Consider the following 134,920-nt stretch of genomic DNA (forward strand, 5'->3'; position numbering starts at 1 on the left):
CTTTAGCCTATGACAAAGGATCCATGGTGAGAATGTTAAAGGCAGGCAAATTGAGAGCTATCAAGCAGAAAATTTCACCAGAGAAGAGCATCAGAATATAGTAGGAAGAGATGACACCGTTTATGGTCTTTCTCAGAAATATCAAGTTTGATTAGGTTTCCTGGCTCATTTTTATCCTGATTCTTTACAGAAATGAAGACAATTATCACTTTTATTACTAGATAAAATATCTATCCAAGAGTGTGATCTTGTATTTGGATTACAAGTAGAGCTTTCTTGGTGATCTGTTTTCAGGTTGTAGTTAGCTAAAACAGAACTACAGCCTATTTAATTATTTTTGCCCCTTCTTTCCCTGTTATCTAAAGAAGTTCAAAAAACCTGAGAATTAAATTTATAATTTGTAATTCATTCTTTGATTGTTGCAGCTGTTGTTATTACTTAAAGCGATCACAATTCCTAACTTCATCCATGTATTTATTCCCTCCCCTAGGATCATGAGAGCTAAAAATAGATTGGGTTAAACTTAAATAAAATTAAATTAATGCAGTAATTTTTCAACTGAGAAAGAGAACCATCAATATACTCTATGCTCTTAATGACCCCTGGCATTACCACATCAGGGCTATGACAAAAGATAGGCAAATGTTTTACAGGCTGGTAAAACATTTTACAGACTCAGATTCAAAACCTTGATCTGCAACACTAATTTAAAGTAATTTGAGTTTATGATCTTTGGAGAGAATTGTGCTCCACGTGCAAATTATTATTACAATACATTATTTCCTAGTAGGGGTCAATATAAAGGAAATGAGCATGAGTCTATGACTAGGGAGAGGGAAACTTTCTAACAAAAACAGTTGAGAGTAGGAATGAGAAATCTTTTCCCAGAGATATCTTAAAATGAGTCAGATATTTATTTGTCCTGAGTGGTTTAGTTGAAACATCTCTGGACGCTGAGTGATGGGTTATATAACTCTGAAGGTTCTTCCCATTTCTTCAATCTGATGATAAATCTCGAAGCAGTACATTAGATTTGTGTTCTCACAAATGGGGGGTGTGGCCTTCTCCTCTGACTCCAGTGAGAAAAATACATGCTCAGAGATTTTCTTCCTGGGCTTCTCTGTCACTCTTCCTGCCTGAAGACAGTAAAGACAGATACAATTATCTATAAAGGGAAAAAAAGAAAAAGAAATTGGATCCCTACCTCAAACCAACACAAAAATCAATTTTATGTGGATTAAAGTTTATATGTCAAATGCAAAACTTTAAAACTTTCAGAGCTCTGTAGGTGAATATCTTTCTGACCATGGATCTTTTAAACAATACAATTTTTTTTGGTATTTTTTTTAAATTTAAATTCAATTAACCAACATGTAGTACATCATTAATTTCAGATGTAGTGTTCAATAATTCATCAGCTGCATGTAACACCCAGTGCTCATCATATCGTGTGCCCTCCTTAATGAGAAATTCAACTACGTTAAAACGAAGAACTTCTGCTCATCAAAAGAAACTTCAAAATTAAAATCCCACATCAGGGAGAGAGGGTATTTGTTATTGTTACACACAACAGAGAATATTGTTATTAGCACATATAACTAGAACTCTTTCAAGTTAATAAGAAAAAGACAATCCAATAAAATAATAGGCAAAAGAAATGAAGAGGCATTTCATGGAAGAGGTAACATACATAGCCAAAAAATATTTGAAGAGATAGATGATCAAGCTTATTAGTAAGAAGGGAAATGCAAATCAAGACTAGGAAGTAACATTTTATACCCATTTAATCAACAAAAATTAAGAAATAAGACAATACCAAATATTGGAAAAGATGTGAGTCAACAGAATCACTTGTACATTTCAGGTAGGAGTATAAATTGCTACATCCATTTGGGAAAATAATTTGGCATTATCTTGTAAAGTCATATCTCATGACCTGATAATTCTATTCCCAGGCATAAATACTTGTGTACCAAACATTCTTATTTTTAAGAGTACCAAGAAAAAAAACCAACCAAACAAAAAAAACCCAACCCAGATGTTTACACTAGCAGAATAGAGAAATTATTCTGTGGCATATTTATCCAATAGAATGAGTGAACTATACCCCCAATATGGATGAATTTTAGTAACATAATACTGAGAAATCACATGTCCAAGATATAAAATAAGCAAACTAAACATATTGTTTATGCATATATGAAAGTAATAAAGACAAAATTGAGGATACTGGATGTTTCTGGAGTTGAGGTTAATAACACATCAATAAGTTTAATTTTGGGGATAGGTGTTCTTAGATCGGATGGCAGATTCATAGGTTTTTGTTAAATAACCTAACAAAAACAAATTAAAACATAAGTGAAAGAATGAAAGAAAAGATTGCTACCCTCAGACCAAGGATGATAGCATTTGTGAACCAAGGAGTATGATTAACCGGATTTTGTATATATGAGGTCTCACTAAGCCCCCAAAAGAGAATAAATAAAAATCGAACTAGTGATTTCATAATTGGTTTCATTTGTGCTTTTATAATATTTCAAAGATTACAAAATATCTTACAAGTTTCAATCCGTAGATCCTATTTGACTTAACAGTATTTTTACCTACCTCCCCCCCTTTTGTCTCTTCTTAGTGTTTCATTTTTGACTTCCAGTTGGAGAAATGGGCAAAAGAGAAAACACTTTAAATGTTTTTCTCAAAAATCAGTAGTGAGCCTAGAAAAATGACTTCCTAGGCTTTATCTCTATATCCAACAAAACACCAGTGCAGACTTCACCCTAATTAGCACCAACAACATGCACAGCTCTTTGAGTTTTTCAATTTCTCCCACGGGGCTACTTTTTTTTTTCTTAATCTTGCTAGGGGGTTAATACTTTTGTTAATCTTTTCAAAGAACTGACTTTTTGCTTTGTTAGTTTTCTCTACTGTTTGTCTATTTTCTACATTATTAATCTTGACTTTACTATTTCTTTCTCTCTACCTATTTGAGTTTATTTTCCTTACCTTTTATACTTTTTTAAAAAAGATTTTTTTGGGGGGCACCTGGGTAGCGCAGTCGTTAAGCGTCTGCCTTCGGCTCAGGGCGTGATCCCAGCATTCTGGGATTGAGCCCCGCATCAGGCTCCTCCACTGGGAGCCTGCTTCTTCCTCTCCCACTCCCCCTGCTTGTATTCCCTCTCTCGCTGGCTGTCTCTATGTCAAATAAATAAATAAAATCTTTAAAAAAAAAAAAAGATTTTTTTTAAATTTATTTGAGAGAGAGAGCATGCCCGCATGAGCAGGGGGAGGGGTAGAGGGAGATGGGGAGGGGTAGAGGGAGATGGGGAGGGAGAAGCAGACTCCCCCACTGAGCAGGGAGTCCGATGAAAGTCTGGATCCCAGGATGCTGGGATCATGACCTGAGCAGAAGGCAGACACTTAACTGACTGAGCCATCCAGGCACCCCCATTTTATACCTTTTTAGGTTAGAAATTTAGGGACTTGGTTTTAAGCCTTTGTTTCTAATGTAATCATTTAAAGCCAGACATCTCTCTCCAAATACTAATTTAGTTATAGTTCATATATATATAGAGAGAATATATATTTGGATACATATATTGAATATTGAATATATATATGAAATATATATATACACATATATATGAAATATATATATACACATATATATGAAATATATATATACACATATATATGAAATATATATTTCATATATTTCACTTAACACATTATTTTGATTTTAATTCAATTAAAAATCTTTATAAAATACCTTGTGATTTCTTCTCTGATCCACCGATTATTTAAAAGCATGTTATTTAATTTCCAGATGTCTAGGTCTTTTCTAAGTATCTTATTATTATTATTTTCTAATTTGTTATTAGTTTTTAGTTCATTTCTGCTGTAGACAGAAAACATATTCTCTAAGATTTAAATCTGCAATTTACAGGAAGTTCTTTTATGACCTAGTGTATGGTGTCCCTTGGTGGTGTACGGTGTACCTTGGCAATGTCCCATGTGCACCTGAAAAAAACACAGATTCTGCAGTGGTGGGTATAGTGCTCTGCAAATGCCAATAAGGGCAAGCTGACTGGTCGTTTTGTCTACATCCTCTATTTCCTTACTGATTTTCAATTACTGAGAAAGGGGTGTTAAACTATCCAGGTATGATTGTCTCCCGTAAGTTCTGTCAGTTTTTGCTTTGTGTCTTTTGGAGATCTCTTACTAGTTCCCATGTATTTACGCATTACAATTCAAAGGAATTGACACTTTAACATTAGGAGGTGTCTTTTTCAGTCTTTTGTAACAATGTCTGAAGTCCACTTTGTTTCTTAGGCTTACTGTTTACCAGGTATATTTATTCTATTTTTCCTACTTATAACCTATTTGAGGTTTTATATATAAAAGTGCATTTCCTATAAAGTGCCCATAGTTCAGCCTTACTTTTTTAATCCAGACTGGTTCCTTTTAATTGGTGTGTGTAGTCCATTCGAATTTAATGTCAGTATTGTCGTAATTGAGTTTAAGTCTACGATCTTGCCAATTTTATTTTATCTGCCACACATATGAAATAGGATGACTAACCATCCCAGGAAACACATCAGTCCCAGGCACACCAGAAGAGCTGGCCACCCTCAGATCACAGTATGCAACCTTACCTTATCAATTTCTAATTTGAATTAATTTTGTACCTCTTCATATAAAATGTAAGAACCTTAAGTATAATTCCACTTACTATCCCTTCTCCATTCTTTTTGCTACGGCTGCCTTGGGTTTTATTTACATATACATTATAAATTCCAAACTAAAAGTATAATTACTTTTGCTTTAAACAATCAAGTGTCTTTTAAAGAAACAAAGAAAAGAAAGAAAACAATTTTTAATATGACACATTTATTTACCATTCCTGGTGTTCTGCATTCCTGCCTATTGATTTAGTTTCCATTTGGTATCATTTCCCTTCAACCTGTAGAATGTCTTTTAGTATTTCTTATAGTGCATTTCTGCTGGCAATGAATTCTGTCAGCCTTTGCTTGTCTGAAAATGTCTATTTCATTCTCATTTTTCAAAGACCGTTTTACTAGATATTGAATTCTGGGTTGACAGTAGTCTTTTGCCCCGTCTAGCACATTCAAAATAATCTCCCACTGTCTTCTGCCCACCAAGTTGCAGTAAAGAAGTCATCTGACATTCCTATAATTCTTTGTGTCTAATGTGTCTTTTATTTTTGACTTTTTAAAGATTTTCTCTTTATCTGTGTTTTCCATCAACTTGACAATAATGAGTCTAGGTGTGGTTTTCTTTGTATTCATCCCACACACTATTTGTTGAGCTTCTTGTATCCAAATTGGGAAAATTTCAGCCAATATCTTCAGATATTATTTTCTACACCCCTCGCTTTTCTCTCTCAGTCTCTCTCTTTTTCTCCTTCTCCATCGCTTCCTCTCTTCTCCCATCCAGCCTCCTCTCTTCTCCTTTTCTTCTCTTTTGGGGCACTAATACATGTACGTTAGACCACTTGATACTGTCCCACAAGTTACTGAGGCACTGGTCATTTTTACTTGATTTTTTCCCCCTGATGTTTTACTTTTCAGTTCTAGGATTTTCATGACTCTTTCTTATAATTTCCATTCATGTGCTAATATTCTTGTTTGTTTATTCTTTTTGTCTGTCTTTCCCTTCCAGTCCTTGAAATATGTGTAATTGCTATTTTAAAGTCCTTATTGGCTAAATCTAACATCTTGGTCACCTCAGAGTCTATTTTTATTGACTACCTTCTTTTTTTCCTTATAATTGGTCACATTTTTCTATTTCTTTGCATGTTTAGTAATAATCAATGGCATTCTGGATATTACGGGTGATGTGTTGTGGGGAGGTTGGATTATTTTGCCTGCCTTCAAAGGGTGCTGAATTGGGGCACCTGGGTGGCTTGGTCCCATTGAGCATCCAGCTCTTGATCTCAGCTCATGTCTTGATCTCTGGGTCGTGAATTTGACCTTGCATTGGGCTTCATGCTAGAGTCTACTTGAAAAAGAAAGGAAGGAAGGAAGGAAGGAAGGAAGGAAGGAAGGAAGAAGGAGGAAGGAAGGAAGGAAGGAAGGGGAAGGAAGGAAGAAGGAGGAAGGAAGGAAGGAAGGAAGGAAGGAAGGAAGGAAGGAAGGAAGGGGAAGGAAGGAAGAAGGAGGAAGGAAGGAAGGAAGGAAGGAAGGAAGGAAGGAAGGAAGGAAGGGGAAGGAAGGAAGAAGAAGGAAGGAAGGAAGGAAGGGGAAGGAAGGAAGAAGAAGGAAGGAAGGAAGGAAGGAAGGGGAAGGAAGGAAGAAGGAGGAAGGAAGGAAGGAAGGAAGGAAGGGGAAGGAAGGAAGAAGAAGGAAGGAAGGAAGGAAGGAAGGAAGGAAGGAAGGAAGGAAGGAAGGAGGGAAAAAAAACAACAACAAAGGGTGCTGAACTTTGTTCAGGCAGGCAATTACAATACTGGTAGATCTTCATTTTCCTGTCAGGCTTGATTTTGTGCTCTGTTAGAGTGATTCCATTTTGATTTTATCCTTAGTCCTAGGGAGTGGCTAGAACTTACTCTGAAGATGTGGTATTCCTCAGATTTTAACTGAATGCAATGACGTCTCTACTCTAGCTGGATCAGGACTCCAACATCTACCAGCGTTGTAGGATGTCTAGTATCTTTCTTCTGCTTTTAGCTTCATACTAGCTGTCTTCTACGAGGCTGCTAGCCCTCTCCAAGAATCTACACAGACTTCTGAGGTCACCCTCTATGTAGCTAAATCCTTTCTAGTACCCTGCTCACACATTTCAGCATTCTGCAGCCCCATCTCTCATCTCATCTCCTCAACAGAGCAGGTCTCCTCTTTGGGCTTTCCCTCCCTGAGTCATGGTCCAGAAATTTCCCCCCCACAGAAAGCTAGGGTAGCCATGAGTGTCCCTTTGTTTGCTTCCTTTCTCCCAGGAATCACAATCCTGCACTGCCTGTTATGCAATGCTTTAAAACAGCTAGTTACCTCATACAGTTTGTCCAATTTTATAGTTGTTTCTGATAGGTGGGCAAACTCAGTAGCAATTACTCCATTCTGGCTGGAAGAAGAAGTGACATTACTTGATTTTTATAAGCTTTCATTTTGTTTTAATAAAAACTTTGAATTTTTTATGGTGCTGCAAAGCAAATTGAATTATGACTAACATTCACAATTCAGAGATCTAATTTCTCATGTTTTTGTGAGGCTGTCTCATCCCCAACTGCTGCAAGTTTTTTCCCTCTCACATGTCAGAACATTTCTCTGGGACATTTGTGCCCCCTCCTTCCACCCCCATTCCCAGTGCTTCCCTTCTCATGTCAACTTAGGCACCCTACCCCAAAGTTTCTTATCATCCACATCTTCTAAAATACTCATCTCAAAACTTGAATCCCCCAAATCCTTAAGAGCTTTTAAAAGTCCAGTGTCCAGTCATCATTTGTGTATTATGGAAATGCTTCTTGAATCTGTTTATATTTTCATTCTAAGCCATATTTGGGAAAAAGATCTCCAGTATGTAATTGTTTTTACTTTTATGCATGTTTCGAATTTTTTATGATAAAATATAGCAAAAACAAAAAGAAATTTCTAAAAGTTCACGATTAATCTCTCTTATTTGTCCTGAGAGTATTTCCTGCAAGAACTGTCATGCCCTTTGGTTCCAAATCTAGAATTTGATGAACAAGTCTGACTTCTCTCCAGGATTACTTTCATTACTGTATAAACATCAGTCACTTTCCTGCTATCCTTTATCTTGTCTGAACCCTACTATTTCATTTAGTCTCTCCTCAGATAGCTTCTAACTCTGTGGTCGTTTTTGTTGTTTTTCTATAGAACCTTCAAATGTCCTTTATGCCTCTTCCTGAAGTACAGTAACTCCAGCTGCACCTGATATTCCGGGAGAGCATCCACGATGGATATGTACAAGAAGAAAATAACAAATTACCAGCAAGGAGGTTCTGAGCTCACTTTGAGGTCCTCTTTGGCTTGAGACACATAGCAGTGACAGAAAAAATATCCAGATTATGTTCTCTGATGACAATACAAGTCATTGGCACTAGATTATAAAAAGATAGATTTAAAAACCTACATATATGGAAACTAAAAAACACATTAAAAATGAAGCTGGAAACTCAGTGAAATATTTATGGATTTTGCTTAAACCTTTAGAAAGCTAACAGATAATTAATCCCTCAAATTTATGGAAGAGATTCCAGAAGACTTTTAAAACTTCCAGACACACTGGGCTGGGAATCCTGGCTCTAAAACTTAACAGTTGGATCAATTTGGGCAAATGATGGAAACTCCTAGAGCCACAATTTCTAGTCTGTTACACAGACATTCCTTGATTTGCATGATGTTTTCCCTGAAACGTTCACCTTGCAAATATCTCCTGCTCTTTAAACCTTTTCTATTTTTACTTAAATGGGCTTTAAAACCAAGATCTGTTGGTCCGATGCCACAGCCCCGTCCAGTCATTCTGTCATAATTTCACTAGTTTATTTCCTGTTAGAAAATATAAAAAATACCTTAGGAGAGGCCACAAAAGTGCCAGTCCTTAACACACACCCCCATTTGTACCCTCAATTCCCCAAGGAGAATCCAAAAGAAAAATGGGCCACAGAATGTCTGTAGGGCAGAAGACACTGTCTGCTCTATGTCGGTTGCTAACTCTTTCTGATCTTTTCTGCAATGGCCAAGGAGAGGTAAATCTTCCCTGCCCTTAAGGCGGAGGACCAGGGAAAAGAGGCTTCCTCCAGGTGGCCTGGCAGGGAGGCAAGAGAAATGACAGCATGCCTGCCTATCTCTGCAGGGACACATGAGCAAAACCCTATTGCCTTCCCCCACCGGTGGATCTCCATCATAAGGATATTCTCTGAATAGCGAGATCTGAGACCAAACCAGCCAACAAAGCAATATAACACCCCATCGAAGCAGTAGGTCTCCAGCAGCCTGAGAGAGGAAAAACTATTAGACCATATACCCAAGGAAATAAAACTGCTAGAGGAAACAGATGGAAACATTAGTTTTAAAAAATTACACTTAAAGAACACAAATGCATTTGCAAATAAATACTATTAGTTGATAATAAAACAAGGTTTCCCAATAAAAAATTCAGAAGGTAAGCTAAAGGAGAAATGCTCACTGCTGTTAAGACCGGAATAGTGGTGTGGAAATTCATGAACATGAGCAAGCAAAAACATGAGAAGATGGAAATCATGTCAGAAAAGGTAAGAGATTTAGAGAATATATTTAGGATATTTATTTATTTATTGCATTTTTTTATTATTATGTTCTATTAGCCAGTGTATAGTACATCATTAGTTTTTGATGTAGTGTTCAATGATTCATTAGTTGCGTATAACAACAAGCAAGTAGTAAGAGTAACAGGTAAATACTAGAAATTCTGGAAAGAAAAAAAAAGAATGAGGAACATTAAATAATAAAGCTCTGTTGGTCCGATGGTTCAATTTGCTTTGCAGCACCAAAAAAAAGTTCAAAGTTTTTATTAAAACAAAATGAAAGCTTATAAAAATCAAGTAATGTCACTTCTTCTTCTGGCCAGAATGGAGTAATTGCTACTGAGTTTGCCCACCTATCATAAACAACTATAAAATTGGACAAGATATATGAGGTAACTAGCTGTTTTAAAGCATTGCATAACAAAACAAAAAAACCCGCAATTAAAGAAACGAATAAGGAAACTTTGACTTGAGTAGAAGGACCTGAGTCTGAAAACTGAAAGGTACATTGATAAGAAATCACAAGGATGTAGGTATATCCTGGTAAAACCCCTCAATTCTAAGGACATCTAGAAAATCTTAAAAGCTCTTCAACTGAAAGAACAAATTACCTAAGGGGAAAATGCATGGCCTCAAATGCATTTATTATTAAAGAAGAAGAAGAAGGAGAAGGAGAAGGAAGGGGAAGGGGAAGGGGAAAGGGAAGGGGAAGGGGCGCCTGGGTGGTTCAGTCAGTTAAGCATCTGCCTTCGGCTCAGGTCATGATCCCAGGCTCCTGGGATCAAGCCCCACATCCCTGCTCAACGGGGAGCCTGCTTCTCCCTCTCCCTGCCGCTCCCCCTGCTTGTGCTCTCTCTCTCTGTCAAAGAAATAATAAAATCTTTTTAAAAAAAGACAAAATAAAAGAACTTAGAATTCCATTTAAGAAACTAAAAGAAATAAATTTTTAAAACAAAAGAAAGGAGTAAGAGAATGAACATAAAAGAGAAAGCAAACAAACACGAAAGGAGTAAGGATAAGTAAATGTAAACGTACTCTAAAGAAGACGAATAACAAAAGAGGTAAATCTCCAGAACCGGATGAGAAATAATTGTCAGAGACAAGGTAAGGAAGGAGAAAAGAAAGCAGGAGAAATTTTAAGAGTCATAAGAGAATGCTTATCCCTCCAGAAGCAAATATATGGCAACAAATTTTAAAACGAGGATAATAATGACTTTCTAGTGAGATACAAATGACGAATTGACCCAAGAAGAAATAGAAAGCTTAAATAGACTCAATTATGGCAGAAGAAATGGTGGTGAAAGAGCTACCACCTGAACAGGTACCAACATTAAATGGGTTCCTGGAGCGGTGCTATCTAGCCTCTAAAGAACAGATTCTTTCAATGCTGTTCAAACTAGTCTGGGCCAGAGAGGAAATCCAGAAAGCTCCCAATTCATTTTATGCCATCAGCCCAACTTTAATGCCATTGTCTGATCAAGTAGAAAATGAGATGAAAAATTACAGAGTCATTCTCACTTTCAAATAAGATGCACAAAATCCTAAGCAAAATACTAGCAAATATTCTCAAGAATGGTTGTACTAAGATCACGCAAGTGTTATGGGAGGAACTTGGCAGTGACTCACTATTAGAAAATCACCCTTGGGGAACATCAACACAATCTAGTACATCAACCAATAGGGGATAAAACACATAGAATCATCTTAATAAATCTTGGAAAGGCTTTGATAAAATTCAACAACGATTTCTAATAAAAACTCATAATAAGTAACAAAATTTTTGCTCTACTGAAGACTACCCCCAAACCAACCACAACGGTCATTCTAAATGATAAAACACAGGGCCCTAAATTGTTTTCATTAAAATCGGAAGCTAGAGCCGAGACACCTTGTTATCACCATTACCCTGTCTAGCACTTCTGTTGTTAAATAACTGGAATAGGCATTCAAGAAGATATTAAAACCACACTTTTTGCTGATGATATCATTGTACACCTAGAAAGCCAAGAGACTCCAGGGGAAAAATGTACTAGATTAATTAAAGAATCTTTAAGATTATAGCATGCGAAGTAAATATTAAAAGATAAAATAGTTTTCTTCTAGCCCAAAGTTACTAAGTGAAAACAGGGGAAATCCTACTTATAATAGTGACAAAGTATACATAAATAATGGGAATATTTATAAAAAGAAGTTCACAGGATCTATAAGAAACTATAAAACCTTATTAACTAATAGTTAACGATCTGAACAAAGTTGAATATAACATTTTCTGGCTTGAGAGGCCTTAATGTCATGAAAAATGTGAATTTTTCCAAAACCAAAATATATGCCTAGTTGAATTTTTTTTAAAGATTTTATTTATTTGTTTGAGAGAGAGTGAGCAAGCAAGCGAGAGAGAAAGAGAGAGCATGAGCAGGGGGAGAAGCAGACTCCCCACTGAGCAGGGAGCCTGATGTGGGGCTGGATCCCAGGAAACCAGGATCGTGATCAGAGCCAAAGATAGATGCTTAACCAACTGAGCCACCCAGGTGCCCCAAGCCTAGTTGAATTTCAGTTGGAATTCTAAAATGGTTTATTTTGTCTGAAATATCCTAAAACTTATATGGATAAGAAGATACCCCAAAATACCCAAGAAAAACATGAAAAAGAAAAGCAAAAGCAGGGGCGCCTGGGTAGTGTAGTGGTTAAGCATCTGCCTTCGGCTCAGGGCGTGATCCCGGCATTCTGGGTTCGAGCCCCACATCAGGCTCCTCCGCTATGAGCCTGCTTCTTCCTCTCCCATCCCCCCTGCTTGTGTTCCCTCTCTCGCTGGCTGTCTCTCTCTGTCAAATAAATAAATAAAATCTTAAAAAAAAAAAAAAAAAAAAGAAAAGCAAAAGCAAACAGTGTGTAGTTAGGAAGAATAGCGAAATTGGAAATACCAGAGGGTCCTACATTGTCAAGGTAATCAGATGAATATGGTGTGACATGAGAACAGACACACAGATCAATGGATAGCATACAGAATTGGAAGTAGATGGCAGTATGTATAAGAGTACACGTAAGATGCATTAATATCACAGTTGTAGACTGATAAATTAATAGCAACCATATAAGAGCTCTTTTACGAAAAAAGCCATATTATCATGTAGAAAAATGAGAAGATGTGAACAGACAGTTCACAGAAGACCAACTCCAAATAGAACAAACACATGAAAAGATGCTCGAAAGCACTAGTAGGCAGGAAATGCACATAACACTAGCAATGAGCTGTCACTTCATACTTATCAAACTGGCCAAAAGGAAAACTAACACTGATTGCTGGCTGAGGCGCGGAGGAAAGAAAAGGATACTCTCAAACATCACTGGTGGGAGTGTGAGAACTTTTTGTGTTGTTGTAAAACTGTCAAACAACATCTCATAAAATTAAACACATTTATACTCTCCAACTCCACAATCCTACTCTTGGGAATCTAGCCCACAGAAAGAAAATCACCATTAATTAAGGAAATATATAAAAGGTATTTCCTGTAAGATTGTTTGTAGGAAACAACTGGAAACAGAAAGAATGCCTTTTACAGGGAAACAGCTGGATGGAATATGAAATACCCACACCAAAGGGAAATACACAGCCATTAAGAAAATGAATAGAAGTTCAGTCAAGTGACTCGGAGGAATTTCTACAAGATGAAAAAAGTGTTCAGTGGTAAAACACATAAGAACGAAACAAACAAAAAAAAAACCCTCGTGTGTGTCGTGGATGTGTGTGTATCCATCTGGGTTATGTGAGAAGGGCGGGAAGGGGATGATTCATTCACATGGGTCATGTCGGAGTGTGCCTGTGCTGAGCAGGGGTGGGGGACACAAGAGCTGTTTGGTCGTGCAACACTGGGATGAGTTCTGCGGAGAACGTCCCATCCTTTATCCTGGCGTTACTGTTAGCTCTAAGAGCGAAAGTAGACATTTTAAGTTCTGACTCCATGATAGATAGTATTATTTTCCTTCCCAGAAGCATTTTTCTTATTTCCATCTGAATTCAGAGGGATGGTTTTTTGTTTTCACAATCCAATTCTCTTCACTTTTATTTTGGAACTTGCCATGCTGGAATTTTATACTCTTTCCCTAGATTTTTATTTGGGTTTAAACTTGGTACGGCGCACATGGTTTTTTAAAGAGAGAATGGTGGGTACTTTTGTTTCCTATGTCCTCCTAACGCTGTTCAGTTTTTTTGTTAATACTTTTAGCCACAACATAACATGTTTCTACCAGCAAGTTTTACCAATACGCAAATATTCTATCCTAGCTTATAATTCATAGGTGAGAATCGTCTTGAAGGTCTGTTATTCAGTCTAGGAGACTCAGGGAAGGCTACCTGGAGGGGGTGTGTGATACACAGTAGGCACGCAAATATTTGCTAGTGAGGACACTTCGAAACTGTCACTGAAGGGGCAAGTAAGAATTAGCCAGGCAGAGAATTGGGTGAGTAGATAGGTTATTCCAGGCAGAGGAAATGCAACTAATGACAACTGGCATTTATATGGAGGTCACTAAAGTAACTCGCTAAATAGTTCGCGTTCATTAGTTCATAGACTCCCCACATTCACCCTATTATCTCCGATCTACAGGTGAGGAAACTGAGGCTTAGATTCAGTCAAGGCCTCTTAGAGCACAGCGAGAGGTGGAACTGGGAAGCAAACCCCAGTCTGTCTGTCCACAAAGCCTGTGCTATTCTCCACTGCAGTGTGCGGACTCCCGTAACAGCAGGTGTAAGAGGATGCATTATGTCTCCTTCATGTATTGGGTTACTTAACAGCTCACCCAGGCATGACCATCTTACCTGTTTCACATTTCACTACCTGAAAGAATTTAGTAACATTTTCGCACCTGGACATTTGTGCACTTTGCCCTCTAGATATTTTAGAAAAATGTTCAATGAAATAATTTCCTGCATTAACCTGTAGGTGATCCCGGTATTAATACCATTGTATTCAGAGAAATATCAATGTATTCTATTCTGCTTTTAGAGGTTTTAAGATACCTAGCTCTACTGAACAAGGAACGTATTTCCCCTAAGGTAATTTAATAATTAAAACATCTTCTTTAAAAGTTTTTTTCCCCTCACAAGTCTAAATAATTTTTATAGTAGTTTGTCTTCATTAAGACTGTTCTTTACCTACATATGCCTTATTCGGCACTAAACAGTGAGGACTTCATTCTGTTCAGAGTGAAGATAGTCAAAAGTCTGATTCATATTCATCTCTTTGTCTGGGATCATTTGTTGACTGGGAACAAAAGCCCTCTTATGCTACCTAAGAAAAATTAATAATTTACCTTAAGGACACTAAAATATCTCACAGATCCTAAAGGAACAAATTTGATTTAGGTCTCAAAAGAACTAGAAAAGGAACAGGGGGGAAAAAAAAGTCAGGAACCTCCATTATTCTGGAATCACGTGTCCTCTATTTCTACTTCTTTCTGTTTACCTGCTTTATTATTTCCTCTGTACATCAATTGGCCTTTTCTATTTCATCACACGAGGACCCCTTGGAAGTTTTGGATGACTCCCAGGTCAACGTACAATGGAGTTCGACTCTGAGCTCCTTGGCGGAAATGATCTGAAGGGTGGATCTAATTGGCCTGTGACCACTAATAAATTGCCTCCCCCCACACCCGGCCCTGGTCTACAAAGCTGATCAAGAGGGTGTGGGACCATGTAGTATACAGTCTGTAGGCCTCTCCTTCAGGGCCTGGGAAAGAATAGATGTCTGAGAACAGCGAGTGCGATTAGGGCTAGCTGCCATCAAAGTCATAGTCTACAGATAGCAGTGACAAGAGCAGTACCATTGTACATTAAATCAGCCAGGATTCTATTTTCCCATTCAACTGGATATATACAAACACGATGCAAGTAATTTGAAGATACCCTTGTGGAACCTTGCTAAATTCATATATCCAAATATGGCTCTTAGGTAAAATGTGTGATGCCCCCAAACGATGTAGTCTATAAATAATGTTTTCTTTAGAATTTCCATTTCTGATTTTAGGATGAAATTTGATGTGGACCTTAATCACAGACTTGTGATTTGAGCATGACTCTTAATTTAAAAATTAGCCAACCCCCCTGGCAAAGGAATGATGGAGGTGAATGAAGAGAACAGTGGAAAGACTGAGGCTAAGAATAGATTTTTTTGGATGGCCTGTAGATTTTTGTCAGGGCCTCGGCTCACTTGCCATTATTAGCATGGGTAATTAATAGTTGGCTGGCTGGATTTCCTCTTATTCTCAGGTTCTATCACCTTTCAAATGAATTTAGTCAGGGCCGATTCTACTAAATAGATTTCTAGCCTAAACCCCTGGTTACATTCCAGAGAATGGCAAGTGAAGAACAACCAAAAACAACAAAGTGGCATCTTTGTCCCTTTGCGGTTTCCTACGATGACAGCTCACCTTGGACCACAGCCCCTGCTTGTCCATGGTGATAATGCGGTATCACTAGGTACCCTAATGACAAGGTCCAGTGCATCAGGTTAGGTGAAAAATATGTCTCTAGTACCTTTCATTTCTATTTTCTCATGTGTTCTCTTCCTTTTAATTCACCGCCCCCCTTTTATTTACATGTCTGCATTTCTGTCTCTATATTCTGTTCATCTTCTATATTTTCCTCCTAGATTCTTGAGGTGGCTTGTTTATCCCTTCAGCAATCAGTGAGCTCTTTGGGGAGTGATTGATTTTGCTAGTTTACTTGCTGCGTCCCTTAAAGCACAGCCCTCAAACAGAGGACCTGAAAACATACATTATGGAGGAGCTTTGGCTTTAATCAATTACTGCCTTTCGTGTGTTAGCTTATACGCCACAAAATCCCACGGAATTCCATTCAGTTAAAAGAAGTTGCAGTTAGCAAAACACACAAACAAGCTGCTGCAGACAGAATGTTCCTGCCCCTACATCCTCCTCCCGGTGCCCTCCCCCAGCCCCATACAGAGGTTGAAATCCTAATCTCCAAAGTGATGGTATTTGGGGGTGGGGCCTTTGGGAGGGGACGAGGTCACTAGAGTGCAGCCCTCACGGATGGCGCTCTAATCCAAGAGGCTCCAGAGAACTCCCTCACCCTCTCCCTCACCATGTGAGGACACAGCAGAAAGAGAGCCATCTCTGAACCAGGAAGCCTGCTCTCACCGAATTTGCCAGCACCTTGATTTTGGACTTCTCAGCCTTCAGAACTGTGAGAAAGTTTTGTTGTTTAGAAGCCAGTCTATGATAGTTTCCTTATAGCAGCTCAAACAGACTAAGACACAGACCTTGGTCATTTCCAAGTTGAGAGGTTCTTAACACCCTCGGACATCCCTTGTCCCCTACCCCCACTCCCACCCCCACTCAGCATAGGCAACTTTTTTATACCCAGCTCTTGTGTAGTTGCTTTTACTATTAGTGCCTTTTATACCTCCAGATTATCCTTCTGGTCACACCTGTTAATGTATTTGAACACAAGATTTGAATATTTACTTGTTATCAGATACCTGATACTGTGTGACTCTCACAATGGTACCATCCCCTTATTACACATACTCTCAATGTTGCGTTATCATTTATAAAAAAGCAAGTCACTGGGAGTCTCGTCAACACCAAGAGTTTGGGGGAACATCTTCAGGTGCAAGGACATATATGCTCCTTGAACGGATGCATGTGCTAGTTTATTTTTATCACGGTCTGCCCCAGCTGAATCAGAGCGCCACCACCATGCTTCTTTCTGGGCAGATGCCCCGATAAGCAGCAATAACTCAGAAAGCCAGCGAATGAGTGCATTTCCCCCTTTCACTGGCTTTCTAATGTATTTGATGTTTGTTAACTATTGGGGAGAAGGGAGGTGCGGCCTTGCCCAAAGCCTGAAAAGCAGGCTAGATCTCTTTTGGAGGTAGAGGCAACATTTTATGGCTCTTTGCATTTCCCTCACATTGCTTTTTCCTTTGGAAACTCCTTTCAGAAGGCCCTCTCTCCCCCATCTCATGAAATTCTTCAAGGCACAAAGAATCCATCTTTAAACTATGGCTGTAGTTCATCTTTCCAAACACCAAGCTAGACACACATGGACCCACAGTGCCAGCTCAGTTTCTGTGGAATCAGAAGCATCTGATGATAAAACTTCCAGTTCTCCTGATTCCCTCCCTTCCCTTCCCTTCCCTCCCCTCCCCTCCCCTCCCCTCCCCTCCCCTCCCCTCCCCTTCCCTCCCCTTCCCTTCCCTTCCCTCCTTCCTTTTCTCCTTTGCCCACTTTTCTATTTCTCCACATTACCTCTTGGACTGTCAATGCCTTAGATTTGCCCATGGGGAGCTTGGTGGATGGCACCCAACACCAAAGAGCTGGATGCCTCTGACTTTGCGCTGTAACTCACCAGGTTCCTTCATTTCTTTCTTTGAGGTTTATTGCAGTGAAAGGTTACGAAGACACTCTAATTCCCAGAGTATGACTGTATTTTATTCTAAGTTCAAAAATTATCATGGCCTAGTAGTTACATATCTACATCTGTGTATCTTAAAGGTTCACGACTCATATGCAGTATAGACTGGGTTTTAGATCAAAACTTACTTAATAAATATTTGTTGTGTCTTTATATACCAGGAATGAGAATACAGTGGTGAAAATGACAGAAAGGTCCCTGGTCTCCTGGAGTGGGTGTTCTAGGAGCAGAATAGTGCCACAATTCATTTACTCCATAAGTCAGAGAGAAAAAATAGTGTTAGAAACTGGAAGAGAATAGGTATTTGCCATGTTCTGCAGTATACATACCACAGACACCGAACTGAAAAAAGTTTCCATCACAAAAGATTTCTGATCAATTACATCTATTCAGGAAATACATATTCCTTATTTTTCTTCAAACTAGAAATTACTTTATCTCTCTTTTCTTTGAAGTTCTCTTAAATCTGTTATTATTCAGTGTCTCTATCCAATTTTTCATCAAATTGCCATATTTGTAGCTTCCGAACTTTAACATCCCTATGCTGAAATGGAGCCTATACAATGACTGAGGGGCTTAAACTGTGCGTGAGGTAGAAATGGTATTTAAGTCCTTAATGAAATTATGAGCTTTGAAAGTGTTGTATTTTGGGTTTATAGGGGTCTTCCTTCACTCTTAACTTCTATTATTTTTTTTGATGGGGGGGTTTAGGGAGGGTGGGAAATACTCTTACTGCACATTTATTACATTTATTGTCTTCTCTTTTAAAAGACAATTTTCATGAAGTTGCGATTTATGACCTGTTCACAATGCTTGAAGGCATCTGTAAAGTTTGTGTATGTTTTTCCAACTCTCAAAGCAGTTTCTTTCTACTGGTCTAATTCTCATGGGCAGAAAAGCTAAATTATGTCTCTCGTTGTTTCACCGATCTCTCGCCAGAAAAGTGAGAGTGGAGGGACAAAACCGAGAAGAAAAGAGCATGAAGGAGAGGAAAAGCGGAGAGGGAGGGGAAACATGAAGGAGCTTTGGAGCGCTGGAGCTCTGATTGCGGACGAGCAGATCCAGAGCGGCCACAGAGCGGAGCCACCGGCGCCCACTGGTCCCCGAAGCTGCCAATCGGGGCGTAATCCTGTAGGAATTTCTCCCGGGTTTAGCTGGGAGTCACACTGCCGCCTCCTCTCCCCCAGACGCCCGGAGGAGCTGGGAGAAGCAGGCAAGGGAGGGGGGGGAGGGAGGGAGCGGGAGGAGAAGAGGAGGAGGAGGAGGAGGAGGAGGACCGGGGGAGGGAGGCGGTGGCGGGAGAGGAGGAGGGGCACAGCCGCTGAGCCACTAGCCCGGCTCGGACGCGCTTCTCTCCAGATACTCCGGGAGCTCAAGCCGCGCGGAGCGCGCGCCCTTACCGCTCTGCCCCCAAACTTCAGCTGCAGCTACATTCCAAGCCATCTAATTTATTCCTCAAAACCAGCAACTGAACCACGACACCGGGAAGGAGTCCGCGGAGGAGTAAAACAGCAGCAGAGCCAGAAGAGCTCGAGAGAGCAGCCTCCCCGGAGCAACAACTAGGCTTCGGGAGTGCAGAAACCAACAAGTGAGAAGGCGCCGCATTCCCGGGGCGCAGCCGCGGGCGGCGGGAGCAGGCGCAGGAGGAGCCAGCGAGCGCCCCCGAGCCGGGAGCCCCAGTGCCGGAGCCCCAGCCGCGGTCGTTGCGGCTGCTCCGGCCCGGATCTCTTTGCACCGGCTGCGCCGGGCGCTAGGCAATAGGCTTCGTTTCGCCCTGGTTGCAAGCGGCGGCTGAGAGCAGCCGGTCCCCGGGGAATATGCGGCGCGCTTGGATCCTGCTCACCTTGGGCTTGGTGGCCTGCGTGTCGGCGGAGTCGGTGAGTGGACTCGGAGGGGGGAGCGCCAGGCGTTTTTGGGGCTCGCAGCCGAGGAGAGTCCGCAGCGCCCTCGGGGAATCGGGGAGCGCCGCCTGGGGGATCCCTTCCCCCCACCCCCCGACTTGGCGCTCGGTCCTCGGGAATCTACTGGGACAAATGCGCTCGCTCCTCCACCCCTTTCCCCCTTGCCTTCCCTTGCCGCAGAAAAGCGCCGCTCGCCGGAGTTGCCGCGAGGTCCCCGGGGATGAGGGCGCGAGAATCGCAGTTTTGTCTAACCGCAGAGGCCCCTGAAGTCACTCCCAACTTCTTCGCCCTTGCAGGGCTCTTGCTGCGTGGCCCGAGACGGACCCAGGGAAAAGGGTGGCCAGAGCAGCCGGAGGAGGGCCGCGAGGGAACCCGCCCCCTCCGCGCGCTCGGCGAGACCCAGGGACAACCTGGAAACTTTGGGGTCCCCTCCTCCACACACCATCCCCCTACGCTAGCTAGCTTTCCCAGTCGGTTGAAGGCTAGTTCTGGGGAGATGGGGTCCCGATTTAAGAAACCTGAGAGTGTCCGGAAAGTTTGCAAAAAGTTCTTTTGTTTGATGTTCTCGGTGGCTGGGGCGAGGGAGCAGACACTCCGTGGAAAGGCTGCCTACCCCCTGAGGCCCAGTCCCCGGTCCCGCGGGGGGGTGCACGGAACGCGACGGAAAATGCTGGGGCCCCGGCCCCTGGAATCCCAGTCCTGCGGCGACCCCCTCCTCTCTGAGGGGCGCAGGGCGGCCCCGCGGGCCCTTAGGGGTCGGAGGACGTGTTATTGGGTTGCACTGGAGTGGAGCGTGCAGGGCGAGGCGTGGTGCGGGGGACGCCAAGCTCGGCCTCGGGCCATGCCAAGCTCGGCCTCGGATCGCCTGGCCCTTCGGGGACCGAGACTTCCAGCTTGCCATGCTTGCCCTCGCGGACCCTGGCAGGGGTGCTTCCCAGGCCCGGAGGAGTCTCTTCTCCCGCCGGGGCGGGCTGCGAGCACCCAGCCTCCCTTCCCGGCCGAGGCTGTGGGAACTTGGGTTCTCCTTTGGGTTGCGTTTCTGGGGCCGGAGCTTGTTTGCCTACGTCGCCCAATGAGCGCCCTCTGAAGGGAGCTGCTTCCTGGGCTTCTTGTCGGTGGCGGCCCCTACCTGGGTGCCCCGAGCTTTGCCCCGCTAGGTGGAAGCCCAGCACCCCCGGTTCTGTCTGCAACCGCGGTGCCGTCCGGGCTTCGGTTTGGGAGCGCTGCTGTTTCTGGCCCTTCTAGTTGCCATATCTCCTCCCTTTGCCACCTCTTGCCTTGCCCAGGGGTGGTTTCGTGAGTTTTCCCCCCTGCCTTTGGAGTGTTACTTCCCTTCCTCTTCTCCCCCCCCCCCACTTTTTTTTTGAGTTGAAGCAGTTTAGGAATGGAATAACCTCTTAGGCACAGAGCAGCAGATGGGCATTTTCATCAGCGTGGGGAGCGTCTGTGTGTGCTAGCCGGTTCCCCAGCGTTCCTTGAGATGGAAGAGCGGGTAGAATTATCCACATGCGTATTTGGGTGCTTGGGCTGTAAAATAGATCTCCGAGCCTTATCAGTAGTTCTCTATGGCAAATGATCGGTTCATCCGTTGGGTCTGGTAATCTCCCAGCCAGTTATGAACTTTGGCTCATTGTACACAGAAAGGGAGAAATTCTCTGTTTATTTCAGAAAAAACATGATTGCTCATCTTGTTGCAAAACAGGGCAAAGGGAGAACACCCTCGAAAGGTTTTCAAGAGAAGCCTGCCTCAACGGCTGTACAGGGTTAAAGAGTCCTTTTTTCGCTGAGTCCCGTTCAGGATTTGCTAGGAAGTGTTACTGTTTGGGGATTCTCCAGAAAGAATGTCTCTATCTTCTGGCTCTCTGGATTTTTGCATAAATCTGACCGTGCTCTTTAAGTAAAGAAGCTTTTTGCCCGAACTATGCTCCTCCCTGGTGACACCTTTCCCCTGAACTCTGTCTTTGCGGTTCTAATATTTCGCATTTCTGACCAGGATTAGATGCCTTCCCAGCGAGCTCCTCTGTTGGAGAGACTCTCTTCAGTAACTGGAATATCATCCAAAAGGGTGATTAGATATTTTTCAAATGTCGATTTGGACACTCTAGCAGAAAGTCTTTGTTAGGCTGTTTCAAAGCCCAGGGTGGCCACTAGTCCATTTAAATTACTTCTAGTCTCCATTTGACGCGTGGCAGCTTCAGTGTATGTGAAGTTGAAAGACCTCATTTTTCAACACTTAGCTATTACAGCATGTTATTTCCAGTACCTCTTATTTTAATGTGAAAACGACAACTGTTTCCTGGGAGTTAGAAGTAGCGGTTGTCTGAGCTCAAAGTCTGTGTTTAAAAGGAGGAAAGGAGAAATGTCTGCAGTTAGTGAATTCTTGAGTTTTATGCTAAGCACAAGGGAAGGTGGGGGGGGTGCGGCACAGAGATTCTTGGGAACGAAGGCTCAAAGCTGTCTGTGAAAGAAACTGGTGGCCCTTCCTTTCTGGATGCTGGAGGCCGCGGGGACTGTTCGTGGTCATGCATTCATACTTTCCACCGGCAGGTTACGGCTCTCACTGCGGGAACACCATGTGAGGGGAAGGACTGACTGAGTGTGGCGGTAGTGATATGCTGCTGTTTTTCTATCCGTTCTTTTTTTTTTTTACCGTGACTGTTTACCTTTAGAAATAATATATTGCACGCTGCTATAAACACATAATTTGAACTGGAAATATGTTTAAGAAAAGGAAGTGTTTTGAGTTAATGGAATTTTATACACGTGTTTCAATGTGTGTAAATTAAAAGAAACTGTCAAGTCATTTGGACTCATGGGTTACCTCTCAGCCCATTATGAAAGGCAGGCTTTGGAAAGTTTGCATTAGAAAGAAAAACAAGGGGCGCCTGGGTGGCTCAGTCAGTTCAGCGTCTGCCTTCTGGCTCAGGGCATGGTCCTGGAGTCCCAGGATCGAGCCCCGTGTCTGGCTCCTGCTTCTCCCTTGCCCTCTGCCCCTCCCCCTTCTCTTTCTCTCTCCCCCTCCCTCTCAAATAAATAAGTAAAATCTTTTTTTAAAAAAGGAAGAAACATAAAATTGGAACCATATAACCTTTATCAGTTCTGTAAAAAAAATATATTTTGGCTGTGCTGGTAATGAAACAAATTACTTTTGCTAGGGAATTTTATAAAAACAAGGGCTGTTTCTCTTTTGGTTGGATATTAGCCGTAGGTAGACATCATTTAAGAAAGAAAGATCTTGTAAGATCAGGCTTGCAAAAGATGGATGTCCAGGGGCGCCTGGGTGGCTCAGTCGTTAAGCGTCTGCTCAGGATGTGATCCTGGCGTTCTGGGATCGAGCCCCACATCAGGCTTCTCTGCTGGAAGCCTGCTTCTTCCTCTCCAACTCCCCCTGCCTGTGTTCCCTCTCTCGCTGGCTGTCTCTATCTCTGTGAAATAAATAAATAAAATCTTAAAAAAAAAAAAAGATGGATGTCCTTAAAGGAATTAGAGTATGCCCTCTGATTCCTGCTTCTGGGACCTGGTACCTCGTTTTGAAGGAGTGTGTAACACGATTGCTCACATGGCTCCTTGAATAATCATTAGTTTGGAAAGGATTTCAAAAGATCACCAAGTGTTTTCCTGGGCCGGACTAATTCTCAGCTCCTCAGAAGTGCCCACAGACCTGACCGGTCAGCCGCAGGTGGCCCGGAGTCTCCTCAGGTTGGCAAAGCCCCGAGGCTGAGCGAGCCACACAGACGACTCTGTCATTAGGGTTTATAGGGAGTCTGGTCAAGCCACTGTGTTATTGGCATGTCAGCTGGCAGTGATCCAACAGACGATGTGAGGAATGTCATCTGAGTTTAGATTCTCACAACACTGTCTCTTTTCTGTTGCCAAAAATCAAGCTAAATGATCTCAGCCATCATTTCCCTCTCACCATGGAAAGAAGTCCTGCCATTCCTGCCACCGTCAACAGTACATTCCAGTATCTCAAAATCACCCAATTCTTTCATGGAGCAGAAGCCAAAATAAAGTTCTAGAGAAAAAAAAAAAAAAAGCAAGAAGTAACATAGAAGAGACTTTGCTGAAAATAAGCTACTCTTATTTACCTTTTTTAGTCATTTGGGCCAATACCATCCTCCTAATTCTGTTCTTTTGGATGTGAATCTTGGAGACATCCTTGACTCATTCCACTTGGTTGACTGCTCACTCCACCTATGTGTGGTTCATTCCACAAACACACTTCGGCACCGACTGCGTGCCCGGGATAAAGCATCGAGCGAACCGTACTAACTGCTCTGTGTCCTTGGAGCTCACGTTCTAGTGATCCAGGAAGCTTTCTCTTTCTTGACCTGTGCCTTTATGTCAGCAGCTTTGTAGTTGCCTTCCTGGTCCGGATGCTCACCGGCTGTTCGATTTATCCTGTACCATTCTGATGGTGTTCCCATGGTCCACAGACCTCTGCGTGTCTTATTGTATGGCATGGAGTCTAAACGTCTCTGCCAGGTTTATACGAGGCTCGTAATAATGCTCCTTCCTGCTCATCCCCCCTTGGTCACTCTCCGTCATGTCTTCTGCCACTGGCCGCTGGTCTCACTGTCATGAACGCTCCTGGGACGTAGCCTCCTCTTCAGTGTTTCTCTTTAACGCTCTGTTGATTCAGACGCAAGCTCCAGATGGTCTTTCATGTTTGAGCCCTTGTTATTTATCTTTCTGTAAATGGTACAGCAGACGGATGATGAGAATCACTGGAAGTGTGTGAAAATACAGATTTCAGGGCTTCATCTCAGACCAACATAATCAGTGGCCTGGAAGGGGGTGGGGTGATCTGTATTTTTATGAAACATCTCACATGATTCTAATGAATCAACCACATTTGGGAACCATTGGTCTGGGTCACATACTTTACCCCTTCTTTATATGCCATTTTGTGTTAGCTGGTGGGCTCCCAGTAGTGTGTGGCTGTGTGACCTTGGGGGCCACAGTAGAGCGCAGAGGGCTTGGCATGGAAGGTGGACAAGCCGGGTTCAGATGCTGGTACTTTGCCACTTAATGTGGTAGCACTTGGACAAGATACTGAAGCTCCAAGTTGCTTGAAAAAATACCTATGTACGTGTGTATAATTTGGATCTGAATGTCTTTATAACATGATTATTGTGAGCATGTGATGAGGGAGCCTAGGAATGGTGCTTGAAGCACAGAAGGTACTAAGTGGTTTTCTTCTTCCTTTCTTGGTCTCTGCTTGCTTGCTGTGAAATGAGGGAGCTGTGCAAGGTGTTCTTAAGCCTTCTGACATTCTAAGACGCCAGTTTTCTCTTCCGTTGGGATTGGCGTCACATGAGGGGAGGGCCCTTATTGCTGTGCCTTTGACGCCTGCGCAGTGCTGAGCTTCGTAAGCACCTGTGGATGCTCGGTGTTTAAGGGCAGGTGCCAGGGGCTAGGGCAGGTGCCAGGGGCTAGGGCAGTCCGGATCCGTGGGTTCTGCTCAAGCTCAGCCTTGCTCTGCCCACTGCAAGCAGTGTGGTCTGGGATCCACTGAATCCACCAACCTGGGGATGTACCCGGGCTAGTTTGCCAGTTCTGACTCACCAGACCTCAGTTTCATCAACATTGCAGTGTTGGTGTGAAGCATAAACGAGACATGAAGTCAAGTCCTGCCACACTGGTTTACGTCCATGCTTCCTCCTGTGTGCTTCTGTTGAGATTCCCGCACAGGGAAGGAGAGAGTGTTGTCTGTGTTGGATGCTGGAGTGCCGCTGGTCATCTAGAAGGAGGTGGCAGGGGTAGTGAGGGAATGTTGGGGAGGGGGGGCAGAGAGAGAGAGTCTTATTTTTTAAGGGTAGAACTGCATGAAATTTTTCCTTTTAGCAATTTGAGATTCGGCTCCTACTATTAAAAATCTCACAGCATTTTTGACAAGTCTGTTTCTGGGGCCGCGTTAGTTTTAGCAACGAGGCTAGAGGGGTGACTGCCTCTGAATGGGAAAGAACACTGTCGAAATAGAATTGTGAATGTCTGTTTTTCTTGGGTATCTCACAGAATTGGTAGGACTGGGAGAAGGGGAGAGACCGTGAAGTCTTTGGAGATTTCCCATTTGAATTTCATATTAGCAGAGAGAGGCCAACTGGTATGTAGTCGATGATGTGAGAGCCAGCTCGTAGTCTTGGACTCCAGGCTATGGAAAATGTTGTTAAAGACCAGATATGTTTTCACATTTTTTTCCTCTACTGTTGAATCTGTTTTGTCAAAAATGTCACGAAGATGCAGTAAATGTGCCCTTTAGAAAGCATTTGGATGTTTATTTTCTTTTATGATTATACAGGTATATTAAATACAAATAGTACTGATATTTAAGGAGTACGTGCAATTAATAGGGTTTAGTCTCATCGTAAGAATGACATGTGGAATGAGATATCCAATTATTAAGGGAAAATTATTTTTTTCAAGGTCTTACCACAAACGAGTGAAGGTTAAATATGTAGTTTCATATGATGTATTATTAAATATAAACACAGTAAAAATAAATGTACAATATTTAGGGCACAAGTGAGGTTTTACATACATGGAGTTAATTCTCTCAATCTCTGTGGGATGTCAGGTTCCCCATTTATAAAATGATGGAATTCTAGAAGAATGTTCTGTCCTTAATATTTAGTTTTTCTATATGCTTCAGGGTAAGATTGGAGAAATGTTAAGATTAACCTAATCAATAAGTAATTATTAAGCTCCTGCCAAATACTTACTATTTTATTTACTGAAGCAGGGAATTCATTCGCATTACTGAGAGGTTAGTCATTTCTAATAGCTGAGGGTAATCTGTTAACTTGAACTGAGTATTCATCATGTACTGAGATTGCATACATGGCCCTGAGTGTCCATGATCTAATGTCTAATGTTTTCTCATCTATTTTCTGATATAAGCCAGTGTAGCATCCAGACCAGCGGATGTGATCGAATTCACTTTCACTCTAGACAGAGACAACATGACTTGTTGATGGAACGTGAAGGCCTAAGTCACTGAGGGGTCTCAGGCTCCTCATTTGGTTTCTGGCCCAGACGCCCATTTGCAGAGAGGGGCCTCTAGCTGGTACCTTCCCTTTGGCTCATCTCTGTAGCACTGGAGCCCCGTGGAAGTGCTGTGGACGCCACACTAAGCAGGAAATCTCAATGAGTAGGCAGTGTGGTAGACTGGCTCAGAGCCTGGTCATTGGAGGTGGGTTTGAATCCCCTGTGTCACCTTGGGCAAGTTTCTTAATCACTCTGTGCTCAGTTTTCTCCTCAGTGTAATGGAATATTCTAAATAAGGTTTTCAGGATGGCGTGAGACAGAAGAGGTAGAAGCTTTTCACACAGAGCCATGTCCAGGCTTTATGTCCTGTGTTAGTTACTATTACTCTGATGCGTGATTTTCTGTCTCCTTAAAGAGTGGGGGCTCTGTATGCTACAGGGCTTACCTGGTTAGCTCCCACTCAGAGAGTGGCCCAGGATAGGCAGGATTGAGCCTGCGCTTTCACGGCTGGGGTTCTCTTTCCTGATTTGGGGAGGCCTAGCTCAATGTTGAGATATTTGGGATATGTTTGTATTCAGCTTTTCTCTAAATGTGGATGATGTGAGAGGATGACGAGAGAGGTCATTGGTTATTGTTGAAAGGAAACAACCTGAGTGTACAATAAGAGAAGATTGGTTAAATAAAAAATTCTAAATTAAACATTAAATACCATATAGCCATTAAAAATGTATGGGAAGAATGTTTTATAACTTGGAAACTTTATAATAGACAAAAAGTCTGATATGAAACTATATAGTGAAACTAAGGTTATATTAAATAAATTTATATATGTATACATAGATCTGTACCTGTGATAAAATGGCTTAGAACCATATATACATATACACACAGACGCAAAGGAGTACAAGTAAAACTGAGGAATGGAATAAGATTGGTGGATGGTATCAGTGTCCATATCCTTGTTGTGATATTTACTATAGTTTTATAGATGTTACCATTGAGGGAAACTGGATAAAGGGTAGAAGAGATCTCTTTGTATTATTTCTTATAACTGCATGTGAATCTACAATTATGTCAACAAAAAATTCAATTAAAAAAAATGGCACCAGACCTAGAGGGGTTTACAAGTACGTTCTGCTGATCCTTGAAGGAACAATTGTTGTTACAGAGCTTAGAGAGTGATAGAATCTGTTCTTTTTCATTTTTTGAGGTTAGCATTACTCTATGTCAAAATCAGACAAGGAGGGTGTAGGAAACAAACCCTAGGCCAGCTTCACTTATGATGACAAAATTTTAAATTTAATATTCTCAAACTGAAAACAGCAGCTTATTAAAAGAATAACGATGAATCCAAGTTTATCCAAGGCATGCTTCCACATCAGAAAAGCAATGCAGTTAACAGTTTAAGGGAGATAATATGATCTCAATAGATGCAGAAAACATGTGATAAAAGGCTATACAAATGTTAATACAAGGGTCTCTAATATCTGGTTAACTCAAGGGTTTACTATATAAGGGTTAGTACATCTGTGCTGCTGGCTCAGTTCACTTGACATGTTTAGGAACCAAAAGATCGCTGTTTACTGAGTTGTTAGGCAACAGTGTAGTTGCCTGGGTGACAGGTGTGTGACAGTGCAGTAAAGTATGGGTCATACCATATACAGATTCTATTCCACATGAACGTGTCGTTCTGGCATTGCCAGGATTCAGTGTTGTGCTCTCCCAAATTGAGATGACACAGGAGATGATCTTAAGGGTTTTAGAATCAGGCATATTGGGTTTGGTTCTGGTATTGACCATCTGAAATCCACGTGACCTTGGGGAAGTTTCTTGTCATTTCTGAGCTTGTTTTTTCAGTGTAACACTGGGGATTATAATAGTTTGCCTTTTTGGTTATTTTGAAGATTAGCTTCAATAATGACTGAAAACTTCTAATACAAAAACCTGACCCATAGTAGGTGTTTTAAGCGCATTTGATTCTCTTTCCTTGTAGCTTTCAGTTTTGTGGTTCTGGGATATATTATACATGCATAAATATGTGTGCATATGTTTTTTGTTTCTCATTTGCATTCTCACCTTTGACATCCAGGGACATTTATTTTCACAAATCTGTGACCAGTTTATTTTTTACCAGGCAGGTCGTGATGTGAATTATACTTTTTCCTTCTGCCATCATCTGTCTCCTGAATTATATTCAGCTAAAACTCAAAATAGACTTGTACCCAAGTTGGAAATTCAGTTAAGACTTGAAAATCTAACATAGGACTTGGGATTGTAATTGTAAAATGCTTCAAGAAGGTCAACATTGCAGTCTTATGTTGTAAACACTGATTTATCTGTTAGGTTTGCTGATGAATTAAAATCTTAACCTTAGTTCTATCCCACTTCTGAATTCGTTTAGATAAGAGTGGTGAGTATTGGGGCGCCTGGGTGGCTCGGTCGTTAAGCGTCTGCCTTCGGCTCAGGGCGTGACCCCGGCGTTCTGGGATCGAGCCCCACATGAGGCTCCTCCGTTGGGAGCCTGCTTCTTCCTCTCCTGCTCCCCCTGCTTGTGTTCCCTCTCTCGCTGTCTCTCTCTCTCTGTCAAGTAAATAAATGAATCTAAAAAAAAAAAAAGAGTGGTGAGTATTTTTACTTCATTATTCAGGCATCCTCCTGCTTTTTTTTTTTTTTAAAGTTCACATTAGGCCACTGCACTTTTATGAAAGATGTACATTAGTACCTGTTTTCACTAACCAAAAGAAAATCTGAAGAGAATTTTTGCTTCTATGAAAAAAGGCAAAAAGTAAAAATAGTGCTCAGTGTGTTTTGCAGTGAGCTGTGATGGAGGCCGCGTGTACCCGAAGCAGCAAGAGCGGCCCCCCCAAGCTCCTTCCCCAGGAACTGTACTCAGCATCTCAGCATCAGGCCACCATAGCTTTGAGCTGTGTCTGTGAGCATCTGGGCTTTATCGTGATTTCTTTTGTGCATCCATTAGCAAGATGTGTCCTAAGGTATCAGAACAGCCTAAGACAGGTTGTTTTTGGGGTCTGGGAAGGCTCAAAACTTTTCCCACATAAATGACAGGTCGTGGCTTCTTTGCTTTCTGCCATTTCGGTTTACGAAAGGTTTCATGGGAACCGTCTACTTTCAGATAGCAGGGGGAAACTGCCTTAGATTTGGTTAGATTTTGTAATTGTGCTGATTGGTTATTGAATGAGGTTTCATGTTTGGTAAGTCGGTCCGTTAAGACTTAACTCATGTTACGGCACATCAGCCAAGGACGAAGCTCTTTGCTGGTCTTGCAAGTTAAAAAAAGAAATCATGACATGATACCTGCCTTCAAGCAGCTATCACCTACATTTTGATTATTTCAGGGAGTTGACGATGGGTTGGGCCCATAGGTTATACATGTAAAATATGCGTTAGTTTTTATCTGAATCTAGTTAGACATACCTAGCAATCAAAACTGCCAAAGAACTACATCTGCAGTTGAGAAGGATAAGAAGAACCCCTTGTAGAAGAGAAGTCACTGCTTTCCCAGCAAAGCAAGAACAATACCTTCTCTGAAGTGGCATGGTGTGAATTTTATTGATGACCTGAAGACACTTGACTTTCACATTTGTTTCTCTTTCACCACCTGTTCTCCAAGGAAAGACTTCTGAGTACTAAAATGTACAAAAGACACAAAGAGTAAGAAATTGTTTAGAACCTGAATAATTTATTGATGTTTATATCTGCAGAGAAGGAAACCTTACATTTCATCCAGTCTAATTCTCCGTACTCCATAAACTTTGGGCTCTGAAACGCAAGTACTGGACCTTATGTATCTGGCAAAGATCAGTCGTCCTGGCTGATGAACGAAAGAGGTATAGAAGTGTTGGGGTGATTTTCCTTGTATTCTTTTGGATTCTGCTTTTTCATTATGTAACAATGGATTTTCGAGCGGGAATTGACTTTTAAGAGGAAACACATCTAGAGAGGTTAAGTGATTTGTTCAGGATCACATAATTAGTTAGTGGTAGAGTTATAATGTTGGGCTTAGGCCGTCAGTGATTTGTTAGTAATTTTTTCTTACCATAAAATGTTCCCTTTCTGGCTCCTTCTTCTTCCTCATTCCTCACATTAATGATTAGCACCTGATAGACTTAGTCCTGGCCCATGTTTGACGCCCGAATGAAATAACAAATGGAACATACATTATATGTTCTATGCTCTGAATCAGTGTGCTTAATGTGTTCTCTGCAAGATGAATAATTTAAAATGATGCTTAGATAATTTCTCAATTTGCAGCAAAAATTGTGCTCCGGCAGCCTCTGTTATTATCTGTGACCGTTCTGGCTAATTAGGGGAAGAGAGCAGAAAGCCCTGGGATTTGGGGAGACCAGGGGCTGAAGTCCAGTTGATTTGCAAATTGTAGGAAGGTTGTGGAGACTTGCAGACAGAAAAGGAGATGAAAGGTTCCTGGAGATAAGAATCAAAATTAGAAGTAAAGTCCTCATGAATTAATACCACATTTTATGGGACTAAAAAAATACCTCATTTTATGAGGGAAGAAGAGTATTCCTTAGAGGTTTATACTAAAAATAAACAGGTCAGTGCCTTCCAGGAAAAGAGGGGTGGAGGCACTTCTGGTTCAGGTAGAAGCTTTAGTTCCTTTTGCCAGTGTTGGATGTAGGGTTGTCTTTTCTCCCAGCATTTTTCTCTTGAATACTTCTTTGGTAAATCCGAGTGTAACAACGCAAATATATTTGCATCGTAGTTTTTCAAAAAATAAGTCTGTGGGGGGATATTTTTAAGAAACGAATTTTGTTAAAGAACACTGACATTGAAAATCACCACGCAGACGTCCTACTGTGTACTTAGAACCCTGATAGGCACCTTCCATTCTTGTCTATAACTGTCTCACAACTGCCTGGCGGGGTCACTTGCCACGACTGCATTTTAGGTGACCTAGCAGAAGTTAGATCCTTGGGTTGTGTGGGTTTTTTTTTTAAGCTTTAAATAGCCCTGCCATGATACTATCATCTTTCAAGAGAGCAGTAAAAGTGTTTAAATGCATAATCACTTTTTAATATGGTCCAATGGGTGCAGCTCCCAACAGTGACGTGTCAGACCTTTCCTTTGCGTTGCTTGGCCAAACAGTCTGGGCCACATATGTTCTGATTCCTTTACCAACATGGAGCCTGTCACTTTCATGGCTTCTCTCCACAAACTTGTGTCTGGTAATGGGGGAACCAATTAGTGGAATTCATGGGGTCTCTTTAAATTCCCAGCTCTGCGGGTGTCCGGCTGGGTGACTTTGGGCAGGTGTCTTAGTCTCTGTCTGCCTCAGTTTTCTCATCTGTAAAATAGGAGATTAGTCCCAGGAGCCACTTCGTGGTGATGCTGTGAGGATTAATGAGTTCCTGCATGCCCAGCGTTTCGAAGCATGCTGGGTGTAGAGCCATCACTGGTCTTATGTTGACGCTAATTGAAATGGATGGCTGATTCGATGAGCTATCCAAGAAGAAAGGCTCCTCTTCGGAGGTTGTGAACCCGAGACTGAGAAAAATGACCAGATGGGAAAGACAGGGTGATGGGAAAGAAAAGAGGAGGCCGAATTCTTTCCTCTTTTTTCTTTTCTTGCTGTGGCTGTTGTGTTTTGGGGAAGAGAAGGTGGTTTAGCCCCTCTGGCGCTTAGCTCTGGAGAGCGAGGGGCACGTTCCGGATCACCGACTCTCACCCTTTCCTGCACATTAAATGCATCTGGGGAACTTGGAAAAGCTGTGGACGCCTGAGCACCACCCAGAACCATTAAATCAGACTCTATGGCGCGGAGGGGCCAGCTGGCTGTAAAAGCTTCCCAGGTGCTTCTAAGCTTCCAGAAGGTTTGAGAACCAGCGCTCTGGGTGCCTTCTGGGGCTCCTCCAGCTTAGAGGGAAGTCTAGCGGGTAAGATTTTTGTCTCGTTAAACCATGTTCCCTACTGCTTGTGACCAAAGCCCGTGGAATGCAGCGGCTTCCCGGGACCGCCCTGTCTCCCGTCCCAGTCCGGAGCCCTGTGAAAGAGGCCGTGCTTGCTCCTGGCTTCTTCCTTTTCTGCCCTTCTCCTCTTTTTCTGTTGGCTCCTACTTTCTTGATAATTACGTTGGTGGGCTAGGAGACATGCTCTTTACACAAAGATTATATATGTATAAATGAAACCTATCTGAGGGTGTCTTAGAAAAAAATGGAAACATTTCCCTTTCCTTTCAAAAAGTTTCCTTAGTGGAACAAAGGATGCTTGTCCCCTTGGCCTGGTTGCCGAAAAGCATGTTTGGTCAGCTTATTAGATTTGCCTGAGTTCATGCTTTGAACGGAGAGCTTGTGTTTTACTGATTGGGAATGTGGCCTAGAACTTGTCTGAAGTTACTCGTCATGTATAAGCCCGACACACGTGTCTTAATGATGGTCCTTTTCTTCAGTTTCTCCTTTGTTACTGCCGCTCAGCTACTTGGACCTTGTTCAAGTCGAATTAATTCCGTGGAACTCGACTGTTTCCGGGCTTGAAGTAGGGAAGAGAGAGTGCTCTAGGCTATCCTGTGAATAAGAAGTCGGAGTGGTCTTTAGTTCTTGCCTAAGTAAAAAAGCAGCAGCCCATTATCTAATCTATTCATAGTTTACTTTGTTCAGATATCTAATTTGGGAGCATGTTTGCCCTCACTCAATTCTGAAACACAATTTTTCCATCCCTTGAATAAAAGGGGCTATCTTTAATTGACTCGGCAAGGAAAAAAAACCCCAAAAAACCTTGTTTAAGAATTCTAGAGTTTTCAGAGCTTTTAGAAATTACTCTGCAGGATAACATTAAAGTGCTGACCCTTGGGAAACTGCTGCTTAACGTGTGTCTGCGGCACAGTAGAGTTAGAAGGAGTATTCTGAGCAAGCCGTTAAAATGAACCATTTGCTATGATGCATACGCTCTTAAACCTAACAAGTCTGTAATACCTAGAATAAAACTCAACATCGCCGTTTTGTTTTTTTAATTTGGCAACAGCAGGGTTAAATGTGTCTCTTCAAAGTCTGAAGTGCATGCAGACTACTCTTAGAAATTGAGGGAGTGTGGGGCGCCTGGGTGGCACAGCGGTTAAGCGACTGCCTTCGGCTCAGGGCGTGATCCCGGCGTTGTGGGATCGAGCCCCACATCAGGCTCCTCCGCTATGAGCCTGCTTCTTCCTCTCCCACTCCCCCTGCTTGTGTTCCCTCTCTCGCTGGCTGTCTCTCTTTCTGTCAAATAAATAAAATCTTTAAAAAAAAAGAAATTGAGGGAGTGGAAGTATGAATTCTCCCCTCCCCCTCTTAGCGTGTCCCTGATACATAGATGTTCCAGAGCATTGATAGAATACAATTTGCACATAGAAGTGTGTGTTTTCCGTGGAAACTAAAGTCGGTTAGAGTCGTTAACCTTCGCGTTAGGTCCGGTCTCTCCGTGTGAACGGACCAGCAGTATCTGCATCACCTAGGAACTTCTTAGAAATGTAGGCTCTGGGCCTGACCCCAGACTGACCGAATCTGAAATCTGGGGGTAGGGCCCAGCAGTGGGCTTTAAAAAGCTGTCCAGGTGACTCTGGGGCGTGCTAGGGATTGAGAGCTGCTGAGAGGGGTTCTCCTCCCTGCTGTCACAGACTCTTGCATGGGAGCCCCTGGCTTTGGGGCCCAGGTAGCAGTGGGCTATTGTTGTTGTTTTTTTTTTTCTTTCCCAAGCTGCCTGTTGATTCTGACGTGCAGCCGGGCTTACAGGCCGCTGCTTTAGGGCCTCGCTTCTCAAAATGTGGACTCTGGACCCGCATGAGCCTCACCTGGGAGCTGGTTAGAAATGCGGGATCTCAACCCCACCTGAGACTCCTGAATTGTGATTTGCGTCTTTGAACAAGACTCCCAGTGACTCCTAAGCACATTAAAGTTGGTGAAACAACATAGAAATAGTGAGTTTCCTTAATAGAACTCAGTTCTAGAAGGCCCTTCATTTAAAAGTTTTCCGAGGAGGCCGCACAGCTGCTTTGTTTGGCTTCTGTCTGGGGTTGACTCAAGGAAGCTGGCACTGATCGGGAGGCAAGGGTTGGCACGGTAGCTGCCGCCAGAAGGGCCCCGGGCTGGTGGGTGTAACAAGACCCCCATCATCAAGTGAGTGATCGCAGTTAAGATACTCCCAGGTGCTAGTAACAAAAATCCCAACTGCGATTGGCACGAGAAATAAAAAGGAACGTTGTGGCTTAGGTCATGGGGGAAGTCCAGGAATAGGAATAAAGGAAAAGATAAACAAATTTATCTTTGGCTAATTGGTAAGTGCTTTTTAAAAAAAACTTTTCCATGAAGTGGTTTGCATCCTTAACTGCTAAAGATTGTGTAAATAGAGGCCTTTAGCACATCAGTCATGAGCGTTACACAGATGATGAATTGCTATGTCTACTCCCTCGTTCTCAAGATTTTGGTTTCTTTAATATATATATTAGATATCTATTTATATCTCACACAGAAGACTTGAGGTGATTTCCCAGACTGCCTACCTTTCCCACAGCCTTTAGAAGAAATTATATAAATGGTTGAATTCTCCTGCAACCAGAGCTTTCTAAACACACATTATGTAATTTTTTTTTGAAGTTTTAACAATCTTAAATGATAGAAAAGCAATACACGATATTCAAAATAACCTCCCATTTCCAAGCATTCTCAACTGAATGCTTATTGTCCTTTTAATAAAAATGTGGATTGCAGGCACATTTGATGTAAATGAATTAAAATTTCATTTGCCCAGAACTTTGTGTATTACGTTAATAAGATTTACCCAAAACACTATTGTTGGCTTAATAAATATTAAGAGTGCATTTGCGAGCTGCCTCCTGGTGTTTGCTGTCTCTCTCTTTGGGCATTAACTGCTCTGTGAGTCTCTACCAGGCTGCTTTCGTTGTTTTGTGCCTTGAGGTATAAATAGAGGCGGAGAACCCAGAAGATTCAAACAAATTCCATACCATAAACTGTTTGCAGATGTGTTTAGTATTCATTCAAGAGAGCCTTTTAGTCTATTTAACATCAAATTACTTTCTTTTAGCATTCTACATGTGCCAAGTGGTTCGGCTTTTATTTTACTGGAAGTTTAAAAAACAATAATAAAAAGATTTTCTGGGAAGTACCGTCTATGAAGCACCAGGAAGATATAATGTAATGACTTACATCTGACCCTTTGTCTCCCTGGATCTTCTATTCTTTTGGTCAGTCAGGAATGAAAGGGGTGGAAGCTTCTAAGGGGACAGATTCTGATGGAATAAAAGGAAGACCTTTCTAAAAGGCGGTCACAGAAGGAATAGACCACTTCAGAAGTAGTGAGGCCCCACGCTTGGAGGGAAGCAAGCATGTGTTTGGCCATTTATTTGGGAATCTTTAAAACCTCAGCTGCCTGGGAGATTAGTTGACATTTACAGCTTCCTACTAACCTTAGGTTCTGTCCTCCTTTCTGTATTTTGAAGTTGAATGCTGAGCAACAAAAAATATATCTTGTTTCCTCTCCTGATAACTTGGTCTGACAAACTACACATCATTTATGGCCCTTGGTTGAAGGAGTATGGCATTCTAGGACAAACTTTCTGTTAAACTGATGGCAAAACCTCTATTTGCCAAATTTAAGAGGCCATGTAATTACGGAGATTTGATGTTGCTGTAAACTTCAGGTGGCCCCGATAGGTATTTAATCAGGTAAACTAGCCAGCTTGACTGGTGTGAACCAGAGAGGTGTGTACTGGGGGGTTAAAGTCACAATGGGTGGCCCTGAGGGGGAAGGGAGAGAGCCTTAGAGGTGGAGAGGCAGGGGGTCTCTAAGGTAGCATGAAGAGTATCCAGGGAAGGGGACCACAGTCAAGGGTGTGGGAGGTACCTTTAGCTTCCCAAGCATTCACTCTTCTGCCATCTTGCCACGTGGACGGAGTAGCTCTTAGACTGGCCGGGGTCCGTAGTGTTGTGCCCCACGGTCACCCATGACCCATGGGTCCTAGCACAGAGCTTTCCTTATGAGGCTTACACAACCATGGTGGAAAAACACCACCAAAACAAACGACGGGCACAAGGACTCGAGGTTAGGAACCGTTCCTCTACTACTTTACTTTGCCCAAATAGCCCCTATTTTGTGTTTCCTTTTTAATTCTGTGTCCAGCGGGAGAATGCGGGACAGGTAGCTAGAAGACTTGGGTTCTCGGAGCTAGCCTTCCTCCGCCAGCAGCCAGCTGTGACCTCTGGCAAATCATGCCACCTCTCTTGCCTCTGTTTCCCCGTTTGTAAAACTCCTTGATCTTTGTAGCCAAGCATACTGTAGTTCTACACTGTGCCCTTTGTTTCTTTTTTTAAGGGAAATAATTTTCCTCCTACCTATTGCCTTGGAATAAAGATTTAAAAATTCCAGCCTGGATTTTCACATGGTGCTCTAGTCTCCCCTCTCCTCCTTTGCCAGCCAAGCAAGTTGGTTACAGTTGTCATCTAGAATGCAGTCATCTTTTGTGACCATTTCCTCTCAGAGATGCCACTCCAGCTAGCTGGTATAGCTCCGATTTCTTCCTCCTGGAGAGGAGGGTGGAAGTCGCTTTTGAATATGGGAAATAGAAGTTGGAGTAGGAGGGAAAATTCCCACAGTAGGGGAAATATGTTGTCCACCTGTCAGGGACGGGAAACAACTGGGGTGTGAAGGGCGGCTGTCCTTGTTCAGGGATAATTCCCAGCTGATCCCCTCCCCCCATTTTAGGCTCTGACTCTCACACACTGGGTACGTGGGCTTGTTGTCCTGGAATCTAGTATAGTTCTACAGACCGGGCATATGAATGCACTCCAGAAAGATCATGAGGCTGCAGGTACCCCACATATTGTATTCCGGGGGCCCCAAGGAATTGACGGACCTCCTCTTCCAAAGGCTAACATGTCACCCAGCGTGATCTAGCTACAAACTTCCAAATTTGAAAATCTCCCGAATGCCTACAAAACTGACCGTGAGAGTTACTATGAAGCAGGTGAAAAATGCTGTGCACCTGTGATCATGACATCCCCATCCGTTTCCAGGCCCTCAGCCCCAGGGCTGCTTGAAGATCGCTGGGCTGCGGGAGGAAAGGAGACTTACGAGGCTGACGGGATTTGAATTTTCTGGGTGTCGGTGGTGGTGGGATGGATTTGTTAAAAATGCACATTCTGGGTTCCCACTCTAGTCCCTATATTTTATTTTTTCCCTATACTTTAATGTGGTGGAAACATACTGAAGTTACAGAATAACTACGTTGGTGGGGCGCCTGGGTGGCTCAGTCGTTAAGCGTCTGCCTTCGGTTCAGGGCGTGATCCCAGGGTCCTGGGATCAAGCCCCGCGTTGGGCTCCGTGCTTCACTGGGAGCCTGCTTCTTCCTCTCCCACTCCCCCTGCTTGTGTTCCCTCTCTCGCTGGCTGTCTGTCAAATAAATAAAATCTTAAAAAAAAAACAACAACAAAACTACATTGGGTGAGAGACCAGCAAGCTTGGACTAAGTTTCTGTGGACCCCACCTCTCTGCTAATCTTTTTGGTGTTTTCAGTTCCAGCTGTAAGGTCCTCTACAAAATGTAAAACTTGACCCTGAGAGGATCAAAATATGCTTAGCATTATCGGGAAAACTATTCATTTAAAACAGTAGTTTATCTGACCACGCAATAGGGTAATTGCCAAACAATATTAATTTTTTAATGCTACTTGCAGTCAATGAACATATATCTTTTTTTTTTTTAAAGATTTTATTTATTTATTTGACAGAGATAGAGACAGCCAGCGAGAGAGGGAACACAAGCAGGGGGAATGGGAGAGGAAGAAGCAGGCTCATAGCAGAGGAGCCTGATGTGGGGCTCGATCCCATAACGCCGGGATCATGCCCTGAGCCGAAGGCAGATGCTTAACCGCTGTGCCACCCAGGCGCCCCAATGAATATATCTGTACATAATACTTAACAGCTCTCTTGAGACTTAACTCCTATGCTATAGTCACCCACTTAAAGTGTATGGTTTAGTGGTTTTTAGTATTCTCACAGAGGCATCAGTCCCCAAAATCTAATTTTACAGCATTTTCATCATCCCCCAAAGAAACCCTGAATTTATTAACTGTCACTTCTCATTCCAGTCCCCAGCAAGTCCTAGGCAACTACTGATGTCCCTTCTGTCTCTGTAGGCTTGCTTACTCTGGACCTTTCCATAGAAGTGGAATCCTACAATAGGATAGGTGGTCTTTGGGACCGACTCTGTTCACTTTGCATAATGTTTTCAGGGTTCACCCAGGTCTAGCATGTGTCAGTACTGAGTTGCTCTTAATTGCTAAATATTAACCTCATTTTATGGATATACCAAACTGCTTTTATCCATTTGTCAGGTGATGGGCATTTTGGTTGTTTCAGCTTTTCGGCTATGACGAGTAATGCTGCTTTGATCACTCACCTACAAGTTTTTGTCTGGACCTGTGTTTGCATTTCCCTGGGTAGTTAGTCTGTAGGAGTGGAATCGCTAGGTCCGATGGTAACTCTATGCTTAACATCTTGAAGCACTGCCAGACTGTTTTCCAAAGTGTCTGTCACATTTTAACACTCCCACCCGCAGTGCACAAGGGTTTGGGTTTCTCCACGTCCATGCCAACACTTGTTACTTTCTGTCCTTTTGATTACAGTCATTCTTGGTGTAAAGTGGTATCTCATTATGGTTTTGCATTTACCTAATGACTAATGAAGTTGAGCCTCTTTTTGTGTTCCTGTTACCCGTTTGTGTTTCTTCTTTGGAGAAATGTCTTTTTAAGTCCTTTGTTTTAAAATTGGGTTATCTTACCAAGTTTTAAGAGTTCTTTCTATACTCTTAATAGAAGTCCCTTGTCAGACCATTCATAAATATTTTCTCCCATTCCATGGGTTGTATTTTCATTCTCTTGATAGTGTCTTTTGAAGCACGAAAGTTTTTAATTTCTATGAAGTCCTATTTTTTTTTCTTTTGTTGCTGTTAGTGGCCTATGTAAGAAACCATTGCCTAACTGAAGGTTGCAAAGGATTATCCCTGGGTGTTCTTTAAGAGTTTTATGGGTTTTTAGCTCTTACCTTTAGTGTTATAATTCATTTTGAATTAACTTTTGCATATGTTATGGGGTAGGAATGCCTTTTTTTTTTTTTTTTTGCATGGGGTCTTTAGTTGTCCCAACATGTTTCATTAAAGACACCGTTCTTTCCCCTACTATATTGTCTTGGCACCCCTGTTGAACAGCATCAGTTGACCATAAATGTGAGGATTTATTTCTGGATTCTCCATTTTATTCCACTTACATGATCTGTATGCACTCCTTTGTGCATATATTTATGTACATAAATGTGTGTGTATATATGTCCACAGACACACCTGGAAGGGCATCTTCAACTTGGTTGTGATGGTGTCTTTCCTTTGGCTTTAATTTAGGTGGTTAGGAAATGGGGCAAGTTAAAAAGTAGCAATTTCAGACAATAATGATGTCAGGGGATTCAGACATGAGGTCCCTCAAGCCTCCATTGAGTCGAGGAGGTGGGCCTGCTCTTTTTGGTCCTCTTCCCCCCCTTTCTCCTGAGGTGGAACTCATTGAGGAATGTTTTGGAGTGGAGCACGTTTTAGATTTCTGGTCTTGGCTTAGCCCTGCTGGTACAGACTTAGTTAAATGACCGTTAAGAGCCCCGAATGCCCTTCACACTGCCTATAGATTCTTGGGCCTGAAGTGTCTTTGGCTATAAAATGAAGGAGCTTGATTAGATTGTAGTGCTCCCCCCCCCCCCAAGCAGCTTGAAATTCTGTGATTTGTGTGCCTGGCCATCCCTTAAAAAGTGGTACATTTTATCACTGTCATCTGTACCTAAAACCAAGAGAATAAAGGCCTGCTATTAATTTTACTCCTATTTTCCTGCTGATTCTGATGAGAAGGGGCTGGGAAGCAAATGGTGGGAATGAACTGACCAGTTATCTTAAATTATTTAGTTTAATAGTATAAAAAACCTAGTCATGTGCTCTTAATGTTTCTTGGTTATTTTAATTTTTAAAGATGAAATGCATGACAGAAAGAAAGGAAAACACAAGATTTTGTTGCGACACTGTGTGCTTTCTGCCTTGTGGACATAGTTGGAGAGACTGCCTTACCTTGAGAGCAGTTAACTACAGACACAGAGCCAAAACTTCTTTCAGAAATGTCTTAATTTTATTCTTGGGTTCCTGGGAATTTAGAAATATAGGCTTTTAATTATTCACAGCTGGTGCATGAATAGAGTAGTAATAATTAGGAATAATATGGTTCACCTCTTAAGCTGTTAGTTTTAATCCACTAAATGTTTTTTGATCTGAAGTCTGGCAAAGTCTTCAAGTGGAACATTTGGAGGAGGTCCATCCTAGTTTTCGGTCAGGAAGTGTGCAAATCTGCCTTGTCTTGCTAATTTGTTAAAGGGTTTTGATGGTTTGATCTTGATGCCTTCCACTTACAAGCTCACTCGTCCAAGGCCAGCCCACACTCAGCAGAACTCATCTGGACATCCTCACGCAGACCGTTGGGTCGAAACGAGGAGCACCATCAGCTTGCATCGAAGTGCCTGGGGAGCCTGCGCCTTCCGGTGCCGCCCTCTGCAGTGGGACCCGACCTGCTGGAGGAGCTTAGGAGCCTTGATAGGGGAGAGAGAGTTTGCTTTAAAGGCCCTTACGAATGGAGGCTGAGCCGGGTGTGCGCTCACAACTTCCTTGGGATCAGAAGAATCCTTTCAATTCGCTAGGTAGTAGCCTTAAAAATCTTAAAGCTGATATAATAAGATATTTAACGCCCCTTGCTTTTTGTAAAATCCTCAGATTCCAAAGTATTAATATAGTTTATTGGTGGAGTTTACTTTCCATGGTTTCTTAATATTTCATCATAAAGATGTTTCCAAAATGTTTCGCAACAATCAATATTTATTAGAGAATATAAAAAATAGGGTATGTGCTCTTCAAGGGTCGTTTGGATTGAAGTTGTATTCTGAGAAACTGTAAAACAACAACATAGCTGTCTTATGAGAACATGTAATTACATCAAGTTATTACCTTGAATAACTTGGGGAGAGAAAAAGAAATCTCAAAATTGTATTTCTTAGGTCAAATTTTTAATCCCAATTAACTTCAGGTTATTTTTAGAGGTAGTAGTATAACCTTAGTTATATGAAAAAATTGGTAGCTTTCATAATTTATGCTGGCCACTAATTTGGCTGTGAGTAAACAGTTATGATGTGGAACTAAGTGGTTGTCCTAACACATCATCTTCACCTTTCTCACCGGACTTCCTACACCAAGATGACTTTTGCCAGGTATAGTTAGGAGAATTCTGCCAGGAAGACTTTGCAGTGACAACCTTTTTACTTTTAAAAATACACGTTGTTAAAAGCTCTCTTGAATCTACAAATGGAACCCATTTTATGAGGTTAAGCTCTTAAGTCACCTTGTATTTCCGGGAAAACGAAGTAGAATTTTTATTACTATGCGAGAGCACGCATGTGAGAGAATGAGCACATGCGAGCGGGTTGGGGAGAGCGAGAGAGGTTTTTTTTTTTTTTTTTTAAGATTTTATTTATTGAACCGAGAGAGAACACCAGCAGGGGGAGTGGGAGAGGGAGAAGCAGGCTTCCCACTGAGCAGGGAGCCCGATGCGGGGCTCGATCCCAGGACCCTGAGATCATGACCTGAGCCAAAGACAGACGCTTAACGACTGAGCCACCCAGGCGCCCCCTAGAATTATTCTTACTTTAGGGCCATGGAACTTAAGTGGACAGAGGCTGTGACTTCATGGAAACACTATGAGTATTAGAAACTATTAGTGAGAGAGATCTGTAAATTCAGCAATATCCATACAAATGAGTGATTTTTGCTGCTTTCCTCACTTTTACTGTTTCATGAAATCTTGTTTGTCAAAGTGGAGAAAGGAGCAGTAAGACTTCCACTAATAAGGAGTCCTAGTTCCCTGCCCTTCAAAGAGCCTCTTTTCCCATCCCAGACTGTTTATATACCATCAGCATGTGGACACCGTGCATGCTTATGTTTTAAGTATTTGCTTCTGGAGAGCCAGCTTGAAAAAGCAAAACAGAAAAATCCATTGGCATTTTGAGAGTTGAATCCACAGAAGATGTTGTTTGCAACGTGCCGAAAACATAAGGTCCAAACAGCCGGAACAGGCCTGGTGCCAGGCAGTTTCACTGTGAGAGAAAGAGGAGGTCTGAAGCAGTCCTTCTAGGATTATCTCCAACTCAGCAGCTGCTGTCTGCGTTTCATTATGCACAGCGTGCTCCGGGGGACCGGCATTAACCCTCGGGCCCCTGGGGAACGGCAGGGCTGTCTTTTCAACAAAAGACTCTTCCCTTGGACACCCAAGGGCAAAAGCCAAAACAGTATGGAGGTTAAAAGAAGGTGGAGCTTTTGAAGATTGAATTTGAGAGAACAATCTAGGAAGGAGACAGCAGAATTTCAGACCTGCAAGTGCCTGTTCCGACCCTTTCATTTTACTGCTGAGAAAGCAGAGGCTTCGGAGAAGTTGAGTGACTTGGCCAAAGAGAAGCAGGCAGAACTAACATTCAGGACCCCTACTTCTCAGGTTAGAGCGGTTTTAGATAGGACCACATTCTTGATGGCCTAATTCTCATGTCTGTACAAATCCTCTTTTGAAAATTGAGACGGAAGAGAAGAAACTTTAAAAAAGCATTTTGAAAGTATGCATTAATCACCTTTTATAGACTGTTCCGGCTTATTCAGATTTTCCTTTCTAGGAGTAGTGTTTTATCTGTGTAAGTAAGTCAGTCCTAAGTGAGCAGCAAGTACATTATTCCAGTAAATTCTGAGTACGATTCTTCAAGGCAGAACAAGCATAGCGGAGAGGCGTTGGGAGGGAAAACTTCAATCTGGGAGGACTGCTCTGAAAACTAGGAAGGATGTTGATGTCATGAACCTTTTGTTCAACTATGGCGGCGTCTGGAGCAGGGCTGCAGCCTCTGAGAATTTATGGCCTCCAGTCTGGAGAAGGTAGGTGGGCTTACATTATCTGTGTTGGCGAACATGTGTGGGGTCTTTGCGCCTAAGGTTGTCCAGGTAACAGAAGGCTTTGTCAGAGAAGATGGCAATCTAGCATTCTTTGAGAATAATGTGTTGCTGTTCATTCCACATCTGTGTTGGAAATTGAGAATTTTCCCGGCTTTGTGATCCCCGGTTTTCTTCCTTTTAAGGGTTGGGAAGCTAATTTCTCGTTGGAAAGAATACATTAAATCCAAGGATATCCCTGAAGTGGGAGAGTTCTCTTTTCTTGCCAAGTGAGCAGAGTTGTTTGATATAATGGTCCTGTTTAACATTGTTGACCTAAAAGGTATTGATTAAGCAAGAGAGAAAAATCAGGATGATCTTATTCATTGAAATTCCAAATCGATCTGGAATCTGTTACACTTTTTAAGAGTGTTTTTGTTTGTTTTTTTAATAGTGGGGTTTTTAGTTGCTTTATTCATTTTTAAAGGTGAGTGTGAGCTGAGTGTCCTTCTGGGTCCCACATTCTTTCTGCAAAGCTTAAAAGCAAATGTTACATTTAGGATACTCTGTTGAGATATGGCGAATGTCTGTCTTTGCATTTATTCTGAGATTTTGGTGACGTCGTAGCTGTACATAAAGGGGGGAAGGGAGGTGTGGAGCGCACAGTAGGATGAGCTCTCTCAAATAGGCAGTTGTAAGTCATCTTTCACAGCTCTGCTTTGGGTGGTGGTTTTTTGTTCAGTGGCCTAGTTAGGGCATACCTGTGTCTGCTTACTGGTTGAGCTTTTTGAAGTACCTGTTGCTTGAAAGTGCATTTTTCAAGTGGTTACCTGTTTTGTTTTTTCCCCCCTCCTCTCGCTGGGGAAAAGCTAGGGCAAAAGGGAAAGCTAGCTTTGTTTTTGTTGTTCTTCACCAAAGATACCCTTTTGGATCCTTTTGAAAGAGAAGGTATCAAAAGGTGTTTAATCCCTTCCTCCTTTGTTTCCCTGAATGGATAGCAGTGGCTCTTCGGCCCCACTGAGAAACACTCCTACTGCTGTATTACGCTGTAATGATGTGAGAGGAGGTGACTAAAACGATAAGTAATTATTCCAATTCATAGGATCTAGTATGAAACTTTCTGGAGAATTGTTTGGACTACTATGCTTGGGAAAATAGCTTAAGGATCTCTGATCTATATTTGAGATAGTGATTAAGCTATGCAATTGGACATGGAGCAAAATGAGCAGTTTCAGAATGTAAGGTGTAAGATAAATCCTGTCTATGTACTGCTTCCAAATCCTTGCCTTGACCAGAAGGAACATTCCTCAGGTGGTAGCTTTCTCTAGGAAGAGGATATATGGGTCTGTTTCTGGATTAGGTTTACACAAATGAAGTAGATTTCCCTCCTGCTGCTCTTGCCTGGGGTTGGAATTTTTCCCTTTCACTGCTTGTCACTTGGCGTTTGAATGGAAATATGTCCTTCCTTTCAGAGCCAGAAGATTCTATGTAATTCATCAGGAAACATTTCTCCGTGGAGTTATTAATTCAGCTGCTTCATAGTGTATGGCTCGCACTGCAGTGATAAACCTCTGAATTTGAAATCTCTTCTAAAAATCTTTTTCCCTTCAAAAAAAAAAAAAACACATACAATGGATTTCTGAGCCGCTAAAAATCCCACATTGTATAGCAAGCCCTGCCATTCTCTATAATCTCTTTTTAGAAGATTTGGTGGTGGTTTGCTGCTGGAATTCAACTACCTTCACGTGAAGTTAGGCTTTTGAAGTGTAGGAGTAGTTCAGGATGAATAACGGGAGATCCTTCAGATACTCTTGAAGAAAGATGAATGTCTGGTGAATATACATGAATCTTACATATTTGAAAATGTTCCTTATTAATGTGGGCTGTGAGTTCAGCTGGCCCCAGCCGACTGGGCCTCTTCCAGGAGGAGCGCTCGGAGTCCTAGGTGCTTTGAGAGAGGAGACTTTCATTCTTGGCATTCTGGGAGAGATTTACATCCCTAAGCCGGATAAAAATACGTGGAAAGGTGATTAGTTTAACTGGCCCACTGTTATAATTATTCAGTAGGAGGTGACGGTGGGATGGCTATTATCGTCAAAATGCCTGGTAGGAAGGGGAGGGGACTCACTGAGAGCGGCAGCAACATTATACAACGTCGGTTTAAACATGCACTTGATAACAAATTACCCCGGCACTCTAAGAAGGTTGGAGGAATTCCTAACTGTTTCGGACAAGAATCCACCTCTGAAAAGAAGTGGGCTCCCCCCCCCCCCCCCCGCCGCCAAGGATAACTATGGGGGATTCTAGTGATTTCTCTTTTCGTAAAGTAGTAACAGGATTTAGTGGATGTACGCTCACTCAAGTGCTTGTCACTTTAAGACCGTCATTCTGCAGTTGTTGGGACCAACGCTCAGGGTGGCCACAATGGTGGCGGTGTCTTCGCTTCTTTCAGAAAAAGCCCAGTGCAGGGTCATGTTATAAAGTGGAGTATTTTTCTTGGACATCAAAGGGCGGGGAATGTTCTACAGACAGTGAGCTAAGACGTAGGGAGCAGGCATTTCAGGGCTTGTGTTGGGAAACTATGCATGGAATGTCCTAGTTCATGGACCAGGGACCCTGAAGTGAATCCAGGTGCCTGTACGGCGCTGTTTTCCTGGAGCAAAATGACTGTGGGCAGAAATTGCAGCCAGATGAAGTCCAAATAAAATTGATGGCTTTATTGGACATTCTTTTCATGAAGTCTAACTTTCTAATGTGCACATATATCACTCTGGGGATGTCATTATAAATGGCTGACCTTTTGTTTGGGGGGAGCTGCTGTTCACTGTCTGTGCAACTTCACTCAGCTCGGCTTTGATTCTGGCCCACATCTGTTGAGCATGTGACATACATACACACACATATATATACGTATATATATAATGTGTGTGTATATATATATAATGTGTATATATATACGTATATATATAATGTGTGTGTATATATATATAATGTGTATATATATACGTATATATATAATGTGTGTGTATATATATATAATGTGTATATATATACGTATATATATAATGTGTGTGTATATATATAATGTGTATATATATACGCATATATATAATGTGTGTGTATATATATATAATGTGTATATATATACATATATATATAATGTGTGTGTATATATATAATGTGTATATATATACGCATATATATGTGTGTGTATATATATATAATGTGTATATATATACGCATATATATAATGTGTGTGTATATATATATAATGTGTATATATATACGTATATATATAATGTGTGTATATATATATAATGTGTATATATATACGTATATATATAATGTGTGTATATATATATAAAATGTGTATATATATACGTATATTTATAATGTGTGTATATATATAATGTGTATATATATACGTATATATATAATGTGTGTGTATATATATATAATGTGTATATATATACGTATATTTATAATGTGTGTATATATATATAATGTGTATATATATACGTATATATATAATGTGTGTGTATATATATAATGTGTATATATATATACGTATATATATAATGTGTGTGTATATATATATAATGTGTATATATATACGTATATTTATAATGTGTGTGTATATATATAATGTGTATATATATACGTATATTTATAATGTGTGTGTATATATATAATGTGTATATATATACGTATATATATAATGTGTGTGTATATTTATATAATGTGTATATATATAATGCGTGTGTGTGTGTATATACACACATTTTTTTTCCTCTGAAGCACACTGACAACTGACTAAAAAGATTTAATGAAAACCAGTCCAAATTCATGTCCGCTCGATATTCCAGTTCAGGCTATTAGCTCTTTTGGTTTCAGATGTCCAAGTTAGGGCTTCCTTAAAAGTTGGGGTGGAAAACATCATCAGGAAGTCTCCTTGGGCAAGGAACTGGGTCTCTTTGTCTTAGCTTCCCCCACTGCCGCCCTGGGTTAATGATTGCGGGGTGGCTGGGAATAATGAACCAGTGCTGCAAAGCTTGTTATCAACATGCTTGAGTGATACTTAAAAATCTTTCCTCTTCCATCTTGCTCCTGTCTAGTAGAAGTCCGAGCACTGCTGTGGTCACACTTAATAAATACCGCACACTTCGTTGCGCTGCTTAATGGGATCTAATGTAGTGTCATCTCTGCACTTCAGTGGGTGGTTCTTATTTTTGTGTGGTTTACTGCTCAATCTTGCAACGATATGATGTTTGAGAGCTTTCTAATAATTATTGTCTTTTACGGAGCCAGAATTTGAGATAAGACTTGGACCATTATGTAACAGGTCACCTGGATTTCCATATGAACTTTGGAGGACTTGTCTAAGACCATGCCTTACTGGTAAACTGGATTCCCAGAGTTTTTCTTTAAATTTCTGAGGGTACTCACGTGCCTCCTGGATCTGCTGGGGTTGCTGTGGGCCCGGCCACTGGCCAAGAGGGGAGCGGCAGGTATCCTCTGAGAAGGTGGTGGGTCCATACGACAGCCTTTTCCTGAAATTTGGGTGACTACAGTTCCTAATGTTTGGCTTTGGCTTTGTCTTTCGATGTCAGAGTCCTAGTCTTCATTTTTGGTGACTGCTCCTGCTCTCTGGCACTGATCCATCCGGAATTTATTGTGGCAACTCCTATGATGCCTGACCCATAGTAGGTGCTCAGTAAATATGGGTTGAGTGAATATAACCCCCGGAGGTGGAGAGGGAGGCCTATTGACATGTTGGGGGGAGGGACCATGCTTGGGGACAGGTTCATGAGCTTCATTATTTCTGCCTCTGGAGTATATAGCAAGATAGGCAATATTGCAACAGCATAACCCACTAGAATCCTTCGCTGTCGTCCTTGTCACTACCTGTCTAGAACAGGGACCACAGGAGACTCCTGGGTGTTCTCCTTGCCTCTATCCGTGCTTTAACACTAATCCAGCTGGTCGTCTTTGTCCTTCTAACACAGACATCTGAGCAGGGCACTCTCCTACTTAAAGGCCCTTCAGTGGCTCCCTGCTGCCTCCAGTAAAATCTGTACTGTGGGTTAGTAGGGCACACAGGGCCCTCTGGGGTCTGGCTCCGCACGCCCTGCAGCATCAAATCCTGGAGCCTCTCTGTGCCCTGCGTGGTACTGTGGGCAGCCCTGCTGGCTGTCCAAGTGGGGGCTCGAATCCAGGTGGAGTTGGAGTTCTGGGGTTCGAACCTGCATTGAATGTTTGGAACAGGAGCACAATAATTCATGCGAATGGACTAGAGAAAATTGAGGTCTTAAGGGATCTTTGCATGTAGTCTTCAAAAATCAACTTAATAAAAAGTTTTTCAACTGACTCCATAGTTTACCCGGAAGAATGTGTATAGGTATACAACACACACACACACCCCCCTATATACACATAGGTGTACATTTTAATTTGGAAAAAGAACGAGGTTAGGATTGGTGCTAGAGATTAAAACACAGCTATGATAATAAAAGCTGATGTGAGTGTAAAAAAATATGTAGTCAGACAAAGTAGCACCTCTCAGATCTTCAGTGTATAGAATAATTAGGTGATAAGTCATAGGAAGGTACAGATTATCTGGTAAAGGAGGTTGTAAAATTGAATACCTGGGGGGAAAAAAAAGACCTATTTAGATCCTTGCCTCAGGTCATATACCAAAATATCAGTCATGTGAATTGAAATTAAATCTACATTTTTAAAACGCTAAACTAAAAAAAAAAAAATTGGAAGATATTTGATCTCTGAAGGAGGATATCTTTTTAAGCCTGGAAGCATGAAACGATCAGTGATTGCGCAACTTAAGTCCATAAAATTGTTCCTTTTATGGAAGAGTGACGAACGACTGATGATCACTGGGATCAAGACAGTGCGAAACAAGGATTCACTTTTTTCATCGTATTAGGAAGGACTTAGAAAATGTAGATAGGATATACCTTGATACCCTTTCCAGAAAGAAATGTCATTTAAAATTTTAAAGTATTTAAGATGGTTTGGATTAAAAGCAAATAAAAATGGTTGGATTTTACATATACTAGGAAATATTACTATTTAAAAACTGTACAATAACTTGAATATTTCTAATTTTAGTTTTTCATAACCTTTTTAATCTAGTTTTGCTGTTGTTTTTTTTTTTTTTAAGATTTTATTTATTTATTTGACAGAGATAGAAACAGCCAGCGAGAGAGGGAACACAAGCAGGGGGAGTGGGAGAGGAAGAAGCAGGCTCATAGCGGAGGAGCCTGATGTGGGGCTTGATCCCATAACGCCGGGATCACACCCCGAAGGCAGACACTTAACCGCTGTGCCACTCAGGCGCCCCAGGTTTTGCTGTTGTTTTAAACAACCTTTTGGCCTTTCAGTTGTCCAAGAGTGAACTATCTGTAATTTACCACTCTTAATTATACGCTTCTCTATATACCGTGTGGCAAAGAGATAAACCATTGGGGGAAACAGGCCTTATGAAGGAGATTTATGATCCTTAATATCCTAGACCAGATGATGTGTCCTGTGTAAGAGACACGTCGTGTTAGATTCCGATTTCTGAAATGCTCAAGTTATAGTACACAATGGGACTTTGAACAAGACAAGAACAAGACTCTACCTCTCTGGGTCTCGATGTCCTCATCTGTACGATGAGAGAGTTGAGTTAGATCCTTTTGCTGACAGGGATGCCCTTGTACAGCTGTGCCAAGATTCGGACGCTCCTCGGCCCTTCAGGGAGCTGGACAGAGCAGGGGGTGGAGGTCTGAGATCTCTCACCTCCAGCCAACAGCAGCCATTTGTTTCCCCCAGTGAGTTGTGCAAATAGTACCACACGTCACACTTAATGCATGAAACCTATATGCAGTGAGTTGCTCTAAATTCAAGAGGTGAAAACTGGGTGAAAAAGGAGATAATTTCAAATACAATGGACCATTGATCCTTCCTACTCAATATTCAGTGGCCATGTTAAAAAATGAACAAAAGAAAAACCATCAGAATGTTATCAGTAATTACCTCTGGTGATCTTATGGGTAATTTTTATTTTCTTATTTATAATATTCTATTATCTTTCAGATTTCCTTGGTTCAGAGTGCCTTAAGTGTAAGATAAGACTAGTTATTGATGACCTCACTTGTAAGCCATATCCCAAAACTCCATGAGTGGCCACCGTGGCCATCCGTGTTAAGATTCTGACGAAAATAAAATGCCAACCCTGGACTGACTTCTCATCGTGTCAGTACCCTGGGGCATTTTCATCCCATGGTTTCTTGCTCGGTGCTTCTTTTCAAGGGTGCTTTAAGGTGAGCAGTAATCTTTGAGCAGCAAGCCTGTGTGTAGAGTGAGGCAGAATCCTTCTCCTTACTCAGAATAGCTTGTCCCCAAAGTCGCCTTCCTCCCCATTTTTCTCCCCAAATGCTTTGTTTCTCCTTTCCCCCTTCCCCATGATCCCTGGCATCAGGGAACAATTCTTCTTTCTTTATTCTTCTTGATCCCCAGTGTGTGTATGTAGTTAGGTGTCCCTTGTGCCCGCTTAGCTAAGCGACAGAGGTTGTTTTTCACTTGTCCCCGATGCCAGCCCTTCTGCTTCCTTAGCCCTCACGGTTTTTCCTCTCCCAGGTCCCTCCTGCTTATGTACAGCTTTCTGGTAATGAGTTGCCTAGAACTTTCCGACTAGATGGCGGGGAGGGGCAGGGAACGAGGGCTTGTATTTATTTATTTTTTTCTGTCTTTGGTTGGTTTTGCTTTACTTTGAGGATGAACACTATACACATTAAAGGTTGTTTAAACCTTATTTTTTTCTGGCTTCTCAAACAGGTACTTTTCGTTGACTGAACATTTTTTAAGTCTCTGGAAGCTGATCGTTTTGTCTGATGGGGGTAGTGGACACATGGGGAATTAGAAGCGCCATTATAATTCTTTAGCAAAATACTAGAATGATTTTTTTTTAAGATTTATTTATTTAACAGAGAGAGCGAACACAAGCAGGGGGAGTGGCAGGCAGAGGGAGAGGGAGAAGCAGGCTCCCCGGCTGAGCAGGGAGCCCCATGCAGGGCTTGATCCCAGGACCCCAGGATAGCGACCTGAGCCGAAGGCAGAAGCTTAACTAACTGAGCCTCCCAGGTGTCCCCAAAATATTAGAATGATTAACAGGGAGGCTACCATGGCTGATAGTAATTATTTATAAAAGTTAGACTGTACTATAACATGGTTGGTATTAAAACTGTGCTAAATACAACTTTCTGTAATTCCTTAGGATCTTACGTTGTGACTTGACATTCTGAATAGAGATAATAAACTGAGATCTTAAGTAATAGAAATTTTCAGTCGGTAGAATGCTAGTAAACAACATTGTAATTATATATTTAATCTTTATAGTAGTGTTGATTTCTTATAGTGATGCTAGGGCAGTTTGAGCCATTGTAACAAATTTGTTGAGTGCCTCCTAATTATAAACCACCGTGCTCTGCAGTGTAGACGGTGGAATCACATCGTCGGCTCGGGCAGTAACTCAGACTAAAATTACAGACTTACAAAATGTCCAGGTTAGCATGAACCTTGAGGCCGTCTACTCCAGTGCCTCCCAGCCATTTTCCCATCATGGTTGACCTTGAAAAGGTTTGCACAGCTCACTGCGGAAAAAGAAATGGCCTCTCTTGGCTGAAGATGGCGGCTCTGGGGCCTCCCTCCATTGTGGGCACTGTCCAGCTGCCCTGAGGGCCAAGGGGCATTAGTCTCTTGGTGCAGGTGGGAAACTAATCCAACCCTCCCAGTTTATAAGGGAGACACATCTGTATTGACTCAGGAGACCCAGAGAGGTAAAGTAGCCTTGTTCAAGGTTACACAACGAACTAGTGGTGTTGTAGTAAATAGAATTTGAGCGTTGCGGAAACTGGAGTCTGATAGGACTTTCTTTTACATAGGATGCCTCATTATGGTCTTCTTCCAGGACATTCAGTACCATAAAAACATTTTATAGGGCATGTTTTCCCAGAAGGTTTACCTCTTTGCCGTGTTTTATACAGAGAAGTGTATGACTAAGAGTAGTAAATTATGTATTTCTTTTGCACAGCCTAAAGAATAAAAGGTGGTTTTTAAAGAACAACAAAATTAAGGTCCTGAACTCAAAACAGCCTAGTGTATATAAAACAACCAAATTTTTCATTTACACAAATCAAGAATGTACTCAAGGTATCAAACGTGTGCCCATTGGAACTTGCCTTGCTTTCAAAACCGAAGAGATGAAAGCAAGTTGGAAAAGGGAGACTAAAATTTTAAATATAACCAACTACCACCACCTACATCCTTCCACTTACCAGCCATCAACTATTTAAACTCCTTAAGGACACTAAGAAACTGTGGTTGCTGGGCATGGTATTATAATTCAGTTCTGGTGAGTTCTCTGTTTACCCCGGGGTATGATTCCCCAGTTCTAGTGTAACGGTAGCCCGGTTCAGCCTTACGTACGTTCATGTGTTTGCCAGCCAAGACGCATTCTGGAACATGGCATCGTGTCTTCCGTTCCTTGACTGAACTACAAACTCTACCGGTTAAGTATTCAGGCAGTTTTATGGAACCCAGCAATGGCTTTTTCATGCAGCTTAAAGGCATGATGTTGAATGAGAAAACGCAACAGGAATGATTTGTGTTTGTCAACGGGGACACTTAGGGAAATGTCCGTGGGGCCCACGGAAGTAATCAGATGATATGGATTTGCCCCTCAAGGAATTTAATTTATGGGTGAGAAATTTGAAAATAGAAGGGCTTATTCCAACTTTTTCTTTTTGTTTCTTCTTTCAATTTCCCTCTCTGAGAGGCAGAACTGGGGCTGCCACAGCTGTGGAGGGGAATCACCCGGTGGAGGGTAGCCCCGGCCCGGATGCTCGCAGGTGGAGGTTGCAGTAAGGGCTCGGCGCTCTCTGAGTGCCTGCGGGATGCGGGTCGTCCTCCTCGTCGACCGCCTTGTGGATGGCGGGCAGAGCTTTAGGTGATATGGATGCAGGAGCGCTCCAGGTACAGTCCCGGCTTCTCGGAGCTTGTGCTCTGTCCTCGCCAGTACTCTGAGAAGTATAAAGACGTGCCAGGTCAGGAGGGAATGCTGGCCTCTGGGAGCTTGCGTTAGGATTGATGACCTCTGAGCTTTCCCTCTGTGGTGATCAGAGAGCGTCTGCTATTGGCCAGGACACTGGAAACCTGGCTGTGCATTGTGTTTCTGAAAAGCTCTTAAGAGCTCAGGTCCCTCAATGGGGAATTTTCTACCAGAATTTTCAGTAGCCAGTCCAGGCCGACAATGGCATGCTATAATAAAAGAGCTGGTCAGTCAGTCAATCAATGTATAATGCTTCATGAAATAATGAAGGTACTCTCCATCTGACGTCGGATAGAATGCCTCCAAATATTGGTATGTTATTAGTACTTTTGTGGGGTTCCATTATGAAAAATAGTAGAACTTGATGAATTCGAATGATGTTTTGATAAATTTTAGGGGGCTGAAAAGATTGTACTGTGACAGTAAGATATTTCCTCCTTCTCAAAAAATTTATAAATGGTACAGAGTAAGAAAAAAGGTAGTGGTCTCGTAGTTCTAATCTTTTTTTTTTTTTTTTAAGAGGAAAAAGTAAACCTGATTTTAAACCCCTTGGAATTTGAAATCTTGTCTGTGTTCTAGAAGCTTCATGGGTTGCTCAGGATCCCCAGCCTAAAGTTTATAGGCTGTCAATGTCTAGGTATCTTAGAGCTGTCGCAAAATTCTCAGAAAATTCTGAAAACAATATACATAAGGAACAAATGCACTTAGTGGAGTATGGTTGAGGGCTAGCAGGGTTCTTTGTTGGGGGAAATAGCAAATCAGGCAGTTATCCGGTGTTATGTCAATAAAACTGCATAGGAATCAGTGACTTTAGGTTCAGGGAAGTTAAAAAAATTACTAAAAGACTTTTCTTTGGCATATTTTGGTTATTTACCTTTTTTCTGGTTTCAATGCTTTTTTAATGAGCCCAGTACTTTGTAGTGGGGCTATAACCTACAGCCATGAATTTTAAGGATAACTTAGGGGGAAAAGAAGTCCATTCTCTCATTCCTTGAGGGCTAATGCACTCACAAATATCTATCAGCTTTGTCTTTAAACTCTTTTTATTTAAAGTGACCTCCGACTTCAGGCCTAATTGGTTCCTGAACGTTTAGTCTTGAGGCAGGGCCATAACACAAACTCTTATTTCCTGTAGGCTGTGTTAAATGTAAAGCTTCTGTTATATATTGGGCTTCCTTTCCTGGAAGTTTATTTTATGATATAAAAATATGTATGAAAAAATACAAATGCACTTTTTTTTTTTAACAAAACTTTGTTAAATATTTCAAGCCAAAGATACAGAAGATAATAAAAAACCACTTTCTGTAAACGTTACTTTTGGGGAATTTTTTTCTGTTTAGGCTGAATTGACTGAGCTGGTTAGAGTCCAATGTTAAATCTCTCTAAAGCAAATATAGGTAGTTTTCCATTGCTTCAAGGATCTTTAAATTTTGTCACGCAACAGGGTTATCGGCCTCAAATTCTGTTGCACAAGAAAAGTGTAGAAATGTAGCTAAGTTTCTTAATTGCTGAAAGTTGAAGGAGGGACCGTTGCCATGACAACTTCTTCAGCCACCCATGCTCTTGATATTTCACAAGGATCTTCTTTGCTGAGCTGTGAATGAAATATTAAGAATTCAATCAAGTCTTCAGAATGCAAAGAGCAGTTGCTGAAGAAATTCATTTGGCCTAAGTACGGTTAGATCAGACAGCTGGGTCTTACCGTCCCCCTCGGAGTCAGCCTTGCCAGTCCACTGACCAAAGCACTGGCTTTGGACATGGTCCTTCGTGGGTCTGATTGCCGTCCGTTTTGGTTAGCCCTGGGTGGCTCTCATGACAGGCAGGTGCAAGTTGAGCTATCTTTGGAATTTGCCGCCCAAACGTCATTAGGATGTCCTCCTTTAATCTTTTATGTGTTTGTGTCTCAAAAAACTACACAAAATATAAATTTTGGATAGAAGACCATTTTCTGGTTTTCCTTTTAAATACGAGGACAAAGCAGGGCCTGGCATTATTTTGTAATAACCACTACCGACCGTAGAATTGTGTGTCTGTATCTACAGGAGCTGTTAGAGTTCCTGCAGAAATGACATTAAAGGAAGATCTTTCATCTTACATGTTTTTAAAGATGAAACACATCTAAGCATGAATGAGAGGATATGAAAGTATTTTCTTCAAACATTTTGGGGTACTTATTTTTGCTTACTGATCTCTACTAGATTTTTTCCTTTGTAGGGTTGCATACATGGTAAAGTACATAAATATTTGTGGATTCATGCTACGTTGACTCTCTTTTTTTTTTTTTTTTTTAAAGATTTTATTTATTTGACAGAGATAGAGACAGCCAGCGAGAGAGGGAACACAAGCAGGGGGAGTGGGAGAGGAAGAAGCAGGCTCCCAGCGGAAGAGCCTGATGTGGGGCTCGATCCCAGAACGCCGGGATCACGCCTGAGCCGAAGGCAGACACTTAACCGCTGTGCCACCCAGGCGCCCCTGACTCTCTTTCTGATTGAGTTTGTATTTTAAAAATTACTGAATTATGTTAAGGAAGAGAAACCACAATCTTGCATTATTACTCATTGTCAGGTAAATATCACTCTATAAATCAATATGTATTAAGTAGAATAGATATTTACCCAGCGTTATACCACAGGGATCAAAGGGACATGTGAGGACTGATCCCTGCTCCCTTTAGTTGCCTAGTTTGATTTCCTGGTCAGTTATCAGTGATTAAAAAGCATATGACATGAATTAGATTTTTCACTACAATGCATTTTACCCAATTTTTTTTCATTCATTCAGTTTTCTTGTTAGATTACATTTCTGGAATTCTTAGTCTTGTGGGTCACTGCCCAAGTTTTCCAATTTTCTAAGGTGTCCTTTCTGGATCAAGGTATAATTTAACCCTTTCCTACCCTTAGGACATCATAGGATAGAAATTAACAGAAGCTGTTCTTTTTGTTTTTAATAAGGTTTTATTTATTTGACAGAGACAGCAAGAAAGGGAGCACAAGCAAGGGGAGTATGAGAGGAAGAAGCAGACTTCCTGCCGAGCAGGGAACCCGATGCGGGGCTCGATCCCAGGACCCCAGGATCATGACCTGAGCTGAAGGCAGATGCTTAACGGCTGAGCCACCCAGGCACCCCAACAGAAGCCGTTCTAACCAGTTAACTCAGTTGGGAAAATGGGCCCATATTGACAGGAAGAGTTAACAGATTGACACACTTTTAAAACAAGTCATTATATTTAGCTTTATGGAGGAGATCAAGCCCCTAAGAAGTTCTAGGTGGTGGGAAGAAAGAGTGTAGTGTTTATTATGAAAATGATGTGTGATTATGCATTTCTGATGTCAGTTCAGAATCTCAGGATGGTGGGAGGAAGGGAACTAGAAACCCCTACAGGTACACCAGTAATGTCCTAAAGACTATCAGAATGGCACACAGTGGTTTTTCGTGGGACCTCTCGGACCCACCTGCCCATCTTGGTTGGTCACCTTGTGATAGTTGCTGCCCAGGGGCCTCACCCCCTTCTTTTTAAACTTCTGTGGCTTTGGAAGTCAGGATTTGAAAAGATTTAGCTATGTTTGTTCGTTCTATACTGATTTTTCTCTTTCCAGATAAAGAGGCTATCCTCCTAACCTTCATGAAAATAGGTTTTACTCATGCGTTGAAACTGAAGTGTTAAAATACAAGCTGGTAAAAGCAAAGGTAGTTTAGTGGAAAAAATCTCAGTTCCAAGTGGGTTAGTAAGTCATGCGTTCTCCTTGAGTAGTAGAAAGAAAAGAGCCTTGGGAAGTGTTTTCTTACCTGATTTTTTTAAAAAAAGATTTTATTTATTTGAGAGAGAACATGAGAGGGAGGAGCAGCAGAGGGAGAGGGACAAGTAGACTCCATGATGAACGTGGAGCCTGACACGAGGTTCGATCTTACCACCCCGAGATCATGACCTGAGCCGGGAAAATCAGGAGTTGGATCCATAACCGACTGAACCACCCAGGCACCCCGATCTCTTTAATTGCCAATTCATCTGTTTTCCTTAAGAAATTTTAAATATTCCAACCCAGAAGACTTGAAATTCTCTCAAATTTGGAGACTGTGTTCTAGTCTCCAAGGAATGTTTATTTCATTGATTCAAAAGATACTGGAGAAAAACAACATGTGATATATCCATTCAATGGAACATTAAGCAGTCTTTAAAAAGAAGGACATTCTGACCTATGCCACAACATTGGGGTGAAGCTTGAGGACGTTATGCTGAGTGAAATAGGCCAGTCACGGAAAAACGAGTACTGCATGATTCTACTTACGTGCGATACTTAGATTAGTCAGAGTCAGAGAGACAAAGCAGAAGGTTGGTTGCAAAGGGCTAAGGCAGGAAAGAATGGGAAGTTGTTTAATGGGCACAGAGTTTCGGTTTTACTGGAGATAGACGGTGTTGATGGTTGTAGAACATTGTGAATGCACATAACACCACTGAACCGGACGTGTAAAAATGGCTAAGCTGGTCCATTTTATGTTATGCATGCTTTACTACCATTAAGAAAAGGTATTTATGGAGCACCTGCTTTTGGGGGGCTGATTATACTCCAGGGACTGACATGAAAGCTCCCAGGCTTGAGGGGGCTTACAGGTCAACGAAAGGTGAGGGTTCAGAGCTGCTGAAATGGGGGAATCCAAGGTCATGTCATGGTTAAGGATGCTTTGGTCCTAAACTCAGGTGACCTGAACCAGGCCATGAAAAAGGACCTGAAATGGTTCTCTCTGTAATTCCCCCTTCTGCCCCGCTTCCCTTCACATCACGTAGTGCTGCCCCAGACCAGGGCCTCAGGTCATTGAACCAGTTTCGGCTTTCACTGCTTTGCTTTCTGCTCTGCTCCCAAATCCAGCTGTGCTCTTCCTCATCGGCCTGCACTTCTGAATCCCCTATGTGATGTGTGTGTATCTCCTGTTTACAGCCCACATGGTTTTCTTCCTTGGACTATAAATTCAGAGAGGACGTGGGCTGTGCACTTTGACCTTTGCAGCACCCAGCACAGTAAACCGTACTTAATGAATGTTTTGGATGAGGATGAGCCCCTGAAGTTGGAAGCTGACGTTGCTAATGCCTATTTAATTGAAGGTTATTAATACCTCTTTTGCATTGAAGTTTGGTTCTGTTTCCAGCAGAGAACAGACGAGCCGTCCAGCTTTTTCCAGGGTTCCCAAAGAATTCACAGTCAGGTTACCTACTGACCTGGACTCCCCATCCCAGACCGGAGTGACGGGGCAGTGGGACAGCTTCTGTTTCTGGTGCGGGGTTCAAGGATGGGAACTCAGGGCTGGGATAGGGCTGGGGCTTTATGTACTAGTTCAACCTATTAGATACAAGATTTTCCTTCTCTTCCTCAGTGAATAGGCTTTTCCTTCTCCCCAGAATAGTAGTTGTAAGTAGGGTCACCATATGTCCCAGTGTTTTTATACCTGTTTTAATTATGAATACCCCCTCCCCCCCAAAGTGCCCTGGTTTGGCTGATACATTTTATTGCTACTGTGGTTATAAGAAGGAATATGTAGACAAGAGAATCAGTTTTTAGGGGAAGGTGGGGAGAAAAAGGTGGGGAGAAAAAAGAACCTTCAGCTGCTAGAGACTCAGGAGGTGAGGAATTCAAGAAAGCAAGGTAGGGGCACCTGGGTGGTGCAGTGGGTTGAGTGACCAACTCTTGGTTTTGGCTCAGGTGTGAGATTAGCCCTGAGTCAGGCTCTGTTGCTTGAGATTCTCTCCCTTTGCCCCTTCCATTCATGCTCTCTCTCTCTAAAATAAATAAATCTTCAAAAGCAAAAAAAAAAAAAGGCAGTATTGTCTGGCATGTTGCATACTCTTTGGATGGAAAAAATTATTTGGCTTTTCAACTATACCCACGCTAGTGTAGTATGTTAGGATTTGAAAGTCTTGAGGACTGCATGGGATCAAAGGAGGATTTATTTTAATTAGTCATACTATAGAATCCCTCCATGCAGGTTAACAGGATAATGTGTTTACTTAGAGCTTCAAATATTTTTATGGCTAATGGCAGAAGAGTTCACTGCCATGTACAAATGTGAGTGAGTATACACCTTGCATTCATTTCCTTAACTATGAAAATGAATTCCAGTCTGTTGAAATTCTGTTTTATATGTGTATGTATTTAACTTAGATAATTGTATAGTGGATATTCAATATCGATTGACCTTAGCTATTAAGAAAAGCCAAGCTGTTAATGAAGGAGATTAGGTAGGGCCATGTTAATATCTTCATATTTGTTAAGGGATCATCATGTAAACTGAACAAAATAAGTGTTCTCCCCCCCAAAGATTTATTTTAGAGATTGCAAGTGTACTAGTGTACATGAGACTGGCGGGGGGGGGAGGCAGAGCGAGAGAGAGAATCTCAAGCAGGCTCTGTGCTGAGCCCCACACAGGCCTCGATCTCAGGACCCTGAGGTCATGACCTGAGCTAAAACCTAGAGTCAGATGCTTAATCGACTGAGCTATACAGGCATCCCCAAAATAAGTGTTTTTTTAAACCAGTATGATTTAGGAACCTTTTATGTTGTGAGTTTCGGTTTAAATCAGGTTTGAGCTGATCTTCTATTAAGGAGATGTCCCTCTTTAAGTAAATGGAAAGTCGAGCTGCAAGGTGCATTCGGGGCTGTCCGTCCAGCAACCCAGCTACCCTAGAACCATCCTATTTCCTTTCTCTGCTCTGGTGTCTTTGGCTTCTGCTTCAGCCTGAGCCTGGCATCCTCCTTGTTGTGGACAGGACTCTTACTGAATTTTATTTAATCATGACCACCATGTGTACTTAAAATTTTTAAAAATTTTTCAACAGTTGCCCAGCAATATTACCTTACATTTTGAAAGAGCTTTCTAATTTTACAAAGGACCTTCACACCCATCTTGTTGGATCAGCAAAAAGTCCTATTGGATGGAGGAATTACCATTTGTGTTTTGCATGTGAAGAAACGGAAGCGTGAGTGACTTTCTGAAGGCGTTCTAGCTGGCAGGGTGAACTTGAACTTCAACCCACGTCCTCTGACTTGGTCCATTGTTCTAGCTATGATGTTCCTTCTTCTTGCCCAGTTTATTTCAGAAAAGTTTGGTTTTTTTCCAATTTCCTTTCCGTTTAGGCTTAGCTCGAGGCCATGCCACACTGTTCCTTGTGAAGAAAGAAAGAACCTTTGAACTCATTGGACATGGTTGGCCCATCAGGAAAATCACTTTACTAACGCAAAATTATCCCCGTCCTATGGGCTTACCCAAGAGGCCATGAGGCGTCAGTTGGAATATCTTCTTGACGACCCTGTTTCAGTTGCCTAGTCCCATTCCATTGAGAGCATAGGGATTTTTTTCATCTGTGTTCTTCAGCCCTTGCTCTTCCTGCTTGACAACTGTCAGTTCCAGCCTCCACTCATTAGGCTTACCCTGCCACCCGAATGCTGTTTTCTCTCTTCCAGTAATCACTCCCCTAAGCTCCTGTAGTTCCTTGACTTGCTCTTGTGACACTTAGCACACAGCTGTTTCGTACTTAGCTATTTGTCTTTATTATATTCCTCCCTCAAGATTGTGCGGAGCTCCTCGAGGGCAGTGACCATTTCTCATTCATCTTGGTGTCTGGGCAGCACTCAGCCTGGTACCATGTCCCTGGGAAACTTCGCACCTAGGTTTTTTGAATGAGTAGTTTTAGAGATGGTTATACCCGCTGATAAGACTTGAGGATTGCAGAAATTTAAAACACATGGATATTATGTGGAACCTTATTATTGGCGTAATTATCACCTACTTTGTGCATAATTTTAAAAAAGTAATTGCGTGTTTTTTGTGCAGTGGGTTATCACATACAGTTTTCAGTCTGCCCTCGTTTTTATGGGCCTATTATTTCGTGAAATTGCATAGGTGTTTTTCAGAATACTGCTGTGAAGGGGGAGAGGAGCTGCGGAGTTGAGTTCTTTTTCAGAAGCCCGCTGAGCTGGCCCCTTTTGCGGCCGCATATCCTGTGAGGCTAAGCCACGGAGCAGCTGTTTGCACCTGACCAGCTTTTCTCTTAGAGCTTACGTTCATTGCATTAGCTGAGAGGACAAGCGTGAAGACCTTAACTCTTCTCTGCCTGGCCTCAGATTCAGAAACACTTGAAAGGGTTTTCAGAAAACTCAGTGGACTACCTTTACGTGGTTCTGGAAGTTCCTTCTGTTTTATATATACTTTGTTTTTTTAATGTTTACATATTTGCATTTCATTCTATGTTCTTCTAATACAGTAGAACTTGGATTGGTCTAATAACTGGCATTTTTAAGAGCTAGGTAATTCTGATATGAGGTCAGAGAAGAATTCACCTTGAGAGACACCAGAATAGATCAGTATTGGGGAAGGGGAGGGACTTGGAGATAGACCTTTTAAAATGCATAAGATTTAGGTAGGTGGAGAGGCAGGCGTTTCCATGTAGAGGTAAGAAATAGAACAAAGTCTAGGGTGAGAATGAGCATGTCCTGTTAAGAGATGGGCAAGGAGGATCTTTCTTTTCTTTTCTTTTCTTTTCTTTTCTTTTCTTTTTTTTTTTTAGATTTATTTATTTGAGAGAATGAGCAGCGGGGAGGGAGAAGCAGACTCCCCACTGAGCAGGGAGCCTAATGTGGGGCTCAATCCCAGGACCCTGGCGTCATGACGTCAGTGAGCGGAAGGCAGACGCTTAACCGACTGAGCCACCCAGGCGCCCTGGCTAGGAGGTTCCTAACCAGGCTTCCATGGAAGACTACTGGAGAACGGTGGTTCTCAAAGTGTCCAATGAGCTTCTTGATGTTCACATTCCTGTGTTCCACCCCACCCTGAAATTCTGTCAGTTTGGGGTGTTCTGAGGGGTGGGGCACGGCCTGGGCATCTGCATCTCAGGCGAACATCCAACTGACCTTGGACGCCTCAAGTGATGGAACCTCTGCTTCACGGAGTAAAAGAGGGTAGGCTGACAGGGTGGCGGGACTACGTTTTGGCAATCCTTCCATTTTTGGATGAGGTTTTTAAATTTATGATGAGGAGACTAGAGCTTAAGCTTGAAGGTCCGGTCCAAGGCTGCTGGCCACCAGTGCTCCTGGTGAGATGACATGTGTGAGGAGACTGGGTGAGGGGAGGATCAGGAATGAAAGGGTAGACCTTTTCCTCACAGGAGGGTACAGACAGCTGAAAAAGACTGCTAAGAGATTGCAGAGAAATTTTCCTTTTACATAACCTGTTGAAATGTTTTAGAGTTAGCCTTTTCAATCTACCCCTCTAAGTGGTTCTTTATAGTCCTCCAGAGTAGCCCAAGGTCAAAGATTGGTGTAGTCTTGGAATCTGTGAACCCCTATGGCCCTAAGGACTTTGTAAATCAATTCCCGGAAACTGTAGGGTTTTGTGTGGACACACATTTTCTGGGGAGAGGGTCCATAGTCTTGATCACATCTCACAGGATGTGACCTTACTGAGGTTTTGGGTAAGATAATTTAATACTTGGCTGATTGGGTGGCTTGCTTTCTCTCTCCTGTCTCTTTTTAAAAATCCCAAATCAGTTCCTGGTAGTGGAAAAAATTAACCAGAAGAACAAAGGAGGCTCCAGTCCGTTGGATGGAGGGCTAGTGGAGCCCTGGACTGACTTACAAAGCCCTTCCATTTGTTTCTGTGTGCGTGGGCATGCCATCATTAATAATAAATCCGAGGAAAAAGGGAACAGGGAGCTTTTTGTAGAATGTGATGAATTTTTCCTGTTCCTCATGGAGCAATTTCAGTGGTCTCCGCTGAAGTACAAAGAAAGGGCTATTTTAACAGCAAGGAGGTGAATTACTAGTTATTACTATCAAGTTTGGAGCTGAGGAAAAAAGCTGGTGTGTGACACAGAGCTATGTGTGAATGGATTTCTCAAGTGTTTCATTAAAGATTCGTCAGAATGGTTAGCCCTCTAACCATCCTAGAGTCTCTTCTTCCTTCTGATTCCTTTTGTGGAATTAAATGCCTTTGGGAAGAAGGGCTACACAAGCCTTTTGTTGGAATTTCCATATATTGATTAATGGGCCCAGCAAAGCCTCCTGCTGTGAATTCCCTCTGCTGATGGTAACATCGCAAAGAGCAACGCCTTTTTCTGAATGGGCACTAAAGCCTGTAGGCTGCTATACTGGGTGTGACCATTTAAGAAAAAAAAAAGTCATAGTGCCAGAATGAAAATGGGCCAATTCTAAATGGCCTTTTGATTTGCAGTCCTTTTTGTGTCAGACTGAAAGGTCTCCTCTCTGAGTTGAGGGGAAGAATGTAAGCTATTTTCAGTTTATTATTGTGTCTTAAGTTTGTGTTGACGATGTTTTTTCCGTGGTGGTGCAAGGGTCTACTGACATCTTAGGCCTTGGTTAGACATGCAAAAATCTGGTTCACTAGCTTCCCCTGTAAAAGACTTCTACAGCCCCACTTACAGTGTGAGTCACCGTCAGTAAATATGGATCTAGAAGGCCTAATTATGACTCAAGCTCACCCATAAACTTGGGGACCACCTCCCCACCAACGCTCTCCACTGGGCTATTAATGGAAGAAGCCACGAACAATTGTTAGGTGTTAGCCCAGACAGCAGGGTCTGGATTCGGGTGCCTCATCGCGGTATTCGGTCCTGAGGCTAGCCTGGGCTCTTCGTAAGAGCTGGAGATGGTGATAAGCCACATCAGGGTGTACCTCGGTAGAGCGTGGCTTTTGCCTGCTGATTCAGGATATCAGGGTGACTCTCATGAAGTGTGGGGTCTGGGTTTAAAGGATGCGTAATATCTGAGTGGACCTGGTGTGCGTCTGGTTTGACTTTCTATGCAGATGTTTCATGCAGCTTTTATAGATGTTTGTTACTATCAATGATAATAAAGGTAGTTGAGGTATATCATATTTGGGTTTCCCCAAACATGAAGGGTCATGGGGGAAGAAAGTTCCAAGAGTCACAAGTGATTTCTGTTGCAGGCTTGTGACGTGATTCATCCTGACAGAGGAATTCTTCAGGTTGGAGGGAGCTAGGTGCCCAACCTCCCACCTGTTTTTAACCTCTGTTTTAGCCTCTCCCTTTACTGCTTCCTTTGTTTCTTCTCGAAGTGGCAGGAATATTCCTGAATATTGAGGAGCTACTGGAAGTAGCAGAAATGGACGAATGAAATTCCCGGTTTGAGCCTTCTGTTTGAACTGCCAGGTTGAACGGTGAGCATCTGCTTTGCGGTGAACATGTGACAGGGTGTTTGCAGCTTTGAGAGCTGTGCCCTTCACTGTCTTGATGTCAGTTTTGCTTGGTAAGTAGGACCAGAGCAGTGAAGGAGCTCTGACCCCAACTCTGGGTGGGAGACAGAACATCCTAGAAAACAGTGCGCACAAGAAGCAGGTGTCCTGTTTAATGAGCTTTGCAGCATATTATGTTTGGGTAAAATTTTCTCTTATCAGCATTGTGTGTGGTAAATAGAAATCAGATGTGCCTGTGTGTCTTTTATCTCACGTATAGCAGACTCTTATCGTCAGAAACATTTCTTGGGTAGTCAGAGTATAGGAATCTAAAAACTGAGTGCTTAACAGAACACCCTTATGCTGAAATTGAGATACTTATTTTCTTAAAACATTAGGAAAATGCATTATTTAAAAACAATTTGGGGAGGGGCGCCTGGGTGGCACAGCTGTTAAGCGTCTGCCTTCGGCTCAGGGCGTGATCCCGGCGTTATGGGATCGAGCCCCACATCAGGCTCCTCTGCTGTGAGCCTGCTTCTTCCTCTCCCACTCCCCCTGCTTGTGTTCCCTCTCTCGCTGGCTGTCTCTATCCTGTCAAATAAATAAAATCTTTAAAAACAAAACAAAACAAAAAAAAAACAATTTGGGGAATTTCCAAACTTTTCCCCTGTGTTCCTCCTTTGCATTACCAACCCCCACCCTTCCCCAGCCAGTGGACTTGACATGGGCGGAGGAGAGTGGGGGGCATAAACAAAACCTTTTTCCCCTTAGGTTTACCTATGTTTCCTACTTTTAAATTACAAGCCCCTGAGATGCTCTTGTGGCTTGGAGAGGGCGATGTGAATAACAAAAATCATACCTGTTGGTAACTCTGAAAATGGGACCGAAGTCTTTATCCCCAAGAACTGTCCAGCAGCTGCCATGAACTGAGGAGCTTTTAGAGAAAGGAGTGGCCGGTCAGCTGTTGAGAAAGGGGAAAAGTTCTGTCCTAGTAACAGTGACACTGAGGAGCGAGCATTAATATAGCTTACTACAACTGGTATATAGAACCAGTTATAGGTATTTAATATAGACAAGTATAGATATAAAACTAGTCTAGTTGGTAGATAGAACCAGTTGTCCTTTACCTAGTAGTCACTGAAGCAAGTAATTTGGGGGATGTTTATTATTGGCCCTTTGTTTCTCCTTGTTTAGAGGATCTTACCGGGCTGATCTTTGTGCCTCCCATCAAGGGAAATATGGCTTCAGAAGTCTTTATATCCTTTCCTCTTCTGAGGGCTGGAGCAATGACTCAAATGTTTGCACACCCTGAAATGCCTTTGTGTAGGGATTCAATAAGTATTTATGATTGAATTTGATTTCTTAAAATTTAATGAGCATTGTTTAAAATAAAACCTATTTCTTTACATGGAACCAGAGCCTAGAAATTGTGGTCATGTAGTAACATGTGCACTCTTCCTTTAGCCAAGGATAGTCCGCTAAACTATAGTTAGAATAATCTTTCTAATTCAGCAGTTTTGAAATCTGGCTCCCCTTCTGAGACTGTTTTCTCTTTTAGGTTTGAAATTTTACACTCGAGCTTTTTGGGTCTCCCCAGTAGTGCATAGTATTTCTAGATACAGACACCATAGTCTAGGGACCTTTCTGTTCCTATGAAAATGAGAACCCAAAAGGTTTGTCAAAGACCGCATATTTACGCGTACGTATGCTGTAAAATGTAAAAATTAAAATCAAAATGGGAGATTGGATGGTCGTCTCAGCCTGACTCTAGTATTTTGGATAGAATAACGTTCTAATTGAAGTGCTTGATGGCGGATGCGGACAGTCATTCCCAGAGAGAAATTCCGCAGAAAATGGAAGTTTAATGGCTGGCCACTCATCGTTAGTGGCACAGCAGTTGTGTCAAAGGTGCTCAGGAAGAAGGAGTTTTGATACTCTCCTCTGTTATGTATGTATCACACATCTTGGGCTGGTTGCCAGCCAACTCACAGACCCCCGGACTCTGGGGAAATAACTTGGTAAGACAGCCCGAAACTAGCCCCCTGATCTCCATTTCCTAGACACGTTTTATTAGCAAATAAAAAATGTTCTATTGAAGTATGCTTCGCGATTCCTATTGAAACCAGCCAGTCGTGAGTCTGGTGCCCTTCTGTGATGATTCCTCTTCAGCCTCTGGACACCCCCAGGAGCACTCCTGGGGTGACAAGAGTCAAATTTTTTCCTATCGATGGGTGCCCTGATCATTTTTCTAGTCCTCATATTGTCAGCTCTTGGTTCCTACCCACAGTCCCCAGGATCCTGTGTCCGATGAGGCCCCCAGGTGTACACGGCTCACAAGTCCCTGTTGAGGAAGACTTGGGACTCGCCTCCTGCTCAGCCAGCAGTGAGCATGCTCACGGGCCCAAATCCTGCCGGTGAGCCCGGCTGCTGGAATAGGAGGTCCCTCTCCCTGGGGACCTTCCACTTGGTTCAAGCCCCTTCTCCCACGGAAGGGTTTCTTTGGCCATACCTAGCCTAGGCAGGTGCAAAGATGCCTGTCATCGCCTTGCTCTGGGGTGCATCACCTTCCTCCTGTAAGCCCCCGGAAATTCACAGCTCCCCCAGTAAATGGGAGTAAGACAAAATCTGCCCATGGTTACAGTTTTCCTAATCAACCCTATCTCTTCTTCATAGGGCAATGTGAAACCATTGCAAACAGACCACTTCCTCAGTAAGGAATTACTAATAACCAACACGATGTCCTGCTTGCTTTGTGCCAGGCTGCTAGTCTAAGCAGTCTGTGTATGTTGTCAGGGAATCCTCACGGCTGTCTTATGAGGCACGGATACTGTTATTAGCCCCAGTTTATAGGGGAGTTAACCGGAGAGACAGATCTCGCGCAGGGTCACCGGTGGGTGGTTGGAAGCAGGCGTTAACCCATCTAGCTCCGAAGTCTGGTCCTTAACGCGCTGTGCCGCTCATCGCCAAGGGCAGGCTAGTTTCAGGGTGCTTACTTCTGGATGCTGATGGGCGTTTCAGGCGGTTGAGTTGGGTGACTTACGAGAACAGGCAGGTCGTTTTCTGAATCTGCGGAGGAGAGCTACCAGGGAAAAGATGGGACGTGCATGGTGCGTTTGGTGGGCTCCAGGGGTCTGGGACTTTCTCGCCTTGCCCTCTGATGCAGCCCTGTGAATGTGGGTGCCAAGTCCTCTTGTGCCCATTTCCTTTTTCTTGGAATAGATTTTCTCAGATATCTTCCTCTTCCTTCAAATCTTTCTGCTCTCTTCCTCTTTCCTTTTTCTTGAACAGGATCAGCCTGTGTTCATTCTTGGGGGGGGGGCATGTGCCCCATGGGTCAGGACTTGATTGGCTGGGGGAGTTGCCAGCTCTTGCTGCCTCTCTGGAGGCCTTGTCTCCTGATTTGGGGAAAGTCACAAATTACACACCGTATTCTTCAGAAGCTGGGACACATTGGTGTGTATTTTTGGCCGGCTTCTGGTTGGATGCCGCTCTGCTCCCACTAGGCTTGACCAAAGCCCCTGCTTTACCCAGACCTTGTTCCAGGTAATGTTTCAGGCTCTAGGTGAAATGAAGAATGAAATATAGATTCTGGTATCTAATATATAACTCTAACTTGTTTTTACTCTGAGCTCCGTCTTGGGACTCTATTCTATCCAGAAGCCCCGAGGAACTTCTTTCCCTCTTTTGTTTTGATATATTAAAGTTCTTGAATTATATCCCATGTTATTGATCTTGGCAAATGTGGGTTTCAAAATTGAGAGAGAAGTAAATGGTGCTGTGTTGTTACCGTGTATTTGTTTGAATTCTAGCCAATGTCTCTCAAAGAAAGGAATTCTATCAAGCCAGCCTTTTGACATAAAATCAGTTTGCGCTTTGCCTTTTAAAAAATTGATTCATTCAGTCTATTTGGTGTTTGCCATATCTAAGTTTATTCTGATTCAGTATCATCGTAAAGTCCTAAGTTTTACTTGGACAGAATTTTCTAGTAGTTCCACGGACACTGCCTTCCTCTGCATTCTGAAATGGGCAAAGGAGTTTTAAGGTTTTTTGTCACTAAATTCTAGTGGTTAAGAATAGCGTTATGGTGTTTTGAACCCTCTCAATTTTGTGTCTCGGTTCTGCTGTTCCTTAGAAGGGACACTTTACAGTTGTCTAGTGTATTTAGTGAACTTTTCATCCAGCGTGGTATCCCCTCCCTGCCACGTTCAAGGACTCGCAGTGATGAAATTCCTGTGGAGTCTTGAAGCGTCTTGCCTTTGTTAGGGAGTAATGCTTCCCCAGTCATTAAGCTTATAAGAGTTCTCTGGTATTGAATGAAAAAGAATTGTAGGTATTTCAGGAATTTCTGATTAGCTATTTTTATAATCAGACTGATGAAAAGAAACCAGTTTTCATCTTGGGGTTGTGCGTAATACAAGTTTCAGATTTTAACATGATGCAAACCTCTGATGACCTTATTTTACAAAACGCTGTTAGGTTGGAGGGGAATTTGCCAAAAAACATAAAATAAGTTTCATTTGGTGACTATTTGGAAGAAAAATGTGTTTTGTGAGGAAATAGACTCAAGCCTTATAAACCAGTATTCAGAAAATATTACAGGCATTCATATTTGATATAACTAATCTATAAATATACTTATTCATACTGGTTGTATAGGAGAATACATTTTTTAAAAAATTGTATATTGTTTTATTATTTTGATTTAAAAAATTTTCGTAGATACCTACAACAATTGTAACTATAAATGATCTGGAAGGTATACGTTTTAAGATATAAATAGCCTGAACAGTTTTTGTGGGGGGTTGTTTTTTGTTTTTGTTTTTGTTTTTTGTTTGTCTGCTGAGTCATTACTCTTGCTAAGTGTGATTGCTTTAGCAACTTCCTTTTCGGAAGAGATAAGGGTAATAGGAAGTTGTAGAGATAAGCTACACTTAGACCAACTTCAGTTTTAAAGCACCTTGCTCTTTTTTTTCTTTTTCTTTTTCTTTTTTTTTTTTTTTAACTTTTCAAGAAGTTTCAGTATAGATAACTGGCCAGTGAGCAGAAGTATTTGTTTGTTTGTTTGTTTGGGTTTTTTTTAAGATTTTTTATTTATTAATTTGACAGAGAGAGACAGGCTGTGAGAGAGGGAACACAAGCAGGGGGAGTGGGAGAGGAAGAAGCAGGCTCCTAGCGGAGGAGCCTGATGTGGGGCTCGATCCCACAACACCGGGATCATGCCCTGAGCTGAAGGCAGACGCCCAACGACTGAGCCACCCAGGCGCCCCTGCTCTTTTTTTTCTTAGTATTTATTTGGCAGCAAGGACCACACACACCAATAACAGAGTAGATAACACAGCCATTTATCCACCATAACGAACCACAAGTGCTGTTCTTCTGTATGCTTCATTGCTCTCCTTCAGAATATTGCCTTCAGACCACGAGGGTCACTTGTACCTTCAATTTACTTGTGTTTAATTTTGTACAAAGATTCATAATCTGTCAGGTTTGACTCCAAGCTCTCTATATAATAAGGTAATTGATTGATGACCTACACCTCTGGATTTATACCAGGGATATGTTTTTCTGAGGAGCTTTATGTGGTGCTTATTTAGTATACAAGATTCTGCTGTATTGAAATTACAAAATATAAGTATGCGAGCAGCCTGTCCTCCATGTGTAAAGGGTCAGAATGCAGGGTATAATCCACACTGTAATGAAGTCTTGAAATTTGTGAATATTATTCCCTTCAGTGAAGCACACATATGACAGTATTACTCTTAAAGTGATCCTCATCTTCGGGCGGATATTTCCTCATTAAAAGGATAAGGTAGATTTTGTGCAGATCATGGTTTATGTTCCTAATTAAAAATAATCTTTAGGGGCGCCTGGGTGGCGCAGTCGTTAAGCGTCTGCCGTCGGCTCAGGGCGTGATCCCAGCGTTCTGGGATCGAGCCCCACATCAGGCTCCTCCGCTAGGAGCCTGCTTCTTCCTCTCCCACTCCCCCTGCTTGTGTTCCCTCTCTCGCTGGCTCTCTATCTCTGTCAAATAAATAAATAAAATCTAAAATAAAATAAAAAAAAATAAAAATAATCTTTAATCTTATAATGCTGTTAACTTTCCATACACTTCACACAGCAGTTTCACATACTTTTATCTGTTCATTCCTCACAAGGGTGCACGGAGATGGGTGTTAGTATTTTCAGCTGATGCTTTGAGTGGGACAGAGGCCAGGCCCAAGGGTGAATGTCACTCAGGTTGTTTTTGAACTGGAACTTGGGACTTGGGTTCACTTGTCTGACTTGATATCCAGTCCACTTTCTGCTGCACCATACAAAGCTCTGTGGTTTTGATTTTCCTCTTTTTTATGTCCAGATAAAGACACATTGTCAACAAGGCACTGCAGGTCTGGCCTCTGCCTTCCCACCCTGCCCTCCCACCATTCAGAAGCATGGCAGCTTTTCAGCCTCTCCTGCGGGCTTGGCTTCCTCCCTCCGAGGCTGTATTGACTAAGTGGCTCTGTCAGCGTGGAACCCTCTTCTCCCCCTTCGCTCGTCCTAGTTAAGGCTGGTTATCCTTCAGGCCTCTGCATATGTGTGTTTTGTTTTGTTTTGGTTTTTTTTTTTTTTTGGACCAGTCCTTCCATCCCCCAACCCCACTCTACATTATTGCAACTCCATTCATCTCTCCTTGGAAACACACTTCTGTGGGTTATTTTTGTGGCACTTGGTGGTCTCCCTGATTAGAGCAAGCTTGAGAAGGATGGGGACTTTGTCCAGTTTTGCACCTGTGTTGTAAATGGAGAAGTGAATTCCCTTTGTGAGATCTTTAAAGATTCGTTCCAACATGACGGCAGGAATTTCACCCAGAGACACATATGAAATTAAAGAAATTGTTATGCTTCCAGTCCTAGAAGAGGGAGGTCAGGCGTGCCACGCAGGGGGCCACATGGAAACGAGTGCCCAGGAAGCATGCTCAGCCAAGCGGGTGGCGAGCTGGGAGGGAGTGAGGTCCCCTGGGCAAGTGCCTTCACTGGGGGTCAGGATGGAGTTCACAAGCAAAAGGCTTGAGGGGATGTCATCGGTGCCTTTGTCACCAGGTCACAGGGGAGTGCAAGAAGAAGTTGTGGGAGGGGGATCAGCCTTATCACACTCTCCACTGGATGCCTGAGCAAGGATATCAACAACCTATTTGAGGGGATGCCGAAGCACGAGGAAAACAGGACGTTTTCAGAATTTACAACGTGCACCCATTATATTCTCAAGCCTGGCATGGTGCCTGGCGCATAAGAGTTCTCACGTGTCTGGATGGATGGATGGATGGATGGATGGATGATACAGACTTTGTTTTGTCTCCTTTCTTAAGCCATTAGAATAATGGGGCACCTATCCATTAAGAGTAGCTCGTAGAACACTCAGATTCGACCCCATTAGGACTCCTGTGTTTTGTTTAGTCCTGACTCCAGTCAGTTAACCAGTATTTATCGAGTGTGGGACAGGGCATGGAGTGCTGTAGCTTTTGCTTCTCTATCTTAGCGTTGCTTCATGTTTACAGAGCCACGAGGATGGCTCAATTAGTTACTGGAAGTTTCCAGGTGAAAGCACACAGATAACAAATATTAGTATTTGCTTAGGGGCGCTGCATAAATATTTAAACACCAATGTATGTCATTGGTGGGATTTAATAATGTAGGCTAGACTTAACATTTTTCTCTTTGGCTTATATACTTTATAGTCTTGGAAGTTTTCAAAAAAATAAGGCCACTTCTCAGTTACTCCTGACAAAACTTTTCAGATTTAATAGCGTTTTCTGCACCAGTCACCTTCCTTTGTTCCTCTTTCAAACTCCCTTTATTGACCCCGCAAGTTGATGCATCCATACAAATCCACATATTTCTTTGCTGCAAAGAAGGCTTGAGATTGTATAAATTTTCTCTCGGGCTAAGAATAGTAGATTTCCAGCTTGAGCTGTAATAAATTGTCAAACTTAGTGAAAGCTAGACCTTTCCACTTCCTCTTGGGCTTGGTTGTTAAAATAGTTTGTTTGGACTGAATTCTTAGAATATCACACACGTATATTCAAATGTGATTAAGTGACATGTGTGGAAGTCAAACTTGAACTAAAAGCTTATGATGTGGGTTATTTTTGTGATGTTATTTCTGATTTCTCACCATTATGTTCGCCTCTTTGGGGCTGATAATTTGAGAAGTTAACTAAATATAAACCAGCTTTAGTAAGACGTTTTATTACGTTTAGAAGAAAAATGATCCTTCCTGTTTGGTTATGCAATGCCCCCCTCCCATGCACACACACTTTTAACCAATTTTAGGATTATTTTGGTATCAATTTTGCCATGTGTCTGGTCAGTTGGTGTCTTTGTGTAAGAATGGTGCTGTTTCTTGCTGAATGGTATTTTTATCTGTTTGATATTTGCCCCAAACCCAAGAACTGATAGCTGTGTTGTGTAGTAGGAAGGTCCTAGAATGCCAGGCTGGAATTTTTTTTTTTAAAGAAGATACATAACTGCAGGAGGAAACACAAGCCCATTAAACTGATCCTGAGAGTAGATGTCAGGGCATGTCTAAACCTTGTCTACGTTCAGTGTGCTTTGTAAATAAAGGCCATAATTGGTATGCATGAGTAGTTAGAGCAGTTCTAATTGCATGAAACCCGTCTGAGAGAAGGATCCATTCTGTTCTTGGCGGTTGAAGAGATTCTAAGTGTAGGGTAGAGCTGTGTGTCATTTAGAAATGGTTTGCTAGGGTTCAGACATGCTGCTTTTCTGGTGGGTGGAGATGGGGTTGAGAGGAAAATAACTAGATTGGCCCTGGTGCTTGGAAGGGAGAAGGGAATTTGCGATTCCAGCTCAAGGTCTGGGTGAGGAGGAACGATGCCGGAACGAAAGAGACGGCTCGTGGTGGTCTGGTGGCAAGCGACTGACGGGCCTTCAGTGGTGGGTATGTTGCCTGTGGGGGCGCTTGCGTTGCTTGTAGTCGGCACGTACATCCGTGATGCGTATGGAAGAGTTCTTTTCAAAGTAAACAGGACAAAGAATTTCTGAAATGTATCTCCTGAGATCGGCTTAGGGTTTGTTGACAAAGTTCCTGACACTCAGTGGATGCTTTGAAATATTTAGTGAATCTAATGACTGAATGTAATTTTTAAATGGGATAAGTCCGTATAAATCAAATAATCATTTTTGAAGTGTTTCCACAGGTCAGATCAAACATTGTGTAATAAACTAAGGTGATAAGAGTTTTCCCCTGAAGTGCTTAACTAACAATACATGGCCTTAAAAGTCCCATATAAAGATAATGTCTGGACTGTTTTAAGAATTGCTAGTGGAGGAACTGGTTTATTTTTTAGACTGTTTTTGCATGCCTTATTAGAGCTGGGGAGTAAATCTACTCATGGTAATCTAATAGCAAACGTTACCTACTTTATGCTCAGTAAAGGGCTGGGTGCTGTTTTGTGGGATCTCCCCAAGGAATAATGGTGGAAACAAGGTTTCCGTATTTGGCCCAAGGGCCAGTAGGGACGAGGTGGGGTATGATGACAGGAGAGTCAAGGCTGAATGGCCAAGGAGGAGGTGAAATTTGAGGTGGGGCTTAAGAGATCTAGGATTTTTTTTTTTTTTTAAGATTTTTTATTTATTTATTCGACAGAGATAGAGACAGCCAGCGAGAGAGGGAACACAAGCAGGGGGAGTGGGAGAGGAAGAAGCAGGCTCATAGCGGAAGAGCCTGATGTGGGGCTCGATCCCGTAACGCCGGGATCACGCCCTGAGCCGAAGGCAGATGCTTAACCGCTGTGCCACCCAGGTGCCCCCTTTTTTTTTTTTTTTTTTAAAGATTTTTCAGAGATCTAGGATTTTTGACAGCTGGAGAGGAGAAAAGAAGGGACTGCTGGAGAATCTCTATGAACTTGGATCAGAGTTTGGACAGTGAGGAAGGGTGACCATCTCATGGAGTTGTTGGTAAAAGGTAGGAAATGAGGTGGGGGTATGGGGCCAGGCAGAAGGTTTCAGATTTAATAAATGAATAAGAGGCCACTGAAGATCTCTGAAGAGAGAAATGGAAGAATGAACTTGTGGTTTAAAGAGAGAAATGGAAGAATGAACTTGTGGTTTAAAGATAAGCTTGATTTGCCATGTTCGTGAGTGCTTTTTGTAATTTGCTCTTTATGTAGCCGTACGTCACGTATTGCCTGCGGTTGGTTTTGCCCCCATCTTTTCAGCCGAACGGGAACGAACAGTAATGATTTGGTGCTCAGAGCTTTGTGCCTGTTAGGTTTTTGTCTCAGTTTTCATATCTCTCTGAGTTAGAGTGCAAATAAATAGTGCAATCATCCCCGTTTTATAGGAAGGGAGATTCATGAAACTTGAGGGTTCTTCAGCTGAATTCTAACCAAGTTGGCATTAATCCAGAAATACTAAGCCAACTTTTCTAGTTATTACCAAACTTTCTGATGTGGAATGAATCAAATATTTAAGGGAAACAAAACACCTGGACCTCTGTGAAGCCTTTAGAGCTTCACGTGGGGCCAAATGTGAGTTTTTGAGTTGGTATTTCTCTTGATCTTCAAGATGACAAAAGAGCATTCACCTCCTCCTCAATTTTCAGTTGGTTTAACAGCTTCCTTGAGATATAGTTCACATACTATATAACTTAGCCATTCAAAAATATCCAACTCAGTGGTTTTCAGTATATTCAGAGCTGCGCAGCCATCACCGCAATCTAATTTTAGGATTTTTCCATCCAAGTTCCCACCCCCCCTCAAAAAACTCCCTGTATCCATTAGCAGTCACTGCCTCCCCTGCCCTGCAGTTCTCACCTCCTCTTCCCCCATCCCGCCAGCTCTGTGCAACCCATAATAATGATTTCTCTTTCTACAGTCCAGTGGATTTTTTTTTTAACCAGTATTATACCAAATGTTACCATGGATTTTGGCATTGGTAAACCTAGGTTCAAATCCTGGTTTACTAGTATTGTGACCTTGAGAAAACTTCTTAACTTTGTAAAGTCTGCTTCTATATTTTTAAAAATTTACGTATTTTTAGAGAGTGCACGTGAAGGAGTCCATATGAACGGGGGGGTGGGGCAGAGGCAGAAGGAGAGGAAGAGAGAGAATCTTCAAGCAGACTCCCGGCTGAGTGTGGAGCCCGACCCAGGGCTCGATCCCAGGACCCTGAGATCATGACCTGAGCCGAAATCAAGAGCCGGGCACTTAACTGACTGAGCCACCCGGGCGCCCCTATTTCCATATTTTTAAAACATGGATAATATCTACTTCACAATTTGTGAAGATTAAAGGATATTTATGTAGAAGTGTTTTGTTAAGTGCTATATGAGTTCATTGTTCCAAAGTTCATGGTTCCACTGAATTCTTAGTCTCAAATATTAACCCTTTAAAATAGTTGGTTGAACATGATAGAGTGCATAACAAATGTTTGGATATGACAGGACAGATTTTATGTTTTTAAGACTATGGACTTTTTGTTCATGGGACTTTCGGGTTTGACTTTCAGGACAGAAGAAGTGTTTGTGTCTCCCTGTATAACCTAGTATGGTAGTACTTAGCCTATTTTTGGATCATAAGCCCCTCGGAGAATCTGATGAAAGCTATGCACTTACACTTGATTTTATTTTTAAAAAAATCAGGAGGTTCATGGATCCCTTAGAACCATCCATACACTCCCTACATACCAGGTTAAGAGCCCGTGGTCTTTTAAAAGAGAGAGAAAATAGCTCTTCAAAGCTGGAGTGAGCAGTCCGACACATTGGCAGGAAAACACGGCCATCATCCCGAAGTGTGTCTGTTTACCCTCCAGTTCTGACATCCGTGTAAAAGTATGCTGAGCCTGTGCTTGGCCAAGCAGGCTGGATCTTCCTCTAGGTACAGAAATGTGCATACATCTCACGTAGAGAAGAGATGAAGAGTGGCATCCCTGACCGAGCGGGGGAGAGGAAGAACAAGCAGCCAGAGCCTCTTCCAGATTGTAAGCAATCCCCCGCAGGCCTGCACGTTTTAGAACCTTCGTACACACTAGCATCACATGCCCAAAGGACCCAGTGGGAAGTGGGAATTCACAGCAGCTTCCCTGTGCAAGGGGAGTGGGCTGGCCCCGATTGCATTTATTCTCGGGATAGCTGTTACTCCCAGGCTACTTGATAGCATTGTTGTGTATTTCATAGCAGTTAAATAGCCCGACCGCGCAGCATCCCTCGATAGATTAAAGAAGTTCTTGTCGTGTCTACAGAGCGGATTTCTTCCTTACCAAATCTGGTTTCCTCCTTACTTCATTTGAAATGCGTTAGTGTGGGAAGTTATTTGGGTACCAGTGGTAAGAAGATCCAGCTAAGAACAGGTCTCAGAGGGCTGGGACAGGGAGAAAAGATGGGGCAAAAGCCAAATAGTAGTCAACTCCGAGTGAGCAGGTGGCCTCTGTCAAATAAGAAGGAAGACCCCATGCTACACAGCCTTTAGATGACAGTCCTTTATCAGGTATGTCTTTTGCAAGTATTTCCTTCCAGTAGGGGGCCCGTTTTCTTACTTTCCTGGCAGTGTCTTTGGCAGAGCAGAAGTTTTAAATCTCAATGAGGTCCAGTTTATCAATGATTTCTTCTACGTATTGTGTTTTTGGTGTTGTATCTGAAAAGGCATTGTCCTTGGCCATGTGAGTTCACTTATGTGGAATCTAAAAGAACAAATGAACAAAAAGCAGAATCAGACCTATAAATACAGAGAACAAACTGATGGTTGCCAGAAGAAAGGGGGGAGGTGGTGGAGGGCTGAGCACAATGACTGGAGGGGAGGGGGAGATACGGGCTTCCAGTTATGGAATGACTAAGTCCTGGGAAGAACGGGTGCAGCATTGGGAACATGGTGCGTGGTGTTGTAACGGCGTTGCATGGTGCCAACTGGGACCTACACTTGCTGTGAGCACAGCACAACGTTAGACATTTGTCAGGTCACCGTGTTGTACCCCTGAAACTAATGTAACATTGTGGGTCTACTGTGCTCAAATAAAAAAAATAAAATGTCATGTCATACCCAAGGTCATTTAGGGTGTCTCCTATGTTCTAAGAGTTTTATAGTTTTGTGTTTTACAGTTAGGTCTATGATTCATATTGAGTTAATTTTTGTAAAGGGTGTAAGGTCTATCTGGATTTTTTTTTTTTTTTCCCCTTGCGTGTGGCTGTCCAGCTGTTCGGGCACCATTTGTCAAAAAGACTACTTTTTTCTCCGTTATATTGCCTTTACCCCGTTGTCAGAGATCGGTTGAGTATTTATCTAGGTCTGTTCCTGGGCCTTAGCCTTCCAGTGATGTAAAGATGACAGAAGTGGTCTCTCCTATGGGAGCTGCTCCCTTGCTTGTCCTTGGCAGGGTTTCTGAAGGTGATGGTCAGCCTGTGGGGCGGGGGGCGGGGAAGGCATGCAGGGCACTCCCTGTGGGTCTTGGTCACTTTGGGAGTTTGAGGAAAGGACTCCCTGTCATCAGAGTACGATGGAATTAGAGTGAGTCCAGTCCTCCTTCCCCCCTCTTCTGCAGGCTTCTCATCCCTAACACACTCATTCTAACTGATAAGCAAAATTTTGCTCTAATTATCTTAATTACTGGAGCCAGGGATTCCATTGAAACAACTATAATTGGTAATCCTCACCTTCAATTCTTCTTTCTTAGCAAAACCTAAAATAAAATTAGGGATGTTTTCAAGCAGAGCTTTTATGCTTAAATTACCCCATTTCTCTCTCCGTAGCTGCAGGCTAACCTAAATTCCCTCTTTCCCATTGGGGGACTTGGCTGGTTCTCCTATGGAGGCCAAGGTTAATTTAGTGATGTGTTAGTGACTGTGGGAGAGGGGACACGTTCACGGTGGAGTTTCATTCTTTTCTTTCTTTATGTCCCCCTCCTCCACTCTCCCCCCTGGTGATATCACTTAACTTTGTGGTTTCAGTTCATCGTTTTCACACGTATCACCCCTAATTTGTTTTTCTGGCTCTGTGTTCTTGCACCATTCCAACCACCTGATAGACTTTCCCTTGGACACCCTGTGTGTACCTCAAATACCAAAAGCAAAATCTGCCCGTCTTCTCCTCAGCTTACTTATTGCATTGCTGTTTCTGTAAATGCTGTCAGCGAGAGGTCTCTGTTGCCAGGTCTTCTTGGAGTTTCCCCTTCTGAAACCTTATAAATCTCTCCTTTGTCCATATTCGATTACCTTGCTCCAGATTAGCCGTCTTGACAGTCTTCCATCTGACCTTCCTAACCCCCCCGTCTAGGATCTCCCTTCTTGCCCCCCAAATTTTCAAGAGCTCAAAATTTCCAGTTAGAGTTTGGGCTTCCTGGGCTGGCGCTCAGTCCTCCTGCCTTTCACCGGACCTTCGTCTTTTCTAGTACACCCCCTCATACTCGGCTTCCTAACTCAGCTGAGTGTTCTCCCAGTCCTTTCATTTCCTATAATACCTTCTACATTTGCGCTTTTTATCTTTGTTCTCAGACTTCTAAACTACTGGTCCTCCCAACCGTAGTGTGCGTCAGACGCACGTGGAAGGCTTGTGACTGCACAGATGGCTGGGCCCCACTCCCAGAGTTTGATTGGGCAGGTCTGGGGTGGGGTCTGAGAATTTACAGTCCTGACAGGTGTCTGGGTGATGCTGATTCTGGTGCTCCAGTCCCCGTGCCTTGCATCTTCAGAACCGCTCTTCTAAGCAGTCTGCGAAGCTGGATGCAGACGCAGGACCATTCATGTTGCATACCTGTAGGCTGGGACGTGAATTCATAAGGGGGCCATCAGTTATTCAGATCTGTGCGTTGGAGTTTATGTACAAAAGTGCGGACATTGTGTTTTGAACTTTAAAAATACATAGAATACACTTTAAGCTCTTAATCTGTGCCAGCTGAGAGGCCCTTTGCCGTAAAAGCACTGTTAAATTGCGGGTTATACTTCTGTTTCCTCTCTACATATTGGATGAGGACGCTTGCCATAGTTATCCGTGAGCCGCCGATGGCCACACTCTGTCATTGCAGACCAGCGGGTCAGTTACCAAACTACAGGCCTGCGTTCCCAGAGCGGTGTAGCCAGCCTGTGCCGCCATCGCCGTTGTGACTCTCGTGAGCGGCCGAGGCACGGTCTTGTAGCTTGTTGCAGCTTGACGGCTTGGTAATTACAACCTTCTGAAAGGCTCAGGTGTCCCCAGTTGTCCTGGTGAGGTGGTTTTACATTTGAGTTTTATTGTTAAATGTAGGGATCATTTCCCTGTCTCATTCAAAATGGAAATGGAGGTCACCTGTCCCCCCAGTGCGGTTAGGGAAAGAGGGCCGGGAAGGCGCTGTGGCCATAGGGTCCATGGATTCTGCCCAGGCCTATAGGCTATTAGAGGCCCTTTTAGTGCTTTTCACTTTGCAAGGGCATGTTCAAGCGTGAATGGGATTTGAGTAGGGCATTTGGGACTCCTCAGAAAGTAATCAGTACCTCACAGAAGAATTTCACTTCTCTTCTCCTTAACGATTGCGTTCTGCCGGCCTGGACTGCAGCCCCTTACACGGAGGGCGCTGCATGCGGGCTGTGGGGGCCTCGCCCCGCAGAGAGAGGTGGAGGACCTGTCACTCGGGGGGCTGCTTCTGGGAGGGATTCTGAAGGGAAAGCCTGAAGAGTGCTCTCTGATGGCTGAACGCACCTGAGCTGTTTCCCTTACGCACCTGGACTTGTGATATCTAACTGAAACAAACCTTTCCACGGAAAAATACTTTAAGATACGACTTTTTCATTTTTTTTTTTCCTGCGGTTCATCTTTCAAGTTTTATTATCGCTGGTAGTTAAGTGCCAAAATTAGCCCTGCCAGTGCTTTGGGAAAAGTGCCTCGCCCGTCGTTTTTGGAGTTGAATTTTGTGGTCCTTTGGAACACTGACTTAATTGTATGGTGTTGTATCTTAATTCATTCTCTGTACAGGGGCGCCTGGGTGGCTCCATTGCTAAGCGTCTGCCTTCGGCTCAGGGCATGACCCCAGCGTTCTGGGATCGAGCCCCACATCAGGCTCCTCCGCTGGGAGCCTGCTTCTTCCTCTCCCACTCCCCCTGCTTGTGTTTCCTCGCTCGCTGGCTGTCTCTCTCTCTGTCAAATAAATAAATAAAAAATCTTAAAAAAAAAATTTATTCTCTGTACATTCTTCACTCTGCTTTATAAACTTTGATAAGTGAGCATTAGGATATTTTTTTGCCCAGGCATATTTGTTCTTTTAAAATTGTACATTGAGGAAAGAATTTTTAGGAAAACTTTAATACATTAAGCATATGCATTAAAGGTATGAGATGTATCAGGTATTTTAGTTGTAAATTATGAATGAATACCATATGAGCGAATTGTATGAATGAATAGTATGCACGAATACACTAAGCTCTTATTTCTGAAGTTTGTTTTAGAAATGAGATGTCTGTTTAGTGTTAGTCTGGTTCAGTGAGTCTATATTTGCCATTTGTGAATTATCAATTATTAAAAAATGTCTCATTTTTTTCCTAGAAGTGAAAGTTTTATTAGAGATGTTGCAATTTCTTATTTTATAGGTGAGCTCAAAGAGGTCCTGATAAATCCTATCAACCACCGAAACCAGCTTGGATCCGACTTAATCTTTGATTTAGAGGCAATCTGAGGTCTTGTGGGAACATCAGATCTTCATTGTTTCTCTGTGCCGAAGAAATGAATTTACATTAAGTCTTTAATAAGTTTTGGAGATATATATATATATATATATATATATATATATATATATATATATCATAATAGGTAAATCTTAATATGTATGTGCATATGCAGTCTTGTCCATGAGGGCAAGGACAAGGTAGGGAGTGGGGTGGGGAAGGTACAGAGTTGAACATCTGTGACACTGACATCTGTCTCTTCTGTGACTGTGGTGTTGAGTGTTGCCTTGTGGCTGACTGTGTCTTAATTTCCCCTGACTCCAGTCATACCTACATCACGCATAGATTGGGAAAGATTGCATTTCCCTCAACAAGCCCTAGAAATATCTGATTGGAAAGGCCACGTAGCCAACTGCCATGAAGAAATGGTAGACCTTGGGAATATAATGGCGTCTCCCCTGCAGGTGGGAGGTGAAGGGCCCAGGGATGGAAAATTGAGGAATTAATGATCTGGAAGTTCTGCAGCCAGTTGACATGCCTTAGTTATTGTTACCCCATCTTAGATTCCTGTTGTTAGTGGAAAATACAGTGGGCATGCCACCCACAAGATCTGGACTCGAGTCTTCTTTTCTGCCCCTTATGCCACTCACTCGCTGTGTGATCTTGGGTAGGAGCCTCGACTCACATCCGTTTTGGTATTGATGATGCCTGCTGCCTGGGCTAACTTAACCTGGGTGCAGTGAGCATCCACTTTCCCTAGGGGACCTAAAAGTGTGTCATAGACATAAAGCAGCAAAAAGAAATGTCTGATGATGTTTTATCATGATTATATTATTTTGATTATTGGCCAGTTTTATTGTGGGTTTCTTAGATGCTTCTCTTAGAGAAATACGGAATTTTAATTTAAATATATATTTCGTAGAAGAACATTGGAGTTGACGTTGGTAAATGAACTTAAACACTTAAACTCTTTCGTGGTCGTTAAATATTTCTTGATTATTTAAGAGAGTTTAATTTGTCCTGATGCTGTGAAGTTATGAAACCATTAATACCATTAATGGAAGCAAAAGGCTACAGCTAATTTGCTAGAATGACAAGGACTACTGTGAAGGGTTTTCAGGCGTTCTACTCACACATTTCTGGGAAAATAATAAAATGGAAATCATGACAGCTCTAATTGGGCATGTTTTAGATGTCTAAGGGAGCTCTTATAGTAACTATTGTACTTACTAGTTTTATATGAAATTGAAGTAACAAGCATGTGTACCATACCAAACAGTATCTTTGCCGGTTCTTCTTGGTTTCCCTGAGATTGGTGGTCTTTTTTCTTTAAGTCATTCTGAACCTTGCAATATGAGAAACATATGCATTATTTTCCTACTTTAATCCCATTGTGAGCATTTATATTTTGGGAGAGGGGTGTGTGTGTATGCGTGTGTGTAAGTATGTCTTTATTCTCTGAAGTTTACACAAGTAAAAATGTTTTAGGAACACCTTATGACTCTAACATTTTGTATAGAATGTCCTCAAAGTCTGATTTCCAAGAATTCTGATAGCAAAAAAAATAGGGAGCAATTCTCATTTCTCAATTGCAGTTTGAAGAGAAAATGGAGTCTTACGAAAGTCTTAAGTTTTGGCATGTTCTGTCATCTTTAATCTAAGAGTATTCACAAGGATAATTTAGTTGTCATAGATATTTTTTTCCTAAACCTATTTTTACCACGAAGCCTCGTTACCCAACTGTATTCTGCTAAGTGGGGTGGGAATGACCTCTGTTAAGCCCCTACTGTGTGCCCGGCACTGTTAGACGTTTGATGTGTGGGTAGTCGTCATAACCACCGTAGTGGTGGGATAATCTTCACTTTTTAGGAGGAGAAACTCTACAAAGCGTTGTGGTTGTTCGAACCTAAATCCGCGGCACATTGGAAAGTCTGTATTTTCCCCACTGCTTCTTTCTAGAGGCGCAATTACTGACTGTTATCTAACCGATAGAAGGAGAGCTTATTCTACCCTTAAAGGAGAATTGCCTCTGTTTGCTTTGCTTTGTCTTTCGGAGTTACGGAGGTCGGAGCCAGGTAACCCCTCTGTCTGCAGGGAAGCACATGGGTTATTCCTCCCTTCCTCAGAAGTTCTTAATTACTCTTGGCACATCTCGTGGTGCAAGCATGCATCTTGTGGGGGTGGAGAATGAAATGTTCACTGTAACGAATAAAATTGTTGGCCAACCCAAAGAGTTTAGTTTTTAAACGAGAGGTGGAGCAGCTCAAATGAATCTGTTTTTATCATGTTCCTCTAAAGCCTAACCAGAGCCTGGTGGGGAGGCTAATCTGTTGGCCAGTTGCTAAAATGGTTGGATTAGTGCTTGGGAAGGGCTGTGAAGCCCCGCCTGTGTTGGCTGGACAGGCACAGTGGCTGGAGGGGTGGGTGACCTGTGTGGGTCAGAAAGGTTCAGTGACTCGCCTAAGGGGAAACGTGGAGGTGGGACTCTTACTTGGAGTTCCTGGTTCATAGGTGGGAAATAACTACCACAGAGACAGAGTCAGAGCCATCTTTTCATGTATCTGCCGGTTTGTAGAATGTGAGCTGGTCAGATAGGATACGTTGAGCCTGGGTCTGCCGAAGCCAGGAGCTGCTTACACGCTAGCCCTGGTCTAGGACCATAGCTGAAGTCACCATTCTGGAAATGTGGGTCTTTCTTCCTAAGGGGAAGCAGGGGAAAAGTGAAAATTCATTCATTGGAAACATTGAACATTTCTGTGCTTAGTAACGAAACAGGTGACGTGGGACACTCTTCCTCTGTTTGGAGTAGGCAGACCTAAGTCAGAGTGCAGTACAAGTAACGCAGGATGAGAAGTGAAAAGCCATGGGGTCAGGGAAGGGTGAGAAACTTCGTGGGGCTGGTGCTTGGGTAAGAATGGTAGAATGTTCTTTTATACCCACTCCCCCGTATTGTCTCAGCCTAGATATTTCTTCGACAAAGCCCTCCACCCCAAGACTGTGTTAGGTTCCCTTGCTGTGGGTCTGAGCCGACAATGTACCACCCTTAGCAGACCATCTACCCCTCCTGGATTATAACAGGCTCTACTTGTCTCCTACGTGACTATGAGTTCCCATGAGTGGAAGAGCTTAGTAGATGCTTAAATGTTTTTTTAAAACAAAATGAAGCTATAAAGGGTGGAGTCCAGGGACACCTGGGTGCCTCAGTCAGTTAGGTGTCCAAGTCTTGATATCGGCTCAGGTCTCAATCTCACGGTTTGTGAGTTCAAGCCCTTCATTGGGCTCCACGCTGGGTGTGGAGCCTGTTTTTAAAAAATAAATAAAAAGGGTGAATTCTAGTTGTGGAGGGCCCTGCAATTATAACAGATGTTTATTGATTGCTTACTTTGTGCCAGGGACTGTGAAAAGTGCTTGGCAGGTATTAACTCATTTAATTTTTTTTTCAACACACTGGAAAAGTAGGTGCTGTTATTCCATTTTACAGATGGAGAACCTGGGCACAGAAAGTTGACTATGTGCTCAGAGGTCACTTAGCTCTTAAGTGCAGAGCCTGGCCCAAGCCTCACCATATGAAGCTGGAGTCTGGCTCTCAGTCGCTTTGGCACTCAGCCTCTCGCTTGCCCTGCAGGGGAATTTAGACTGGCTCCGGGAGGCCTCGGGCCCTTAGTGCTGTAAGCAGGAGAGGGGGCGAGCACGTGTGCCCCGTGGGAAAGTAATCCCAGTCCTGCTGTGTGGATGAACTGTTCAAAGAGAGAGATGTCTGGAGCAGGGCTGTCACTCCTAAAATGGCAATGGTGAGGCCCATTAGCGTGATTTATTGACCTAATGCACGCACGGACCGCTTAGTATGCGCCAGTACTTTACAAATACTAACTGATCTGCTGCTCATGGCGGATCTCTGAGGTAGGCACGATCACAATCATTTCCACTTTGTAGGGGAGGAGCCTGAAGTTCAGAGAGGTCCCACCGCCCGTGGGGGAAGCGGCAGGGCCAGGCCAGTCTGGTCCAGGCTCTTACCCACTTGCTCCCGCTGCGTTGTCTTATAAAAGGGAACAATTACTGAGCAGTCTCCGGTGGCGTTTCCATTACATGGTGGTGCAGAATCTCAGGCATATTTTGGAGACTGAACTTTCCATTTCCAGGAGAATCTGCTCTAAAGACCTTTGTCCAGAAATATTTATGTGATTATATTCTATTTAATCTATGTTTGGTTTAAAGGAAAGAAAATCACAGACATAGGCCTTGCCCTTGGGGAACTTCTCTTCTGCTGAGGGGAGGCAGAAAAACATATGGGCATATAAAGAAAAAAATCTGTCTAGAGAAAACAACAAAGTCACATGATAGACTTGTGCTGTCCACTGTGGTAGCCACTGGAGCCACTAGCCACACGTGTCCAGTGGACACTGGAAATTTCACTAGTCCAAATTGAAATCACTGTGAGTGTAAAATGTACACGGGAGTTCAAAGACTTTGCATGAAAAGAAAATTATAAATACCTCAATTTTTACATGGATTACATCTTAAAATAATTTTTTGTATATTGGATTAAATAAAACATAAGAATGCTAAATGAAGTAAGCTAGGCACCGAGAGACCAATATTGTATGATTTCCACTTATGGGAGGAATCGTCAGACAAACCAGAATGGTGGTTATCAGGAGAGGCATGGATGGGGTGGAGGGAGGTGGAGGGAGTGGGGAGTTATTGTTTGATGGGTGAAGTTTCAGTTTGGGGAGATGCAAAAGGTCCCGGAGATGGGTGATGGTTATGGCTACACAAGAATACGAATGTACTTGCTCCTGAATTGTGCACATTAAGATAGTAAAATTAACGTATGTTTTACCCACAATTCTTAAAAAAAAAAAAAAAGGATTTAACTTAAAATTTGACTACTAGAAAACTTAAAATTACATATGTGGCTTGTGTTATGTTTTTGTTAGACTGTGCCGGGATAGAGGGTGATGGGTAAGATGATCAGGAAAGGCTCTTTTGAGGATATCTTCAAAAAGACAAATGAGTCCTCTGAAATGAGAAGGAATGGAGCACAGAGAAGCTTGAGGGAAGAGGATGAGGTAGTTGAAGAGCTGGTGCAAAGGCCCTGGGGTGGGAACAAGTTTGTATGTTTGAGAAGATGGGGTGAGGTAAGGATGGAAAATGGGGAGTTCCAGATAATGCAGAGTTTACAGACCATGGTGAAGAGTTCATACTGCCGCTGCTCAACTCAAACAACAACAGCAACAACAAAAAACCAAACACAGTCTGTATAGACTTGACCCTATGGAATTGCTGATGTTTCTGACCTACAAAATGGCCATTTCATCTGATTGAACCGGATATCATGTTTGTGGTTTGGGGGTTGGATCTGTTCACCAGTGATGTGCCTGGTGTGCTAGCAAAGAACACACCTCATTGTTTTCTAATAATTTGGGCATTGCCGGGCGCCTCGAGGACAGCATCCTGCCTGTTGGCTTGCGGATCGCAATGCCTGGCAACAAATCTGTGTTGAAATGGAAGAAAACCGAGCTGACCGCAAACTAAAACTGTCAAAAATAATAAATGTTATAGTCCCTTGAACATTTCCTATCTCCTAAACCTTCGTCTTTGTCAGCTTGGTGGTATTTGGATCCCAGAAGGGGAGATAACAGTATTATTAGCACCTTTGGGTCTTGGCTCTGTCAAGTTTTGGGGGCATTTGTTATTATTGCACAGGTAGACTTTCCTTCTGGAACCTTCTTGGCTCAGGACAAGCAAATTGAAGGGTTGGCATTCTCAATAGGGGAGGGTTGTTAGGTAAGTTGGGGGGGGTGTCCTTGTACTAAAGGCCATCAAGTGCTGGCCCAAGGAGCCTTGTGACTGTGTTCTATTTCCTGGGTCCACCTTGGTGGCCTCATTGTGTGTTATTACTGCCTTTTGCAGAGCAGAGGGCCTGGAACAATGAGAGGTGACCCCACAGGAGGTGCTGCCGAATGAATCTTTTCCTTAATAGTCTTTGCCTCCAGAGCCCCTGGTGGAAAATGCTTCTTCATATTAAAGGGGAAGGTAGTTAATGCCTAAAATCTTTCATGGAAACATTTTCGGGGACTTGAAACCTCTCCGGCCACCTGCTGGGAAGTGAGTTCAGCCACTCACTCAAGGTGATAATGATTTATCACCTTGTGCTCTGTTCTTTGGTGGAGGCGTTCCATGCCGTGTTTGAACTCCTGGGTGAAACGGTTCTAATGGTTCTGGGCATCTCAGGGGGCGTGAGGTGGAGTGGCCTCAACTGTGCCTTCCCCAGGCTGTTTGGGATTTAAAAGTTGACTGGATATTTTGTGCTCCCCTGGGATGACTACACATTTCCTGAGAGCCTAGGTGCTATGTAGGCTGACTTCCTAAAAACAATAGACGTGTGAGTTCCGTCCCCTTATTGTGTAATGATTGGTATCTGAGCCCCAGAGCAGAAATCTGTCTAGATTTGTCAGCTCTGCACATACTGTGAGCCATTTCGGGGAGTCACTTGTTGTGTTTTCTGTGTTTACTGTCAAAAGGTCAAGTAATCTAAGTCATTACCTACATTAATTCAGCACTTCCTCATCTCATGAAGAACCCCTTATTCTGACAGGTTTATATGGAGGTGGGATGAGGTTAAGGCTTAATTACAAATCTTTTCTACATTTATTTCTCGGCCCTGATTCGTGTGTGTGTGTGTGTGTGTGTGTGTGTGTGTGTGTGGTTGTGGTTGTGTTCGCGTCAAGGTTTGCCAGGTCGTGGTGATGAGTGGCTCAGCTGTGAGGCAGACTAACAAAGCTGTGTGACCTTCCTGCTGGTGGCTTGAGTGTGAGGAACAGTCGCTTTTTTAACATGGCCCCTGACGTGACTCAAAGCGCGTCTACACAAGTAAACGTTTGTGTGGGGTTTTTACTTGACGGTGGATACTGACTCACACAGTGCATCTCCTTAGTCTTCCTGTGCAAACGGGCGCTGTTGGCAGGATTGGCTTGATTGTCTCCTTTGACCCCCAGGGAAACTCGCCTTCAGAGTTTAGTCCACATGGATTCTCTTCACGACACGTCCCAACTCCTACCACGTTGCCTGACTTTCCTGCATGTGCCCAAATGGCTATAAGAACCCTGTCATTCAGCAGCAGTGGAGAAAGCCATCATCTCCCCATATCCTTTCCAGTTCTTTCTTTAGTAACTCCTGCTGGCACATCCTACTTGCTCATTCTCCACACTCATCACGTCCCAAACACAGCTTAACCTCTGACCCCGCTGCTGCTTCTTCCTACCTTCCTGAGTCCATGAAGGACTTTACCCCTCACTCAGGGGGCCCAAATCAGAAATCTGGGTGTTAGTCTTAGACTTACTCTGTGGGTGATGGTGGGCAGACCGTGTCATCACCAGGGCTCAGCAGCTGGAAGATGGGGATAATATCGTTGTACTGCCTTGTTGGGTGTTGACAGTATTTCGGTGTCTCATCCACACACAAATACTCTGTAAGGACAGCAGCTTTTGTTGTCATAAAAAAACCCTTGCATCCTCTCACTCACCCCTTATTCCGCCAGTGTGGAGGCCTGTAGATTGTACGCCTGTTGACCTCGTCCTCTACTTCACAATCCCCCTGCCTTGGACCTCTTACGTAGTTATTGGCCTAATCGGATGCATCAGCCTGCCTGCAGTCCAGGCCCTCAGTGCAGCATCTACACTACACCCAGGTGGATCTTTCTGGAAACACAAATTGGAACTTCTTGAAGGTCCCTCATTTGCTTTTGCAGAATAAATATAAATTCCCTAGTTTTTTCCCCAAAGCCCTTCAAGATCTGACCCTTTTCACAGCCTCATCTGACACTCTCATTTCTGTGCCTGGACATACACCATACCCTCCACTGTGTGGACCAGGACTCCTCTGAATTCCCCATCCTGTCTTGGACCCTGACATGCCCGTGTTTCCTGTGCCTGTGCCTCCTGTCCCCCCAGTCCCTCCACACCTCCCCCCTACTGCCCAGCTAGATCAACTCTCCTGCAGCTCTGTGGTCTTAGCACCTGGCTGCATGTAGCAGGCGTTCAGTGACTGAATGAATCAACCCTTGGCTTAAGTAGAGTGGCCAGCATCTTTAGCTTCGGGGGCCTCTCAAGTCTCTCACCTTTCTGGATGGTTGGCAGGCCTGGACCTAGGCTGGGTCTTCAGGGGAAGACCCTGGGTTGGTACCTGAGCTTACCAGGAAATGTGGAATCTGCGCCTGGGAACTTGGGGTGAAGAGAAATGAGATCACTATCACCACAGTTCATCTGCTTTATCAGCAGCAGCTGTCCCATCAGGAATTTATCTAGAGTTGCCATTTGGCTGTTCAGAATTTAAACCATAATGGCCCCTAGATGCCCCCATGCAAAAGCAGCTGCCCTTTCCCCCAAGCTGCAGCCAGCTAAGAGTGGTTACCTGTGGTTACCGGGTACAGAAATCGCCATTGGCTGAAAAGTAGCAAAGCCAGACCTACTTTCCACACAGGCTGTAGGATCTTACCCTCTTGCGGTAGGAACCACATCTGTCTATAGTCATCTGACAGCTTTTTGTGGAAGGTTCTGAGGTACTAGTCTGGTCTTCACTGTTCTGTGAGAAAGACCTTTGACTCCGCCCACCCTTATGCTTTACTTCTTTGGGAAACTCAAGAACCATGGGAAAATTATTGCAGTACGTGTGAGTTCTGAACAACTAGAAATCCAAGCCTTTCTCCGTCATGAAAACTGTGGGGATTTGCTTTGCTCCCATAAGATGCAGAGCCTGCTAAACGCTTGCTGGGGGTTGGGGGGGGGGGCTGGCTTTCACGTCTGATTGGTAGGTGTGCCTGAAAAAGAGCTCCGTGATCCACCTGCTTTGTGTCTTGTAAACGTATGCAAATGCAAACCTGTATTCTGGAAAATGCTGTGACCAGGGAAAAGGGTTCTAGGAGACTCCGTTTTAGTCACCTTTTTACTGAAGTGTAACAGTCAGAAAAGGACACAAGTCATGAGTGTGCAGCCTGAATTTTCAAGTTGCCCTTTTAATAGATAAATATATAATACGTTAATCATTTAGGTTTTGGTGCTACCACTAATTTGTTTGATTGAGGGGCTGGTGGGGATGGGGATGGGAGGGAAGATGAGAATGCTGTTGTCTTGACACGGCTGTCTGATAACCTTCCTGTTACTCCTGTGCTCAAGGAGGCAACATTTTGTTTTCCTGCTCGTAATATCTGAACCTACTCGCAGCCTATAATTGGTACTTCTAGTTGGAAGTTGAACCCCATTAAAACCTTGCATGTAAAAATGGCCGCTCCCATCTCTGTGTGTCGTCCACTGCCTATTTGTCCAAAGACGGATCACCTCAGAGTCTAGCTGTACATGCTGTTCTGGTAAGTTCCTTACCTTGACTGGTTTTGCTTTCTGCCCTTACATCTTCAAAGGTGGAAACCCTTTCTCTTTGGGGCTGTAGTATGTCTTTCAAGTTCATAGCTGCCTTTTCTTCTAAAAGACTCATCATCTCTCTCCCCTCCCATGCAGTCTTTTGTGGGTCCAGGTAGCTTAAACCACCTAACCACAGGCTGGCTTGATTTTTTTCAGTGAAGCTCAGCTCATTCTTCTTTCTGGTACGAAAGTTCTACTTTCTCGTCCCATTAGTGAGGAACTGTTTGCCGTATGACCAGCCTTGGTGTCTCCTGGAAGTTTTAGTTTGTTTTTTAACTGGTGTTTCCTCTCTTCCCCAACTTTTTCATTATGAAAATTCTCAAATATGCAGAAAAGCTAAAAGACTAGGACCGTCTCTTCCACCTAAATTTAATAATTTGGTAGCATTTTACCATCTTTGCTTGATTCTCTTTTATATAGATTCTTCTGAGTTGTGCTTTGAATAGTAAATTTTCGTCGTGAAGATACTTTGCCCCTGAATAGCTCAGCATTCAACGCCTGTAAGGGTGATATCTTCTATAGGAAAGTTAATGATGATCCTAGGTTATTTTCTAGTATCCAGTCTGGATTCAGATTTCCCCAGTTGTCCTAAGAAAGAATGTCTATTTTAGTTCTTCCTTTTGCACCAGAATGCACTGGAGTTTTTATCTCCTGCAATTTATTAATGCATCAGAGAATACCCCGATGATGGTGACAGCAAGGGGGGGGGGGACACGAATGGTGCAGCTCATTACTTAATACATGGACACGAACAAGCCGTCTTCCCAGGAGAGGACTGCACTTGGCTCTCAGCAGTTTCCTTCCTTGCCTGATGGAGCAGCGTAGGCAAGAATGAATGAATGGGCATGAATTCACTAAGCCCTCACCACGGTGAATGGACCATGTAGAACATCTAGAAATCTGGAAATGTCTCATTTGTTTGTTGAAGCTAATTGAGTCCGATGCCGTGGGGGTGAGGCAGCCAGGTACACACGTTGTTAGCAACTAGGAACCATCTCTTGTGTGCCGGTTTGCCAAAAACCTGTTGTCACTCTAGCAGGAGGCTTAGCTCAGGGCAGACTACTTGGGCAGGCCTCAGGAGTTCTCCAGGGATTTGGACTTCATGATAATTAATAGACTTTATTTGGTGGGGGCAGGGGAGGACTCTTTAAAATGTATAGAATAAATGTTACAGACTCCCCCAGCCTCCCCTTTTACCTTACTGTTACATTTGTGTACAGCTGCAATTATTGAGCCAGCGGTGGTACTCTTAGCTGTAGTCCGCAGTTGACGTTAAGGTTCCTACTTTATGTTGTACAGTTCTATGGGTTTTGACAAATGCATAAGCATTTGTCATGTATCTTCCACTCCAGTTTCCTACAGGATAGTTTCACTGCCTGGAAAATCCCCTGTGTTTCACCTATTCATCCCTCCCTCCTCCTCCCCCGAGCTCCTGGCAACCGTGATCATTTTACTGTTTCCATAGTTTTGCCTTTTCTAGAATGTCATAGAGTTGGAATCATATAGTCTGTAAGCCCTTTCAGACTGGCTTCTTTCACTTAGTAATATGCACTTAAGTTTCCTCCATGTCTTTTGGTGGCTTCATAGCTCATCTCGTCGTATCGGTGGATAATCGTTCATTGCTCGGCTGCACAATATTTTGTTTATCCATTCACAAGCCTTGAGATCTTATTTTTAAGCAAATGATAAAACGTTTCAGTGCATAGTAGGTGTTTGACAAACGGTTATTAAAGGACCTACTTAGATTGAATCCTTAATTTTTCTGACAGGTGTATAGTGCCCAGGGAGCCTTGTGATGGAAAGGTAATTATGTTGTTAGGCACCGGTTCCTCTAATGTGCAGTGATTGTTTAAGGAGAGCACTTGTCCCTCAGTGGTCGAGCCTGGCAGCGGTCACCGGCTTCCAACAGCAGTTTAAAAATTCTCTCCGGAACTGCACTGTCCAGTATGGTAGCCATTAGCCACCTGTGGCTATTTGAATTTAAATGGATTACAAGTAAATAAAATAAAAAACTCAGGGCCTCTGTTGCACTCGCCACACCTCCTGTACCTGCTAGCCCTGGGTGCCTAGCGGCTACCATTTTGGACAAGGCACATATGGAACATTTCTGCTCACACTAGTACATTTCAGCAGCTAGCCCTGATCCAGGGCATCCAGCTAGAAGGATGGGATTGGCATTGGTTGACCGGGCTGATTCTAATTCTGGTTTCTATTTAATGCTTGGGTGTTTGGTGCTGCAACAGTTTTACAGTGGAAGAGAGGAAGGTCAGACATTTGTTTGCTGGAGGAAAGTTGCTTTAAATAACGTGCTGGGGATAAAAAGGCTGCCCAGGCCAGTAAAGCCGTGAAATCCTCCTTGTGTGGTGGCCCCAGGAGGTAGGGCTTGACAAAGGTTCCGGCCCTTGATCAGCTAGTGTTAAGGAGTTTTACAGAACCCTCAGCTCTTGCTTATTTAGTTTAGTGAAAAAGCGGGGGCCTTCTCTAATTTGAAGGGTTGGGGTGGGTGTGGAGAGGGAGTTTGCAGATCGTATACCCATCCCTTCAGTAAACTCCTGTGGTCTTTGGATGCTGGGAATAGGAAACCTGAACGAGGATCAGATACTTACCACAGAAATCATAGCTCACTCCCTTGAAATTGAAATTATACTTACTTGGGAGCAAAGCAAAGGGCAGCTGAGTTTTCTTGTTTTTCTGCTTTATTGCCAGCTCTTGGGTTTGACCAGATCTCCTTTCATTCACGTGGTCAGTGCCACGCTGACACAGTGTTGTGGGCTGTCTATCTGCTTGGATTCCAGTTCTTTATTCATTTATGTAAGGCATTTTAATAAAGTTGTTTTTTTCCCCCTCCTTCTAAACAGGAGTACAGATAACAGACATAACATTAAACCGTGCTTTTCCTTAATGTCTAATCTGGAAATGGGCTGTTGAGGCCGGCAAGGATTTTTAATATAATTTTTACATGAAAATGCCAAATTGCTCTATCTGCACATTACAGTCTTAAACATTGACTTTTTGCCTTTTGAAATGTTTGTGTTTCTGAGAGGCCTAGTGTGGAAAGGCAGATTTGACAGAATAATATATCTACCATAATTCCTGGGAAATGACTTAAAATATTCTGGTATTTGGAAGTTCGGTCAGGATGTGACCACTTGGAATCATGACGGTCTATAAACACAGGCTTAGAATTGATAGTTTTCTCTAAGAATAGGCACAGGGAAAATAGCATATATTGTCTTGCAAATGAAGAATTGGAAAAGCTAGATCTCAAATGAAGACCGATTTCCCTTTCATCTTTAAGTTAGTGTCACCTGCTTAACGACTCTTAGTTCCTGAGGTTTAATCAGTATTTAATAATTATCGCATTTGTTCAACTGACTTTCCTTTCAGAAAACAAACGTGTTTTCCCTAGAATGAAAGGCAGGATAACAGATGGATTTCTTATATCGGCTATGGTTTTTATTGAATTTAAAAAAAAATATATTGTAATTTAGATAGGGTTTCATGTTAGCAAAGTCTAGAGAAATTGATTATGGTTTCTTAGCATGGGATTGTTTTCTTAAAAGCCATGAAAGGGGAAGGAATCAATATTAGAGCTTTCCGAGTGGCAGTTTTTTACAGAGTACCCCCTCCCCTCCCCAGCACGATTGATTACAGCTGCTTTTGTAAGAGATTTAAAAAGAACAATCTGTATTAAAAACATCATCTTTGGTACGAGCTTGAACAGTTCCAAATGGGTTTCCATGGGGGCTGCGCTGCAATGTGACCGCTTGGAGAGATTGTGGCCGTCCCCGGCGGGCCAGGGCAGCGAGGCAGAGGAAGGCTATTAGGTGAGGAGTTGCTGGCTTGCATGCCAAAGAGGTTGCCCTGGCAGCTGCGATCATTCAGCCCCGCATTCTTCAGCCTCCAAAGCAGGAGGGGCAAGAAGTGAGTAATTTTTTCTACAAGTAGTGTGCAAGGTTAAGTAGCAGGAGGAGAGTTGGAGGTCTGCCTTTATTCCAGAGCATTGGCCAAAGGCAGGTATGTCCAGCTGACCTTAGGAATCCTAGAAGCTGATGGCCCCCAGCTGTTTCCCTGAGGCCCATGGACTTGTCTTCAGCGGGCATCTCACATATGTGTGCTGTGACGGAGTTATTCTCAGGCTGCACGCAGATCTCGTACCAATGAAATAATAAACACTCTGGGTAGAGGGACTGTCTGGAGGCAGGATGCCTGGAGCAGTGAAGTTGATTAGAAATTGGTCCCATGTTGGAAGGCATGTGATGGAACCCAAGTGAGAAAGCATTTCTGTGGCCTGGGCCCCCAGGGTTATGCATTGGCAGTAAGACTCTGAGCTCCCTAGGAAATTAAGAGGTACAGGTGGCTCGGGGGGCTTGCCCCCTAAAAGGGGTGGGAGGGCCTTTTTATTGAGACTTTGTCACTGGTTATTTTACGGAGGCATTTGCAGGAATGGGGTGGTCCGTTACTTTGGGCAGAATTGAAGATCCTGGGGAATGTGGGAATTTTTAGAAAATAGTGTTAGGTTTAGCTTCATCAAGTTTTATTTAGCACTCTTGGGTGCTAAATCACCGCAGAGGCCTTTGGTACGGCTGGCTTTGGAACGGGTGGAATCGGCAAGCTGCTTTTATTACAGGATTCAACTTGGAGAAAAAACAAATTTCCTGAGATGGCCTGATGTATTTTGACTCATAACTATTTGCTTTTCTTTACCATATTTTTAGAAAACTAAGTGCTCTGTCTCTTATGAAATGGTGCTTATGAATGTGTGTTCCAACTGAGACTTAATTATCGCTAGTGAATTACTGCGAATCAGCCTCACGTGGGGGCAAAGAGTCACGACATGCTGTTTTTTAAATAGATATTCAGAAGCACTCCTTAAATATTTTTGAATTGAGCAGGTAATTGAGCCATCTTGCAGGCTCCCTCTTTCCCATCATCCTCCGTACCGTCGTGTCATGGCAGTATACAGTTGCATCGGCAAGGTGTCTGAATGTCCTCACATCTAGATTCTGATAGAGGTAGATCAGAAAGACGGACGGCAGCGCTGCGATGGGTTAGGTTACCTTGTGGAATTTTGGAAGTTTTGGCTGCATGTCCGCCTACCAAACCAATAACGTGTTTATTGTTGGTGGGGAAAACATACCAGTCTTTGTGTTCCTCTTCATTTGGCAAATACGTAAATGTTGTCTTCTCATGAATCAGTCAAACACAACACTTTAGCAGACCAACAGGAGCACTTTCTAGGATGCATTTGCTTCAAGATGGCACAGGTCGTGGGACTCAGGTAAACATACTCCGTGAAGCACGTGCTTTTGTCTGGGAGCTCGTGCTCCTGCCTCAAATGCCGTGGTGCAGCCTGGGGAGGCTCCGTCTTGGGAAATTTCATGCAGGGTCTATGGTGCATTTCATAACCGACTCTAATGACATCTTTAAATCTTGTCCTGGTTTCTCTACCAAGGAAACCATTTCTTTAAAAGCTGCTTGCCCCTCATTGTTTTGTTTTGTTCCCCCACTTGGTTAAAAAGTTTGGTCAAGAACAATTCCTTTGTACAACAAAAAGAAACATGGGGCCTGGGGCTATGAGTCGTGGGCAGAATCTGGGTGTTTATTTGCAGCAGATAGCAGGAGTGTGAATAATCACTTGGGCATACGGTGAGCTGCCACTGTGACTTGGCACGAGGTCTTCAAAGCCCACTATTCAGAGCGGCTGGGCTCTCATTTGCAATCAGTGGTCTTTACCACCTTTGTATTTATCCCCTTCCTTCTTTGTTACTTTTATTTGGGTAAGTGTGGACACACTTTCAATCTTCCAGGATAAGGAACCAGCCCAAATGTCATCTTTATTGAAAAAGTCCTCCTAGATCAGGTAGTCACTACTAGGTCAAGCCAAAGGCTTTCTGGAATCATTAAGAGAGGCTCTCCTTACAGACAGATAAGCATAGTAGAACAGACTCCGAAAACCAGGAGCAATGTGGAACATCTGGGGGCTCCCTTGGCATGTTGGTGCTGTACGCCCGTCAGGGCATGGTGCTCCAAGTTCAGGTTTTGGCCTCCACAGGCAGGGCCTAAGCTGGAAGGGAAACTTGTTCACTGAGAAACCTGGGCAACCTGACTTTGACAGGGAGCAGCTTCCTCGCTTTAAATAACCCAGGAGCCAAGAGTAGCTAATAGGATGGGTAATTAAACCCAGGAAATTTTAGAACCCGGAATCTTGTGATTTGAATATCCATTTTTTTTTTACTATACCTTTTACTTTTGTGACCTCAGATGAAACGATTCAGGAGTGGCCCAAGCACTGTCGGGTCATTCTGTGACACTTTTCTGAAGTGTGAAGTTTTGTTTTGTTTCTAATGCTTATCACTTATACACCTATATAATACCACGTTGCTTTCTTTTAGATTCTCGTTCTCTCTCTCTCTCTCTGTATATATACATGCACTTGTCCATGTTTGAATGCATGAGCTGTTGAACTTCTGAAAACGTACTTGTTTGTAGTGTTGATGTTTAGAAGTTGGTCCCTTGTTATTTGTGACTGTGACTCATTGGCTTTGTGCTTGCTGTGCATTTAGCACCATATATATGTGTACAAATGCAATGATAATATCGATTAGGAAAGAAATCACTCTAAGCCACCATCCCCACCAATGCACTCTCTTCATTGTGTGTGTGTGTGTGTGTGTGTGTGTGTGTATAACTCATGACCCTGAGATCAAGACCTGAGCTGAAATCAAGAGTCAGACACTTCATCGACTAAGCCACCCCGGCACCCCCAGAATGCTATTCATTTTCCATTCCCCTATCTGCGTTTGGCCAAATGGTATGAAGTTTTAATAGAGTTGTAATATTAGGAAAAATTAAAACAAGATATGCTTTTAAGTTTCATATGTTGTCTAAGTACTTCTTTCTCTTCGTTGCTGTGTGGGATGTGATTTTTAGTGGCCATGTTGAGAAAGCTAACACGTCAGATATAATTTAGAGAGCAACCCCCCCCCCATGATCGGCATTTAGTTGTCTTGGTGATTTTGCTTTAGTGTGGTAGTAAACACCCGAACTCTTCTTCCTTTTAGAATTTTTCCTTGGGATAATTTCTGAGAGTAGAAATATCTGGTCAGATGGTATAAAAGATTTCGTATCTTCTTAAAACACCTTAGCAGGGTGCTTCCCCAAGGGCCTATGCCAATTTCTGTTAGTTGGCGTCTGTTAAATGGTCTCTTTACAGGCCAGTACTAAAGTGCTCTGTATTCCTATCAACCTTCAAACCCAGAGCTCGGTGAGACCTCTGAAGTGCAGTCTGGGCTGGAAGTTGCCTCCATCAGCTGCTGCGGGCCTCGCCCAAGGTCCCTTCTCTGGCATCAGCTGGAGCCTGGGAGGGCGTGGTCTGCCCTTTGGACTTGAGGTCTTTCCCATTTTCCTGTCCCATAGGCGTCCCGTGGCATTCTGTCACCCCCGTATAGGGTGGAGAATATATATGTGTGTGTGCCGTGGGGCCTAAAGTTGCCACAGTTGAAAACCCTTAGAGTGAATTATTAAATCTAAACCAGAGCCTGTTGGCTTCTTGTGCTTGACTTGGAGTCTGTTCCACTATGGTAGTTTTTACAAAACACTTCTGAATAAGAAATAAATTCCAGATCTTTTTTTTCTCCCCGCTCCTGCCAAACTCCACCAGGAAACAGAATCTCGTTATTTCAGTTAGAATATATTAATACTGACCCTCTCCAGCACTTGGGACTTTTCAGGTTAGGCTCACACGGCTTCTATTTTTACTCTAGTCTAAACTGTGGTCATATGGATAACAAAATAAATACTGGAATATTCTAGCTTGGGAGGGGGAGAGGCAGCAATGCTTATAATAACATGGCTACAAACCTCTTGCTTTCCTCTGTTTGATATTCCAAAAAAGGAAGAAAGCACAACTTGGAGCACATCTGTAAGTAATGAACATTTTCCTTTTGTGCGTCATGCATGTTCAACAAAATCCCACTCAAAAGGCCCAGGCATTGCTTTAATGTACATTGCTTTGCGGAGCCGTATTTTTGTTGCCAACAAATTTAATTCAGGACAAAGGTTCTTCCCTTCTCTCTCTGGATTAGGAATCTGAACCCTTTACCACAAACAGAAGTAAGAATGGTTGGTGTGTGAATTAAAATAAAAACAACAACAAAAAAAGAATCCGTGTGTCCTGCCTCCCCGCCCTCCCCCGCTTGACTTCCTTGTTGCCTAAGAGGAAGACTGGTCTTTGTTTAGCGTTAGCAAGAAACCAATTTCAGGAAGAGTATTTTTTAAAAGACATATTGATTGAATTTTGTAATTCAAATGTTTCAAAATTCAAAAGCTAGGAAATCAAACTGCTTTGAACCACTTTCTGTTCTTTCTTTCTTTTTTTTTTTAAACAAAGAGGAAAGTTTCTACCATGAAGCACACCAACCCAGTGTTACCTTTTAAATGCTCTTCAGCCATTTAAGTGTTCTCCAAAGACGAACACTGTCACCGGCTCATTGGAGGCATCCTTAATGAGTTGGCACTTTCTTCTGAGGTCAGCACTTATCTTTATGGCTTCTCCTCACAGAAGGCAGAATTGCAGATTGCCCTTTTTAAAGAGACCAGGTAAGAGAACATTGATCTGGTTTTCCCAGATGTGAGATAACGAGGTAACTTCATTAAAAAGCATGGTTCTTTCCTTTCCCCAAATGGCTTTCAGGTTGGGTTAAGCCTCTTGGGGAAACGTGACCTCTTCTGCTCCTTGTTGAGCCTTTGTTGTGTGCTGGCTCTTAGAGCACAATGCTAGGTCTGGGATGCAGAAAACATCAGACCCTGTCCTGATTCTTGGACCTCTTCAAGGAACGTGCATTGTAAGTGGTGAGTGAGAGCCCTTCTGTATCGAACAGGAAAACCCCACCTGAGTGGTAATTCCGAGTGAGTGGTTCAGACTTGAAGAACTGTAGGAATTCTGTCGTCTGCCATGCCTTGGTTTGTTGCAAAAGGTTCGTGGAACCAGTTGGATTTCTCTATATAGTTGCCTGTGATTTTGCATTAAAAAAAATTTTTTTTAATTTGCCATTTTTGTGAGCAACCCTGACCAGTCCTCCTCCTCCCTCACGCTTCATACCTACGTGCGATTCTTCCTTCAGAAAACCGAATGATTTTTTTCAGAATTTGGATTCATGTTTCCTAATCCGTGGAAGTAAATAATTTAGGGGTGTACCTTGTTTTATTGTGCTTTTGCAGGGATTGTGGGTTTTTTGTTTTCGTTTTGTTTTGTTTTACAAATTGAAGGTTCGTGGCAACCTTGCATCAAGCAAGACTGTCAGCACTGTTTTTCTAACGGCATTTGCTCACTCTGTGTCCCGGTCACATTTTGGTAATTCTTGCAGTATTTCAGACTTTTCGTTATTATACTTGTTATGGTGATCAGTGATTATAACTCACTGAAAGTTCGGATGATATTAGCATTTTTTAGCAATATTTTGTACTTAAGTTACATAGATTGGTTTTTGGACATGATGTAATTGCACAGTTAATAGACTGTAGTGTAAACATAACTTTTACATGCACTGGGAAACCAAAGAGTTCATCTGACTCCCTTTATTGCGATGCTCGCTGTGTTGCGGTGGTCTAGAATCAGACCTGCCGTATTTCTGAGGTATGCCTGTAAACCCATTCCCCACTTTATGGAAGGTACCCTGAAGTGTTTCTTAAAGGCTTTAGGGGCGCCTGGGTGGCTCAGTTGGTTAAGCGTCTGACTCTTAGATTTCAGCTCAGGGTATGATCTCAGGGTCCTGAGATCCAGCCCTGCGTTGGGCTCCCTGCTCAGCAGGGAGTCATCTCCCTCTCCGCCCCTCCTCATGCTTGCACTCGCTCTCTCGAACACTCTCTCTCTGTAAAATAAATAAGTTGTTTAAAAAAAAAAAAACAAGTGAAACACTTTAGCTCTCTTAAGTAAAAGGTTTACGAATTATCTTTCATGTGTGACCTCACCTCTGACCTTGGATTTTTGCATGTATCTTATATAGGATGTTAGACTAAGCCTGGGACATGATTGGGTACCAGGTAGTTAGTCAGATGTAAACAAACCCTTAAAATAACTGCTTGTAAATACAACAGTATTTGCTTATAAGCTTACGTAACAGGCAAAATGTCACCTGTTCAAGGACAACAGTATCTTTTTCCAGCAATAAACATAGGGTTCTTCTATTACGTCTTTGGTTTGGATGGGACACTTGACAGAGATGAAGGTATTACTGAAATGAATAGCAATTGAGGGTCATGACTCCAGGCATCCTTCACATGGGGAACTTACAGAACATTAGGCGGAGAAGAAACTGTTAAGCTAGAACTCTAACTCTTCATGTAGAATTTTTGTCCCCTATCTATGATGCCAAGAATGCTAGTTCTGAAAGGCGTTAAATAGATATCCTGGGGGGAGAATTTCCATGGCCAAAGTTTGTAAGTGCTGCCATCAGGCAGGTCAAGGTGACTCACGCAGATCATCTCAGGACCTTTATTATGATTAGGAGTGAATCACAGGAAAAGCAGGCAGGGAGGTAGGTACAGCATGGCCAGCCATCTCAATGAGCATACATTTTGAAGTTCAGACTCGGATATGAATTCTGCTTCCCACTTCTGTGTGTTTTTCGGGCAAGCCTCATTTCCTTGGTCTGCAGTGGAGATTGTTGAGATGATTAAATGTGCCAGTGCTTATAAAACACTTAGCACAAAATGCCTGGCACATAATAAACACTTAACAGTTAGCTACAGCTAATCCTTTTGAACCCCAGGCTGAATGGCTCTGATATCCTCGTGTTCTGGGGAATTACACTATAACAGAAAGAGCCCAGAATTAAGTGTCCAGAGTCTTGGGCTCAAGTTTGAGCACCAACTAGACTGGATGATTTTAAGCTACTTTGCTCTGTTTCTTCACTTTTGAAACAAATAGATGATCTTGATGCCTGTAATGTCCAGTCAAGCTCTGAGATCAATGTTCTTTGGGCTCCACCTAAGCCGGAATCGTCAGGTTCATGTGAAGGACACACATAGCCTCTCTGAATGACTGTATGGGAGAAAATTTTAGGTAATTATTATTCATTCACAGTGTATGTTAGCTAGCAACAAAATAGTTTATTAAGTCATCTCTGGAAAGATAGGCTAAAGTTATAGCCAGTTTGGCACTTTGTAATCACCATAAAAATTAATATACATTTGAGTCTAAATTGGGACTAGATGTGCCTTAATCCTAAAACTAAGAGCGTCATCTAGGTGTTTGTTTTGTATGATGTGATATGTAATATTAGGCCACGTGAATATTTTATTTTTGTATCCAAAGGCTAATTTTCTGACGGTCCGTTCCAGGGATGTCTGGTGTCCATAAATAGTTAGATTTTCTACTTTCTGACTTTGTTATTAACCTAAGTTGAAACCGTAAACTGAATTTTACACCTGCTGCTTTGAGCTTTAATTATCTTGACCACTGTTGACTGGTTTAAGGCAGTTAGAGGACATTCCTCCGGTAGATAAGGCAGTGTATCTTTCAAGGAAGACCTCAGATTTCTAAATAACCGATTTCCACACCGGCAGTTTGAAACATAATATTTGTTTGAGGTAGGCTTTATCTACGTGAGAAAGTCCAATACGTAGATTTGTTCAGTTGCTGTCTCACAAATAGGGTGGTGCTATTACTAAAACCAGGATCGGGGCCCTGGTCTTTTATGTGTTGAATTAACATTTCTCTGTTCATTTATAGTACAGATACCATATGAGTTTGGGCTGAATCATTCTCTAAAAATACTGTTTTCATCATCCTCAAGCATGTAAGGCCTAGATCACCATTGCTTTCCTCCATTTCCCATCCTTAAAGGAGTTTATTTCCTCGTGTAGGCCTCACATGAAGGCCGTCGGCGTGCCCAGGTCTCTTGAGTTGGCCGTGGAGCCCGGGGCTGGGTAGAGGAAGTGGCAGCCGCCGACACCATAAGTGCCAGGGAGACCATACGGGGAAAGCACTTCTTTCAAAGCTAAGGCATTTAATTTCATCCTGTAGGGGACAGAGAAGTAATACAAGGTTTTAAGCTGGGAGTGATACGGTGACATTGAAGGATGGTCTGTCTGCAGACAGTGGATTCAAACACAGAGACTTAGCCAGTGGCCAAGTAGGGAGGCCTTAGTAATTCACGGTCCAGGCCCAGTACGATGAGGTTGCTGCCGGTTGGGGGCGGAGAAGGAGGGATGGGGTTAGGGTCGAAGCAGGTGTGTATCTTGCCTGCTTTCAGGCAGGGGTACAGCGCCGAGTCAGTGGTGCGTTCTCGGGGAAGGACGGCCTCCTCCTTGGAGACCCTTCACTGCTCCAGGTTCCGTGGCTGAAGGTGGCATAAAGCATCAGCTTCTGTCTTGGTTTGCAGTAGATTTTCCTCCTCACTGTACCGCGTGGCTTTCCGCAGCTTCCCTTTGCTCTCCCGTAGTCACATCTTGCATCAGCCAAGGGGGGAAAGTCTGAAAGACCAGCTCTATTTTTCTTCCAGCTCGTACTCTGAGCCCTGTTAGCCAACAGGATTGGCACAGCCTCACAGAAATGGTCAGTCCCAAATTAAACAACCCCGTTATGAAATCCTCCGGTTGGCCCGCTGCTCCGTGCTGCTGGGCTGTGCCTGCGCGAATTTTCTCCCCGTTCCCTTAGTCCAGTGGCTCTGTCTCATTGAGCAAGAGGGTGCTTGGAGTGTGTCCTGGGGCTTTCTGCTTAGCAAGGCCGTTTGGCTAGGTGTAAAAGCGGTCCTCTTGAGCCCCCCCTTTTCATGGCTTTCGAGAGCCGCACATCTTGCCCCAGGGGAGTGCATGTGCGCAACCCATTTGTCTCCCCAGGCACGGGGAGTGCAGAAACTCTTTCAGCCCGGAGTGCAGTCTCCGCAGAAGGCATTTGTCATGTTCGGAAAGGTATTTTGTTGTTGTTTCAAGGAAAGACGGTGGAGGTATTCTTTAAACATTATCTGCTACGGAGTGAAAAGGGTCCTGCTTGTTAATGAATTGGACTCTGGAAGGATTTTGGAAATTCCTCCTCGGTGCTTGGTGCCCCTGACCTCAGAGCAGGAGAGAACGGAGTTTGATGGCACAGTTATTTGCACGACACTGGAGGACGGAGGAGCCAGATACCCAGAGTGGACCCCGAGTGGCCGAGGGCAAGCCTGCTGCCCCAGACGTGCCCGCGCTTCTACCCCGAGTCCGAGTCCTGTAGCAGCTCAGGCCGGACAGCGTCCTCACAGGGTTGACCTGGGGAAGTCAGCGGCCCGTCAGGCTACCCGGCGTGCTTGAACTGTGAGGTGGCCAGAATCCCCTGGGAGATGTGTTTGGCGTCTCTGCCTGTCTGTTGTGACAGATGTGTCAGAACAGACAGCTGGCTCGCCTAGTGAATAGAAATTCAGTTTACCCATAGGGATTAGATAACTTAGTGTTACCATGCCACCTCCAACTTCTTGGACAGAGCCAGGAGGAAAAATGAAGTCAATATTAAGAAAAGACAATAGGTGTCTACTGTGTTAAAAGGTACTTTGACTTACGTTTCAGACTCTAGGTGATGCAACGTATGTGGGAGGTTTGGGGCAGACCATCTCCCAGGCTTAGAATGGAGAGATTTTAACTGCAGGAATCCTGGCGCTCCTGTGACCATGTGTTCACTCTGAAACCGGAGTCAAAGGCCAATTTGTTTCTAGGTCATCTCAATTGACAAGTATTTACTGAGTACCCATGCGCTTTGAGAGAGGCAGGGAGCATGCTGGGTCGTTGAAGACCTGCCTTCAGCAAGTTCTGCTCAGCTGAGGGGCAAGAGAAAGGACACATGAAACCATGAAAACTAGTAGAGTTGAGGGCTTAAACTATTCAGAGGCTATAAAATCCAAAATTGCAGTTAACAACTAGAGGACATCCAGGGACTGGGGAAGTTAGAGCCTGTTTCATAGGATCTGAGAGAAAGAATGAGAGGGTCCTCCAGGTGACATTCACAGGACAGAGTTTAACATCAGCAGGACGGAAAATTGCTTTGCAGTGTGAGCCCCAACAGCCCAAGCAGCATTTACTGAGCACCTACTATATATATGTGTGTGTGTGTGTGTGTGTATACACACACACACACACACACCCCAGGCACCGTGATTGTGGGGAGCTGGGGTGGACTGAAGAGACATGTGGTCCAGTCCTGGCCCTCAGAGCAGCGGAGAGTCGGCTAGGGGTCAGTTAAGTTGATTGTAGAGCTGCGGAAGGCTCAGCTCCTGACATGGTTCACAAGCTTTGGGAATTACTGCCTGGAAGGGTGATGATGGCCTCGGAAACCAGTGTGGTGCAGGATGGCCTCAGGTTGCAGAGGTCAGCTCTGACCGTTGTAGCAGAAAAAATGCCACCACACTCTTGGCTCAGGGTGGTCACTCATTGTCTGCCAGCCAGCCCCTGGAAAACCGGTCCCGAAGGTTTCAGTGCTCCACGCGCCGGCGTGGTAAGCTCACACAAAAGAAGCTCCCGTGCTTTTCTCTCGGCTGGCACGGAGGCCCGGTGGAGAACCTGGGGCTCGGGTTTACAAGGCTTCAGCTTGTCTAGGCAGCCGCTGAAACACGAGAGAACATAGTGTTGTTAAGGAGGGCTGGACCCGTCTGTCGTCCTAGGAAGGTTCCAGTCAAGGCGACCGCTGGAACACAGAGTTTTATTTTAAGAGGAAATCTAATGAGAGCCAGTATAGTAAGGGAAACATTTCTTATAATTCCTCTTAGGAGCAAACATTCAATTTAATATTTAAAAATAGGACAATAATGAATGTTGCCTGTGTCTAAACACAAATGTTGTTTAGAATCTGACAGTCTGCTTTGTTTCTGGGTTTTCATGAGATACTGGTGGGAAAATATCAATTTACTAAAACCATTTAAAAAAATTATATGTCTACTCTGCCTCCAATTCATGTGAGTTACTTACTCTTCTGGCAGGATGAGGTTGAATTTTCATACGAAAACGCTTACTGAAGAGCTAAGACGCTGTGGAGCTGGCATACTTCTCGAATGATCCCTCTCCATATGAAGTGTGTGATTTGCTGGTTCCAAGTGCCAGTAATATAAAAAGAATGTGCTCATGTGGCTTTATCTGCATTTGTCATTAAGGCTCTGCTAAGCCAGTGAACCCTAGAAGCAGGCTCGGGGTGGACTTTGGCTCTTGTCGGATGAGCCCCTTGGGGACTGCTGCCTGGAGGGTGCCCTCCCTGCCTGGCGTCTGCACGGATCCAGGCTGCCCAGACACCTGCAGTGACAAAGCTCTCAGCGTGGTCAGGCTGCAAACGTTTGGTGGGCCTTGATGGCTCCCTAGGTGACGATTTGGCCTAAGCGTGGTCATACCGTTGTATTCATCCCCAAGGAAGTCTTAAATAATCTGAGTGTTTGGTAGTTCTCCAGTAAGGGAGCCTCACAGTGACTTTGTGACAGAGAGAGCGCCCGAGCTGGCTTATATCTAGCACTGGGACCACCAAAACTCAGACAGGTTTAAGGGAATATAATGAAATAAGCCCCTGATAGGTGCTTAGGTCTCTGAGCTGTTCCGTTCTCCTGGATTAGGCTACAGAGGCTTCCCTTGGGGGCAGGGGGTTTGCCTCTGGTCAGCCTGGGACATAAGCCATGTTATCGGAATGTCCTGAGGAAGGGGAGGGCCGGAAATGTGGGTTCGAAAGACTGGAGGAGAGAGGGGTAGTCACCGTGGTATAAACCGGAACAGTAAGCTGAGTGAGCGTGTTTCTTGATCGCTCGCCATCCTGAATCCCTTCTCGTTCTTTTCTCAGAGAGCAGAGCTGACATCTGATAAAGACATGTACCTCGACAACAGCTCCATTGAAGAAGCTTCGGGAGTGTACCCTATTGATGACGACGACTACGCTTCTGCATCAGGCTCGGGTAAGGCTGGCTCTTCCGTGAGCGCCTCTGTTCTTCATGCTTACACACGCATGTGCAGGCGCACACACACCCTCCTGGAGCCTATTTCAAGGAGACAGGCAGGGTGCACAGTGGTTAAGGACACACCTTGGGAGTCAAAATGCCTGGATGCAAGTTCTAGCTCTCCGCCGCTTGAGCTGTGAGATCTTGGGCATGTGTTTGACTTGGCTGAGTCCCCGTTTCTTCCTTCATAAAATGGAAAGTGATAGTGGTCTCTATGGCCTCGGTGGTCGCGAGCCCAAAGGGGTTAACACATCTACAGCTCTTAGAGTTCGGTGCTTGGCAAGTAGTCAGTGTTCTGTTAACATTACTCTTAATTTTATTACAAAGGCTCTCGGAGTGATAAAAGTGGGAAGCCACCCTGAAAGAAATCCCTCAGACACGAGTTTCATGAAGCCACCAACCCTATGTTCTAGATTATGGGTGGAACCAGAAAGAGTTGTACCTTCTTACTCAAGAGTAGGAGGGAGAACATATCAGCCAAGCAAAATGATGATACAGTGATATCCTGACTCCCCTAGTGTATCTGTTACCTATGACCCCAGTAATGCTGTGTGGCAAACCACCCCAAAATGTAGTGGCCAAAAACAACAGTCATTCACTAGCTCCTTATTCTGCAGGATGGCAGTTTAGGCCGGGCTAACCGGACCCCCTCGTGTGTCAGTGATCAGCTGTAGGCTGGGTTTGCAGCTTTACCGATTTTGGTTGGGCTCTGTCCCGTCTCTGGGGCAAACTTGGCTCTGGTCTGCACAGCTCTCCTCCTCCAGTGGGCCAGCCGTTTGTTGAAAGGAGGATGCAGAGATCCCAAGAGAGCGAGCAGAAGTGTGCAAAGTCTCTTGCACACTAGGCTTAGACTTGGCACAGCATCCCTACCACATTTTATTAGTCAAAAGCAAGTCACAGGCCAGCCCAGACTCCAAGTGTTAAGGAAAGGATGTGCCAAGTCACATTACAGAGAGGATGTGGATACAAGGTGCGGGGAGTGAAGGATTCTGGCATTTTTGCAATCTACCGTACGTGGTAAATGTTTCACCTGTTCCAGGAATGGCCCCCCAAGAAGCTGGAGAGGAAGAAGAACTTGTGCGTATATTGAGCGAATAATCAAGTCAGGAATTTGTGGTCGGAAGTATGCTAGGAAAGTCTTATCCAGAACCTTTCTTGCTTTGAGTTTTCACTGTAGATTCAACAGATGGTAAAAGTTCTGCTGAACATAGCTGTCTGAACTCAGACTGGCCTGGGCCTCAGGATGACCCAGAATAGACTACAGTCAATTGTCGAGGTCTGCTGTATAGAAGTGAGTGTTTTAAGTTGGAAAACAGCAAGTCTGAGAAAGACGAGAGAGGTGATGGCTGACCTAGTAACAATGAGCTGACAGTGCGATCTGAATGTATAAATAGCCCTGGGTATTCTTGGGGAGGTGATGTGTACCACACATGCACAATGAGTGTGGGAAGAGTTGTTCTCCGTAGCCCACAACACTAATAATATCTTTCACTCATGGCACCTCTTTTTTTCCTTTAGCACCTCAAAAGTGCTTTGTAACTATCTTCAAAATGTCCCAAGAGGTAATAAATATGGACCCCTTTTTTTCCCATTTCGTAGATCTTAGAATCCAAGAGTTGTTAGATCTGTAGATGTTGTCCCAGTCATTTTCCTGACTTCTGCCAAGATTGTCCTGAGGTTTAATATCAAGAAAGCAGGAACATCGTCCTGCTTCTCTGCCACATGCAGGTGGAAGGAGCTTGGAGCGGCTCATTTGAAATCCAGAGCACACGAATCAGATAGAGCTAAGCCTTCAGTGTGCAGCCACGTTGCTGTTACCTTGGCTCCAGCCCTGGGCAGAGCATTGCTGCAAAGAAGCACATCATTCTAGACTTTGGAGAGCCCCCTGGCACTGCTTAAAGGTATATTGATTTACAGCTTAAAGTAGTAGAAGTTGTAACTAGGACTTGTAAAGCCCTTACAGTGTGTCAGGCTCTGTTCCTGTTCTTCCAGCATCCCTATGAGGACAGATTGTTACCACCTCCTGTTTTCACATGGGAAAGCCCAAGGCTCAGAGAGGTTGAGTAACTCGCCTCCGATCACACTGTTGGAGAGTAATGGAGTGGGGGTAAGGGCTGGGGAGTCGGACTTGAGAGTGTGTCCCTTTTTGCTCCTTTGTTGACCTGCCTCCTGTGTCATAATACGCCACTCTAGAATTAGGGCGCCCTGCCTCGTTGATGCCCAGTCTCAGCTGGAAATTGGGGTGCCCCAAGATTTTGGCCAGTGTTCCCTCTGTCCTCAATCCTATCTTAGCTATCTAGTGGAAAAGCAAATGGACCAGAGGAAAATGGCCAGAGGCCTAGAGGGTACTTCCCAGGTGAAGAGACGGGACCAGGCTATTTGTGTGGATTCAAGAATGGGCATTAATGACTATGAACGCTCCAACCATCCACTGAAATATTTCAGAGGTGTTCACGGTACACCAGACATTCTGCTGTGTCCTTGGGACCCAGAGATGAGAAGGACTTGGTCCCTGTCTTCAAGGAACCAAGAGTCTGAGAGAAATGCAGAAATGAGAAAAAATAACTGTACCACCATGTCATGAGTGACATAATATGGGAAAGTGCTGGGCAACAAAAATTTGAGAGTTAAACATAGAGTTCTGGTTAAAAATGGTAGGTGGAACACACTGCCTTCCAATGCCCAACTAAGCCAACTAAAGGAGTTGATCCTCAACTCACAAGGACACGAAAACAGTAGAGGAGACAAAAGCCACGATGTTTTGAAGGCTGGGAAGCCGATGGGTGGAGAAGAGGGGATGACTTTGATTCTAGGCAAGGAAGCGTGAGCAGCAGGTTTCCGGGTGGAAATGGGCTCCGGGGTGGGATGTCTCAGGCCAGGGGAAGCAGTGGGAGCTTGCAAGTCAGGGATGACGGTGATGTGACCCAGGGGGCTCCCAGGTCTCTGGTTTGGGTGGGGTGGGGGGACCATCTGTCTGAATAAAGATGATGATAAATACAGTAGAAGAGCCACCGGAGGCCATCACTCCTCTGTCTCTGGTGGAAGAAGGCCAGCTTGAGGGCATTTTCGACCTTACAAAAATCTCTCTCACAACAGGTCCTCCTATTTTGGTGATTGGTTATTTGTAACTGTTATGAACGAAGGGCATCTTGAAAGCCCTTAACGGAAAACTTTTCATTTTGGCGTTGGCAAAAATCTTTTTGTAAGGAAATGATTCATTGTAGGAACGAGTCAAGCATATTACGTGTGAGGCTTTGATAGAAAATCAGGTGGGCTGATAGAAAGGAGCAGTGTGTTTCCGGAGCCATCATTATTAATGGCATATTTACGTGGACTGTTTTAGGTGCACAGTGCTTTCCAGTGTCACAGGCAGACCTCTGAGAGTTAGTTATGATCCGCACGTGACACGTGAAGACGCTAAGACTCAAGCATTTCTCACCCAAGGTCACACAGCTAAAGATGCTAGAACCAGTACTCGGTTTGTTTTTCATGCCAAATCCCATATTTATTTCAAATATACCCTCCCCTTTCTTCTCTGTACGATGAGTATACATGCTCAAGTTAAAGGAGATATTGAGAGAATAAAATAGTTTAAAATGTGATGTTAAACAGAAATAAAAGCAACACTGTCACAGCTCTTGCCCTGTTGCCAGCACGTCACCGCTTCTGAACGGCTCGTTCCGTTACCTTGATTCTGTGAGGAATGCGGAGGTCCTCCTTCCTCCTTCCTCCTTCCTCCTTCCTCCTTCCTCCTTCCTCCTTCCTCCTTCCTCCTTCCTCCTGAGGAGGCGGGTAGTTTGAGTTACAGAGCTTTGCGTTTGAGTTGTTACACGTTTGAGAAATGATCACCTTAAAAAGAATGTTGTATTCGAATGTCAGAAATTCTCAAATGCTATTCTGGTAAGAAAGCAAAAACAAAACAACAAAACAGTTAGTGCCCAGGTAGCATTTGGTGGTTAGTCACTCATTGAACAGACATTGGATCGGAGCCTGTATGTGCTGGGGAGTCTGTGAGGCCCTCAGAGCAAAGCAGAGGCTCTCGGGCCTTCCGGAGCATCCAGTCTAGCGGGGGGGACTTCAGTCAATAGCCTGCAAATAACTACATGACCACAGATTTGTGGTAAATGTACTTAGGCTAAGAAAGGTGGTACTAGAAAGCCATTTAACAGAGGACTGTGACATAATATGGAGGGGAGGATGAGATGGGGAATGACCTTTGTGCTGAGGTCTGGAGGTGAATTAGGAATTAGCCAGGTGACAGCTCCTGGCAGGACATCACAGGACAGACGGGAGGGGGAAATGATGCTTGAGGAAGCTGGAAAGGTGGGTCAGGGCTGGGCTCTGCAGGGCTGGGCTGAGGCATTTTCTTTTCATCTCAGGAGCAGTGGGGTGCCATTGTAATGGTTTTAAACGGAGGATGATGAGGTCACAGCCAGTCTGTGGGCAGTGGCCTGAGAGGGCAGGAAGAAGGCAGGTCAGTGGCTTGTGGACAGATTACAGTGGCCTGGATGAGGCTGGTGGCCTTGGGACTGTGGAAAGGTGTTGAAGACGTACTAAGAGTGGAGGTGATGGATTCGAGGTGGGGGTAAGGAAGAAGTCAGACTTGTGATTTATAGGACTGGAGGGGTCTGTCCACTGCCAGGTAACACAGGACGACAACCAGGTTTGTTAGGGGGACAGGGAGGGAGATCATGGCTCTGTTTCGAACATGGGTGGACAGTACCTTTGAGGCCTTTGGGTGAAAATGTCACGCAGGCCAGTGGATATGTAGGTCTCAACTTCAGAGGAGCAGTAAGCTAATGATACAAGCGTGGGTGTCAGTTGTATTGAGATGGTCATTGAAGCCAGGACTGTGAGCGAGGGAGAGAGGGGAGAGTAAGAGGCAGCCTAGGGCAGAACCTTAAGGAACTCTGATACCTTGCGTCCAGGTCCAAAGAGAATGAGTCTGCGAAGGAGACTTAGAAGTGGCCCAAGAGGGGTGAGGGAGAAAGCTGGGAAGTCAAAGCGCTCGAAGCCCAAAGATAGCATATAAAGGAGATGATCATTGACCAGTGTCCGTGTCATTGACCAGTGTCCCTGTCATTGACCAGTGTCCGTGTCATTGACCAGTGTCCCTGTCATTGACCAGTGTCCGGTGGCACAAGGAGGTTCCATTAGACGGGGGCCACTCTGGAAAATGCCTTAGGATATGGCAGCGCGGAGGATGTTGGTGACCTTACTAACAAATGTCACCGATAGCGTGATGACGGGGGAGATCTGACTAGAGGGAGGACAGCAGAGCGGATTGCTGGTGAGGAAGGGAGCTGGCAAGGACCCTCAAGGCCACTGGAAAAGTCTGGCTATAAAAGAGAGGAGAAGAGGGAGGCGCTTCCCCTCCGACAATAAAGGGTCTGCTGTGGGAGAGTCTGCCTTTCTTGTTGTTTTGTCGTGTTTTAAAAGGGAAAATGAGGAAAGGCAGAAATCTTGTGAGCAGAGAGATTTGAGCAGGAAGTGAGAGAAGAGCTCCTTGAGAGCTTTGGGGATGATATTACCGAACAATGCCAGGCGGCCCGCAGATCCGGTCTGAAATCACTTCATCGCGGTGAAAACGGCAGGAAGGTTCGTGCGGGATTCTTGGGGAGCAGGTAGTTTGAAAGTACCTGGCCCTGTCAGCGTGCACCCTGCACAGCACCCTCGGCTCATAGAGACACCTGCGTTGGGATCCCTGTGCTCCGCTCACCTTTGCTTGTTGGGGGTTTTTCCCGTAGGAGCTGATGAGGACGTAGAGAGCCCGGAGCTGACAACATCCCGACCACTTCCGAAGATAGGGTTCACTAGTGCCGTTCCAAGAGTGGAAACCACGACACTGAAGACTCAGAACAAGATACCTGACCAGACGAAGGTGTGTGTGTTTTGCATTGTGTTAGCGGGTTCTTGTAAAGGCTTTTCAGAATGGCAGAGAATGTTCCTTTTGAGAAGCCCCATTGAAAATGATGTGAGAACCCATGGTCTTCTCATTATGTTGCAATGAATGGCTCTTCCTTACTCTGTGATCGTTTGGACATGTACCCACCTACGACTTTTTTGCTGTGGTTAAATAGACTTTGTTCTTCAGAGAAGTTTTAGGTTCACAGCAAAACTGGGGGGGGACGTCCAGAGAGCCCCCATGTGCCCCCTGCCCCCACACGTGCACAGCCTGCCCCCTGTCAGCATCCGCCCCGGAGTGGTACGTTCGTTACAGCCGATGAAGCTACACTCATTATTATCGCCCGGAGTCCATGGTTCACCGCAGGGTTCCCTCGCGGTGCCGTCCATCCTGTGGGTTCTGGCAGATGTGCCATGACGTGTCTGTGCCGTGCGGTACCGTACAGGATACTTTCACTCCCTCAAAGCCCTCCGTGTGTTGGCTCCTCATCACCCCGGCAAGGACTGATCTGTTCACTGTCTTCATAGTTTGGCTTTTCCAGAATGTCATAGAATTAGAACCATACGTGTGTGTAGCCTTTTGGGATTGGCTGCTTTCTCTGACAATAGGCATCTAAGGTTCCTCGGTGTCTCTTCCTAGCTCGGTAGGTCATTCTACCTACGACTTTTGTTACCCAGGTCTAGCTTATGTACGGGTATCTTTTATAGGGTGCTCCTCTGTAAGGATCTCACAGCCCGGTGAAGACGCAAAATACGTTCTGTTTACTTGGGCTTCAGCCAAGAAAATTTGTTTTCATTTCATAAAGAATTTGTTCTGAGTTGAAACCATTGTGAACGTTATGCTTGCTGAAACAGGTTATGGAATAAGGACACTCCAGGTCCCCGTCTCATTAAGTTATTTCTGAACGTCTCCTCAGGCCTGTCATCAGTGGTGTACAGACTTTGGCCTCTGTCAGTGATGAAGTGTGTGGTTACGTCCCAGTATATTCATTTTGAGAGCTGAGTTATTAAGAAATAAGGTCTTTGGATTTAGAACACAGCAAAACTAGCTAGTGAAAACTATGAGACTGCTGATTTTGGCCTTCTAATCATCATATTGTAATTAGTTGACTTACCCTTATGCTACCAGGTGAGCTATTTAGGTTGGAAAATGCATATGAAAGTCTGAAGAAGGGCGCCTGGGGGGCTCAGTGGGTTAGGTGTCTGGCTTTTGATTTCGACTCAGGCCGTGATCTCAGGGTCCTGGGATCGAGCCCCGCATCAGGCTCCATGCCCATTATGGAGTCTGCTTGTCCCTCTCCCTCTGCCCCTCCCCCTGCTCCGTACACTCTCCCTTGTGCATGCCCTCCCAAATAAATAAAATCTTTATTTAAAAAAAAAATGTCTGAAGAAGGCCTAGGCTTTAAATCCTGCATCTGGTCAAATTTCTTAGCTTCTCCGAGCCATTCCTCACAGGTCCTTGAGAAGATTAAATGTGGGCGCATACAGCATGGCACGTGAGACCCAGTAAGCCTCCTGTAAGCCTCCACTGAATTTGGTCGGAGCTGTGGAGACCCGAGGCAGTTCACCAGTGAGCGTGCAGAACTGCAGTAGTAGACTTTGTCGATGGTCCACGGTAGCAGGCTGCTCCTGAAAACCTAGAAACACAAGTGTCCCCTTGGAGAGCTCACCCATCTGTTGGTCAGAAATGAGATGCTGCCAAGCTCTTGTAGGAGACAGGATGCCGTCTCATGTCGATAGCGACATGTTTTCTCTGGAGGAAGAGGTGCCCCCCTGCAGGTAGGAACACATGGGGGCTTCCCACGCTTTCATCTTCCTCCCCTTGTCAGAGTGCATTTGTTTTCCCTCGCAGCCCCAGTGTGCCCCCGTGAACAGGTGCCCCCTGTGTGAACAGGCTAGTGAGGGACAGAGCCGGATACACTTCTGTGGGTGTTCAGTCCTCTCCAGATTGGAGCGCGCTCTGCAGGATTAAGATGGGTCAGTTACTGTTAGTGGCAACTGACTTCCCGGGCCAGGTGATAGGGGAACACAGGAGAAGGTCTCTGAACCTGGAGGCAGGTGTGCCTAGCATGTGCTGGCTTTATACATGGTAGCTGCTCCATAAATGTATGAAGTTGAGTGAATGAAAGGATGGGAGAGGGGGAGAGACGGGAAGTAACTGGGGTAACTGATGGTAGGATGGGGAGAGGGCCCTAGGAGCGTGTGCAGCACAGGCATCCAATGTGGCCGTTGAAAGATGCATTTGGTGTTACCACGGTTTTATTTGACCCCTTGTCATGACTGAATCTCTTGAAGTCGGTGACCATCAGGACCCACTAGCTTGAGGCAGGAAACTCCATTTTGGCTTTCAGTGGCAAAGAGTTGGTTCCTAAGCAAAACCTAATTTGACAGTAGAGTTCTGGTCAGTTGACAAGAATGGATTGAAAATGGATTTAAGTTTTTAAAAATTGACTTTAAGGAAGTAATTGTGTCAGATCTAGATAAAGAAGATCGATGTTCGGTGGATGGGCTCAGAAATTCAGAATCCCCGAACATTTTAACATATTTATATTCCTAGTATCAGTTGTATTCAATGGAGTCGTCATTCATCTCTTCATGAGAGCTTTATTAAATGCTACTCATTATGTGTCAAACATTAGTCTACGTACTGATAGTAATATTGATAATGAATATTATTAATAATAGTGATTTAATTTTCTATCTTATAGTTACATGGTACAACTAAATTAAACGTTGCCTCTAGGATACCATTAATGTAGACTGCTTTCGAAATGGGTCTGACAGTGGCATCAGTGTCACTGTTACAGATATCCTATCTGGCTTGTTGTCAATTTATGTGACAGAAATGAAAAGAACACGGTTGTTTGTTGAAGCAGAGTGTTGCTCACAAGCTTCTACTTCTGATACATTTCCAAGGCATCAAGTCATCCAGACAACGAGACGTGGATGCGACAGATTCTTTCATTGACTTCATTTAATCATCTATGGTGCCTTTTTGTAATTTCATTTTGCACATATTTACAAGAGTTAAGGTATTTCAGATTTAGCTCCATATACTGTAGAAATAATTCTTCTTCATCAAACCCCTGCTTCTGTACAATGAAGTGTGTCAATGTAAAGAATGAATGTTCCATCCAGAGCATCTGGAAGCTTGTGCGCTGGTGGACTGTCCCTATAAGTGCACGGTGGCCCCAGCTCTGTGGAGACCTCCTATCCTCACACCCACAGACCCCTGAAATGCAGGCCCCTTCCTGGCTGCTGGATCAGAAGCTAAGTTAGAGGGAATTGTGTCAACTCTCACAAATGATTATAGAGCTTCGAGAAATCTGAGGGGAATTCATGGGATTCGCCATAATAATGGGACAAAAATGATATGAATAAGTTAAACTCAGTCTCGCATATCACAGTGGCTACTGTGTCCATCTTATGCACCACCACTACTGACAAGCCCGAGTATCCACCTGGTTGACTTTTCTCTTCCCTTTCCTAACCTCCAGTAGCAGTGCTACTGAGCAGTGACAAGGATACTACATGAGAACCGAGAGAATCCATTCTCTTAGCTGTTGGGCTGTCTGTCCTTCCACCATGCCAATTAATAATGAGCTATCCTTGGGAAGAATGAAGAAAATGCAGGCAAAATACTGCCAGTGAGCTTCTCTTTTCTGCTTCACTTTGGTACATGAAGACTTGGGAAGACCTTTCATATTTTCTTCTCTCCATAATGTAGATCGTAGTGACGAGTAGGTGCCTGTTGGGTGAATGTTGTGCAGCAGTGAAATAATTCTCTGTGGCCTCTGCTTTCTGTAAGTCATGGCAGGTTGAGGTTTAAGGCAGTATAGGGCTTCCTACAGCTTGGGGAAGTGTTGACGGACATTCTTTATCACACCTGAGTGTATGGATGCTATCTTCATTGGAAGCCTAGTGCTCTGTTCACGGAGGCAGGGACCCATGACCTTACATAATCCAGAGTTCAGATGGATCCACTTGATCTAGCTGGTGATCCTTCCTGGAAATACTAATGACTTTTAGGCACTCCAAGAAGGTGAGGTCTTTTATGTTTTTAACGCTCTAGACTTGAGTAGCAGGCTGCCATTTTGGATGAACCTTGGCCTTCAGAAAGCAGTCAATCGCTTGACCACAGCTTAGAGTCCTAATGAAAATGGACTTCCCTGTTTGTAGGAAGACGAGCAGAGCCAATAAGGGTTGTTGTCTACAGTAAGAGCCAATGGAGTTGACAGTGATTTCCATCAGTAGCATTGGTCAACAAGAACTTCAGCCTGGTGGTTAGGGGTTGCTGCATGAATGTGGGTGTGATGTGAAAAACACCTGAACAAGGCTGTGGAAATGGGAATCCAAGGAAGACACTTAATTTGAGGCTGGTGAAAGGCTAGTTGACAGGACTGTAACATATCAAAACATACAACTTAAAATGTGCTCAAATAGCTTTGAGGGCCCAAAAGAATACTGGTCCCATTAATGGAAATAGAGAAGAAGGTTGATGTTATTCAGTGATACAGCCAGGGGTTAGTGTCCCATGGGCTCCTGGGTGGTTGGGGTAAATGCTGACCGGAGATGAGCTTCTGAGAGTTACCATCTTGGATTTGTGCTTTAGAATTGTGGAAATCCCAAGAGCTCAGAGTGCCCGTCCTTATCGGATGTAGACACCGAGGTGCAGGAAAGTGGTATGACTTGGTCAGGATCACGCAGGAGTTGCTTTCATAGAGCCCAGACCCCTGAAGTTCTAGTTCAGGGTTTGTTGAAGTTGTAAAAGTGAGTAGGTACAGGGGAGCATTGCTGAGTAAGTCTGGAGGGCTACTCCCCAGAGCTGGTAGCAGGAAGAGCCCTTGGAGAACACCTGGAGAGAAGGCCTGAGAGGAAGCCGTCATCACAGTGCCCGGTGTAGCAAAGAGATGAGGGAGTAAGGAGAAATGGGACCATGTTCTTGGGTTGGCGCAGCCAGAGAGAGCTGGAGCCTGAGGTCAGAGGAGTGGTGAGAAAGCAGAGCTCATGAAATGTCAACTAAAACAACCTAACCGTGTCATTTGGATCATCATGAGCTCACGAAGCGGCCATCTTGCCTCTACCTGTGATGGTGTTCTACAAGACCGCGGACCACGTGGCCTCATCCTAGGACTTGCCTGTTGGTGTACACATAATTATTTCCCAAACTCACTGTTTGGAAAAAAAATAATAAACCTTGGAATATACTTCTGTTTTCTCTTCTTTCTAGCACATTTAAAGAGATCTTTATAATCTTCCCTTTTCCCTTATCAGTCACCTGAAGAAATTGATAAGGAAAAAGTTCATCTCTCTGACTCAGAAAGGAAAATGGACCCAGCTGAAGACGATACAAATGTGTATACTGAGAAGCACTCGGACAATCTGTTTAAACGAACAGAAGTCCTGGCAGGTGAGGAGCCCGGTGGGGGCCTGGTGGGAGCGTCCTTAAATAGGCCGGTTTGGCTAAGCGATATTCAGAGGTGTAGGCCAAGCTTGCTGAATGTCACCTTCCTGCCGAGAGTGACAGTCTGAGGGTCTGTCTCATTCCAGAGTGAGAGACAAGAGTTAGACGAATGTTCTTTATTTTCTCTCCACTCCCTTATCCTACTGCTTGGTGCAAGAAGAGGAAAGTTAGGAACTGAATTGGTCCAGAACAGCTGGGCGTGGGGGGATGGTAGGATGTGAAGCTCAATCAGTCTTGCTCCAGGTCATCCTGATACCAAAAAAAAACTTGAGAAGGAAAAGTCCTTTATGGGGGGGGAGGGCAGTTAACGCTAGTAACGCCCAGGGCATTAAGGATGCTGTCTCTGATTGTACCTGACCTGACGAAAGCAGTCACCTTTTGATTTTCAAGGGGAAGATTTGTGGGATTTCAGAACACTTAGTCCTTGAAAGGATAGTCCCAAAGCCAAGACTAGAAAGGCCATTTGCTTGCTTTTTTTTTTCATATTTACCCTTACAAAACTTAAGTCCCTTGTATCCTGTTTTTATGTCTTCACTGAAAAAGCAGTTCGAAGATGAGACCATGAAAAGTGAGAAAACTAAAAAATTTTGAAGTATGGAATTAGTTGAGGCCCCAGCCAGGTTTTTCTTATTGAGGCTTTTGGCTGATATCATTCATACGAATCAAAGAAAGTGTTGTGCCTTCTTCGGGAATGTCAGATTTGGGTAATTACCCGGTTGCCTCATCGAGTCCAGTTTTTAAATGTTTTGGGGTTTTTCGGAGGGAGCCTTTTATAAAAGAGTAACTAGGTGGGGCTCGACAAGGTAAGTTCTGCAACCCTTGAATCCCTCCTGAAAGCAGTCTTCCTTTTGGCGTGTTTCAGCTGTCATCGCTGGCGGAGTTATCGGCTTTCTCTTTGCAATTTTCCTTATCCTGCTGTTGGTGTATCGCATGAGGAAGAAGGATGAAGGAAGTTACGACCTCGGAGAACGCAAGCCGTCCAGTGCCGCTTATCAGAAGGCACCTACTAAAGAGTTTTATGCGTGAAACTCCCACTTCGTGTCTCTATTTATGAGATCACTGAACTTTTAAAAATAAAGCTTTTGCATAGAATAATGAAGATCTTTGTTTTTTGTTTTTTTCATTAAAGAGCCACTCTGGCACTTTAATGATAAAATCCCATTGTATTTAAAACTTTTCATGTATTTCTTTAGAACGACATAAAATTAAAACGTAACATCTGCAGTGTTCTGTGAATAGCAGTGGCAAAATATTATGTTATGAAAACCCTCTATGTTCACGGAATCGGTTTAAACTTTCATGCGCAAATACACGAGGATTGTTTTTATCCTGTGGTTCGGAGAGGAAAGCTGTTTGATTGGTGTCCGCATGTCTCCGATTGACCTTACCAAGTTGGTCTTCACTTTGTTAATTTATCTGTTGTTCCCCTCTGCTCTTTCCTCTGGTCCCCTTGAAAACAAAACAAAACTCTATGCCTTTTTGTAGCTGTTACGGTGCAATTTGTCTTTGGATAATTCAGATAATGGTAATTTAGTGTATATGTGATTTTCAAATATGTAAACTTTAACCTCCACTTTGTATAATATTTTAAGTGTCAGACTATCCATTTTACACTTGCTTTCTTTCTCATTACCTGTAGCTTCAGGCAGATTTGCAACAGCAAATTTATGTGTAAAATTGGATTATTACCACAAAACTGTTCAGTCATAGCTATCTAGTCGGATCTTCTTTTGGGAGGATTTGATGTGAGTTACTGATATGCCTCAGCAAACCCAAAGATGCTAACAGTATTTTGAGAAGTTGCTGCAGATTCCTTTGGCCACTGTATTTGTTAATTTCTTGCAGTTTGAAGGTACGAGTAGGGGTTTAAGGAAAAATCAGTTTCTGTTCTTAAAAATGCATTTAAGTTGTAAACGTCTTTTCAAGCCTTTGAAGTGCCTATGAGTCTATGTAACTCGTTGCAGACTGGTGTTAATGAGTATATATAACAGTTTAAAAAAAAGTTGGTATTTTATAAGCACAGACAATTCTAATGGTAACTTTTGTAGTCTTACGAATAGACATAAATTGTAATTTGGGAACAAAAACTACTGAATAAATCATGTGGCCTAATATTGAAAATGTCACTGTTATAACTTTTGTACATTTTCGATCAAATGTACATCTCCCCTTTGCAAATGACCATCTGCTCTCGAGGATGATGATGTGGGTTTGATTTCTGAGTGGTCCGTAGTGTCTGTGAATCAAAACCAAAGAGCTCATGGATGAGGCTGTTGATTACCAGACTCACTTGTGAATGGGCCAGAGGAAATCTGAATGTATCCTCCTGCCTGGGTTTGGGTGTAGCTAGGGGGGATTTGTGACGTTGGCAACCTTTGTAGGCTAGCTGATGGCGACATGGAGAGGGAAGCCTGCTTTTTTGCACATTAACTCTTGGGAGGATACATTCCAAAGAACTGCAGGGGACTTGCCCGATGTGTCAGTGTCTAAGGTTTTGTCCTGTAGACCGAAAGAAGACTGATTTTCCTTGGAAACTGCTCCAGATCGCTCCTGAAGCTTCACTGAAGAGCCAATAGATGGAATGCCAGAGTTCTCACCCTAGGGAAGGAAGGCAGGGCAGGGGGGCTGTGTGCGGTAAGAGGAGGGCCTCACTGCCGGGGATTGAGACTGCCGCAAAGCAGGAGGAGATGGAAGTCTGAGGGTACCCTGCCTGGGTATTTTCTGCTAACAACATTTCCTTTTCTGTTTTCACCATAAATTTTGTTTTAATGTGTGAGCCGCCAAAGTAGGAAGAAGACCGCAAAAACAGCAACCCTTTCAATGCATAATGTACTTTTAATAAAGTATGAATACTTCATTTAGAGAACGTTCCCTGGAATTGCCACATAACTCATTAAAAAAAAAAATTTTAAGCAGCACTCGGAACAGTGTTTACTTAAATGCTTAATGGCCTTAATTCTCAAATTCCTGTCCCATCACTTACAGAGTCAATCCACTTTGGAGTGATTAAAAGGAAGTTCTAGCACCTTCTAAAATTGCACAATATCCCTCGATTACAGAGGTTAAGAATGTAGTGGGTATACCTCTAACTGTGCAAAGCATAGTGAAATTCAGTTCCTGGAATAACAACTGCTTGGAATATCCCTGCCAGGAAAAGAAAGTTTCTGGCAAATATTTTGTCACTGCTGTAAAGCAAAATATTTGTTAAAGTGCCAAAATAAAGTCTGTCATGCTGAAAGTAAAAAAAATCATTGTATAGACTGACATCCAGTTTTCTTCAACTGTATGTTTTCTGCTTAGTTTTTTTTTTTTTTAAGATGCAGTAAATAGTACTATAAGAAGTATTAGTAATGATTACTGAATTCAGGAAAATTTTGGTAAAATATAAACATTAAAGCCAATGTGAAAATTTTTCTGTTTCCTTAACCACATGTAAATGATTTCCTTTGTGTGAATATGGCTTTGTGTTTGAAGGATGTGGAATATTCAGACTGCCCCATTTTCAGCGGATGGGGAAAGTGGGATAAGCTCGTGGTGTGGGGTTTTTAAGTTTTAGCTGCAGGTGCAGAGTACCTGAACTTCAGGATTAGGACCTGGTTAATACAATTGAATTTAGGTTGGACAAGATAGCAGAAATTGCCATTTATTCATATTAAAAGTTGATAGTTTTGGTTCGAATGTTTAGTGAAAGGGTATTTTGGTAATTATGTCTGCAGAGTAAACAAAAGACCCTTATTGAGGCTATAGTCTGTCTGTATAGGGTCGAGGAGACTAAATTAGAACATAATTACCTTACTCTGGTTTCCCAAAGGAACTTGAATGCCCTGCAAAAGGGTGCTGGGTCCTGCAAAAATAGGAGCAGTAAATAACAACTTCCTGGTTTTAGGAGCTTACTTCTTCAGCGTCTTAGACATGGGAAAGTTTTAAGTGAGGAGCAAAAATATAAAACCTAAAAATATTGCAGGGTGAATTTGATAGTGACAATCATGTTTACAACTTTATTATGATTATGTAATGGATGGTAGAAAAAGTGTTTAATACGTTTGGTTTTAAAAGGCAGTGACTTTAAGCAACATAATCTCTAACTTGAATTTCTAAAGTTCTAAACCTCTGGCAGGCGTCAGTGAGACCCTAACGAGTTTTCAATTAAAATTAACCAAGCCAGGTGATAAATGGAGTCTGAATTGAGTAACCATGAAGGTGTTTTCAGAGCTGATATTTTATTACAATAGTGAAAGTTGAGATTTGGCTATTTCTGGGAAATCCACTTTAGCAGGCATGGGAAACTTTTTTTTTAAGGTTTTATTTATTTATTTGAGAGAGTACAAGCCAGGGGGAGAGGCAGAGGGAGAAGCAGACTCCCTGCTGAGCAGGGAGCCTGCCGTGAAGCTCTCTATCCCAGGACCCTGAGATCATGACCTGAGCCAAAGGTAAACACTTATTAACCAAGTGAGCCACCCAGGCGCTCCTGGCGTGGGAATGAAAAACTGTGCCATTTAGTGGTAAAAAAAACTATCAAAATGAATTTTGTCCCACTCTGTCTCCTAATTTTGGGCGACTTCACTCTTAGATTTATCGTTCTAGGATTTCATTCCTTTTTGTGTATCTGTTGCATATGATTTTTGGCAAGGCTTTTTCTGACCAAGGAATTGGGTGGCTTTGGGAGCAATTTGGTTTCCTGTGAATTAGCTGGAAGGGTATATATGTGACCCAAGCAATAATTCTAATCCACAAATGGAGTGAAGCTATAGGCTTTGGTCTTTCCCCTCTGTGAGCACAAGATCCATTCATTCTAGTTGCCTTAGCAAAGTAGCATTCAAACAAGCAATGCTCATATGTGCAAGGGTTCGGAGGTTTAATCAGCAGATATTTGCCTACTGAGTATGCACTGGGCACCCTTCTGGAAGCTGGGGGTACAGTGATGAGCTAGACAGAGCTCCCGCTTTTGTGGGATTTGGAGAGGGGTGCGTAGAGGAAACAAAACTAGCAAGTAGGAATTGCCAATTGGTAGCAATTTCCAGGATGGACATCATGCGGGCTGATGCAAGGGACTGAAGGACCATATGGCCCAGCTAGGCTAGATACGCTGTTGCAACAACCTCAAAGTCGCAGCAACTTGCAACAGCAAAGATTTATGTCTTCCTCCTGCCACGTGTCTGTCGGTTGGCAGAGTTCTGCTGTGAAGAATTACCATCCTCAGCCCCGGTCTCTGGTCAGTGGAGTACCTGTTATCTGGAACACTGCCAGTCGTGGTGGTAGAAGGAAAATCATGGTAGGAAAACAGTGGCTCGTAAGGTTTCTACCCAGTAGTGACATGTGTTACTTTCCACCCACACTTCATTTGCCAGAGCAAGTCATGTGGCCACACCTGACTTCCAGTGTGCAGCGGGGTGCAATCCTACTCGTGCCTGTAGGGAGAGAGATGGCGTATTGGTGAACAGCTATACTTACCACAACCTGGTCAGGAAAGATCTCTGAGAGGGGAAGGCCTGAATGATGGGAAGCCAGTTGTGCTAAAATCAAGACAAGCATTCCAGGCTGTGGGAAGCCCCTAACAGGGAAGGAGCTTGGCATGTTGGAAGGTCTGTGACAAGGCCAGTATTGGACCTTAGTAGAAGACCATGGTAGAAACGGTAGGGTAAGAACAGCTGAGAAGCATAAGTGCCTCCTTACTGGTCTTCCTTCCTCTACTTTTGTTCACTTACATTTTATCCCCACGATGAAGCTGGGCTGATTTCTTTACGATACAGATTAGTTCATGCCGCTCTCTTCAGTGGCTCCTACAGCACTTTGAATGAAGCCCTGGCTCCTTACACCTGCCCTCAAGAGCTTCAGCACCTGACCCCTGGACAGTGCACTATAAAGAGACACAGGAGGCGGGTAGCATGGTCATTCAGGGGATCATCGTTACCCAGAGGAGAAATGACCATGGCTTGGCCTAAGGTGGTAATGGTAGAGATAGAGAAGACTGGAGAGGGATTGTTTGGGGAGGTGGAATCCGCAGGTCTTGCTGAGAGGATGGAAGGAGTAGAGAGTAAGGAAAGAAAGGGATCCAAGAAGACATCCATATTTTTGGCTAAGCGGAGTGAGTTACATTCTGAGAAGGGGAGTATCAGGAGCTGGCTGATAAGAGTTCCTTCTGGTCCATGTTAACTTAGAGCTATCAGACACTCGAGTGCGGATGTCAGGTGAACAACTGAATGCAAATCACAGAAGCGGTCTAAGCTGCAGATAGTAACTTAAGAATAGTGTCCACCCCTTGCCTGTTGGCACTCTCATTTCCTTCTTTGCTCTGCTCTGTGTGGAAGGTGGAGGGCAGAGAAAGCGATGCCCCACGCAAACGATGTTTCACAGGCTTCCTTGCCAACTGGCTTCTGGGAAAGTTTGGCCAACAAGAGGTTACGGGCAGAAGACTAGAGGTCAGGAGGAAGGGAAAAGCCAGGGTACTTGCCCCTCTCCCAGCTTTGGGCGGCATCTCTAGCATTGATATATCTGCTCAATGGTTTGAATTTCCACTGGACCAACTCTCCTTCAAGTTCCCAGCGCCCACTGTTCCTTAACTCTCATGAACCCCACTTTCCCCCGTCTCTCCAGCCTTAGGGAGGGAGCGGCTTCCTGCCGTTACTGTTCTCTGGATTCTCTTGCCTTCCCCGGTTTGCCCTTGTAGCTTTTCCAACATCTTCATAACTAACTCCCTGGACTGACTTCCCTCTATTGCATTACCCAGCATGGGCTCTAGTTTCCTTCCCGGACCCTGACGGATGGCAGAGGAGTGAAGGGAAGGTAGACGGTATTACAAGTCCTGAGTCCAGATGAGATCAGCTGGAGAGGTAGGTAGGTGAAGAAGGGTGGCTCCAGGTCCGTCTTCCAGCACAGTCTCGCTTCTTAGAGGAACTATTACCAGTTTCACCCCTCAGTGCTGGTCACAGAATTGGGTTTTCATTTTCTTAGGTACTTAGCAGGGAACACCATCTTTCAGTGCAAGAGGGGAAATTCCCCATAATGCACCATAGCTCATTTGTGAGCAAATTAATAAGCATATTAAAGCATCCACTTCTAGCAGGTCCTAACATACAGTACGAACTGTTTTTAAAACTGAAAAAAGTAATTGGGCAGAGGAGTAAGAATTATTTGAATATTTGGGAAATATCTCTATTATCTGTGTTTACAATAGGAAAATATCAGCAACTAAAACGATAATCCTCCCATTTGTAGCCTTGGCCTGGGGTCATTGAAAGCAGGATTTTTGCCTCCTTAATTACTTTCTGCTTAGGTAAATGCCAGAGTAAGCTTGCATTTCCGCTGTCTAGACCAACTGCGAGCAAAAGCAGGAAAGAGGATACAAAACGTAGATGGACTTGGCTCCATGGCAGACCTGGAATTTGGGGATCATGAAGGTCCCTTTTCTGATAACACGTATCTCGGGCCTTTCCTTTTCTAGTATGTTACTGCTTTTTTTCCCGTGTATAAAACAAAGAGAACATCCAGTGCACTGGTGTGTGGGAATTCAGTGAGGCGATGCCCTTCGCACGTTGTCTGGCATCTGGTGGAACCCCCATACAGAATTATGTCCTCGTTCCTCCACCAAGTGATTCCTGGGCACTCACTCTGTACCAGGCGTGGCTCCAGGCTTGGGGAATACAGGAACCAGCAGAACAAAGTCCCTGCTCTCAAGGAACTTACGTTCCAGGGGGAAGAGACAGACAGTCAGTGTGCAATGTGTTAACAAAAAGATGTTTGAGCAGAGGCTTGAAGGTGGTGAGGGGATTGAGCCATGGTAGGTCGGGGAGGCGCTCTGGGGTCCTGGGGAGCTTTCCTGGCAGAAGGAAGAAGTGCCAAGGCCTTGTGCGGCAGAGGAGCAAACGAGCTAGAGTGGTGGGCGGTCAGTGACAGATCCGTGGGCCAGATGGTGTATGTACGACCTGGTAGCCGTTGTGATGACAGGACTTTGAGCTAGCGGTGATATGATCTGACCTATGCTTACCATTCATTCTCAAACCTTAGTAGGCATCAGAATCACCAGGAGCTGCTGTTAGAACACACATTTCTGGGGGTGCCTGGGTGACTCAGTTGAGCGGCTGACTCTTGATCTCAGGGTCCTGGGATCGAGCCCCAAGTCGGGCTCTGCGCTCAGTGGGGAGTCTGAGGCTTCTTTCCCTCTGCTCTTTTCCCCATTCGTGGGCTCTCTCTTTCATTCTCTCTCTCTAAAATAAATAAATCTTAAAAAAAACAAACAACCAGGTTTCTGGGATCCAGCATTTCTGAATCTGTAGGTGGGCAGAACCCGAGAACTTGCATTTCCACCAACTTTGCCAGGTGCAGCTGCTGCAGCTAGTCCAAGACCCCACTTTGAGAACTGCTGCTTCCAAGGGATTGCTTTGATTATCGTGTTGAGGATAGATTGGTTATGGTTGGTGGACATGGGCCAACGCACAAGCAGGCCGACTCGTGAGGTTCCTCAAGTACTCGAGGAGAGACCATCATCGTGGATGGAAGCGGCAAGAAGGGATGGGATTCCGGAGAGCCAAGATGGCCACAGGGTCTGGAAATCCAGGTGAATGTATAATACCTGGCTTCCCGACATTTATACAAGACAACCTGATAACGTAATATGATCCATGTTTCCAACTTTAGGGCCACCCCATCCTTTGAAGATGTAGCCAGAGGGAATTGCTAACAAACCCTTAGTGACACTCTTCTCCCAGATGGCCTCAAGCTCCAGACTCTTCCCGTAGGATACTGGAAACCACTGTCATTATTCAGTCCCCAGTCAACCTCACTCCTTTCGTTGCAGGAATTCTCTGCCTTTAGTGCCCTTGGTTCTTTGTCATGTTGCTTCGGAGAATGAAGAGGTAGACCAGACGAAGAGTGGTGGTAGCAAAGCAAAGTTTATTGAGCAAGAGTATAAAGCTCCCGGGGAGGGAGGGAGGCCCGTGAGAGTTGCCCTTGGACTTTCTAAGGTTAGGGGGTTTTATGACCCCTTTTGGGGAACTATCTTAAGCAGTTGGAGTGTGCTGAGTCGTGCCAATCATGGCTTTGGTCACGTCTCGGTCTACCCCTTCGGTTAATGTCTACATGCTGATGGAGGTTTTTTTGCTGACGTTGGGGAGCTTATTTCTTAACTGTCCCTTGCCCGTGATGGTGACAAATGCTTTGTGGTTCATTGTTTTATCTTAGGACATTTTGCAGAAGTCATTTCTGCAAAGGCTGCAAAGCAAATGCCAGTGCGGTCCTAAGCTGCAAAACGGGATGTTAGTGCTGTTTTATCTTAGCTGTTCTGACTCCATATTTTCTTGTTGGGGACCCTGGCCCTGACTACCTAACGGTCCAACTAACTCCTAACATTTTCTCTTCACTCCTGTAACCTTCAACATATACCTTGTTCCAGCCTGATTTTATCTTCCGTTCTAAGCATGTTGAGGACCTAGGTCAACTTTGATTCATTTCGCCGCGCCCCACCTGCCCTTAGGACCAGACCCCGTCCCTAGCCCTGGGTGATAGATGCATGCACACACAGACAGATTTCTCTGACTAGCCTTTGATTCAATTCGTCTCTGAAATCTAGTAAGACCCCATATGTTGGGGACTTTTAACCAAACCAAACAAAATGAAACAACCTATATGATGGCAAAAGCCTAAACAGAATTTCAGTAAGCAGGCATTCACAGATACTTGTTAAAACCCCGGGCTTGAACTTCACCTACTTAAAACACAGAAAGTACTCTTATGGGTTAATGGTTTTCTTGCAGATACATTTTATAATTTTGTAGATAAATATTTAGTATTTATACAGGGCGCTGATTCGTGTTTTCTTTCTTTGTTCTTTCAACATTTCCGTTACTGTGCCACGTAATCACCACGCTGGATCCATGCTGTCCTGAGATCAAAAACTACCCTTTTTATGACCCTCTCTCCCATTTATGTGACGGAGGCTGGGCTGTAAACATGGTATGAGAAAAATTCTTATATGCCATCGTGATTGCTAACATCTGTTCAAATTTCCATTCATAAATTTAAAATTCAGGCTTCTGCAGCCATCTGTTTTCTTGCAACAATCTGAAAAGAAGAAAAGCCCAAGGCAGATGTGCAGGTGGGAGCTTCTGCCTGGCTTGGCCAACTCTTCAGAGTTTTCGCTTTGCTTCCTTTTTTCTCCCTCGCGGAGCAGGCAGGACATTTCTGGCTGCAGGGTGGGATTTTAGTCCCTGTGTTACCGTCCCTGTCCTAGTGGGAGAAGGGATTAGAAGTGACCAGAGTCTTCTTTTTATTTCCTACCCCTCTTTTTAGTTCCTTTAATCCTGTGGACCCTGTCTTCTGGACAATTTGGGAAAAAAGCTTCATTGTTCATTTTATCATCATCTCCTAGTGCCCTCTCTGTCTCTCTTTGTTCTTGCTTGCGCTCTCTCTCTCTCTCTCTCACACACACACACACACACACACACACACACACACACACATGTTACGGTGAAGTGCCCATCTCATGAACAAGAAGACAGGAGCAGAAATCTTTGTACTGACTTGTTCAAGTCGCCTGGCAACCTCAGCAGACACTGGAGAACTGGAACCCGCTGCTGCCTACATCACAGGCAGTTTTCTAGCTTGCTGGGCCGCTGGGCCTCTCGCTGGGAGTTTCTCCGCGGGTTACTTGGCCCGGTTATGGGATATGATTTGGCGGCTGCAGGACCCAGATGCCAAGCTAGGCAATGGCCCTTTTTTATTTTGCTCTTGGCAGTGTCATCCACGTCTAAGGGACGGGGCTGCTTCTAAAGCTGCCTGGCTTTATTCCAACGGTGCTCTTGCCGCAACTGCGAAGTGCCTTCGAGAGCGGACACGACGTCGTGTGGGCCTGCTGGGCTGCCGTCGTCTCTCAAATGCAACTGAGCTTGGGATTCACTTTCAGCTTTATGGACTTACGTTTTCTAGTTTATCCTGAGAAATAGGTCCTCGGCAAACCACATGCAAAATCCACTTCACATTCCACTGTCCCTCTCGGAAAACCTCTCCAGTAGGAACGAGGATCCGCCCATCCCAAACCTTAGTTTAATCGTCCTGTACGTAAGTTGGTGGTTTGTGGGATCGTCTTGCTGGGTTGTACGTACTCGTTTTCATTCTGCTCTGACATTGCTTTTATATATAACTCGTGACAGATGTTCTGACCTCACCATGTGACCTAGAATGAGTCATTTAACCATTCGGACAACTTCTTGAAGTGCCCCGAGACTAGACGCTGTCAAAGCCTTGCCTCCCTTATGCTTGCTGGTGTGTGGACCAAGGGGGTGATGCCTGAATGTGAAGAAGGACGTGGGCTGACACAGGAATACTCGACTACGTTCTGCTGTTGTCACCCCATGAGAGGAGCCCCACCCTAGCCACTGATTGCACCAGGCCTTCCTACACTGTCACAGAAGCCCCGGGCATACTCTGCCTCCCCCTCTGCTCTCAGAATTCCTGCCCCAACCCCTTCCCCCATTCCCTGGGCTCCTCAGAACTCAAGACTGAGAAGTGTCCAGAGAGCAGGTTGCAGCCCTTAGCTTCCAGCTTCGTGTCAGGGTCTAAAAGGATCTGAAGCAGGGATGGCAAATGCCCAGCCTTGGGGCCTCTCTTCCTACTTCTCCATTCATGGCAGACACCATTGATTGATTCCAGTATGCTCTCCTGCTAAGGCCAGCCTCGGAATTCTTCTCCAGACAGTGCTGCCTGTAGCCACAAGTAATTGATTAAAACTCGGTCAGAAGATGAAACCTATCCACCACCCTCTGCCCAGAGGGACAGGATGTCGAGGCCATAGCTGTTCTGAGTCAGCCATGTTGGGAGTTAAATAAATTTGGTCTATTTAGATAGGTTGGCTTTAGGAACCAAACCTAATTTGTAATATTGTTTTGGTGGAAAATGCGTTAGAACTTGAAACATTAGCTTACAAGTGAACTTTTTGAAACTCATTGATCTATAAATTGGAGCTCTCTCCTATACTTGGTTATGTGCTGATAAGAGCGGCCCTAGAGATTAAGACTGAGAGTTTGGACTGCCTAGTTCTCATTCTGTCCCTGCCTCTTACTGGCTGTGTGACTTTACACAAGTTAATTAATCTCTCTGAGGCTCCCTTCCTTCACCTATAAAATGGGGAAGGTGATAGGATTACCCTCCTGTCCATAGGATTATTATGATGATTAAAAACTTATTATTTGTAAAGCACTTAGAATAGTGCCTAGCATACAGAAGGTACAATATAAGAGTTCATAAAATAAATACAGTAGTCCCCCTTTATTCATGGTTTCACTTTTCGTGGTTTCAGTTACTCATGGTCAACCCTGATCTGGAAGCACGTGGTCCCCCACTGATGTATTATCAGAAGGTTAATGGTAGCCTAACGCGATGTCTCAATGCCTATGTCATTCGCCTCACTTCATTCCACCACGTAAGCATTGCATCATCTCACATCGTCAAAAGAAGAATGGTGAGTACACTACAGTAAGATATTTTGAGAGACCACATTGACATAACGCTTATTATGTATATTGTAATTATTTTATTTTAATTATTTATTACTGTTGTTAATTGCTTACTGTGCCTAATTTATAAATTAAACCTTACCACGGGTATGTGTATATAGGAAAAAACACAAAATACAGGATTTGGTACCATCTATGGTTTCAGGCATTCATTGTGGGGGGTCTTGGAATGTATCTCCCATGGATAAGGGGGACTGCTGTACCAAGTTCCAATCCAAACGGAGAGGCTATATCTTTATGAAGCAAAAAACAGAGATGAACGTTATTTTCTTTACGAAACAAAAACCAGAGATGATCACAAATTTTGTATTTGTATAAGCGAGATGTGTTGGTATCTATTAATAATTTATTCAACATTTAACAAATATATTAACTCATGTAATACTCCCAATAATCTTCTGAGGCAGCATATTAGTACCCATTTTACAGGTGAGATAACTGAGGCATTAAAATTATATGGCATTAAAATGAGGCATTAATTATATGGCATTAAAATGGACGGATATAGCCATCCATGCCCCTTTGGCACCTCTCAGACACATATAGCAGAGTTAGGGACCCTAGGCTCCTACTTCAAGACTTTGCCCAGATGTTTTCTGTAACATCAACATGTCCCAGCTGATACAATTGTGAGTTATTCAAGGTTGTGAACACCGATTCCATTGACTCTTCCTCCAATTCTGTTATTTAAATTTTACTTTTAAAAATTATCTTGGGGTGCCTGGGTGGCTCAGATGGTTAAGTGTCTGCCTTCGGCTCAGGTCATGATCTCCAGGTCCTGGGATCGAGCCCCACATCAGGCTCCCCGGCTGGCTCAGCTGGGAGTCTGCTTCTCCCTCTCCCTCTGCCTCTCCCCCTGCTTGTGTGCTCTCTGTGTGTCTCTCTCTCTCCAATGAATAAATAAAATCTTAAAAAAAAATGTATCTTTTACTACTTTTACTACTACAGAACCAGGGCACGTACATTGTCATATATTAGGAAATAAAAACAAGTGAAAATCACAAAATAAAAAAGTATTCCCACCCCTCTGTGAGTACCAGTGCTAAGGTAAGTATTTATCCTTCCAGGACTTTATTTGTATTTCCCTTTTTTCCGTAAAATGAGATCATGTGATACACACTATTGTTCTCTTTTATTGCCTGCCTTTTCCCCCCTTTTCTGATCGATGATCTCCACTTTTCCATTTCAACACATTTCATCTTATCTAATAATAAACCATATTTACATTCCCCGATTGTCTCCAAAATGTGCTTTATCACTGTTTTTCCAAACTTGGATCTCATCCAGGACCATGTTTGCATCTGCCTGTTATGTCCCATAAGCCTGTTTTAATCTATCCCTTTTTTCATGACACAAATGTGTTGAAGAGACTGAGCCAGTTGTCCTGCATTCCTGAACTTTATTATTTTGTTTTTTTTAATTTGGAAAGGATCCCAAATTTGCAGAAAGTTTGCAGTACAGATAATTTGATTTTCTTTTCTGAAGTAGGTGAGAGTAAGCTTCTGCCATGATTGATGCCCCATTCCATCTGCTATTGTTATTTGCTGTTTATTCATAGCAGTGTGGACTCAGAGATTCCTGTTTTATTTAATGGGTCGTAATCAGCTACTATCTTTATTTTCATGCTTATGTTGTTCCCTGTCTGGCTTGTGGGAGTCCCTTCACGCTGGCTTCTGTGTCCTTTGGATGTGACATGTCTCTACATTCTTTGATCACTTTTGTAGTTTTTGGTACAAAAAGAAGTATCAGGCTTATATGGTGCCATTTATCCAAGAATCCCTTATGTCTGTTGGTGGAGAATAGTGTTTAGGAACCAAAATCTGTGCACTCAGTGTGCTTATTGCTGTAGGAGTATCGCTGCTCCCAGATCGTCTCCGTGCACAGAGCTGGGGTATGTGCAGGTGTGTGGATGCACACTTTATATTTAAAAAAGTCTAGTATCTGCCTATCTGTCTACAATATCTATCATCTATCTATCTATCTATCTATCTATCTATCTATCATCCACCATCTTGAAACCCTTGTGTTCACATCATCATCTCCAATTGCCACAGAGTTCCAGTTTTCCCCTTTTCATATCTGTAATTTCCTTCTCCGACAATGAGAGAGTGCTAGCTCTCATTGCTCTTAATATATTTATTTGTTGAATCAACCCACCCCTATGTAACCAACCTCTTTCCTTCTACCTTCCTTATACCACTTGGGCTCCAAAACCCCCCATTGGGCTGACCTGCCACATGGATGCCCCATTTACTCAGCTTAAGCCCTGCCACCTCACACCACCCCAGCCTTTTTTGTGGGCATCCTCCTCACCCCATTGGTGCTCCAGCATACCATGCCAGTGCCCCCCTTCCCGCCCCCATGTGGATGCCTTCGTCATCCTTCTAGTCCTCTGACACCATGCTGAGCCACCTTGCCATAGGGATGCCTTCCTCACTCTGCTTAGACTTCGTTGTGTACACTGGGTTAAATCCCCATGGGGAAGGGACACCCTCCTCACCTTGCTTTGGCTACTGATACCCCACATGGGGTCCCCCTCCCACATGGAGACTCACCTTACCCTGCTCAGTGTCAACTCTTCACACCAGGAGCCCACCTACATAAACGCTCTTCTCACTCTTCTCAGTCAGGCTACCCTGCGCTAGGCTCAGCCCTTATATGGATACCCTCCTCCTTCCACTCAGCTTCTAGCATCCTGCTCGGGGCCACCGTAGCTTATTATTTCCCTAACCCCCAACGTACACACTTTGCTTGCTCAGCTCCATCTAATAGGTTTCGCACAAATGATTCAAGAAGGAGAGAGGAAGGGAAAGCAGAGGAAGAGGGACTGTCCTTGACTCTGGAGGGAAAGAATGCTATCACTTTACCACTAACTTCCTCTCTCACCAGTGACTGAGACCCCAGATCTATTCCTTAGTTACTAGATAAATCGTAAGTGTTTAGTGGTAATTCCACAAATACCATGGGTTTCTTTTCTGTGGATATTTTTTTGAGAGAAAGAGCCAGCAAGAGATTCCTATTGTTCTTTCCCAAAGGATTTGATGAGGAGAGATGCCAGTTTACTAATAACTAGTAGGGGAATGTGATAGTTTGCAAGGGGTACCATAACAAAATGCACAGACTGAGTGGCTCAAACAACACAAATTTATTTTCCTACAGTTCTAGAGGCTAGGAGTTCAAGATCAAGGTGTCCCCAGGGCTGGTTTCATTTGAGACCTCTTTCTTTGGCTTATAGGTGCCTGTCTTCTCTCTGTGTCTTCAGATCATCTTCTCTCTGTGTATCTGTGTCTTACTTTCTTCTTCCAATAAGAACACCAGTCATACTGGATTGCGGCCCACCCTAATGACCTCATTTTAACTTAATTACCTCTTTAAAGATTTTTATCTCCAAATATAGTCATACTCTGAGGCACTGGGGGTTAAGACTTCAACATATGAATTTTTGAGGGGATGCAATTGAGCCCATTATAGGGACATATTCCCATAAGGCTAAAAGTCTTACATTCTTCTTTGTGTGGTCAGAGTGTTTTATGCAATCTAGATTTTTAGGGCTTCCTTATTTGAGTGACTAACCTCTTTAGAAAAGCTTATTCTTTTTTATCATTTCCCATCAAAATTCCCTATTACCAAATATGAGGAAAATAGTGTGAATATTTTGGAGGGCTAGAGAGGAGGTTTTGATCTTTGGGTTTCCTGAATAGCAAATTAAAGCCAAGGGCAGCAATATCAAAAGAAAGTGAGCATGTACCAAGGGGACCCAGAAGATTCCCTGCAGGGCCCACTGAAGGAAAGAAAGTGACTCAGTGGCTCTTGCTCTGGGAGAGATGTCTGGGTCAGGGGTCCTGGGCTGGACGCAGAGGTTGGAAACACTGGCCCATGGGATAAAAAGGGTGCAGTCCAGGATTTTGGGAGGAACTACATTCAAGGTGAGATTGAAATGGAAGGTCTGGCTCCATGGACCATGAAGTATTGATCCAAAGAGATCCAGGTACCAGAAACAGGATAAGACTAGACATAAGGAACCAGAATAAGAGGGTTTTGAGTAGAAAGTACAAAATGGAACATGGAGCAATTTTCTGAAGCACTGGGACATAACTGTAGGATCTGTTTTTATGTCCTCAGCAGTCTGGTCATCCTGGAACTGTAGGAGCTGTTAGGGTAACCGAACCAAGTCAGGGACTTTGTA

The 134,920-nt window shown here is 43.5% G+C and overlaps 1 protein-coding gene across 1 annotated transcript; it reads left to right on the plus strand.

Moving 5' to 3' along the window:
- The first annotated feature begins 19,028 nt into the window (after positions 1-19,028).
- Positions 19,029-121,654, plus strand: SDC2 (syndecan 2). Its single transcript, XM_026495689.4, has 5 exons — positions 19,029-19,570; positions 106,707-106,818; positions 112,608-112,741; positions 118,039-118,174; positions 119,091-121,654. The coding sequence occupies exons 1-5, from the start codon at positions 19,511-19,513 to the stop codon at positions 119,252-119,254; spliced, it is 606 nt and encodes a 201-aa protein (XP_026351474.2). The 5' UTR covers positions 19,029-19,510; the 3' UTR covers positions 119,255-121,654.
- The last annotated feature ends 13,266 nt before the right edge of the window (positions 121,655-134,920 follow it).

This window comes from Ursus arctos, unplaced genomic scaffold (genome assembly GCF_023065955.2).
Source record: "Ursus arctos isolate Adak ecotype North America unplaced genomic scaffold, UrsArc2.0 scaffold_6, whole genome shotgun sequence".
In the NCBI taxonomy this organism is placed as follows: Eukaryota; Metazoa; Chordata; class Mammalia; order Carnivora; family Ursidae; genus Ursus; species Ursus arctos.

Excerpts from the sequence above, each read along its gene's own strand:
- SDC2 (XM_026495689.4), top strand. The coding sequence starts at position 19,511 with ATGCGGCGCGCTTGGATCCTGCTCACCTTGGGCTTGGTGGCCTGCGTG. Across the intron at positions 106,819-112,607 it reads CGCTTCTGCATCAGGCTCGG|GAGCTGATGAGGACGTAGAG; the intron begins GTAAGGCTGGCT and ends TTTTTCCCGTAG. Across the intron at positions 112,742-118,038 it reads AGATACCTGACCAGACGAAG|TCACCTGAAGAAATTGATAA; the intron begins GTGTGTGTGTTT and ends TTCCCTTATCAG.